This window comes from Mobula hypostoma, chromosome 10 (assembly GCF_963921235.1).
Source record: "Mobula hypostoma chromosome 10, sMobHyp1.1, whole genome shotgun sequence".
In the NCBI taxonomy this organism is placed as follows: Eukaryota; Metazoa; Chordata; class Chondrichthyes; order Myliobatiformes; family Myliobatidae; genus Mobula; species Mobula hypostoma.
Genome location: NC_086106.1, coordinates 105215824 through 105355849, shown reverse-complemented (window position 1 = coordinate 105355849; position 140026 = coordinate 105215824). Strand labels below are relative to the sequence as shown.

Genomic DNA, 140026 nt, shown 5'->3' with positions numbered 1-140026 from the left:
GCTAGCAGAACTTTCTGCGGAAAGCGTCTCCGTCCGTAAGATGCCTGCTGTACCTTGTTGTGTCGAATAAAGAAGCTGCTTTGTATCTACCAGTGACTCTGTCTCTCCGGTGATCTCATCCACGTTACAACACAACGATGTAACAAATAAAGCTGAAGCTATTCTTTAGTCTGTACAGGTGATGCTGCAATGTTTAAGTGAAAAAAGGGGAGAGTATAGTAAATTAGGACTTGCCTTGGTCTGGTTTACAGTAATCCTGCCCTCGTGTCTATATCTTGAGGAAGCAGGGGGTTTGCAGAAGGACTTGGACAGATTAGTAGAATGGGCAAAGAAGTGGGACATTGAATACATACAGGAAAGGAATAAAGGCATATACATTTTTCTAAGTGGGGAGAAAATTCAGAAAGCAAGAGTGCAAAGGGACTTGGGAGTCCGAGTGCAGAATTCCCGAAACGTTAACTTGCAAGTTGAGTTGGTAGTATAGAAGGTAAATGCAATGTTAGCATTCATTCCAAGAGTACTAGAATATAGAGGGATCAATAAAGTATGACTATGACTAGAAGCAAGGACGTAATACTGAAGCTTTATAAAGTCATTGGTCAGACCACATTTGGAGTATTTTTGGGGCCCATATCTAAGAAAGAACGTGCTGGTGTTGGGGAGGGTCCAGAGGAGGTTTATGAGAATGATCCCAGGAATGAAAGGGTTAACATACAGTACTGTACAAAAGTCTTGGGCACATATATATAGCTAGGGAGTCTAAGACTTTTGCACAGTACTTTCGTAATTTTATGTATTGCATTGTACTGCTACAGCAACGAGAAAAAAATATGACATATGTGAGTGATGATAAACCTGGTTCTGATATGGGTCTCTATTGTGGACTGAGAGTGGGAAGGGGTCAGAGAGAGGGGAATTATGGTTGGGAAAAGGTGAAGGGAGGAGGGAGGGAGCAGGAAGCACCAGAGAAACATTCTGTAATGATCAATACACCAATTGTTTTGAATCAAATTGTCTTGCCTGATGTCTCAGAGCTGGGTGTGTCTGCAGCTGTGCCATCCCCTACCCAAGCACTTCTTCTCTGCCATCTGTTCCACACTCCTGGTGTGGCATTCTACCCTTGAAATTTCCAACTTCCTTTGCTCCTGCCAGATTCACAAACTCGCTTTCTGCCTCACGTTGACAAGTGCCATACTATGCAAAAGTCTTTAGGAACCCTAGCAATAATACAGTGCCTAGAAAAAGTATTCACCCCCATTTGGAAGTTTTCACATTTTATCGTTTTACAACATTGAATCACAGTGGATTTAATTTGGCTTTTTTGACACTAACCAACAGAAAAAGACTCTTTCGTGTCTAAGTGAAAACAGATCTCTACAAAGTGATCTAAATTAATTACAAATTAATTAAATTAAAACACAAAATAGTTGATTGCATAGGTATTCACCCCCTTTAGTATGACATATCAAATCATCACTGGTGCAGCCAATTGGTGTTAGAAGTCACATAATTAGTTAAATGGACATCTGATTTTGAAGACCTGTGTGCAGTCAAGGTGTTTCAATTGATTGTAGTAAAAATACACCTGTATCTAGAAGGTCCAACTGTTGGTGAGTCAGTATCCTGGCAAAAACGACACCATGAAGGTAAAAGAACATTTCAAGCAACTCCGCGAGAAGGTTATTGAAAAGCACAAGTCAAAAGATGGATACAAGAAAATTTACATGTCCATGTCACTGAATACCCTTTGGAGTTTTACCATAAAACCAGGGCAAACCAAAAGGGTCAGACCAGTTACACTCACAGATCTCGATTTGGCAGATGACATAGTCCTGCTCTCTGACCAGATGGAGGAAGCACAGCAGCTACTGACAAAAGTGGAAATAGAATGCAATGAAGTTCGACTTCACCTAAACGCTAAAACGACAGAGTACATGGCGTTTAACTGCGACAAAGGTACTCCCAAGACTGTAGAGAATGATACCATCAAGAAAATCTTTGACTACAAGTACCTCGGGTCAAGAATGATGAGTTCGGAGAAGGACATAAAGATATGGAAGGCGCTGGAGTGGAGGACTATGAACGACATGAAGGAAATTTGGAAGTCGAACCTGACCAGAGGGTTTAAACAGAAGATTTTCATTGCAGTCATTCTCACGTATGGATGGGAGACGTGGACACTCACCAAGACGATGTGAAAGTCTCCAGATGGTTGCTATACACGAATGCTCCAGATGGCTCTTGATGTGAGTTGGCAACAGCACATGACGAACATCGAGCTCTATAACAACCTACCGATGGTCTCCACTAAAATTGAGGAGAGAAGACTGCAACTAGCGGGGCACTGTCTACGCCACCCTGAGCTATCTGCCAGCCTAGTCATCATTTGGGAGCCCAAGCACGGGAGGATGAACCCTGGGCGCCCTCCCAATACTATGGTCAACACTCTTCTAGAAGACAGTGGCGTGGCTAATGTAGATGAACTGAACACACTGATGAGGGAGAGGGAGAAGTCATCGTGCCCGATGCCAGCCCCCTAGGCCTGAGTCGGCATAGTAGTAGTAGAAGTACCCCTTGGAGTACAGTTAAGTCTATCATTAAGAAATGGAAAGAATATGGCACAGCTGTAAATCTGCCTAGGGCAGGCTGTCCTCAAAAGCTGTGTGACCGTGCAAGAAGGGGACTAGTGAGGGAGGCCACCAAGAGACCTATGACAACTCTGGAGGAGTTACAAGTTTCAGTGGCTGAGGTGGGAGAGACTGCGCATATGGTAGATTGGCAAAGAGAAAGAACTATTAAAAAAACACATGAAATCTCAGCTAGTTTGCCAGAAGGCATGTGGCAGACTCTGAAGTCAGCTGGAAGAAGGTTCAATGGGCTGATGAAACCGAAACTGAGATTTTTGTCATCAGACTAAGTGCTATGTTTGGCATAAGCCAAACACCACATATGATCCAAAACATACCATCCCTACCGTGAAGCATGGCGGTGGCTGCATCATGCTGTGGGATGTTTCACTGTAGTAGGCCCTGGAAGGCTTGTGAAGGTAGAGGGTAAAATTAATGCAACATAATACAGGGAAATCCTGGAGGGAAATCTGATGCAGTCTGCAAAAGAACTGAGACTTGGGCGAAGACTTGTTTTCCAGAAAGACAATGACCCCAAGCATAAAGCCAAATCTACACAGGAATGGCTTAAAAACAACACTGTTAATGTCCTGGAGTGGCAAAGTCAGAAACCAGACCTTAATCCAATTGAGAATTTGTGGCTGGGCTTGAAAAGGGCTGTCCACTCACAATCCCCAAGCAGTGTGACAGAGCTTGAGCAGTTCTGTAAAGCAGGACGGGGAAAAAATTGGAGTGCCCAGATTTGCAAAGCTGATAGAGACTTTCCACACAGACTCAAGGCTATAATTACTGACAAAGGTGGATCTACTAAATACTGACTTGAAGGGGGCAAATACTTATGCAATCAATTATTTTGTATTTTATATTTGTAATTTATTTAAATCACTTTGTAGAGATCTGTTTTCACTTAGACACAAATTAGTCTTTTTCTGTTGATCACTGTCAAAAAAAGCCAAAGTATATCCACTGTTATTCAGTGTTGTAAAACAATAAAACATGAAAACTTCTGGGAAGGGTGTGAATATGTTTTATATAATTTCTCATATATATGTAAATATACCTAAGACGTCTGCACAGTTTGGTTCTGTATGAGGAGCATTTAAGAGCTCATGTCCTGTACTTGCTGGAGTTTAGAAGAATGGGGTTGGGAAATCTCATTGAAACCTATCAAATATTGAAAGGTCTAAACAAAGTGGAGTTGGAGAGAATGTTTCCAATAGTGGGAGATTCTAGGACCTGAGGGCACAGCCTCAGAATAAAGAATGTGCCTTTAGAACGGAGATGAGGAGGAATTTCTTTAGTTGGAGGGGTGTGAAACTGTGGAATTCATTGCCACAGATGGCAGTGGGAGGCCAAGTTATTGGGTATATTTAAAGCGGAGGTTGGTAGTTTTTTGCTTAGTAAGGGTGTCAGAGGTTACGGGGAGAAGGCAGGAGAATGGGAATGAGAAGGAAAATAAATCAACCATAATTGAATGACAGAGCACACTTGATAAGTTTAATAGCCTAATTCTGCTCCCATGTTACGATCTGAAGAGCTAGAGATGATGTGAGAAAATCTTTTTACACAAATCACTAGAATTTTGAAGTTACTGATAAAGATTAAATAGTAATATTCTAAGGGGTAAATAGAAGAAGGGGAACATACTGAAGATATATTGGAAAAGAACAAAGGAGTGGAACTAACTGGATAGGTCCTTGAAAGAACTGGTGCAGATGTAATAGGACACATGGTTTTGTTCAGTGCTGTGCAGTTCTGTGATTCTATGATGCTAAAGAGCTATAAGTCCCATATTTAAGTTTGGAAAGGTGTAGTTAAGCTGGGGCAATGGATTGTTTTTGTTCCAACTTGGACATCTAAGACACGGGCCTGCCCTGAACCCTTTAAGATCAAATTATTGCAATTTGATAAAATGCCTGTTTTTTCCCACCCTGCTTTTGTTACTTGTATGGCGAGACCTGATTATGTCAACCTGGCTGAAACATTAACTAAGCACTTCAGTAGAAAGTAAGTTGAATTCAGGAATTTCTCATTCTTTTAGAGGAGAGTAGGGAATTGCTGTAGTTTCCATTATCACAGTTAAATCTATAAATCACACACACACAGGGTAAATTAGAAATACAACACTGGAATGCTGATTACAGTAGAGTTGACTGTGTTAAGGAAGATCATAAACTCCGAAATAAACTGAGATATATCAGCTTTTACTTTCTGATTATTTTTATTTCATTTATACAACATTTGCACTCTTTTGCTTTCCAATTACTATTAAATTCACTGCTACTGTTCTTGCAAGAAAGTTTTAATTCAGATTTGTAGCATCTACAGACTTTTTTTTGGCTTTGATTTGCAGAAGAATTGTTAACTAATGGCAAAAAAAAATCCAATTCTTCTAAAATGTAGTAGAACGTCCTGCAGAAGCTAATTTTAGGAAATCATTTACAGTGCTGTGACATCACTGAACATGTTTATTCCTGATTCTACTTTTCAGTTCTCAGTCCTCTCTTTGTTGGTCAGGCAGCCCTTCAATATCTTGTGAAGTGCCTATTCTTGTGTGAGGTAAGTCAAAGCACATTGACACATTGACAGTTTGGACAGTGTCATAACTTAGATTATCCAATGTAATTCAACTGGGACATACTGAAGAACAAAAGAAGATCCACCCCACACTGCATACACTCTGACCTGTTTAAACCTTTGGCCTTGCGATTGTTTGGTAGGTTAACTCAGTGAGCAGGAAGCTGACATGGGTATGCACTGGCAGACAGGAAAGTTGGCAGATTCCTTTGTTTCTACCCCTGAATCCGAATCCCCAGAATTATTTATATACTCTCTCTCCCTCCCGCTGATGGAGATGATATGCCTCTGTGTGGGTCAATGTTAAAAGCTAGCCTCCATCTAGTTTGTAAAAAGATATGAAATATCTTTACTTAATTAGCACATTATCACTTCAGACATCTCATAACAATTTGCAGAAGCAATTACTTTTGGAATACTTTTAGAGAACTACATGGTTCATCCCTACACCTTTGCTGTTGGATACTGAACTGATAGCCTCTGTGTTCATGTGGATTGCGAATATTTAGATGGCACTAACAGAAAATTTTCACTGAAGCTGTTCTTATATATTTACCTGGATGAATATAGCCAAACCTTGAAATGAACAGATTTCTGGAAGTATTGGTTATGTATTAAGATAACAGCCAGACAACTATATACAGTACAAAGGTGTCTTATAACTGAAACTCGGTGCTGCATTTGTCCATTCCCTGTTCTGAAACCAGAGTGGATCAGCTGGATTCATTGTCCGGAATTAGACAGGAAAATTGTTATAGTAACTGAAGGGTTTGAATTCTGGAATACTGTAAATGATAAGAGTTGCCACATTACCAACTAGTGCAATTACACATAGAAGAACTAATTTTGAATATATTTATCTTTCCAGAAGCCTGGATGTGAGTTCAGCAGATAGTGAGTAGAAATATTTATATTGTTTGCATAATACAACAAATGTCATTAACATCATCTAACCTCTTTCTCATTAGAGTTCAAAACGATCTTTCTGGAGCTCTGCCTGATGCTCTTCCGGATTCACTGGCTCTCCATTGAAGTGGGTAGGGAAAAGAATTTTATTGCAGAAGACTGCAGATAGAGAAATGTGAATAAGATAGCCAGTGGGACATGGAACTTGGAGAGTGATCGAAACCAAAGGGGAAGCTGCAACTGGGATTTTCGAGAGTACTTGGGAGATAAACAGAAAGTCATAGATCTGGAGTTATCAAGGTCTCCTGAAAGCCGGGTGATCAATGGAAAAGGCAAAATGGGAATTTGTTAAAAATGTCTGTTAGAGTATTTCTTGGGGTTAGCACATGTAGCACTAACTTTTTAGCAAATGACTTCAGCCACCAGTCTTCAGATTCAAAGGTGAACTGAGGATGAAATCTAAAATGCAGTTCTGAACAATCGGTTCTTAAGACCGTGAAGCACACTTAATTGGAAGACCAGACAATGCTGATTAAGTTTGTTATTTGGGTGTCATTTGCATGTCTGTCATGTGGGTGTGAAGGGGGAGATGTGCGGGTGGTGTGTAGTTCAAAGGAAGTTACTGTAAGTATAGAATTGTTCTTTGATCTTTAGGCTGAATTGTTCTTTGATCTTTAGAAACATAGAAAACCTACAGTGCAATACAGGCCCTTTGGCCCACTATGCTGTGCTGAACATGTACTTACTTTAGAAATTACCTAGGGTTACCCATAGCCCTCTATTTTTCTAAGCTCCATGTACCTTTTCAGGAGTGTCTTAAAAGACCCTGTTGTTTCCACCTCCACCACCATCACCGGCAGCCCATTCCATGAACTCACCATTCTGTGTTTTATTAAAAAAAACTTACACCTGACATCTCCTCTGTACCTACTTCCAAGCACCTTAAAACTATGCCCTCTCATGCTAGCCATTTCAGCCCTGGGAAAAAGCCTCTGACTATCCACACAATCAATGGCTCAAACATTAGGATATATAATGTTGTGTAGTGTTGGGTCAGGTAGGCCTTTTTCCTCTGAGAGGTGTCTCAATATGATGCCTGCTCAGTTTTGTTTTGTCAAGTAAAGAGACATCTTCATACCTACCAGTACTTCTCTCCGGTGACTTGTTCATGTGTCAACAATGGCTGGCCAGAGTCTTTCTCCTGCAGATGTAGGCAGTGCAGAATTCTCTAGATTATGTTATTGTTGCATTAAGATTTCACTGGGCTACCTCTTCTGAATATGGATTCCTGTAATGGGAGCCTTGACTCCTTCTGACAGAAACATCATTGTGTGTGAAGTATACTGGTAAGGAGCTATGTAATAAGCTCATACACCATGCTCATTGGATGGTTGGACAGCTGGCATTACTTATTATTTTGGTTTTACTATCTAGCCTCACACACAAAGAATATCCACTTGTGATTGGAGCTACAGTAGATAGCGTTTACACCCTTGCCCTATGTCTCCTTTGAGCCCTTATACAGGTCAGGGGATGATGAATTCAAATTAGAAAGAAACTGATATGGAATGGACAAAATTCAATGGATACTCAGATCCGGTATGTGGTATATTTTATAGATTTTTAAAAAAAGTTCCCAATGCTTAGTATATTTATTAATTTTAAAAAACTCTCAAAAGTAATTATTGTGTTAAATTTGTGTCAGTTTGCTAAAATTATAAATTCAACATGTTATGATGAGCAAGCATTTCCTTTGAATCAAAATCTTGGCATTATTCCTCTCTATCACCAAAGTTGGGTAAAACTCCCCATTTAAACACCCTGTTGCCTCACACTTTAACTCGTGAGGGCACTGAAGTGTGAATGATAAAACAGTGAAATCTAGAGTAGCTTTTCCTGTTGCTAAAGCAACAGTATTACCTGCAAAGACACTTCCATTTGAAAACAACCACCGTTTAAAACTTCTGAACTGAAATACATTTTTAGGCAGAAAACAGCTGCTAGCTTTCCTCTGTCAGTAAGAGTCTTGATGAGAGACTTATTTGCTTTATTCTGGAACTGTGCACTTGCAAATGGGACATTCTTGACTACCTTTTTAAATGATACCATTAAATGAAGACAAGTCTGAAGTAGTAACTGGCAGATAATATAACTTGCCTAAATAATTATATTAAACCGAAAAAAAACCTCACATGCTAGGCTTCAAATATTTGGATTTCTTTTTACTTCAGTGATCTGACAAAATTGTTAAATGTGAGAATTCTAATTATTGTCATGTGAGCAGAAGAGAGATAGTACAATGTTGTTGTGAAAAAGCAGGGGTGAAGTTATTGTAGTATGATTAGATAGTTATGGCAATTGGGTTAGGTTTTCCTCTTCCTAGAGATGCTGCCTGGCCTGCTGCGTTCACCAGCAACTTTGATGTGTGTTGCTTGAATTTCCAGCATCTGCAGAATTCCTGTTGTTTAGGTTTTCCTCCACAACTTTGAGTGAGTTTTTCTCATTTCATGTATACACATTGGTTATGTACGTAGTTTTGGGCTCCTCATCTAAGAAAAGATGTGTTGGCATTGGCTAGGATTCAGAGAAGGTTTCACAAGGATGATTCTGGGAATGAAAGGGTTATCATACGAGATAGCTCTGGGTCTGTACTCGCTGGAATTTAGAAGGATGAGGGGGCATTTCATTGAAATCTTTTGAATGTTGAAAGGCCTAGTCAGTAGATGTGGAAAGGGTGTTTCCCATGGCAGGGGTGTCTAGGACAAAGGGGCACAGTCTAAGAAAAGAGGGGTGTCCATTTAAAACAGAGATGCAGAGAAATTTCTTTAGCCAGAGGGTAGTGGATTTGTGGAACTTATTACCACAGGCAGCTGTGGAGGCCAGGTTGTTAGGTGTATTTAAGGCAAAGATTGATAGGTTCTTAATTGGACATGGCATCAAAGGTTACAGGGAGAAGGCCGGGGAGTGGGGCAGAGGAAGGAAAAAGGGATCAACTATGATTGAATTCCTTCCAATGTATATTTACAAAAATGAGCCAAACACAAAATAAAATACTATTTAAATAAACTTATGATTTATCCTCTAACAAGGACACACCCAGATCCAAAAATTCAAAGTTTAAACAAAAATGTGTCTCCCCTTCATAACCTGCATTTGTAATAACTGTCTCTTGTGCTAAAGTCCCGAGAAAAGAGAATTTAAAATGACAGGAAATCAGATGTCTCTTTTCTGTGATGATGTCTTTAATTAAGGTTGAGAGATTGTAGTAGCCTTAATGGAAGAGCAGGTTCCATTAACATCTACACAAGGTGCTGTTGCAGGAAAGTAGCATCCATCATCGGGTCCCCCCATCTTCTGGGATGTTCTCTCTTCTCGCTGTGCCATCAGGTCACACACCACCAGGTTTAGGAATATTTATTATTCCTCATCCATCAGGTTTAGGAATATTTATTACTCCTCATCCACCAGGTTTAGGAATATTTATTATTCCTCATCCATCAGGTTTAGGAATATTTATTACTCCTCATCCGCCAGGTTTAGGAATATTTATTACTCCTCATCCATCAGGTTTAGGAACCTAAAGGGATAATCACTCAACTTCATCTGCACCATCATTGAAATGTTCCCATGACCTATGTAATCACTCCCAAGGGCTCTTCATCCCATGTTCTCAGTATTTATTTATTTATTGTTTGTTTGTTTATTAATTTATTTTTGTATTTGCAGAGTTTGATGTCTTTTGCACACTGGTTGAATGCCCAAGTTGGTGCAGTCTTTCATTGATTCTATTGTGGTTGTTACTCTATTATGGATTTACTGAGTATGCCCACAAGAAAATGAATCTCAGGATTGGATATGGTGATATGTACTTTGATACTAAATTTACTTTGAACTTTGAGGTGTCACAATACCTCATGCTGACTCCTATGTACTATTATCTTGGGGATCAATCTACCAAAGATCCAAAGAAATATGACTTCTGATGACTGATCATGTCACCGTTCTCTAACAGCAGTCTCTGCCACAGTTATCCATCTTCCCATTTGTTGGTAATTGACCATGTTCCCCTTTACTAAATTCTGTAACCTTGTGCCTGAGAGGCCTTGCACTATGAGCCACGACGACAGTTTTCCCTTGTACCTAACACAAAGTTTCACACATTTCATCCGCACTCCAACCTGAGCAAGCAGACTTCAGCTTGGACTACCTTCTTCTGCCTGGTATCATGCCAGCTTTTTAATAAAAAATAATATGTTATCAAGTCACCTTTCTAAGTTATATTCCAAGTAGCAAAACACAATTTCAATAGTTACAATAAAAATGAATAGCTACAGTGGAGTTATACTTAAATTAGGTTTTTCCAAAGAAGTTAAATTACAGATGGAAAAATGTTAACTTTCTTCCTATCAGTTTCCCTTTATCAAAATGAGCTCAACCTACATGTACATGAAATACTCTACATAAATAAACTGGTCCATGAACACAGCCGAGCTAGGTGGTTGGCGGGGGGGGGGGGCGGGGAAGGAGGAGGAGGTTATTGTAATGACTCTTTGTTTTGTGTTCTTCTAATAGTTTTACAGTGAATGCCTTTAGCATTTCCACGGGATCCAATCAGACACTTGGAGCCATAGTTCTTCCTGAATTATAAATTTTAGTGTTTTTGAGTGATCAAAAAACAAAGGGCTTGGAGATGAAAATAGATGGCTGTCTTCAGGGCAGATAGACAGGTAGTTTGTGATGTCATACCATCATTTACATTGGACTTCAGTATCCAGCTAATGAATGAGTGGCTTTCTCATTGTGAAGAGGGCTATGGTATGCAGGCTATATGGATTGGATGTCCATTTGAATAGCACATGGCTTGCTTGTGCACACCTTTTACAACTCGTACTGGGTAGAGTTTTGTCAGAGGACTGTGATTGATGCTATTGAAGGAAGTAGAAAAATGCAAAAATTTTACCAACAAAAGATCAATGTTACAACAGGAAGAAATACAGACAATACTAACCCACTAATATCTGGCCATTAAATTACCAATCCTCCCAAACAATGCCACCTTTAATGGGCATGCGTGAGATTTGGTATTTTTTACATTAACAGGCTAAGAAATTGAACACAGTGATGGCCACACCCCTTTCATGTTCTAAGCTGCAGCTCTCATCTGCTTTTTGCAGGAGATTTCACCATCTGTTAATTTCAATTTAGAAGTTTGAAACATGGCTGAAAACAGATGATCACTGTAAGCAAAAATAGAAAATGCTGAAAATGGTCTGACAGCAAGAGAGAACATCTCAATTAATGTTTCATGTTGACGATTTTTCATCAGGAATCATCTGGAGCAGGGGTTCCCAATTTTTTTAATGCCCTGGACCCCTAACATTAACCGATGGGTCCATGGGCCGTGTACCATTGACCTGGAGTAAACTCTTTCAGGTAATGAGCACCTTCTTCTTTTTCTCATTGAGAGTCATGGAGTTAAAGTGTCGAACAGCATGGAAACAAAACCTTCAACCCACTGAATCTGTGCTAACCATCAACCATCCGTTAGTTCAGATTTTCAGCATTTGTAATTATTCCAGTTTGTAATTTGAGGTAATATAACATAAGAAAATAAGAAATAGGAGCAGGAGTAGGCCATCTGGCCCATCGAGCCTGCTCCGCCATTCAAGAAGATCATGGCTGATCTGGCCATGGACTCATCTCCACCTACCTTCCCAATAACCCTTAATTCCCCGACTATGCAAAAATCTGTCCAACCTTGTCTTAAGTATGTTTACTGAGGTAGCCTCCACTGCTTCATTGAGCAGAGAATTCCACAGATTCACCACTCTCTGGAAAAAGCAATCCCTCCTCATCTCCATCCTAAGTCTCGAGGCTATGTCCCCTGGTTCTAGTCTCACCTACCAGTAGAAACAACTTTCCTGCCTCTATCTTATCTGTCCCTTTCATAACTTTATATTCTTCCTCTTCCATTCCCCCTCCTGGTGTCCCACCACCATGTATCTGGGGGACAGGGGTGTTGGAATGCCACAGAACAGCAAAGTGACGTGAATTACAACTATGTTTTTTCAGGCTCTAATCACGTGTCAGATTTCCACACGTCAAATGTGACATGCAGGTAGAACAAAGGCTTAAACGCCACAACCAGGAGCAAATAAGCTGGGTCTATGTTGTTCAATGCCGAAGCAGACCTCAGCTCTCAGTCGAACTTGCACTGGTATGAATTGCTAATGCCATAAGCAGACCCCAGGCACAGTGACGTCAAAATTAATTTAGCTGCATGTTTATCACCTGCATGAAGCCCTCTGGTGAAGGACATGATTGTATTTATGTGTTGGGTTTTAGAATAAATGCATGGGTACTGCAGAAAAATAAATTCTAGCCCAATGACTGAAAAAACTTTTTAAAAAAGTGAGCTGTTAATATAGTTGTGCACATCTTCAAGAAAAGCTCACGTTGGCCTGTAACTTGTTCCAGATATGAAATCATGTGATTCACCGTGCTTGTTAACATTTTTAAACCCAAGCTTTCTGCATATGATCATATTCACTGCTGCGAAAGAAAAGAGATCTTTATTTCGCAGTTTCCTGCCTTTGTTGTACATTCTTGCAGGGTTGATGGATGGCAGGAACAAGTTGCGTTCTTCTCTGATTGGTAGTGGAACACCCTGCCTTCAGCGGTGGGAACCAGAAACCGGACAATGAATAACAAAGAAGGACTTAGCTATGAGATGGCCAATGTTGGACCACACTTTAAAATGACAAATGCCACTTCATTGCCAAAAAGTGGTACAAATAGAGACAAACTCTTCAATCACTGTGGTAGGCCTTTACTCTGCTGAGGTCTATTGCTATAGGCAAGGCCCACACATTGTGATAGACGTTTTCATCATTTTCTGCTTTAATTTTGTTTCAGATTTCCAACATTGGTAGTTATACAGTGTTCTGAAACAGGTAGCGTAGAGATTGTGGAGACATTCAACATGATCCTTCAAAAATTATTGGACTCTGACCCGGTGCCAAAGGACTGGAAAACTGCAAATGTCACCCCACTCTTTAAGGAAGGAAGAAGGAGCAGAAGGGAAATCAGAGATCAGTTAGCCCGACCTCAGTGGTTGGGATGATGTTGGAGTCAATTGCTAAGGATGAGGTTATGGAGTACTTGGTGACACAGGACATAGAACAGACATAGGACAAAATCAGCATGGTTTTCTTAAGGGAAAATCTTGCCTGACAAACTTGTTGGACTTCTTTGAGGAGAGTACAAGTGGGATAGCTAAAGGGGGTGCAGTGGATGTATATTTGGACTTTCAGGAGGTCTTTGACAAAGCGCCACACATGAGGCTGCTTATCGAGTTAAGCGCCCATGGTATTTCAGGAAAGTTGCTGGCATGGTTAGAGGATTGGCTGATTGGTAGGAGGCCGTGAGTGGGGGGAAAAAGAGATCCTATTCTGGTTGGCTGCCAGTGACTAGTGGTGTTCCACAGGGGTCAGTGTTGGGACTGCTTCTTTTTCTGCTGCATATCAATGATTTAGATGATGGAGTGGGTGGCTCTGTTGCCAAGTTTGCAGATGATATGCAGATTGGTGGAGGGGCGGGTAGTGTTGAGGAAGAAGGTAGGCTGCAGAAGGTCTTAGACAGATTGAGAGAATGGGCAAGAAAGTGGCAAATGAAATATAATGTTGGAAAATGCATCAATGTGCACTTTGGTAGAATAAATAAATATGCAGACTATTTTCTAAATATGGAGAAAATCCAAAAACCTGAGATGCTGAACTGGGCTAATACGAGAGGGCACAGTTTTAAGGTGCTTGGAAGTCGGTACAGAGGAGATGTCAGGGGTAAGTTTTTTTACATAGAGAGTGGTGAGTGCATGGAATGGGCTGCCAGTGATGGTGGTGGAGACAGATATGATAGCATCTTTTAAGAGACACCTGGATAGGTACATGGTGCTTAGAAAAATAGAGGGCTATGAGTAACCCTAGGTAATTTCTAATGTAAGTACATGTTCAGCAGAACATTGTGGACTGAAGGGCCTGTATTGTGCTGTAGGTTTTCTATGTTTCTATGCAAAGGGACTTACGATATACACAGCTGGTCAGGGTATTCTCAGTGGTGCTCTGGTAAAACCTGATTAGAATGGGGGTGGGGAGCAGCTGTCATTTTCCCCTCATAAGGTTAGTCTTTAAATTAGCTCATGATTGACCTCTTCAGTATTCCACAATTACTCCTCTTTAATTGTGCCAGCATTTCAGGCCATCACGAATTTTCCCCTTAGCCCTCTCCACTCATTCTTCCACTCTCTCATAGCATCTTGCATCTTATTTCTCTTTATTGCACCAGAACACTATAACAGCAACCTCTGTTGAGCTGATTACTATCAGAGCTATATGCCCAGTTCTCTCTATTTATAGATGAACCATAAACATGGAAAACTACTATGATTTCTTGAAGAATGCTATGTATGCACTACTTGTCACATAAAACCTTTCCCTGAGGCATAAAAGTGTTTTGCTATGCAATAAAAGTTTAGCCTGTTGTTTTTGAGGGCAATCCATTTCACCATTCTCACAGTATGGAGTTCTCCAACTTTAGGTAGTGTGGGTAGCACTGGCACACCTCAAAGATGTGTGCTTAGCCTACTGCTCTACTCTCTACACCCATGACAGTGTGTGGCTAAGCACAACTCAAATGCCATCCATCAATTTGCTGATGACATAAGTATCGTTGGCAGAATTTTAGATGGTGAAGAGAGGGCATACAGGAGCAAGGTATATCAGCTTGTTGAGCGGTGTTGCAGCAACAAACCAAGAATTGATTGACAAGGGAACACACATCAGTCCTCAAAGAGGGTTCGGAAGTGGAAAGAGTGAGCAATTTCAAGATCCTGGGTGTCAACATCTCTGAGGGGCTATCCTGAGCCCAACATATCAATGCAGTTACAAAGAAGGCATGACAGAGGCCATGTTTAGTCAGGAGTTTGAGGAGATTTGGTACGTCACCAAAGAAACACAAATTTCTTCAGAAGTTCATTCTAACTGGCTGCATCACTGTCTGGTATGGGGTGGCTACTGCACAGAATCTGAACTCAGTTAGCTCCATCATCGGCACTAGACTCTGTAGAACCCAGGACAGTTTCAAGGAGCAATGCCTCAAAAAGGTGGCATCCATCATTAAGGACCCCCATTACCCTAGACATGCCTTGTTCTCATTGCTGCCATCAGTAAGGAGGTACTGAGCCTCAAGGCACACACTCAATGATTCAGGAACACCTCTTTCCCCTCTGCATCAGACTCTGAATGGACATTGAACCGAAGAACACTACCTCACTATTTTTTGTACTATTTAATCACTTAAATTAACTATATATATATATACCTACGGTAATTCACAATTTTCATTATTATGCCGCAAAAAAAAAATTTCATGACATATATTGGTAATATTAAACCTGATTCTGATTCTTACTTCCAGTCTCTACATGAACCATTCCTAGATGCTATTCCATTTTTCTCTTTTCATCCCTCTGTATATTCTGGTCTGCTGGCCAATCTGCCAGAACCATATTCACAATAGATCACACAGCCATTGAAGTTTAATCTGAATCTTCTTGACTTAATTCTATCAGAAAAATTCCCGTTGTTCCACCCATTGTCCTCCCACCCTTCTGTTGCTATTTAGACTACCTAAAACATTAACTGTTTCTCTTTCCACAGATGCTAACTGACCTATTAAGTTTTACCAGCATTTTTTGATTTGTATTTTCATATTATGTAGGTCAGATTTTCTTACTCTACTCATCTGGTCCACCTGAAACATCCCAGAACAATATCAGTTATTATGTTAGATAGACCAAGAAGCCGAATGTCTTGTGATTGTTGACATTAGGCCATTATGGCTCATCCTATTGCAGACATTCCGTTATGACAATTTTGCACATCTCCCTCATGACCTCTTTTTACTGAAAACTCCTCCTTATCTGTATTGTTGAAGGGTCAGAAACCTGGATTGTTGTCTGTTTCCCTTTCCACAGGTGCTGCCTGACTTGCTATGTTGTTCCAGCATTCTTTTGATTTTATTTCAGACTTCCAGCAACTGCAGTTGTTGATTTTTGCATTTTCACTAATACAAAAATGCCAGGCAATCGTCTTTTTACCAATTATGTTTGATTGCTATCTGGTTTCACTCTCTGTATGGAGATGATTTTACACATTCCTATTTTATAACAAAAATGCTTGGAAATCTGTGAAGTACACCTATAGGCACTGGCAGCTTTTAATTTGCATATATTGTATTTATATAACAACTCCCACTAAAGTAATCGGAAGGTTTACAGTATGAAATTTAAACAGCTTCTTTTCCCCACTGTGCAGAATGTGTGCAGCAATCATTCTTAAATACCAGGAAATTGAAATGATAATGTAAATTAAATTACCAAATGCTTTTGTTGTGTACAACATCTGTGCACATCTTAGCATGACAACTCAATGAGCTACAATTATAGGTTGACAACAGAGTAGATATAAAACTGAGCAGCAAACTTACAAGGAAATAAGTGCAACGGGTAGCTTTGCTTGTTGTCTATGGGTGTTGGGAAATTGCACTCACATGAATCGATTACTATGCATTACTATTCATGGCTGATGGATGGGCAGACTTTGCCATCAATAGCAGATTTTAAGATTTATTTTTAGTTGTTAAATTATTAGACAAATTAGGAAAAGATGGGCACAATAGAAATTAAGGGAGTTTACTATGTATGAGGTTAAACAGAAGTTTGAGTCTGTGACTTTTCATTAGATGAAACCATTAAGTACCATCTTTAAGGTAGAGATTTACTTTCTCTATGTCAATAGCTCATTTTTATTCCCCTCCGCAGCCTTCCTGTTGTTTCTGGGATTACCAGTTCAGTTGTGGGAGTGCATGATTACTGAGAATTGCATCGAGAATTTTCAAACTCATTTCCCAGAGCATTCTATCAGACTATATTTGAAGGAACACTCCAGATTCTACATCACTCACATTTTCTGCATATAAAGTTAAATTGTTTCGCTTTCATTTGGTCCCTCTTTATCTTGAAGCATTCATAATGCATAATTTCTGGTACAGAAAAATAATCAAGCATTAAATTAAATAAACTGTGATTGATTTTAATTGTAATAATACAAAAAAATGCTTTGGCATGTCTTCCTTTCTCCCCCTCAAAAATATGTGACGCCATTTGTATTTTTTTAAACTAAGAAACTCATAATGAAAGCAAGCATTTATTCTCTACTAAAGCACAGGGAATTTCCGTGTTAGATAATTGAAATTGATGGATAACTGTTTTTCTAAATATTGTTCTTACAGATGTTATATGGAAATGGCCTAGTAAAGGAAATGAAGAAAAAATGCAGCACAAGTACCGTAAATTGAATGTAATCTATCTTCTGGAGAGAGGCGGATTTATATTGGACAGAATAAGATTAATGCTAGCAGACTCTACAGTAAGAGAATATCTTGCAGCAGGCTCTGCCCCACAAGATTTCCAAGTTGTTAAATGGAGCATGGATAATGGAAACTCTACAATAATGTGTAATCATCTTAATTCCAGATATATTAGCTCAAGCTGCCATATAGCACGATTTTATCACCATAGTATTATGTCAGAAAATAACATAATTTCTTTTCACTTACTGTATATTTCTGCATGTGAATCACAAAAATGCAATTATGATGTATCTATAACAGACCAATTTTCTCTTGTTAAAGATGTTATCTCGCAAACAATGCACTAGTAATTTTAGAAAATGAGCATTCTGCCAACCAGTGTACAAAGAAACACTTTGACTGCAACTGAAACACAGACTAGGCAGTCTCAATACCCATGCAGTGGTTGTAACTTGTAACATTAACAGGATTTAAATTATTAATAGATAACTGCTAAACTTAAACCTAAACTTGCTCGCTGCCCCATTGGGGGAAGGCAGAAATATGCTTTTGATGCAATTGATTTTTACAAAAGTGAAAATGGAAGTCTGAAAATTAAAGAGGATTCAGAAATCCTGCGAAATAGAAATATCTTCATATGTTGGTTCCAGAGATGTTTTAGAAAATGAAATAAATAATAATATCTTTGAAAATTAATATAATTATTTAGGGCAAGGACTCTTTGATTTCATAACCATTTCAAGATAAAATATATACTTGACAGATTTAAAAAGATCCATTAGAAGTTAAATTTAAAAAAAAGATCTTTGTACAAAACCTCTCATATTCTTCAATATACTAGTCATTGAATAAACTTCAGTCTCTTTGGAATATTATGAAGCATCCTAAAACTAAAGTTATTTGCAATGTTTTACTATGGATTTTGATTACTATTTCAGCTGATTTATTTATTATTTCCACTTAAAATAAACAGAATGTAGAATTAGCATTCATCAGGCCATCCCACTAAACAAATTTAGTGAGCCTCACATTAGTGGTAGGGAAGATACTGGAGAGAATTCTTAGGGATAGGATTTATGAGCATTTAGAAAACCATGGTTTAATTAGGGAGAGCCAATATGGCTTTGTACAGGGCAAATCATGTCTTACTAACTTGACTGAGTTTTTTTGATGTGGTGATGAGGGTGGTTAATGAGCTGTGGATGTTGTTTACATGGATTTTAGTAAGATGTTTGACTAGGTCCCTCATGGGAAGCTCATCCAGAAGTTTAAGATGCATGGGATCCATGGTGGATTGGCCATTTGGATTCAGAATTGGCTTGCCCATAGAAGACAGAGGACAGTGGCTGGAGGGATTTATTCAAGCTGTAGGTCTGTCATTAGTGGTGTTTCGTGGGGTTCTGTACTATGATGTCTGCTGTTTGTGATGTATATAAATGACCTGTATGAAATGCAAAGAGAAAGTACACTGTTAAAGGCAAGATCCTTAGCAGTGTTGATGAGCAGAGGGATCTTGGGGTCCAAGTTCATAGCTCCCTGAAAGTGGCTGCACAGGTTGTCAGGGTGGTTAAGGAGGCATATGGCATGCTTGCCTTTATTAGACGAGGCACTGAGCTGCAGCTTTTAAAAACTCTAGTAGTCTGCATCTGGAGTATTGCATACAGTTCCGGTTGCCACATAATAGGAACAATATTGAGGTTTTGGAGAGGGCGCAGAAGAGGTTTACCAGGATGTTACCTGGTTTAGAGGGCATAGGCTATAACAGGAGTTTGGACAAATTTGGGTGGTTTTCGCTGGAGTGGCAGAGGCTGAGGGATGATCTGATAGAGGGTTATAAGATTATTTGAGGCATAGATAGAGTACCTAGGCAGTATCTTTTTCCCAGGGTTGAAATGCCTAAGACCAGAGGACACACATTTAAAGTGAGATGGGGTAATTTTTTACACAGGAATCGGTGGGTACCCGGAGTGCACTGCCTTGGAGGGGGTGGAGGCAGAAATATTCGAAACTTTTAGGAGACATTTAGATAGGCACATGGATGTGAGGAAAATGGAGGGATATGGATGTTGTGTAGGCAGAAGAGATTAGTTGAGTTGGCCATTTGATTACTAATTTAATGGGTTTAGCAAAGCATTGCGGGCTGAGGGGCCTGTTCCTGTGCTGTACGTTCTATATTTTGTGTTCTAACCCACAGAGTCATTTTCAAGGACTCAACAACTCATGTGCTCAGTATTATTTATTTATTTGTTATTATTTCTACAACCAGACTCCTCTTGCAGTTTGGCTGTTTGTCATTTTTTACGTATAATTTTCATAAATTCTGCTGTATTTCTTTATTTTCTGTAAATGCCTGCAAGAAACTGAATCTCAAGACAGTACATGGTGACATATACACACTTTGATAATAAATTTACTTCGAATTTGATCTTGATAATCCTAGAGAGCTTTAGCAAAGTTGTCAGCACATATTTATACTTAGAAATCATACATGATGCATTGGAATGTAGTTGCAGAACAACCATCATCTCAGTTCCAATCTGTCAGTGCACGTGTTCTTCAGGAACGTGCTCTTATTCTAACTGTAACTCACTGCCTCTCATCAACTATTCTTCCAGAAAAGGCCAAGAGTGGTCTAACACTAGAAGAACAACAGAAACTGCTGTAAAACACTCCGCAGGTTAAGCATCAGCTGTGGGGAGAGAAGCACAAATATTGGTTTCAGCTTGATGACCTTTCAATATACAAGTCTCTACATCACTTGAGATTATGGAGTGGTCATGCCAGACAACAGCATGGCCTTTGAAACAATTAGGATGGAGTGGAGGAGTTTTGGGGAACCTTGTACTATGTAAGTAGGAGATGGTGGGCATCATGTACAAATAAAAGCCTGGCTGCTCCTCCATAACCTTCAAAATTACTACAACCTCTGAGTCAACATGTCAGCATCTTGATGGGGGAGAACTGTCTCTGATCCAAGTTTTAACCATACTTATTGGATAATTACAAGAATGGTGTACTCTGTATAAAGCAGTTTTCCTCTTGAACGTTGATAGCCTCTCCACTGAACAAATCTCCTGTCAGGATTACAATTTAATATTCATCACTAAGAATTACCATAAGATCATAAAATTTAAGAGATATAGGCATCACCATTCCATTGTGGTCCATTTATTATCTCTTAATACCATTCTTCTTTCTTCTCCCTGTAACCTTTGATGTGCTGGCTAATCAAGAACCTATCAACATCTGCTTCATATGTACCTAGATGACTCAGCCTCTACAGTCATCAGTGGCAACAGTCACCATCTTCTGCCTAAAGAAATCCCTCTTCATCTCGCTAACGCGAGAAAATCTGCAGATGCTGGAAATTCAAGCAATGCACACAAAATTCTGGAGGAATTCAGCAGACCAGGCAGCATCTGTGGAAAAGAGTACAGTTGACTATACTCTTTTCTACAGATGCTGCCTGGCCTGCTGAGTTCCTCCAGCATTTTGAGTGTGTTGCCTCTTCATCTCCATTCTAAATTGATCTCCCTCTATTCTGAGACTGTGCCCTCTGGTCCTAGACTCTCCCCACACTAGGAATCATCTTCTCCACATTGACTCTAGGCCTTTCACTATCCAATAGCTTTCAGTGAGATCTCCCCCTCATCTTTCCAAACTCCAGTGAGTTTTAGCCCAGAGCCATCAAACGCTCCTCATATGTTCAGCCATTAATTTCTGGAATCATTCTCATGAACCACCTCTGGTTCAATGACACATATTGTTTCTTAGATAAGGAGTCCAACACTGTTCACACTTCTCCAAATGTGGTCTCACCAATGTCATTTAAAATCTCAACATTACATCTTTGCTTTTATATTCTAGTCCTCTTGAAATGAATGCTGATATTGTATTTGCCTTCCTTACCACTGACTCAACCTTTAGGGAATTTTGCACAAGGACTCCCAAATCGCCTTGCACCTTTGAGTTTTGAATTTTCTCCCTGTTTAGAAAATAGTCTATGCCTTTATTCCTTCTTCCAAAGTGCATGACCATACACTTCCCTACACTATATTCCATCTGCCACTTCTTTACCCATTCTCCTAATCTGTCTAAGTCCTTCTGCAGGCTCCCAGGTTGCTCAGCACTTCCTACCCCTCTATCTCTCTTTGTATCATCCACAGACATGGCCAGAAAACCATCAATTCCAACATCCAAAACTTTGACATATAGCGTGAAAAGAAGTGGTCCCAGTACCGACTCCTGTGGAACATCATTAGTCACTGCTGACCAAACAGAAAATTGCCCCCTTTTCCCCACTCTGTCTCCTGCCAGTTGGCCAGTCTTTTATCCATACTAGTATCTTTCCTTTAATACTATGGTCTCTTACCTTGTGAGGCACCTTGTCAAAAGCCTTCTGAAAATCCAAGTAAATAACATCCACTGATGCTCCTTTGTCTATCCTGCCTATTTTTTTTTCCTCAAAGGATTTCAACTGATTTGTCAGACAAGCTATCCCCTTAAGGTAACTACACTGACTTTCCAAGTACCCTGAAATCTCATCCTTAATAAAGGACTTCAACATTTTCCCAACCATTGAAGTAAGGCTAACTGGCTTATAATTTCCTTTCTTCTGCCTTCTTGCCTTCTTAAGGAGTGGAGTGGCATTTGCAATTACAAACATTAATCTGAATGAAATCAGTTGTGACAACACTGATGAAACTTGACAATATGCAGGCAGAGCAGCCGAAATGATGCACCTGATGTTGGTCAAATTTTCTGTAACAAATCCATCATGTATGATCATGTGCCATTAACTTTATTTCTATTCCAATTTGACATCTTAATTTTCAAATGCAATATTTCGGAATGAATCTGACTGTTCAGATCCCATTTTGGAAATATTGCTCAATTAAATCTTGCTCTCTATTAATTGAAAATGTGCTTCTCTGTTCAATTTACCTAAGAACTTTACAAGCAACCAGTAGCATTTTAATTTGTTAATCCCAAACAACATTTATTGAGCTGAACTTCTACTTTTATCATTTTCATGGCATTGTTCTTATAAGACTGCATGGTATGTCAGCTGTAGTTGAGTTTGTAGTACTGGTGCCTGTCTCTGAAAGTAAAGGGTACATGTTCCAGTGCAAGTACTTGAGCAAAAAATGGCTAATGGGTTTAGTGAAATACTGAGGGAGAGCTTTGGCCATTCCTAGGTAGTTGAAGGTGCTATAGATAATGTTTTTTTGAATAAAGTGGGGGAGTTATTTCTGTTCAATATTTACTCTTCAACAGTAATGTAGATTCTCTGGTCAATATTACTTTATTGATCGTAGGACTTTGTGGGAGTAATGCATCCCACATTGTAACAGTAACTACTCTACATTTCAAACATTTACATCATTGGTGCATGGAACAGAATAATAAAGGGACATATTAAAAGAGATGGGCAAGAAGTATAAATGAAAACATTTTAAGTAACTTTTTGTATTTACGTCCCAGAGAGACATTAATTTTTCATGATCTGTTAACATTGTCATACAGCTTGCACTTTCACCTGATTTTAGTGTAACAATCTTTCATTTAGCAAACAAATAGAAAACAGTGGGCATAATAGAGCTTTATGCACTGACACACAGCCAAAAGATTTGATTTCTATTCATCACATGCAACATTGACACATTGCTTCACTGGCTTTGCCAATGATGTCTACATCTTATAAATAAATGTATTTTTTTTATTACAACTAAGGAGAAGCTGAGGAACCAAACCAAAGTCAGTGATAGGAAAAGTTCCCTGGAGAAAACTGAGAGAGAGGATCTATCTGAATTTAGAATTCAAGGACAGAACAGGAATAGACAGCATGGCTCTGTGCGTGGGGAATCGTGTCTCATGAATTTGGTTGGCACTTTTGAAGAGGTGAGCAAGACACAAGAGAGCATAGCAATGTAAATGGAATTTAGCAAGGCCTACATAAATCTTAGCAGGACTTTGTTAAGGTTCATCATAGTAAACTAGTCCAGAAGAAGGCATCGCATTGGATACAAAATTAGCTTGATGGAAGGATTCAGAGGGTGGTGGTGTCATGGCATTTAATAGAGTGGTCTGTAATCAGTGCTATGTCACAGGGATTGGTGCTGGATCCACTGTGATTCATCATCACTTAGAATAAGAATGCAGTTGCATGATTTGTAAATTTGCAATAACACCAATGAAGAAAATGAACAATGAAGAAAGTTATCTAGATTTACAACAGGATTTATATCAGTTTGGAAAGTGAATCAAGAAATGGCAGACACAATTTAAGTAGGGAGAATACAGATTGTAGCACTGTGGATTCACACAGAACATGGCAGAGCCCCTGAGAAAGTTGTAGAACAGAAAGACGTAGGAGTACAGGAACATAGTTCCCCGAAGTGGCAGCACAGGTCGACAGGGTGGAAAAAGAGGCACTTGGTGCATTTGCTGTCATCTGTCAGGGCTTTGAGTGCAAGAATTTCCACGTCATGTCACAGCTGTAGGAGACACTGGTGAGACATGAAGTATCGTATGCAGTTCTGGTTGGATGTTATTAAGCTAGAAACAATGCAGGAAAAAAAATCAGAAGGATATTACTGGGACTGGAGAGCTTGAGTTAAAAAGAGCGACTTTCTCCCTTGGGATGACTTTTGTGAGGTATATAAAATCACGAAGAGCATAGAAAAACTGAACAATTGCAGGCTGTTTCCCATGATAGAGGTGTTTAAATCTAGAGGGAAAACAAACACTCTGCTGGAGGAACTCAGCACCATCAGTGGGAGGAAAGATATTGCCGACTTTTCAGGTCGAAACGCTGGATTAGAACAAAACTAGAATTTGATGTGAGACAGGGTAAAAAAAAATTAAAGAGGCCGGAGGGGCGACTTTTTTCACAGAAAGGTTTGTGGATAGGTGGAATGAAATGTCGGAGGAAGTGGTAGAGGTCGGTACCATTACATCATTTAAAATACATTTAGACAGGTCGATGGATAGGAGAGGTTTAGAGGACTCGTGGGTCAAATGCAGGCAAATGGGACTAACTCAGGTATGCACCTTGTTTGGTATGGTTGAAGAGTCTGTGGAAATCCATCACTCTATAAAGGCTAGAGCAGCACATTTCCGCGCTTTACGACACGGGTTGAAATTAGGCTAGGAAAGATTTAAGACTAAAGAGTTCACAATTTCGGAAGTGCAGTGAAATAAATCACGGAGATGATGGGGTGAAACATGGCTTTTGAGTGCTACGAGATGCAATCATTTTGCAGAATATGCGCCTTTTTTCTTTTGAATTATATCTACAAAATTGATTGTTCATCAACATTTATCGATTAAATATATAAACCCATAAGAATGATCAAATTAAATGATTAAACGCAAAAAGGATAATATCATAGATCACTATACTGATGAAGAAATATATTTCAATGCCGCCAGTCACTTGAATCTTTGGTCGGGTGGTGGTAATGTTAGCAGAAGTATTCTATGGGGAAATCGAGCTGCACTGCGAGAGGCTGAAATGGGCAAGGTACCCGCAGAGCAGCCATGCATATGAGTAGTGGAATGTATTAAATCTAATCGCAGACTGAAAATGCTAATGCACTTGTTGCACTTAATCTTTATTTCCACGTTGATGATACAGTGGTTTGTGGCTACCAGGATTCCTCGGTGGAGCGGAGGGCGCATTGCCCTTTTAAGCCTGTGTGAACGGGTGGGTGGTGGTCCCGGGCCGTGAGCCGCATGCGCGCTGCCCACTGCGGGCAGCGAGCTGGTTGTCGCCGGGGACTCAGATGCGGCAGCTACAACTTCTCTCCCCCAGCCAGGAGCCCTAGGAAAGATGAAATCTCCGAGAGGAAAAGACATCTTCATCGGGCAGGTGCCGGGGCTTTAACACTCCCAACGTCTCCATCGGGCTCATGAAGCAGCAAGAACAGCAGGTAAAATAAATCCTACTGTTGTCTGATTAAACACAGATCACAATGGCTGCAAGCATTTGCACTGAGATGGGGAGAAATTAATAAGATCAAATCCGAACATTGCAAAGGCATTAGAAACGTAGCAATTACGGGGTTAAAATAATCTGGGTGAGCATTCCTTCTGACCCGCGGAACCCACCCAGAATTTCCTCTTGACTCATGGACTGGAGTAGTATTCCAGTCTGGTACTTAAAATTTATTTGGAATGCAACTACATTACGATCAGAGTAAAGCTCAAGGATCCAGGTTAGTAGCAGAGGAGCTCAGCTGCAGCAGGCACAGTTGGTGATTTATTAGGCGCTCTACTTGACAAACTTTAAAGCTTTGCTTAACTATTGGAATTCTGTTACCTTTTCCGTGCTGTAACAGGTTACATAGAGACAGTTCAACCTTTTTCTTCACGATTAAATACCGCCTGGTTTCAAAATTGAAGTGGAAGTTGGAATGATTTGTGTTGTAAAAGAGCCACCATTCTGAAAACTACAATGGAAGCAAGATGCTCGGCAGTTCAGACAGCAGATGAAGGGAGCGAAACGTTTAATGTTTCGGGTCGACGTCGTTTCACCAGAAATGTAAAGAAGTTAGACGTGAAGTAAGTTTTAAGTTGTCGCGAGAAGGGGATAGATAGATGGAGAGAGTAAACGTGGAAAAGGAGGTATTGAATGATACGAGTGGAGACGCAAGAGATCCGCAGATGTTGGTAATCTTGAGCAACACACGAATTGCTGGAAGAACTCAGCAGGTCAGGCAACATTTATGGCGGGAAATGAACAGTTAACGTCTCGGGTTGAGACCCTACATCAGGACTGGAAAGGAAGGGGACAGAAGTCAGAATAAAAAAAGGCAGGGGAGGGGGAGGTGGAGCACAAGATGGCAGTTAAGTCCAGATGAGAGGGGGTGGGGAGGTAGGGAGGTGGATGGGGGAATGAAATGGAATGATGTGAGAAGCTAGGAGATGATATATGAGAGAGATGAAAGGTTGAAGAAAAAGAAATCTGATAGGGGAGGATAGTGGGTCATGGAATAAAGGGAAGGAAGTGGGAAACTGGTGGGATGCGATGGTCAAGTTGTGAGTGTCTGGGGAAGAGAAGAGAAGAGAACGGGTGAGAGAACCACTGGAGTGGGAGAAAGTGGGGCTGTGGGGAATAAGGAAAATAGGAGAGTGGATATCGGAAGTTAGAAAAATCGATGCTCATGCCGTCAATTTGGAGACTACCAACTTGGAATATGAGCTTTGTTCCTCCAACCGGAATCAATAAATGACCCTGCCAGGCTTACAGATGAAATGCTCCCTCACCTGGAAGGACTGCTTAGGGCACTGAATTGTGGTGAGGGAAGAGATGTAGGGACAAATGAAGGAAAGATATGCCTCATGGTGGGATCCCTTTGGAAATGGCAGAAGATGTAGAGAATGATGTCTTGGCTGTTAAGATTTGTGGGATGATAGGTAAGGAAACCTATCTCTGTTATGTTCGGGATTGGGAATGAGGTTAGGACATATGTGGGTGAAATGGAGGAGATGCAGATGATGGCAGCTTTGATTGTGGTGGAAGGGAAATTCTGTTTTTGGGAAAAAAAAGAGGACAGTTTGAATGTTCTGGACTGGAAAGCCTCATTCTAGCAAGCAGATGTGGCAAAGGCAGAGGAAATGGGAGAAAGGAATAGTATTCTTATATGTGTCAGGATGGAAGAGGTATATTCAAGTGGGTTTATAAAAGATGTTGGTAGGTAATCTGCTCCTGGAAATGGAGACAGAGAGATAATAAAAGAGGAGAGAGGTGTCAGAGATGGACCAAGTACATTTAAGGACAGGGTGGAAATTGGAGGCAAAGTTGATGAAATTGACAAGTTCAGTCTTGGCATGAGTATCAATTTCTTTAAATGCCAGTAACCTCTTTCCTCTGTTTTCCTTGTTTCCCCTCTTTCTTTTTCCTCATCCTGGTGGCCCTCTTACTTCTTCCCTTCCCTTTCCCTCAGAACCTGTCCACTGCTTCCCTCTGGTTCCCCACCTTCTTCCATTTATTCCATAGTCTACTGTCCTATCAGATTTCCTTCTTCAGCCCTTTATCTCTTCCATCTATCACTTCCTATCTTCTCACACCATTCCCAACCCTTCCCCCACACAACTTCTTACCTTCCCCCTCACCTATTTTCTGCCAGCTTGTGCTCCTCCACCTTCCCTTCCCTTTTTATTTTGGCTTCTACCCTCTTCCTTTCCGGTCCTGATGAAGTGTCTTGGCTCAGGGCATCAACTGTTCATTTCCCTCATTAGATGCGGCGCGACCTGCTGAGGTGCTCCAGCAGTTTGTGTGTATTTCTAATGGTACAAGCGTTGCTGGTTGAGAGGAAGGTAAGGGGTGGACATGCTAAAAGATGAAATCTGAAGTGCCAGGAATGGAGAGAGGTGCCGTACTCAAAATTTGAGTTGCAAGACTGGATGTCTGGCTAGCTGAAATGGTTGAATTCAACGAAGAGTTCTAAAGAGCAAGCCAGAGGATGAAGTGCGTCACTCAAGCTTGTACTGAGCTTTTGAACATCGTAAAAGGCCAAAGAGAAACTGCTCCTGGTGCAAGTGGAGTGGAGAATTAGAGGCAACTGAAACAGAATTGCAGAGGGCCATTTGGCACCATTAAACTGGTTGTAAAAGAGTTATCCGGCTTAATCCCAGCAGTTGCCCCCAGTTTATTTCCACCCCATTGTCCAGGTACTGAAAAGCTTCATCCAAGTGAAACAGCAAATCACTTCGACATCTAACTTAGTCTGTTAGATTTGGTGCTGATGTAACGGTGATCTCTACATTTGGGGAAATTAAACAAAGCTTGAATGGCCACCTTACAGAATCCCTCTAGCATTGACATACCTGCACTTTAATTCTTTTTACCTTCTCTTTCTGACCTTAACTCTAGCAATTAAATAATTCAACAATGTCAGATAATCAGCCATGCCATTGTTTTATTTTGTATTCCCTGCATTTAGTTTTCTCTTCCCTTCTAGTATTTCTGATTTCATTCATCATTTCCTATTTTTACATTCTCCTGACGTACCTTCAACGTTTTCGTTCTGTCAGCATCACTGCTTGCTACATTTGCACACTGAAGAGTCAGAATCAGAAACAGGTTTAATATCACCGGCATATGTCGTGAAATTTGTTACCTTGTGGCAGCAGTACGTGATAATATAAGAGAAAATAAATAAATCAGTTACAGTGTATATGGATATTAAGTAGTTAAATTAAAAATTGTGCAAAAGCAGAAAAACCTCTGAATACTCCTTGAAGTTGTGTTAAATCACATTCTTAGGCCAAGCCAACATATGTTCTTTCAAGATTGCTGTTGTTTTTTATTGACACAAGCAGCCAGTCCTTGTATGCTGTTTCTGGGAATCACTATGATTAGAATTGAACATCAAAAATCTGCCTTTTTAAGTTGTACATTTTTGTTTTGGTTGTAATGTCAACTTCAAAAACTATATTTTTTGAAAAATTATCAAAAACTAAAATGTGCTGGAATTGTATCTCATATGATCAAGGTTTTACCTCCCATTTTGAGTCTGGTTAAATATGATTGTACTTAGCTCTTTAGTGTCATTGAGTGCAATAGATTGAAATACAACTTCTCAAAGACTTATCCTTGGCCAGTGATGGCATTATAAAGTTTAGTATTTTATGTTTTTCAAAAAAAAATACCTTGATTACTGAAATCCTGACATGTACTGAACATGAATTAAAATTTGTCATCCAGAATATTGTGATCTTAAACATATATTTAATCTGGATATTTGCTTTTGACAGAAACCTTCCTGTTCTCTAAATTGTATTGATTTTAAAGATGGATTTTACATTTCCTAACCTAAAGTTTCCTCTTTTTTTGCTGTATTTAGAGTAGCGCCTTGTGCTCAGTACCTTTTTCTTGGCAGTATCACAGTGAATAAGGTGCAGTGACTTATGGTGGGAAGATTACTGGTGCTAGCTTCAGAATTGCTGCCATGGAAACTGTGTCAGGCTGCTGTATTGTAAGGAACATACAGCTGGAACTACCCACATTAGCACAAGCCTAAAATGTATGTATTAGTCATCGGGAAGTTTCCTTATTTATTTCAAATGGAAAAAAAATTCTTACATTTTGGAGCCGGAGAGTGAGAGTACCAATATAACAATTCTGTAACTCCCAACATGGATGCAGATTTCATAGGAGTAAGAAGGAATGCCGCTGTCACAAATTATATGGAAAAACAGGAACAATTGTTGCTGATCTGCAAGGCAGTAATTTATGGGATAGCGGGTGGTCAGATGTTGTGGAGTGAAACAATTCAAATTCCTCTTGTTCATTAGCTGGACTCAGCCTCTCCTGTTAGGCATTAAAGTACTCTTGTAATTTCATGGACACTTATCTTGAATTTGTAATGAACCTATTTAGTCTTTAACCAACTTTAAGTGCTAATGTTGGTTTTACAAGTATTTTATTTAATGAAGTAACATGTTATGTGTGATATTACAAGAAATGCTTTTGTAGCATAGGAGCTCAATGGCCACTGAATAATTTCCAAGAGAAAATGGCAGGAGGTGCATCTTAATCTGGTTTGTAGTTTCCTCAAACTTACATTCATCACAACAGAAATCAATGCTGCAAACGGAATCTAAAATTAGTGTTTGGTTTGTGTTAATTGTCTTAAAAAGTGACTGCTTCTGAGGGCATTCGTTGCCAGTAATATTTTTGATTCATTAATTTTTCTTTAGCATATTTGACAAATGAAAACAAAGATTTAATTACACTCTTAAGATGTACTTAAACAAAATCTTATATTGATTGCAGTTTTACTAGGTGCCTTAACAATTTGTAGCACTGCCTATTTTTAAAGGATACTTGTGGTAAAAAATCAAATACTTGAAATGGATTAAAGATAATGAAATACATAAAGTCCTAACTTTTCCATAGTAATGCATAGCTGCTACTCATTTTGAAATTAAATTTTGTTGTATAATTTTTCAACCAATAAGCACATCATTTACTCACTAATAAACATACACAGATCTAAATTTCAGTTGAGCTTGTGTACATATGGATGTCTCAGAGCATTTTACAGAATTGAGAGGGAAAAGTAAGAGGTATTAGAAAGAAGGATTGGATGAAATGAATTATTAATTGCCAAAAGCATGGAGAAAGAAAAGGAATTTGAGGTTTTTAAATGCTTCATATGTGCCTGTCATATACGCACAATTGCATCAAAATCAAATTGACTAAACGAAGTGTGCTTCAATATGCTTATTGATTATTGAAATTTCTGTTGTTTTAATTAATGACTCCAGTTACGATCAATTAACCTTTGTAGGATTCAGTACCTCCATAGATATTTTGATGTATGTGAGAAATAGTCTCATTCTTTGCATTATTTATAGTTTATTGAGAGTCTGTTCTTAGAACAGAAGGTCTTCACTTTGTTGTATCTGTGCTAAACATTTGTTAGAGTAATAACAATTCTCCCCTGCCCAGCTAACCTTGCAAAACCATTTATAGTGGATTCCTGTTAATTGGGCCATCGGTTAATTGGGGCAGCTGCTTATTTGAGACAACCCTTAAAGAAAAAGACTAACTGAGAAAGTAGCTGGGATTCCATTTGTTTATTTGGGACTCTATGCCGCTTAATTGGGTCTGGAGACTGTTGCCGAACAGTTTCTAACCAGCGTCAGTGTGTGCCTGTCGTATGGCAGTTAGACACTATACCATGCTTAGAGCAAACAGTTTTTAAATAGCGTCACTTGTGTGCGTTTGCATTCAAAAAGCAGTGATTTTTGTCACTGATAATTGGTGAGTCATAAGCAATAAGCAATTCAGAACTGTTTAGCTCACTGTGGTTTTAAACATTCAGGCTTAGAGATGGCAGAAACTACTTCAGCAGGTTAGGAACTGCAAAGAATTTGAAGGTATCGACAATCATCTTGAATGTTACAGTGAGGATGGAAAGGAGGATGCATAGGTTGAAAGCATTGCGTGAAGGCAGTTCATTATCTGCAAGAGGTGTCTGCGATGACAGTCAATCAAAAGAACACAGCAGCGTACACTGGATGAATTCCTCTTTTAGTAGTTCTGGTGGTTTTCTAATTTGTTCTGTTATTTTATTTAAATACATAATTGGTTACTCAATTAAGTAGTAGTTTGTCTTTTTTTATACTCTTTTAACCATTTTCATAAAACTTTGGCTAGTTTGGGAAGCTACTTAACTGGGCCAAAATGTACTGGTCCCAATGTGTCCCAATTAACCGGAATCCGCTTTATTTCTTTTGAGTGGCAATGTTGCTTTGTCCACAGAATGCTCTAATAGTGCAAATGTACAAAACTGATAATACTGTGAATGTTTAACCAAATCACATTACAGATGTAATTTTTTGTAAATGGAGTTTATTTTTGAAATATTAAAAAATTCCTATACCTGATTTAGGACTATTTGAAATGCCACTGCAACAAGAAACACTGACACATACATGGATTATGGTTAGGAAGAAAGTATCTTACTAACTCTTGCTTATTCCTTTGAAAAAATTTAGAAAGATTTAATCTATATTAGTACTGTACATGCATCAGTTTAATTAAGCTGTTGGTTACTTTGATACATAATACTGAAGTTGCAGAAAAAACTGTACACCAAGGTATAATGCTTATAGAATTCCAAAGGGTTAGGTAAGACAGATGGCAGGCAGATGCTTTTTAGTATCATGCAGTAAATGATTATTAAACCTATTCTGTTATTTTCCTGTTGAGAAATAGCAACAACACTTACAAAAATTTATTTAATTTAACTTGGGCTGGTATGTAAGCACAAAAAATTTGTGCTGCCTGCTAGCTTAGAAGCAATTTACCTTCCAGTAAACGCTGTAACCCTCATCAAATGCTGTCTGTGGCTCATACAAAACATAACTTAAGTAAGAAACATGAAAATCTGTAACATTAGAACGTAAGCTTTTTCTTGGTGTGGGCATACGGTGACAACTGTGCCTCAGTTGGCAGATTCTTCCTCTGGGTTAAGAGAGTCGTGGGTTTAGAACATTCTAGTATGCAGTACCAAGGGAATGCTGCATTACTTATGTCTTTTTTTTTGAAAAGCTTTTTTGAAAGATCCTTTGAAGAGGAACAGATGAATTCTCTGTGGTGTTATGGCTGGTAATTATCCAATGATATCATAAAGTTTGTTGTCTAATCTTAATTGTTGTTTATGAAAGCATGTGTGATGAAATGGTTCAAAGGAGATTCATGAAAATGATTCCAGGATTGAATGGCTTGCCATATGAAGAGTGTTTGATGACTCTGGGCCTGTATTCACTAGAATTCAGAAGAATGAGGAGTGACCTCATTGAAACCTGTCGAATGGTGAAAGGTCTTGATAGAGTGGATATGAAGAGGATATTTCCCGTGGTGGGAGAGTCTAAGACCTGAGGATACAGCCTCAGAATACAGGGTGTCCTTTTGGAATGGAGATGAAGAATTTCTTTAGCCAGAGAGTGGTGAATCTGTGGACTTCCTTGCCACAGGCAGCTGTGGAGGCCAAGTCTTTATATTTAAGGCAGAGGTTGATAGTTTCTTGATTGGTCAGGGCATGAAGGGATATGAGGAAAAGGCAGGAGATTGGGGCTGAGAGGAAAATTGGATCAGCCATGATGAAATGGCAGAGGAGACTCGATGGACGAAATAGCTTAATTCTGCTCCTATATCTTATGGTCTTATGGTCTGATGGAAATTGATTACATTATCATTTTCTATAATGCAGTGGTAATTTTGTCTGAAGATATTTTTAGTTGTAATGTGCTTTAGGAAATCCATGATTTGTGAAATGTGTTATATACTCATTGGCCTCTTCATTAGGTACAAGAGGTACCTAGTAATAAAGTGGTCACTGAGTGTAAGTTCATCGTCTTCTGCTGCTGTAGCCATCTACTTCAACGTTGGATGTGTTGTGTGTTCAGAGATGCTCTTCTGAATACCGCAGTTGTAATGCGTGGTGATTTAAGTTATTGTCACTTTCCTGTCAACTTGAACCAGTCCGGCCGTTCTCCTCCGACCTCTCTCATTAACAAGGTGTTTTTGCCCACAGAACTGCAGCTCACTGGATTTTTTTTTTGTTTTTTACATCGTTCTCTTCAAACTCTAGAGACTGTTGTGCAGGAAAATCCTAGGAGATCAGCATTTTCTGGAGATACTGAAACCACCCTATCTGGCACCAACTGCCAAATCATTTTGCTGTCAAAGTCACTTAGACCACATTTCTTTTCCAACCTGATGTTTGGTCTGAGCAACAGTTGAATTCTTGCCCATGACTGCATGCTTTAATTGCTGCCAGTTGATTGGCTAATTAGATAAGAGCAGGTGTACCTAGTAAAGTGGCAACTGAATGAATGTTTTACATCTTCCCTCCCTTTTACTTGCCTGTTCTGATATTGTCTAAGCCACATATAATGAGCTGAAGTGATTCATTCAACAAGAAAGCAATGAGACAAGCAAAGAGCTTAGGGACCGTACACTAACACTTCATTTCCCACCTGAGGTTTCTTCAAAGGGAGGTCAGGTCGCACTATAGAATTATAGATCACCATGCTTTCTTTGAACAAGACTCCCAGCTGGGGCTGTGGGACTAGCGAATTTAGATTTAAATTTTAATCACTGACAATCTAGAGCTTCTTAATTTGGATCTTTTTCTTTAAGTTGTGTAATTCATTTATTTTTGGTCTCAAAAGTTTAACAGTTATTACACAAATGCACAAATCTTTTTTATTACGGATAAGACAAGGTGATATCGATATGGTGTTTGTTTACAGCAGTAGATTTGAATTTTATTCTATATAATTGTTTTTTTTAAACAAACATTAATTTTAATCCAGGAAGGATGAAAGAATGTCAGCCAATTACCAAGTTGAAATAGTTCTTGATTTGGGAAAGAGCTTGTTGATCGTTATACTGGCTTCCTGTCCATTGGAGGATTGACTTTAAAATATTACTACTGGTTTATAAAGCACTGAATGGTCTGGGGCCAAAATACATCTCCGATCTCTTGCTGCATTATGAACCTTCCTGAGCTCTCAGGTCTTCTGGGGTGGGTCTGCTTACCATCGCCAGGGTCAAAACTAAACACAGTTTCTATGCTGCATGTATCTGGAATAACCTTCCAGAGGACCTGAAGTCTGCCCTAACTTTAAGCTCTTTTAAATCGAGGCTGAAAACTTTTCTTTTCACTGTAGCTTTTAATTAGAATCTCCTGCACTGTAACATCTATTTATCATATCTATTTTTGTGTGATTTTATTCTCTTATATATTGTCTGAAATTTGATGTTTGATGTTTATGTTTTGTTCTATGTAAAGCATTTGTGTTTGAAATGTGCTATACGAATAAACTTGCTTGCTTGTATTGTTTCAATATGTTTACTTATCGTATTCATCCTGGGGTGGATGATGTGGGTTTGGAAGATTCAAACAATGAACCTTTGAGTTTCTGCAGTGCTTTTTGTAAGCGGTATGTACACTGTATATCCAGTGTTAGGTGGAATTGATCTATTAAGATGGTGGAGGTGGCTTTGACCAGACAAACTGCTTTTTCCTGATGTTACTGAGAATTTTGGGGTGTTGCTGGAGCTTATGTCATTTAAGCAAATGAGGTGGATTCCATCACACTTTCAACTTGCATTTTGTACTTGACGGAACGGCTTTGAGTCACTCCTGCAGAATACCCAGTCTTTAGTTAGGTGGCCTGGCCAACACTAAAGACCCTCGCCATCTAGCATGCGCCCAGTCTTGTTGCTACTATCAGAGAGGAAGTGTGGGCCTGAAGACCCACTCTCAGTGATTCAGGGACAGCTTCTTCCTCTCCATCATCACAATTTTGAATGGTCCATGGACCAGGAATACTATCTTATCCTTATTCTTTTTGCACTATTCATTTTGTAATTTGCAGTAATTTTATGCCTTTGCACCGTAGTGCTTCCAGAAACAAAAATCAAATTTTCTGACATAAAAGAAAGTGATAATAAAACTGATTCAGTTTCAGTGAAACCACTTTACACTTAAGGAGTTGAATTTGCCAGTAGTAATGCAAGTTGTTGCTTTCTCTCTGGGTGGTAATTCTCACCCTGGTGCTTGCAGTGTCCTGGTATTGTTTGACTTCCATATTTGTTCAAATCCTAAATGTTGTTAAAGTCTTGCTGTGTTAATGTGAAGTATTTAATTGACTAAGGAGCTATGAATGTTATTGTGCAAGCATCTTTGATCTTCATCTTTTGATGAAGGTATGATCATTAAAATATCAGCTTAGACTGGCTTGGGTTTAGAATATGGCCTTGAGAAATGACTGCAATTCCCTGTTGTTGAATTGAGATAATTGGTTTCTAACAGCCATTTTCCTTCAAAGGGTATGACTGGTTGGTAGAAGGTTTTCTCTTTGATTTGTATTGACTAGCGTTACCAGCATTTGTTAGGGCAGAAATATATGAAATGGTAGTTAGGTCACAGCTAGAGTTCTATAAACAATTCTAATCAGTATTTCAAAGGTAATTTCTTTTAACCAGAGAATGGTAAATGCATGGGACACACTGGTGGGGGTGGTGGTAGAGGTGGATACATTAGGAAGATTTAAAAGACTCTTAGATAGGCTCTTGGGTGAAAGAAAAATGAAGGACTACTTGGGAAGGAAGTGTTAGATTGATCTTGAATATGTTAAGAGGATGACACAACATTGTGGGCCGAAAGGCCTGTGCTGTGATGTTCTATGTTTTACGTTACAGGAAAGTTAGCACTAGTGAACTTACAAAAGTGATTTATTAGGATGTTTCGAGACGTGCAAAATTTTAGTTGAAGAATGATAGTCCAAACTGGGATAATTTCTCCTCAAAATGGATAAAGTGAGGTAATGTTTTTATTAAATTGAGGTCTAGATAGGGTGAATGGGACTGATTTACCTTCCCTACTGAAGTACTCAGTAATTAGGGAACTTGCATTAGTGGAAAGGAGTTGAAGGAGCTTGTTTTTGCCAAGGAGATGGGGTATTAACTGATGCTTGCAGTGATAGTTGAGGCATAAACCCTCAGAGCCTTGTTTCCAAATGGCATCTTGCTTAGCTTTTAGTGCTGTTGTCTATAGTGCTGTAGACAGAGAGCTGGAAAATAAGATTAGAGTGAACAGATTTTTTTTTGACTAACATTTTGTAGTTAAGGAGGCAAGTTGTATCGTGGACTTCAAATTAAAAGAATTTCAGTACGAAAGTCAGTATGTCTTGTTGCAATTATATAAGCCTTGTTGAACATAGAACATAGAATAGTATAGCACAGTACAGGCCCTTCAGCCCACATTGTTGTGCCGACCCTCAAACCCTGCCTCCCATATAACCCCCTCCCCCCACCTTAAATTCCTCCATATACCTGTTGAGACCAACCTTGTTGTGTACAGGATCCTGCTGAAGGGTCTCAACCCAAAAGGTCGACTGTACTTTCTTTCATAGCTGCTGTCTGGCCTGCTGAGTTCCTCCATCTTTTTGTGTGTGTTGCTGTGTACAGGATTAGTTTATCCACCTGAGAGTGACTACTTGCAATAAAGGAAGTACAACAAAGGTTCATCAGTTAGATTCCTGGGGTGACAAGACTGATGTATCAACTATAATTGTATTCACTAGAACATTGAAAGAATGTGGGGAGAAATAGTTTCCTCAGCTAGTACGTTTGGAATGAAGAGTCAGATTTATAGAGCAGATTTATGACCAAAAAGTCTCTTTAATTCAGGCTGGTGAATCCATAATATTTGCTACAACAGAGCTATAGGGACCAGGTGCTAAATATATATTTTAAAATAGGTAGTTAAATTCTTAGATTAAAAGAATTCAGAATCTGGCAAGAGCGTCAGGATAAATGGCATCAGGATAGATGGTGTGATCAGCAGTTTATCAAAGGGCTGAAAGGCCTTTCCCAGTCCCTTGTTTCACTATATAGAGAATGAGCCAAATTGATCAGATGCAAGCACAAAAGATGAGGGAGAGAGTGGGGTCACCCACAATCCTTCCACAATTCCATAGCCCACCTACCACTGATGTCTAGTTCCACGAGCGATTTCATTAAAGTCGCCTGGATTGATCAAGCCTTATTTTAATATTGCCTTGAAGAAATGAGGTAAGATTGAAAGATTTGGGGAAAACAAATTTAAGTTATTCTGATTAGGTGAATATGGCTGGGGGAGTTTATTCTACAGGCCAACCTCAATACTAAATGAGGAAGAAACTTGTCTGTCAAAATTCAGTGAAATTTTCTGCAAGTAATGTAAATCTTGTCAAGAAAAGAATTGGATTTCAGAAATATAACTGTAAAATTTGACACTTTTGCAAAGAGCTTACAGTGTTATCCTAAAGAAACTATTCTCAAAACTTGCCAAAAGGAAAATAGAATGACATAATCATTTGTATTGAAACTGAAATCTATTGGGATATACATAACAGTGTTTTGAGTACAGTTTAAAAAAAGCATCAGATTTATTGCAGATATTTTTTTAAGTTGCCTCATTTGAGCAAAATTCCATCATGATACCATTTTCTTTGTTCCTATTTTGCACCACAACAGTTGGTGGAAAGACAGAAGAAATCCCCATGTCCCTGATCTAAATATGTCAAGCAATTATTTAGCATTGGGACTTATTTTTAAATTTGTTTATTCAAGCTGAGGTTTCCACTTGGATGATTCCTAAGCATAAAAAAGGAAGCTATTAAAATTAATTCCAGACACTTGTGCATGAGATTAGAACAATATGTAAAAAGTTGGGGAAACTTCAAAATTTAATCATATTTAGAACAAGTATTTCCATGTATTATGTGTACAATATCATTAACCATAGATTGAAATTGTACTTATAATTTGCTGAAAAAAAATTTTGCCTGCATCTGTTTGAAAAATAATGAGTGTTTTGGTTGTAAAATAATGCACTGTTGGCCCAAAATACAGTGAATGCCAGTTAATTGGGACACATCGACACAAGTATATTTTGGCCCAGTTAACCAGTCATCTCAATTACCCGAAGTTTCATGGAAATAGATATAGCAAAGGCAAACTACTGTTTAACTGAATAACAAATAATGTAATTACATCAAATACAGAACAAATTAGAACAGTATCAATAAGCCTACAGTGCTATATTAGTTCCCAATAGCTGTCGACAGAGGGATTCATCCAGTGTACGTTGCTGTGTTCTCTTGATTGACTGTAAATGAACAAAATCATCGCAGGTACCTAGTGGAGGTGGCAGTCTGCCTTCAAACAGTGCTTTCGACCTTAGCATCCTCCAAATTTTTATTTTAATTGTAACGTTCAAGATGATTGTCATTACCCTCAAATTCTTTGTAGTTCCTGACTTGTTGAAGTTGTGAAATCACTTCATTTGGACTCATGGCCATTTCTGGCACCTTCAAGCATTGAAACTGTAGTGAGCAAAACAATTCTGAATTGTCTTACTGTTTATTTCTCACCAACTATCAGTCACAAAAAATGCCTGCTATTTGACCACAAACAGACGCAAGTGATGCTACTTAAAAACTGTCCGCTCTAAGTATGGTGTAGTGTTGAACGGCCACATGACATGCATGCAACTGACGCTAGTTGGAAAATGTTTGACAACAGTCTTCTGTCCCAATTAAGCGGCATGTGTCCCAAATGTAAACGAAAGGAATCCCGGCTATTTTCTAGATGAGTTTTTATTCTTTAAGAGTTGTCTCAGATAAGTGGCTTGCCTGCTTAGCTGTTGCCCCAATTAACCAGAACCCACTGTGCTAATATAATAGCCACAGGCTGTGATTATAATACATTCCGTCATTTCTAAAGCATTGAGGTCAATAGTTCATACTCTAAATCTCAGCTGTTTGCATAATTTATTTGAATATATGAGAATATTAAATACATGGTAATAACTTAAAGAAATCTAATTCAATTTGAAGCTGTACAAAGGGGCAAAACTTTTTAAATATAGTATGTGCTTGGTATGACAAAGATGAAAAGATAGAAAAGTTAATGAGCTTTGAAGTGAGGAGCTTTGCATATTTTCAATGTATCCTGTGTGGGTTTCTTTTACTGATGTTTGGAATACACTATCTGCATATGACTAGGTTGATTGGATAATGAAATGTCACAAATACAAATGGCTGCCAGAAAGATTTCTTTTTGTTTCTGCTTAATTTACAAAGCGCTTTTGAAGTATTTGAAAACGGAAAATGTTTAAAATTTTCTTCTCTTTAAACTAAAGTCTTTCAATAAATGGATTCAGTTCTACAGGGTAGTCTTGGAGTACTGAAATATTACATAAATAAATAAAGTAGAACATTATGGATATACCTGCAGAATAGACAGCCTTAATGGGGAGATAAACGGAAGTAATCTTATTTATTTATTTATTGAGATGCAGTATGGAATAGGCCCTTCTGGCCGTTTGAGCCGCACCACCCAGCAATTCTGCAATTTAATCCTTGCCAAATCATGGGAAAATTTACAATGATCAATTAACCCTCCAACCAGTGCATCTTTGGGCTGTGGGAGGAAACTGGAGCACCCAGGGAAACTCTCACAGTCACGGGGAGAACGTACAGGTTCCTTACAGGCAGCGGTGGGAATTGAACCTGAGTCGCTAGCATTGCAAGCCGTTGTGCTAATCACTACGCTACCGTGCCGTGTTTCAGGTCAATGACTTTTCATCAGAACGAGGAAAGTGAAAAATTGAGTGTATTTTATGTTGTAGATAGGGAAGAGGGGTGGTGAGAATAAAGGGAATGCATTTGATAGGATGGAAACCAAGAAACTTAAAGTGGCACAAATGTAGTTAATGCCTCCTGAGAAAAGGTGATGAAGGCTATCTAGTGGTGGCTGAGCTGACTGGAGGAGATATATTGAAAGAGAAAGAGATGAGTGAACACAGGAGACGGAAAGAGAACGAGCAATGATCATGTGTAAGCAGCAAAACATAGCAGCCACTGGAACTCAGAAATAAAAGAAAATGTTACAAATACCCAGCAGATCACATAGCATCTGTGGAGAGAGGAAGATCTGAGTTAATGTCACAGCTGGGTGACCTTCCATTAGAACTCGCCAGTTTGTGATATAAATAGGAAAAAGTTAGTGATCTTAACTTGTTAACTGAAGTAGTTGAATTGAGTTTATTGTCACGTGCGCAAATACAGTGAGATACAGGTACAGTGAAAAGCTTGCTTGCAGCAGCATCATGGGTGCATAGATCCCTAAAACACACAGTTTATAAATTATGCATAAATTTTACACGAAAATGAAGAAAGAGAAAAAATACTGAGTACAGATGTCTGTAGCTTATCTGGATGGAGCATGGGATGTTGTTCCTTGAGTTTGCATTTGCTATTTTGGCACAGTATAAGATGCCAAAGATGAAGTTTCAGAATGGGATTGGGATGGAAAATTAATGTGACGGGCAAATGGATTTCAGGATAACTTCATTGGTAAATTGGTTTCTTACTGTCACATATAATTATATACAACTGGCCCTCCTTATCCGCGGGGAATTGGTTCCTGGACCACCTGCGGATACCAAAAAATGCGGATGCTCGTCCATTATATAAAATGGCGTAGTATTTGCATATAACCTACACACATCCTCCTGTATGCTTTAAATCATCTCTAGATTACTTATAATACCTAATACAATGTAAATGCTATGTAAATAGTTGTTATAATGTATTATTTAGGGAATAATGACAAGAAAAAATGCGCAAACAACGAGTGCTAGGGAGAGAACTTCCGGGTTTTCCCGATCCGCGGTTGGTTGAATCCGTGCATGCGGAACCCATGGATAAGGAGGTATAGTGGAAAAACCTGTCTTACATACCACCCATGCAGATCAGAATCCGAATCAGGTTTAATATCATGAGCATATGTTGAGAAATTTGTTAACTTAACGGTAGCAGTACAATGCAATTCATAATAAATAAATATAGGGAAAAACTGAATTACAGTAAATATGACTATTAAATAGTTAAGTTAAAATATGTAGTGCAAAAAAATAGAAATAAAAAGTAGTGAGGTAGTGTTCAAGGGTTCAATGTCCATTTAGGAATCGGATGGTAGAGGGGAAGAAGCTGTTCCTGAATTGCTGAGTGTGTGCCTTCAGGCTTCTGTACCTCTTTCCTGATGGTAACAATAGGAAGAGGGTATATCCTAGGTGACAGGGATCTTTAATGATAGCCGCCGCCTTTCTAAGGCACCACTCCTTGAAGGTATCTTGGATACTGTGGAGGCTAGTACCTATGATGGAGTTGACGAATTTTACAAATTTCTGCAACTTACTTCAATCTTGTCCAGCAGCTCTCCCTTACCAGCCAGCCAGAAGTTTTCTTGTAGAAGTTCTGCTTTTAGAGCGTTTTAGTTGACAAACCAAATCTCCTCAAACTTCTCATGAAGTATATCTGCTGTCTTGCCTTCTTTATAGTTGCATCAATGCATTGTGTCCAGGTTAGATCCTCACAGATCTTAACACCCAGAAACTTGAAATTGCTCACTCTCTCCACTTCTGATCCCTCTATGAGGATTGGTTTGTGTTCCCTTGCCTTACCCTTCCTGAAGTTCACAATTAGCTCTTTGGCCATGCTGACATTGATTACAAGATTGTTTCTGTGACACCACTCAACTAACTGGTATATCTCACTCCTATACATCCTTTCATCATTATCAGCAAATTTATAGATAGCATTTGAGCTATGCCTAGCAACACAGACATGGGGTGTAGAGAGAGTAGAGCAGTGGGCTAAATACACATCTCTGTGGTACGCCAGTGTTGATTGTCAGTGAGGTGGAAATGTTATTTCCAATCCGCACAGATTGTGGTCTTCCAGTTAGGAAGTCAAGGATCCAATTGCAGAGAAAGGAACAGAGGCTTAGGTTCTGTACCTTTCAGATCAGGACTAAATCAGGAATGATGGTGTTAAGTACAGAACTATCATCAATCGACAGCATCCTGACAATGGTATTTGCATTGTCCAGGAGATCCAAGGCTGCATGAAGGGCCATTGAGATTGTCTCTGCTGTTGTGGTGTTAGGCAAATTGCAGTGTGGCCAGGTCCTTGCTGAGACAGGTTTTCATCCTAGCCATGACCAACCTCTCAAAGCATTTCATCACTATAGATGTGAGTGCTACTGGACAATTGTCATTAAGGCAGCTCATGCTGTTCTTCTTGGGCACTGGCATAATTGTTGGCCTTTTGGAGCAGGTGAGAACTTTTGACCGTAACAATGAGAGATTGAAAATGTCTTTGAATGCCCTCGTTAGATCAACTCATTACAACTGTGCATTGAGGTAGTATAAAGTTCAACCAATGACTGTGCAGAATACAGTATTAGAATTACAGGGCAGATGCAGTGCAGGCAGACAGGTGAAAGGGCGTAACGAGGTAGATTGTGAGGTCAAGAGTCCATCATATTGTACTAGGGAACCATTCAGCAATCTTATAACAATGGGATAAAAGCTGTCTTTGAGTGCTTTCAGGCTTTTGTATCTTCTGCCTGATGGGAAGGCGTAGAAGACAAAATGTCTGGGGTGGGGTCTTTGATTACATAATTGTTTTACTGAAGCAGTGAGAAGTATAGACAAAGTCAATGGAGAGGAGATTGTTTTCTAAGACGTTCTGAGGTGTGTCCTCATCTCCCTGCAGTTTCATGCAGTCATGGGCAGAGCAGTTACTATACCATGCTGCGAAGCATCCAAGTAAGATGTTTTCTGTGGTGCATTGATTAAAAGTTGTTGAGAGTTGAAGTGGATGGGCCAAATTTCTGATCAGGACAGGCTATTGGTGATGTTACTCAAAGTTCAAAATAAGTTTATTATCAAAGTACATGTATGTATACAACCCTGAGATTAATTTTCTTGCAGGCATGCAGAATAAATCCATAATAGAGTAATAACCATAATAGAATCAATGAAAGACCACACTAACCAGTGTGCAATAGACAACAAACTGTGCAAGTACAAAAAGAAAGAAATAATAATAAATAATCAAGAAATAAATATCAAGATCATGAGATGAAGAGTCCCTGAAAGTGAATCCATAGGTTGTGGGAATATTTCATTGATGGGGCAAGTGAAGTTGAGTGAAATTATCCCCTCTGGTTCAAGAACCTGATGGCTGAGGGATAATAACTGTTCCTGAACCTGGAGGTGTGAGTTCTGCGGCTCCTGTACCTTCTTCCTGATGGAAGCAGCGATGTTTAACCGAACATTTATATAGTATTCTACTTCTAGCTCAAAGCAATAAAGTGTTGCAGTTAAGGCAATAATCAAGAAGTTATGCTATGGCTAAAATTTCAATGGTTCATGGGATGCCGATGAATCACATTGCATAAAAGATTTAAGGCAAAAAGCATGAATGACTTCAAAAGGGCTCATGATGTCCTCAAGTATCAGCTCAACCAAGGAGATTAGCTTTGAAGAAGTGGAAGAGACTGATATGGTGGATTTGCTCAAACTCTCCAGAGAAGAACTATCAAATGAGGATTTAATAAATGAGGACACAAAAGATAGCACTTGAAATACCACCATCTCAAACGTTAATAACAAAATGGTTGTCAAAACCTTTTCAAATTATTAGAAAGATAGAAAACTTACAGCACAATAACAGGCCCTTCGGCCCACAAAGCTGTGCTGAACATGTCCTTACCTTAGAACTACCTCGGCTTACCCATAGCCCTCTATTTTTCTAAGCTCCATGTACCTACCCAGGAGTTTCTTAAAAGACCCTATTGTTTCCGCCTCCACCGCCACTGCCAGCAGCCCATTCCATACGCTCACCACACTCTACATAAAAAAAATAAACAAACTTACCCCAGACATCTCCTCTGTACCTACTTCCAAGCACCTTAAAACTATGCCCTCTTGTGCTAGCTATTTCAGCCCTGGGAAAAAGCCTCTGACTATCCATGTGATCAATGGCTCTCATTATCTTGTACACCTTTATCAGGTCACCTCTCATCCTCTGTCGCTCCAAGGAGAAAATGCCAAGTTCACTCAACCTATTCTCATAAGGCATGCTCCCCAATCCAGGCAACATCCTTGTAAATCTTCTCTGCATCCTTTCTATGGTTTTCACATCTTTCCTGTAGTGAGACGACCAGAATTGAGCACAGTACTCCAAGTGGGGTCTGACCAGGGTCCTATATAGCTGCAACATTACCTTTCGGCTCTTAAACTCAATCCTACAGTTGATGAAGGCCAATGCACCGTATCCCTTCATAACCACAGAGTCAACCTGCGTAGCAGCTTTGAGTGTCTTATGGTCTCGGACCCCAAGATCCCTCTGATCCTCCACACTGCCAAGAGTCTTACCATCAATGCTATATTCTGCCATCATATTTGACCTACCAAAATGAACCACCTCACACTTATCTGGGTTGAACTCCATCTGCCACTTCTCAGCCCAGTTTTGCATCCTATCAACGTCCCGCTGTAACTCCTGACGGCCCTTCACACTATCCACAACACCTCCAACCTTTGTGTCATCAGCAAATTTATTAACCCGTCCCTCCACTTCCTCATCCGGGTCATTTATAAAAATCGCAAAGAGTAGGGGTCCCAGAACAGATCCCTGAGGCACACCGCTAGTTACCGACCTCCATGCAGAATATGACCCATCTACAACCACTCTTTGCCTTCTGTGGGCAAGCCAGGTCTGGATCCACAAAGCAATGTCCCCTCGTATCCCATGCTTGCTTACTTTCTCAATAAGCCTGGCATGGGTTACCTTGTCGAATGCCTTGCTCTACCTTCATCAATGTGTTTAGTCACATCCTAAAAACCTTATCAAATGCCTTATTGAATGAACAATCAAACTCTTTACCATATAGAGAGAAATCAAGTCCATAGTGAATAGGATAATTAATGATTTATCAACAAAAAAGAAAAGATAGTTGTCAAAATGTAAATAGTTACTTTTTGGATGTTAGTGAAATGATGGTGAGGCTGGAAAGAGCTATAGTTTCACTTGTGGGTGAAGAGAGCAGCTGTCTCTACCCTTTTTGTCTCACGAATACAACCATTTTCTCCTCCACTCCATCACTATAAACAGATGTCACAAACATAGCTGACAAGCATTACCTTAGCTGTTGCACTTAGCGAATTTATTTTTCCCTGAAGAATCAAAAATTGTTCTGCTTATAGGTCCACTTTTCAAGAGTGTGGCTTTGACAGGGTTCTCCATCATGTTTCTTCTGTTTCCTCACATCTGTGTTCTCATCCACTTTTCCTCTCACTGAGAGTGAGTCTTGGGATCACCTAGCAGTGACCAATCTCCCGTGACCGCATGTGTTTCCTCTGGAAGGTCCAGTTTACTCCTGCAGTCCAAATATGTACCAGTTGGTAGGTTAATTAGGTATTGTAAATTGTCCCGTGATTAGGATAGATTTAAATTGGCGGATTGCTAGACAGCTTGGCTTAAAGGACGACAAGTGTCTATTCTGTGTTGTATCTCAATAAATAAATAAAATTAATCCCTCAACAACCAGGCTCTTGATCCAAAAGGACAACTTTACTCAGCTTCACTTACTCCATCATTGCAATGTTCCCACAACCTATGGACTCACGTTCAAGGACTCTTCATCTCATGTTCTCAATATTTATTGCTTGCTTGCGTATGTATGTATTTATTTATTTATCTATTAATTAATATTTGTTTATTTTTGTGTTTGCACAGTTTGTTGTCTTTTGCACAATGGTTGAACTCCCAAGTTGGTGCGGACTTTTATTGATTGTATTCTGGTTATTAATCTATTATGGATTTATTGAGTATGCCTGCGAGAAAATGAATCTCAGGGTTGTGCATGGTGACATATATGTATTTTGATGATAAATTTACTTTGAACTTTGATCTGGTTCTCCAACCCATGGGTAACAGCCCTGAATTCATTTTGGGCTGGGAGGAAAAGAACCTTAATGTCTTCCAGTATGTCACATGGTTGATAGAACAACCTTGAGTATTGCCTATGATAAGCAACATCTTGAATTTCTTTGCCACAATGTTCTTCCAAGCATGGATGGGAAATACAGAAAACAATTTTTACATAAGTTCCAAATAAATTGCAGATGTTTTTTTTAAAAATAGCATTCAAAGGCCTTGATGTCTGAGTGGTATGACACTAAGAACTTAAGAATTTAAGTTTGAAATCCCCTACTGAGTTCCATCAGGCAGAAACAGTCACTGGTTAGTTTAAATCTCAGTGCAGCCTTTTGCTGTTTGGAAAAGCATATTAATAGCATACCTTTCCAACAAACCCACATCTCGTCAATATTACACACTTGTTTCTAAGTACCCACCTTCTTTGATTTAAATAGGAAGAGAATTTTGTTGTTATTGGAACTAGATCCTTCAACCACATTATGCAAATTATAACACCTTTTAACATGTTTTAACAAAACTGTCCAATTGTGAACTTGCATCCTATTCATTACATAACTCATCATGCAGGTGTTCAGCTTTTGACTTTTACTTTCATGACCCTTGTAACCAAAGCACATTTTGTTGGTTTTGGTCTTCAATCCAGGTAGCGCTTTGAGTTGTCATGGTTTATGCGTTTTTGATGTTACTATTCATAAGAATTATTCTTGCTATTGTGGGAGGGAGCCTAAATATTGTCCCAATTTCAACCACTTCGTTCCAGCATCATAATGTTTTAAAAAGTGTAAATTTAACCTAAAATATGTTTTCCTTGTTTGCTCATTGTCTTCACATGTTTAGTGTTTTTGACTCTTGTTTTTAAGTAATTCAGTCACTAAAAGGAAGATTAAAAAAATCCTACATCATAAATGAACACAGAAAAGTTGAAGAACTGATAAAAGTTTATTTGCTTTAAACATTTGCTCCTTTCCTCTCTCTGTAGATGCTGTTTCATCCGCTGAACTTCGCCCACATCTTCTGCTTTGGGGATGTTAGGTTCTGATGCAGCATTTACGTATGCCTTTAATGGTGTGAAAAAAAGTACGTATAACATTTGTAGTGTGCTGGGAAATGTTGCAATAGCAAACATTGTGACATTAGAATGATTTGGAAGATAGAACTGAGAACATTACAGTGTAGTACAGGCTATTCGGCCTGCGATGTTGTGCTGATTTATATTTCTGATTATATCATTGACATTATACCGAAACACGATTGATAAGCCCATAAGACATAGGAACAGGATTAGGCCATTTGGGCCATTGACTTTTTTCTGCTGTTCCATCATGACTGACTTATTATCTCTTTCAACTCCATACTCCTGTAACCCTATCCCAATTAATCAACAACCTATCAACTTCCACCTTAAATACTGTATACCTAATGACTTGGCCTGCAAAAGTATTTTTTTTTCTCATCTCTATTCTAAATGGATATCCCTCTATTCTGAAGCTGTGCCCTTTGGTCCTAGACTTAACCAGTATAGGAAACATTCTCTCAAAATCCACTCTTTCTGGGCCTTGCAATATTCAATAGGATTCAGTTAATTCCCTCCTTATTCTTCTAAACTCCACGAGTGCAGGTCCAAAGCCATCAAATGCTCCTCATATGTTAACCCATTCATTCCTGTTACAGTATCATTCTCACAAGTCTCCTCTGGATCCTCTTCAATGCCAGCACATATTTTCTCAGATAAAGGGCCCAAAACTGCTCAGAGTAGTCCAGGACCAGTCTGACCAATGCCTTATAAAGCCTCACCATTACATCCTTGCTTTTTGTATTTCAATCCTCCCAAAATGAATGCAAACATTGCATTTGCTTTCCTTATCACCGACTCATCTTGCAAAGTATCTTTAGGGAATCCTGCAGGAGGACTCTCAAGTCCCATTTCACCTCTGATGTTTTGAATTTTCTCGTTATTTAGAAAATAGTCCATTCCTTTATTTCCACTAGGAAAAGGCATGACCATGTATTTCCCTACATTAGATTCTATTTGCCACTTCTTTGCCCATTCTGTTGGCAAGCAGTTCCAACACCAATCCTGCGGCACACCACTAGTCACCAGCAGCCAACCAAAATAGGCCCCCTTATTCCCAATCTTTGTCTCCTGCCGGTCAGCCAATCTTCTGTCCTTGCTAGCATCTTTCCTGTAATACCATGGGCTCTTCTTTAAGCAGGCCTTCTGAAAATCTAAATAAAGATTTGGATGGCTCAGGGGCAGTAATGTTTACTTCGAGTGCCAGAATTTAGATGTTTCAGAAAGGACAGGGAGGGAGGCAAAAGAGGTGGGGGCATGGCACTGTTGATCAGAGATAGCGTCACGGCTGTAGAAAAGGAGGAAGACATGGAGGGATTGTCTACGGAGTCTCTGTGGGTGGAAGTTGGGATCAATAACTACTGGGTGTTTTTATTTATAGATCACCCAATAGTAACAGGGATATCGAGGAGCAGATGGGGAGACAGATTCACAGATTTTAGAAAGATGTAATAATAACAGGGTTGTCATGGTGGGAGATTTTAATTTCCCAAATATCGATTGGCATGTCCCGAGAGTGAGGGGTTTAGATTGCGTGTAGTTTGTTAGGTGTGTTCAAGGTTTCTTGACACAATATGTAGATAAGCCTACAAGCCTACATTGATGATCTGGTTTTGGGAAATGAACCTGGTCAGGTGTCAGATCTCTCAGTGGGAGAGCATTTTGGAGATAGTGATCACAATTCTATCTCCTTTACCATAGCATTGGAGAGAGATAGGAACAGACAAGTTAGGAAAGCATTTAATTGGAGTAAGGGGAAATATGAGGCTATCAGGCAGGAACTTGGAGGCATAAATTGGGAACAGATATTCTCAGGGAAATGTATGGAAGAAATATGGCAAATGTTCAGGGGATATTTGCGTGGAGTTCTGCATAGGTATGTTCCAATAAGACAGGGAAAGGATGGTAGGGTACAGGAACCGTGGTGTACAAAGGCTGTTGTAAATCTAGTCAAGAAGAAAAGAAGAGCTAATGAAAGGTTCAAAAAACTAGGTAATGATAGAGATCGAGAATATTATAAGGCTAGCAGGAAGGAGCTTAAGAAAGAAATTAGGAGAGTGAGAAAGAGCCATGAGAAGGCCTTGGTGGATAGGATTAAGGAATACCCCAAGATATTTTACAAGTATGTGAAGAGCAAGAGGATAAGACGTGAGAGAATACGACCAATCAAGTGTGACAGTGGAAAAGTTTGTATGGAACCGGAGGAGATAGCAGATGTACTTAATGAGCACGTAGATATTAAGAAATAGGATGTGCTGAAGCTTTTGGAAAGCATCAAGTCACCAGGACCAGACGAGAAGTACCCCAGGCTACTGTGGGAGGTGAGGGAGGAGATTGCTGAGCCTCTGGCAATGATCCTTATCCTTACATCATCAATGGAGACAGGAGAGGTTCTGGAGGATTGGAGGGTTGCAGATGCTGTTCCATTATTCAAGAAAGGGAGCAGAGATAGCGTAGGAAATTATAGATCAGTGAGTCTTACTTCAGTTGGAGGTAAGTTGATGGAGAAGATCCTGAGAGGCAGAATTTATGAACATTTGGAGAGACATAATATGATTAGGAATAGTCAGCATGGCTTTGTGAAAGGCAGGTCATGCCTTATGAGCCCGAATGAATTTTTTTTAGGATGTGACTAAACACATTGATGAAGGTAGAGCAAGGCATCTGACAAGGTAACCCATGCAAGGCTTATTGAGAAAGTGAGCAGGCATGGGATACGAAGGGACATTGCTTTGTGGATCCAGAACTGGCTTGCTCACAGAAGGCAAAGAGTGGTTGTAGACGGGTCATATTCTGCATGGAGGTCGGTCACCAGTGGCGTGCCTCAGGGAATTGTTCTGGGACCCCTGCTCTTCGTGATTTTTATAAATTTGCTGATGACACAAAGTTTGGGGGTGTTGTGGATAGTGTGAAGGGCTGTCAGGAGTTACAGCGGGACATTGATAGGATGCAAAACTGGGCTGGGAAGTGGCGGATGGAGTTCAACCCAGATACGTGTAAGGTGGTTCATTTTGGTAGGTCAAATATGATGAAAGAATATGGCATTAATGGTAAGACCCTTGGCAGTATGGAGGATCAGAGGGATCTTGGGGTCCGAGTCCATAAGACACTCAAAGCTGCTGCGCAGGTTGACTCTATGGTTAAGAAAGCATACAGCGCATTGGCCTTCATCAATCGTGGGATTGAGTTTAGGAGCTGACAGGTAATGTTGCAGCTATATAGGACTCTGGTCAGACCCCACTTGGAATACTGTGCTCAGTTCCGGTTGCCTCACTATATGAAGGATGTGGAAAGCATAGAAAGGGTGCAGAGGAGATTTACAAGGATGTCGCCTGGATTGGGGAGCATGCCTTATGAGAATAGGTTGAGTGAACTCGGCCTTTTTCCTTGGAGCGACGGAGGATGAGAAGTGACCTGATAAAAGTGTATAAGGTGATGAGAGGCATTGATCGTGTGGATAGGCAGGGGCTTTTTCCCAAGGCTGAAATAGCTATCACAAGAGGGCACAGTTTTAAGGTGCTTGGAAGTAGGTACAGAGGAGATGTCAGGGGTAAGTTTTTTACACAGAGAGTGGTGAATGCGTGGAATTGGCTGCCAGCAGCAGTGGTGGAGGCGGATACGATAGGGTCTTTTAAGAGACTCCTGGATAGGTACATGGAGCTTAGAAAAATAGAGGGCTCTGGGTAACCCTAGGTAATTTCTAAGGTAAGGACATGATCAGGAGAGCTTTCTGGGCCGAAGGGCCTGTATTGTGCTGTAGATTTTCTATGTTTCTATAAACAACATCCATGGACTCTCCTCTGTCTATCCTGCCTGTTATTTCCTCAAAGAATTCCAACGGTTTTGTCAGGCAAATTTTCCTTTTAAGGAAACCATGCTGACTTTGGCCTATTTTGCCATGTGCCTCCAAGTACCCTGAAACCTCATCCTTAAGAATTGACTCCAACAGCTTTCCAACCACTGAAGTCAGGCTAATTGGTCTATAATTTCCTTTCTCTGCCTCCTTCCCTTAAAGAGTGGAGTGACATTTGCACTTTTCAAGTCCTCTGAACCATTCCAGACTCTAATGATTCTTAAAGATCATTGTTAATGCCTCCATGATCTCTTTAGTACCTCTTTCAGAACCTTGGGATGTAGTCCCTTTGGTGCAGGTGACTTATCTACCTTCAGAATTTTCAGCTTCTCAAGCACTTTCTCTTTTAATGACAGCAATGACACTGTCTTTTGCCCCCTGACACTCTTACATTTCTGGCATTCTGCTAGTGCCTTTCACAGTGAAGACTGATGCAAAATACTCATTGGGTTCTTCCTCTATTTCTTTGCCCCCCGCCCCCCCCATTACTACATTTCCAGCGTCATTTTCCAGTGGTTCGATCACCACTCTTATGTCTCCTTTACTCTTTATACAGTATATCTGAAATAAAACCTTACTGAATCCTCTTTTATATTATTGGTTAGCTTAACTTCATATTTCACCTTTTCTCTCTTTATGGCTTTTTCAGCTGCCTTCTGTTGGCTTTTAAAAGCTTCACAATCCTCTACCTTCCCACTAATTTTTGCTCTATTTTATGCTCTCTTGCTTTTATGCTGTCTTTGACTTCACCTGTCAGGCACGGTTGCTTCATTCTCCCTTTAGAATACATCATCTTTGGGATGCATTTTTCCTGCACCTTCCAAATTCCTCCCAGAAACTCCAGCCACTGCTGTTCTGCCCTCATCCCTGCTAGTGTCCCCTCCAATTAACTTTGGCCAGCTCCTCTCTCATGCCTCTGTAATTTCCTTTTCTCCACTGTAATACTGACACATCTGATTTTAGCTGCTTCTTCTCAATCTATGGGTTGAGTCCTATCATATTATGATCACTGGCTGTAATGTTGAATCAGGTATGGAGGTCTGGCGAGTGAGATGGAAAACACTGACTGCAATAAGTATAGTAATCATTTATTTACAAACAGTAAAAATTCAACCAAACATTCCTGTTCCCCAAGTTACAGAACCTACAAAGCTGAATATTGAACAAACATACCGAGAAAAATGAGCATGCAGAGCATACCTTCCCAATAGTTAATGTGCACCGCTTGCCTTAAACAGAGGAAGAGAGAGCAAGCTCCTTCCACATGCTATTTTATACCTGGGATATTTGAAACAGGAAATTAGGTGACTAACCAATGGGAAAAGCAGCTGTAGTTTTTAAACTAACCAATCTTGACAATGTAACTTTCAACAGGCAGAATAAACTATGCCCCCATAGGATACTTTACCCCTCGAAAGTTGCGAATCTGATGATCCAATCCTCAGATGAGTATGACTCTTTCGAACTCCCAACTAAGGTACATGTAAAACCCCAAAGTACAATACTCAATACTGTAAGCCCAATAGTCACCCCGAGTACACTACAGTAGTCCAGCAGTCCCACCCCAGTCAGTCAGTTAGTGGGTGCTGTCCTGAATCAGGAATGGCGGCTATGCACTTCCATCTTCTTCGATCTTCCGACAACACCAAGTACAGCCTCTCCTCCAGTTTGTTCTCGCTGGCCGCCTTGGCACTGCCCGCTGCCGCCCCCGCCGAACTCAAGCCCGAGGCCGTGTTGGCCTCCAGCCGCGGCTGCTTCTTTGAGCTCGGCCTTCCCGTAGGTGGAGGCCTTGGGCAGGTCCAGGCATACGGTGCAGCGCCCAAGTTCATCATATCTCTTCTACTAGTTGCATAAAATACGATTTGTAGATACGTGGTGAGGCTTTAATCTCTTCCACGGAAGATGGCTGTTGGCTCACAAGGAGCTCATCCTCCCTTTGTCAGGTCTTGTTTTTTTTTTAGTCCTGCTGGGTGTCCTCACACCCTCCTCACCAGACTAAGTCCGGTGGGTGAGCCGGCTCAAGTTGCCGACCACTTGACCATGGCCCCCGGCCGAGTGCCGGGTGCCCGCCCTCCGCCAACTCTCTCTGAGCACCCGGCACCCGACTGAAAACCATGGTCGAGTGGCCGGCGACCAAACCCCAGAGTGTCATAGCTAATAAGCTGGTCCCCAGTTAATCTATACATTGACTCTCAGATGTGATTAACAGCAGGTGAGTGATGTTATCAGATCCATCAGGAGTGTAGGTGCAGCATTCTTGACCAATGCTAGTACAAGTGCCACCTTCCTTTGTGGACAGGTAATCTAAGGCCATCAAAATCAGTTCCCGGGACAGTCTGGCCACACCATGCTGAGAAAGGCTGTCATTCAGAACCTTCCGTCCTTTGCAATAGCTCTCTTACTGACCAACATGGGCAACGTGCTCCTCCAGGGCACTGTGGTGGTATACATACGGCACCGTGTATCAGCTGCACCACCTGCGGGAACCACGTATGGTCCTAGGAACTACATACCCAGCAAATGTCTTTCCGTGTCCAACAAGTACCCACATTCACAGCACCATTTGGCATGGACACAGCCATTCCAGGATATAGCCCTGCTCTCACTCCACTCTCCATCCACCTTGTATGTGTGCTTATCATACCACCTACACCACCACTCTGTCAGGTGGGGAAATCACTCTAAGAGTTATTTACTCTTAAACAAATGGTACACAGGGAAATACTAGTCCTTAAAGCACTTTCTACTCAGGGGATATTAAGGCTCAAGTCTCTTGAGGCTGTTACCTTACTCTGGGGTGAGGTTGGCTAGAATAGGCTACCCCTCGCAGCTCCCCTAAAACAGAATGCCAAAACTCAAGAAGCCAAATAATTTCCCCTAAAACTCTTTTTCCTTGTCAAAGGGATCAATATCAGCGGCACCCCTTTTGCGATGTAGTAAGGAGTCCTCATACATATTCACCAATCTGACCTGTTGGTCCAGTGTGCAAATTCAAATGCCATTTCCAGGAATGAATCACAAGATTTCCCACTACAAGTCAGCACCACCACCTTGCAATTCTGTAATGCAGGGGGACACAAATGCGCTCGCTCTTGATTTGTCACTGGATATTTAGGAAACACAAAAACAACCCTACTGGAATGGTTCCCCAAATGCTCAATTCCCTCTGAAATGTGGGCATCCCATATCCAGAATAAAGCTGCTCAAATTTCTACACCTTCAACTCAAATTTCATATGGTCAGTATGAAATGAGTCATCCCTAAAACCAACTTTGTGGGGAAACAAGTAACTGACTAAACAAACACAAGAAGCAATGTAACAGATTAGAATACAAAACCCAGGCTGTACTCCTTTAAAACTTAATATGGAACTTCAAAAACTCAAACTAGACACTTAATTTCTTACAGAGAAATAACATGCTTATCAAAGAACAACTGAGAAGGAAAAAGCAACTGGGTGGGGCCCAACACATTCACACAGTCTCTTAAAGGCAAAGCGCGCGCACACACACACACACACACACACACACACACACACACACACACACGCACAGATGTGTGTGGCCACACCTCACATTTCCACATTCAAATAATTCATACTTTGTTTACAGGGATGTGGGATACAGGTCAAAGGAAACCCCTCCCTACAACAATGAGACGCATATGTCCTAGCCACTTAGAGAATCCTGAATGGAATGCAAGGAATCTGGTAGAGGACAAAAGGAGCCCTTATTGGGAGAGGACTTGAAGAATGACCCTTCCCGCTCAGCAGGCTCCCTTTCTTGCTTCTCCTGACAGTACATCCTCAACACTGCATAGAGGAATGCCGTTTACCTGCTCCTTCAGGACCCCAGATTTAAGCAATGCTAAAAACACTTCTTTACAGGATATGTGGGACACCCCACTCCCTGTTTGCTTATCTAACTCTGGACCTGGCCACGTGCACCCTCTTCCACGTACTCTAAACCTTGTATTAATTGAATTGCTGTTCTTACAGGATGACCAACAACTGGTGCTATTAAAGACAGCACTACCCCTTTTATTGGAAAAGCCACTGCTATAACCACATGTCCTCTCATTCAAGAAGTTAATTCAATATCCTCTGGCAGGCTATGATTATCACCTCTCCTGTGCTCCATTCCGCTTGGGGTTCTAAATTCCATACAGTAAGGAAATGATGCCTAAGTTTAACCGGAGCCATTACCTGATCCCAGAGTGATGCATTATGCTTGGGGGGAGCAAGCAGTGTCCTCAGAGTGTTACTGATCACTTGTTGGGACGATAGCCCCCCCCCCCCCAGGCACCCATCTCTCTATTAGATAGGCTCACTCCGGTACACCCTCATTCCATATCCTCAACAAACACGGGGCCAAAGACTCCCCAGATTTTTGTCTGTACCTATCCCCTAAATTCACTAATTCCTTAGTAGAGAATTCTCTGATCTCTGTTGTCTCGAAAGTGCCCATTGTACCACCCCCCACACATTCTTGATCCTCTTTCCCCCTCCCCCTCCTGAGAGGTAGATGCCTGGGACCGATACCCTCTCTGGCGAGTATGGGACGTGTGATTACTGGCCTGGTCTGCACTGTTTTGGACACACAGGAGAGAGGGTGATCATCTTGAGGGTTAAACCATGGGGTCCATGGTACCCTCTATCCCTCATTTTCATCATCCAGCAGGCATCCCCATCTCCCAGCCCCAGAGTAGCATCATCCAGCCCCAGAGCTCACTGAAGCTCGAATCTTAATAGGGTCAGACTGCCAACCTGCTTGGCTTACCGCGTCTAAATGCTGTATCTTCATTAGCTGACAAGCTATCTCTATATTCTTATCCTCTAACTCGAAAGCCCTATTCTGCGCCATCAATAGTGATTCTCGCAGAATAATAAAGAGTCCTTGACCTCATTCTTAAGAGACATTATCATTTTATACTGATGCCTCACAATCGCTGCAAACAGCCAGAAGACATCCCGCCGGCTTTTCTTTCTCTTGGGAAAACCCAACGATTTAAGTATGGAAGCAATGTGATGTCCAATTTCATCCCCAGTGAAATCGGTAACTGGTCTGACCAACCTACTGGCATCAGGTAACCCATCAATAGGTTAGCAGGTCTTCAAAAGCTTACACTCTTTCATATGGGGATCCACTCTTTTAAATAAACTTTTAAAGAAATGTATTTCTGCTCAGAAAGCCATACAGCAGCGTCAAAATGTAATGTTGAATCAGGCAAGTGAGACACAACACTGACTGCGAGTAAGTATATTATTTATTTAACACACACAAGAAATGCTGGTGAATGCAGCAGGCCAGGCAGCATCTCTAGGGAGAGGTACAGTTGATGTTTTGGGCCGAGACACGTTGTCAGGATCAACTGAAAGAAGAGATAGTAAGAGATTTGAAGGTGGGAGGGGAAGGGGGAGATCCGAAATGATAGGAGAAGACAGGAGGGGGAGGGATGGAACTAAGAGCTGGAAAGTTGTTTCGCAAAAGGGATACCAGGCTGGAGAAGGGAGAGGATCATGGGATGGGAGGCCTAGGGAGAAAGGAAGGTGGGGGGAAGCCAGAGGATGGGAAAGGAGTTATAGTGAGAGGGACGGGGGAGAAAAAAGAGAGGAAAAAAAGGGAGGGGGAAAGAAATAATAATAAATATATAAATAAGGGATGGGGTAAGGGGCATTAATGGAAGTTAGAGAAGTCAATGCTCATGCCATCAGGTTGGAGGCTACCCAGACGGAATATAAGGTCCTCCAACCTGAGTGTGGCTTCATCTTGACAGTGGAGGAGGCCGTGGATTGACATATCAGAATGGGAATGGGACGTGGAATTAAAATGTGTGACCACTGGGAGATCCTGCTTTTTCTGGCGGACAGAGCGTAGGTGTTCAACGAAACGGTCTCCCAGCCTGCGTCGGGTCTCGCCAATATATAGAAGGCCGTACCGGGAGCACTGGATGCAGTATATCACCCCAGCCGACTCACAGGTGAAGTGTCGCCTCACCTGGAAGGACTGTTTGGGGCCTTGAATGGTGGTAAGGGAAGAAGTGTAAGGGCATGTGTAGCACTTGTTCCGCTTACAAGGATAAGTGCTGGGAGGGAGATCAGTGGGAAGGGTGGGGGGGTGGACGAATGGACAAGGGAGTTGTGTAGGGAGCGATCCCTGCGGAAAGCAGAAAGTGGGGGAGAGAAGGATATGCTTGGTGGTGGGATCCTGTTGGTGGTGCTGCCTGGCCTGCTGTGTTCACCAGCATTTTTTTGTGTGTGTTGCTTGAATTTTCAGCATCTGCAGATTTCCTCGTGTTTGCACATATTATTTATTTTGCAAACAGTAAAAATTCAACCAACCATTCATGTTCCCCAATTTACAGAACCTACAAAGCTGATATTCAACAAACATAATTAGTTAAAAGCGCGTGCAGAGCATACCTTCCAATGGTTATGTGCACCGCTTGCCTTAAACAAAGGAAGAGAGAGCAAGCTCCTTCCACCATGCTATTTTATTCCTGGGATACTTGAAACTGGACACCAGGTGGCTAACTAATGGGAAAAGCAGCTGCAGAAGAAGCCATACCCCCCACAGGACCCCCACAGGACACTGGCTCCTTAGGGTTCCTTCCTACAAAGCCAAACCGAATAGCATGAATGGCAGCGATGCTTCACTACCAGATGAACTCAATGCCTTCTACGCATGCTTTGAAAGGGAAAACACAACTACAGCTGTGAAGATCCCTGCTGCACCTGATGACCCTATGATCTCTGTCTCAGAGCTCAATTTTAGGCTGTCATTAAAGAGAGCGAACCCTCGCAAGGTGAAAGATCCCGATGGAGTACCTGGTATGGCTCTGAAAATCTGTGCCAACAAACTAGCAGGAGTACTCAAGGACATTTTCAACCTCTCCCTGCGACGGGCAAAAGTTCCCACTTGCTTCAAAGAGGCAACAATTGTACCTGTGCCTAAGAAGAATAGTGTGGGCTGCCTTAATGACTATCGCCCGGTAGCACTCACATCGACAGTGATGAAATGCTTTGAGAGGTTGGTCATGGCTAGACTGAACTCCTGCCTCAGCAAGGACCCAGACCCATTGCAATTTGCCTATCACCACAATAGGTCAATGGCAGACACAATCTCAATGACTCTCCACACGGCTTTTGACCACCTGAACAACACAAATACCTACGTCAGGATGCTGTTCATACTCAGCATTTAATACCATCATTCCCATAATCCTGATTGAGAATTTGCAGAATCTGGGCCTCTGTACCTCCCTCTGCAATTGGATCCTCAACTTTCTAACCGGAAGACCACAATCTGTGCGGATTGGTGATAATATATCCTCAATGCTGACGATCAACACTGGTGCACCTTGGGTGTGTGCTTAGCCCACTGCTCTACTCTCTGTATACACATGACTGTGTGGCTAGGCATAGCTCAAATACCATCTATAAATTTGCTGATGATACAACCATTGTTGGTAGAATCTCAGGTGGTGACGAGCGGGTGTACAGGAGAGAAATGCCAACTAGTGGAGCGGTGCTGCAGTAACAACCTGGCACACAACATCAGTAAGATGAAAGAGCTGATTGTGGACTTCAGGAAGGGTATAAGGCGAAGGAACACATACCAATCCTCATAGAAGGATCAGAAGTGGAGAGAGTGAGCAGCTTCAAGTTCCTGGGTGTCATGATCTCTGAGGATCTAACTCGGTCCCAATATATCAATGTAGTTCTGAAGAAGGCAAGACAGCAGCTATACTTCATTAGGAGTTTGAAGAGATTTGGTCTGTCAACAAATACACTCAAAAACTTCTATAGTTGTGCCATGGAGAGCATTGTGACAGGCTGCATCACTGTCTGGTATGGAGGGGCTACTGCACAGGACCGAAAGAAGCTGCAGAAGGTTGTAAATCTAGTCCGCTCCATCTTGGGTATTAGCCTACAAAGTACCCAGGACATATTTAGGGAGTGGTGTCTCAGAAAGGCAGTATCCATTATTAAGGACCTCTGGCACCCAGGGCATGCCCTTTTCTCATTGTTGCCATCAGGTAGGAGGTACAGAAGCTGAAGACACACACTCAGCGATTCAGGAACAGCTTCTTCCCCTCTGCCATCTGATTCCTGACTGGACATTGAATCTTTGGACACCTCACTTTTTTTTAAGATACAGTATTTCCGTTTTTGCACATTTAAAAAATCTATTCAATATATATAATTGATTTACTTTATTATTATTGTTGTTGTTTTATTTATTATTATTATTATTTTTTCTCTCTGCTAGATTATGTATTGCATTGATCTGCTGCTGCTAAGTTAACAAATTTCATGTCACATGCTGGTGATAATAAACCTGATTCTGATTCTTTACCTTAAGCTCCCTAATCAAATCTGGGTCATTTCATAACACCCGATTCAGGATTGCTGTTCCCCTACTGGACTCAACCATAAGCTGCTCTAAAAAGCCATTTTGTAAGTATTCTACAAATTCCCTCGCTTGGGATTCAGGACCAAACTGATTTTCCCAATCTGCCTGCATATGGAAATCCCCCTTGACTATTGTAACATTGCTCTTTTGACATGCCTTTTCTATCTCCTGTTGTCATTTGTAGCCCACATTCTGGCTACTTTTCAGAGGCCTCTATATAACTCCCATTCAGGTCTTTTTATCCCTGCAGTTTCTTAACTCTATCCATAAGGATTTTACACTTTCCGATCCTATGTGATCTCTTTCTAAGGATTTTACTTCAGTTTTACCAACAGAGTCACTGCCCCCCCCCCCCCACCGTTTACTATCTGCTTATTCTTTCAATACAATATGCATCCTTGGATGTTAAGCTCCCAACTTCTTTCAGCCACAACTCAGCAATGCCCACAAGATCATATCTGCCAATCTCTAACCGCTCTGCAAGATCATTTATCTTATCCTATATACAGCATGCGTTCAAATATAACACCTTCAGTGCTGTATTCATTACCCTTTTCAGTTTTAGCCCATGTTTCACTTTAACTCATCCCATTGACTGCAACTTTGCCTTATCATCTGTCTGTCTTACCTCACAGTCTCACTCCATAAAGCATGTAGTTTTATACTAATTTCCCCATACTTAGCCCTATCACTCTGGTTCCCATTCCCCTGTCAAATTAGTTTAAACCATCCCCAACAGCTTTAGCAAGTCTGCCCACAAGGATATTGGCCTCCCTTGGTTTCAGGTGTAACCTATCCTTCTTGTACAAGTCGTACCTTCCCCTGGAGAGATCCCAATTGTCAGGAAATCTGAAGCCTTACCCCCTGCATTAATTCTTCAGTCACACACTCATCTGCCAAATCATCTTTAGCTTACTGGTGCGTGGCACAGTCCGCAATCCAAAAATTACTACCCTCAAGGTCCTGCTTTTCAGCTTTCTACCGAACTCTCTATATTCCCTCTTCAGGACCTCCTCCCTTTTTCTACCTATGTTGTTGGTACAAACAGGTACCATGACTTCTGGCTCTTCACCATCCCCCTTTAGAATGCTGTGGACCCAATCTGAGACATCCCTGACCCTGTCACCTGGGTGTCTCCTTCATGCCCATAGAATCTGCCGTCTGCTCCTCTAATTATGGAATCCCCTATCACTTACTCTCTTTCTTCCCCGCCCCCTCCCCCTCCCCAATTCCCGTCTGAGCCATAAACACAATCTCAGTGCCAGAGATCAGGTTGTTGCATTCTACTCTGTAGGTCCTCCCTCCCCCACCCCACCTCCCCCAACGGTATACAAAATGGTATACTTATTATTGAAGGGAATGGCCACAGGGGTTGCCTATGGTTGCCTAATCCCTTCCCCTCTCCTGACAGTTACCCAGGTACCTGCCTCCTGCAACTAAGGGGTGATTATCTCCCTGTAGCCCTGATTAAGTTAACGTTAAGTGAAGGATTATTGTGAAATGCACTTTTCTAAATACAGACATTATTAGGATGATTTTACTCCTCTTTTGTTTCCTTATTTTGCACTGTTAGTTGCAGTGTCATGTGCTGTGGGGCAGGGTCTGAGAGTGGCAGTGGATTTATTTGTGTGAGTTTGTCATCAGGGAGTTTAACATTAGAATTATCCACAAGTTGGCTTTTAAATTCATAATTAGTTTTCAGCAAATAGAGATCTTGAGCACAATGCTGGACTGAGTCCAGCTAGCAGCTGCGGAGATGTCAATTTAATATCTAATGAAACAGAAAGAATTTGGATTTCTGTTCTATAGTAGCTTGAGCATAGTGGAAAATGATGAACGAGGCATCAGACTGACCTATTTAATGAACAAATAATAGATTAGTGTTCATAAAGTGGATGGGCTTAGTAGAGTGCATATGAAACAGGAATCAAGGTCATCCAAAACTGTTGCCCGTAACCTAAATTGTACCGTACATGTTCAGCCATCACTGCTAGCTGATTACACTGGTTGCTGGCTAAGCATTACTTCTTATGGATATCCTTGTTTTCAAATCCTTATTTTCCCATCTTTAAAATATCCTGCAGGATATTTGCCCTGATTTTGATCATCATCAAGTTTAGTTGATACAACGGTGCTATGAGCCATTAAAGGTCAAGTCTTTGGAGTTTTCATCCCTGCTTCTTGGCCTTTCCACTTCCACTTTTTTTTTAAAAGATGCTTTTTAAAACCCAGTCTCTTCGATGAAGTCATTTACCATCTGTGTTAATATTTCTTCTGTGTGTGTCAATGTTGAATTAGATTTGATAATGCTCCTTTGAAAATCAGGGGTATGTGTTTTTGTTTTAAAAGTTGTTCCTTTTGCATGTCAGGCTGCACCTCCCCCTCTCCCCTTCCCCCCCCTCCCTCACTTTCCTAATAAATGTTATTTATGTATTATTATAATTTGTTTCTATTTGTATTTGTGCAGTTTGTCCTCTTTTGTACATCGGTTGCTTGTCACCTTTGTGTGTAGCTTACCATCGATTCTATTGTACGTCTTTGTTCTACTGAGAATGTCTGTAAGAAAATGGATCTCAGGGTAGTATTTAGTGACACATACGCACCTTGATAATAAATTTACTTGGAACTTTTAAAGCAGCAAAACAATTGAGCCAAATCAGAGGAATGGCAAGTGGAATGGCAATCCTCATTTTTATTTTTTCTTTCCTAACTTGCGTCAATTGAAGGCAAAGAAACCCTTGTGATAATACTGATGATCAGTATGTAGGGAGTTTGGTGGGGGGGGGGCATTTCTTCCCTTCTTTTCTTTCTTCCTTTTGGGAAGATATTTTGGACATTTTACTTTGGTTCTAACCAATTAAGAAACAAGCCACTTGTTTAGACTTTGAACAGAACAGTGAAATTAAATGACGAATAACTTCGAGTTACTTCCTTCTCTTGAGGAAGGGCTGAGGAACGATAATAAATGCCTGCCTGAAAGAACACTTCAAGACTTGCTAAATCGTACCTTTGTCCTTCATGTGAGTGTCATTGATTCTGTCCCTCAGGAGCCTATTCAGTTCAGCCATAGGAGCAGGATTAGGCCATATGGCCCATCGAGTCTGCTCTGCCATTTCACCCTGGCTGATCCATTTCCCTCTCAGCCCCAATTTCCTACCTTCTCCCATATCCCTTCAAGCCCTGACCAATCAAAAATCTGTGAACCTCTGTCTTAAATATTTATAAAGACTTGGCCTCCACAGCTACTTGTGTCAACAAATTCCACAGATTCACAACTCTGGTAAAAGAAATTCCTCCTTATCTCTATTCTAAGGATGTGTTTTCTAGTCTTAGACTCTCCCACCGTAGGAAACATCCTCTCTACATTCACTCTATCAAAGCCATTCACCATTCAATAGATTTCAAAGAGATCAGCCCTCATTCTTCTGAATTCCAGTGAATACAGGCCCAGAGCCATCAAATGCTCTTCATATGTCAAGGCGTTCAAACCTGGGATAATTTTCGTGAACCTCCTTCGAACCCTCTCCAGTTTCAGCACATCCTTCCTAAAATAAGAGTTCCAAAACTGCTCACATAACTCCAAGTGAGGCCTCACCAGTGCTTTATAAAGTCTCAACATTACAACCTTACTTTTATATTCTAGTCCTCCTGAAATGAATGCTAACATTGTATTTGCCTTCCTCACCCTGCTGACCAAGATTGCCATTTGCCAATTTAAAATCAAAGCTCTGGGATCATATGGTATTCCTGTTGAAATTTTAAAGCTCCCTATTTCATTATGACAAGGAAGGAGGCCATTCAGCCCATTTAAGATTTCACTGACTCTCAAAGAAATGTCATTAGTCCTATCCCCAGACTTATTTCCCTGCAAGCTATTTGATCATGTGCATCCATCGACTACCTGCTCAACTCCTCCTCCACCTCCGCTGTTCTCCAAGGCACCTGCATGAGGAGTCATTCACCTACCAACCACAGTTCCTTTGGTCTATATGGGAGAAAACTGGAGAACCCAGGGGAAAGCCATGCACTTGCAAACTCCACACAGACAGCACCAGAGGTCTGGATTGAACTGAGGTCACGAGAGCTGTTCACAGCAGAATTATCTACAGTGTCACTGTGCTGCCCAAAGTGAGGAGTTTCATTCACAAATCAGTTACTGTTCACAGCAGAATTACCTACAGTGTCACTCTGCTGCCCGGAGTGAGGAGTTTCATTCACAAATCAGTTACTGGTCGAGCACCTCTCATCTGAAATGCTTAGGGCCAGAAGTATTTCAGATTTCATTTCTCTTTTGGATTTTGGAATATTTGCATCTATATAATGAGATAGCCTGGGAATGGGACACAAGTCTAAACGTGAAATCCATTTACATTACATATACAGCTTGTATATATATCCTGAAGGCTGTTTTATATAATATTTTTAATAACTTTGTACACGAAACAATAATGCGAACCATCAGAAAGGTAAACCATCACTACCTTGGCTGCCCAGGTGGGCAGTCAGTAGCTGTTTGGCATTGCCATCATTCTCGACACTGAATTTATGTACTACTGGTAAGCAGACTTTGTCTTATAGTTTATTACACACGTGTGCTTAACAGTAAAAGTTATTACATACCATTAATATAATGAAAATATAATGTGTGCAAGGTAACAAAAGCCTCAGAGCAGCATCAGGAGAATACCTGAATTAACTTTAGAGCAATAACTAACGGCAAGCTTTCAGTCTCCACCCACGATGCCCTGTTTTGATTTAAAGGTTACAGTACACTGTAGTTGTATAGTGTTGCATTAGCACATCCCAGCACAGTTATTCTGTCCTTGTCATCCTTAATTCATGCAGGAGCTTTCTCATCAGCTGTAGCCTGTCTTTTTGGGGCAATAATGATGTCTCATCAGCATTTTAGACTTGTTCTGGTACTACTTTTTCATCAATGATTTTTTTCTGCAAACACATCAGTGAATTTCTCTGCTGTTTCATGATCGGCAGACACGTTACACCACAAATCTTAAAAAATTTAATGCATTGCCTTTTCTTAAATTTCTGCAACCAGCCTGCTGAATATTCACAATTACCTTCTATTTTCAGTTTGTCGTGATAGAACTATGCGTGTTTCATGATTAGCATACTATTAAGCGGCATATTTTCACTCACTGATGAATCTACTCTTTCAATACACGATCGAGATCTTCAGTTTTCACTCTATGCAGTGATTTTCTATTTTTCATTAACTTTCAGTTTATTATCTTAACATAGAACTTTAACAGTTTGTCCTTTTATTGCTTCAGGTCATAGACTGTGGTCAGTCACTCCTGTGTCAGATGCTTCACACTTACACCGCTGTCAAGTTTTTCCAACAACTTGACTTTCTGTGTTAGCTTCTTCATGTGCCTTGCGCGTTACACGCTTGGGCGATCATGGCTTTCCACATCGAACGATCCCACGCAGTGTCAATGATATCTCGTACACTTAGATCTGTTAGTTCTTTCACAGTGTCCGTATATTTTCTTCTTTGCCTTCCTCTTCCGTGTTTCCCAGGCATACGGCCTTGTAATGTAAGGCAATCCATTTCTCCCTTTCTGATGACATGGCCCAGGAATTTAAGTTTCCTCTCATTTAATGTTCTTATTAAAGATCTTTCTGTATGGGCATGTTGAAGTACTGTCTCATTAGTTACCCTATCTCTATATGATATTTTCAGCATTCTTCTAAGAAACCACATTTCTGTTGCTTCTAAGTTTCTAAGTTTCTTTGGAGTTCTGGTGTTATATTCTGTGTTATAGATAAACATAAATGCTTCCTCTTTGCCTTTTCCCTATTACCCATAGGGGTAACGGCAGGCATCTTTGACATTTTCAACAATATCATCACAGCACAGAGCAGAGAAGAAACACATGGTAATCACTGTGGATAATGCACAAAGGTCTGACTGTGATGATTGCTGAAAACAACTGGTTCCAACAGAGCCCCACTCAGGGTATGTGAGGTCACTTCTCAGAACTGTCTGTGGTGCACAGAGACCTGTGCATTGCCTGGGAACCTTCTGAGCACCTTGTGGAATTTTGCATTTCTGGCATCATGTTAGCGCTCCAAAAATTTCAGATGTTGGAATTTTGGACAATGGATGTTCAACCTGTACTTCATTTGGCAAGAGAAATAGATGCAAGAGGACTCTAGAGATGCTGTAATTGAAGAAAGGAGACAAATCAAATTGTGATAACTATAGAAGGGTCATCCTGCTGTCTGCCATGAAGAAGGTCATTGCCTCTTCAAGTATCTCCTCTACTGGCTACAGGGTAACTCCTTGTTTCATATTGTAGATGCCATCCATTTCAAGAACGTGGTCTGGATAAAATCATGGTGTAGCGCTTCACACTGTCCATATTAACAGAAACCTTTAAAAAAATAAATTCATCTGCAATAATATGAATGATTATTCAATACTAAAACACCACGTTATATGTGTTAATATTGTAATATTATTTGCAATTCTGATTCTTCATTACCTTTGCACTCAGCTTTGCTTGTGTCACCACTCTGTCCACACTCATTGGAACGATCTTCATCCTCAGCTCCACCATCCCCACTCTCACCACCATTCCTAGACTCATTAACACTATGCTTCTCACACTGATGAACACCACCATGAGAAACACGTACTCCTCACCATCCCACCAAACACATACCTTAGTGCCTTCCCTCTTTACTTGAATTGCTTGATGACAAATGGCAATTTCAAATTGATGGGAATGATGGAATGTGCTTAAGTTAATGGGTTGTGTGAAGCACTGCTTGGCCATTTAGGAGAATGGGCTGGGAAGTGTTTATGCTTCATGTAGTCTTGACATCTTAAATGAATATTTCATTAATATCTCATTAGATGCGTGAGCTACTGATACTACTTATCTTTTTTCCAATTTCTCTCCCGTTCCTTGCTACATTCATCATATTTTCTGGTTTGCATTCCTTACGTAGGTCCAAGCTTCTATCGAGCAGTGCCCTGTGCCTCCAGTTTTCGCCATTCTGCTTGACGCAAGCTGAAATGTGCTTTCTTTTCTGTGTAGACATCTGAAATGTCTCATCAGCAACAATGGCGTGTTTGAGTGTTTTAACAGTACTGGGAATTTGGTCCACAACCAAGTTTGAAGACACTATACTTTGTTTTCTAGAAGTCATAGCTGGAGTATTTATGCAGGTCCCAAGTAGATTTAATAGCCTGGAATGATGCTGGGTAAAGACTCTGTGGCTGATCCATGGGCAAGGGAGATTACACATCACACACATGCAGGTGGAGTCATTCAAGACACAGAGGCAGACTCTTCAGCGTCACCTGTCCATACTGACCATCAAGGACCCATTTACGTGTACTGTTGTTTTGTTATCACATGCTGGTTACACATTTTGTTGAGTGGAAGTCTTTGCAGTTCAAGCGGAGATCTTCCCACAAAGCTGTGGGAGGGGATTCCAGCTTTAGGCTCATCAGCAGTAAAAGTCTGGGTCCTGAATTTCCAAATGAGGATGCTGTGTGAATTAGAGGGGAACCTACAGTTCGCATACTGTGTACCTACAGTACAGCATCTCTCTACTATCTTGTCCTTGCTGGTAGAGTATATGGACCAATTGTGGAGTTGTTGGACAATTGTGATTTTTTTTCAGGGAAACCTGAATTTGCTGTGATCTTCTATAGGCCCTCAGGACAAAGAGTGTCAAAAGCTTTAGTGTGATCGAAGGTGCTGAACAAGCTGTAGTTTTATTCTTGGCATTTGTTGCACAGATCACGTCTGCTGTTCCACACCCTACCCGAAAACCACATTGGCTTTCTAGACATAGGCCTCCACTAAGCTGAATGGTTAGATATTTAACAGGACTCTAATGAGGACTTTACTAGAAGTCCAGAGTAAGGATATCACTTTTTGATGATACAGATTCTCTTATGCTTACATAACCATGTAATTGAAGCATCTAATTTGGGGTCTAGTCCTGGCTGAATAGGGATTAAAATCTAACACAAAAATGGAGGGGAAGCTTCATGAGTATTTGCTTGTACCAGTGATAGCAGTTATTGTTACATGCATTCTGTGGATCTACCTTAACGCTATTAGCTCAAAGAAACACATTCCATAGTTTTTATTTTATTAGCTAAAACCAGTGTTGACTAACTGGAAAAGGGAAGCAGCTAAAACCATTATAAATTTAATGAAAACTATGAAATAACTGTCGTTTAATTATGAATTACAGACACAAAATAGTAAAATACCAGGGTCAAGCTTTCTGCCCAAAGATCATTTATCAGAAAGTCAAATTTAACCTGAAACATTAATGCTATCTCTTCCTCCACAGAAAGTCTGAATAATCCAAGATTTTCTGTTTATAATGATGTAGATCAATGCGACGACTCTGATTGCTATACAGTATTCCCTTGAAGGAAAATGGCACAAAGGACACCAGCGCTGAAAGTGGGAGGTTGTGAATAATTAAAATTTAAAGGAATCTAGATAATTAAGTGGCATCAACATGGGGAATAATCCTTAATGATCCAATGTATTAGTCTAAACTAATTACTGCAAGTTTTAAATTTATCCTTTCTTTGCTAACTGTTTCCCTCCTTCTTTCTGATTTAGGTGCTCTTTATACCTCACCAATTTGACTATTCCTTTTATTACAGCAGGCAAGAGACTTGACTGCTATCTTAACTAATGTTTGCTCACGTATGCTTACGGTAGAGGACCGCAGGGTCCAAAAATTCAATTGTAGCCAATCAGCAGTTCTCTAATACAACATGACAGAGGCTCTGAATAATGAACAGTGAAATAAACATAATAGTAACTTCTGGGGTGATGAAAGAAGAACTTTGCGATATTAGCCTCAATATCCCCATATTAGGCAATGTCCATTTAGTTGCTGCTCCTATTCTTGATCGTACCTCGTGGCCCTCTGCCGCAATCAAATCTTAACTTGCTTACCTGGAACAAAGTTTCAGAGGACTTCAACAAGATCACTTCTCCAATATCTTCTTTGTTTGTTGAAATATTAACTTCTGCACTGCATGACGTTTCTTATTTATTGGTATCCGAAGTAGACATTGTCTTTGAGGCCATGTTTGAAAAGAGAACTGGAAACCTTGATCATTATCTCGTCTGAGATAGCTCACTGTCATCAATTACAATTGTTGATTGCTATTTTGTGTTAGTTGGAGATGGTTTTGCATTGGGCCTGCTGGGCTCCCAGGTCTTTTTGCTTCAACTGAAATTATTCAGTACAATTGTTTAAGTGCATTCATTGCTGGGTATTTTCTCTTTATGTGAAGAAGAAATTCCATAATAGTTCCTCTATTAAATTTCACTTGCTTTTGCTCTGAACTGCCTGTTCATTTTCAAGTCTCTTTATAGTTTGGGACCCCGTGCTGTGGTGGTTAATGTTGGAGAACAGCATAGAAACAGTCCTTTGATTCACTCTGTCAATGCTGGCCAATTTATCTATCTGTACTAATCCCTTTTGCCTGCATTAATTATATATACCCCTCTCTCTCTCCTGCTTATTAAATTACCAGTCCACATGCCTCTCAAATATTGTTACTCTTCCTGCCTTGACAACTAACTTCAGATTCCTTGTATGAAAATTTTACTACTTGGATCTCCTTAATACTCCTATAGTTTACAACGACCCTACCATTGGACACCCCATGTCACGTGCTAGTGAGGCCAGAACGAGAAAGATTATACAGTTTAGCAAGTGACCAAGGACTTGGTGTAGATGAGAGGGCATACGATTCTTGGATCATTGGTCTCTCTTCCAGAGAAGGTGGTGTTGAGTGTTTGAAATCACCAGAGAGTGAGTTACTGGTAGATACAAAGCAGCTTCTTTATTTGACACAACAATGTACAGCAGGCATCATACAGAGACGCTTTCGGTGGAAAGGTCTGCTGGCCCAATGTGGGGCTCGATATTTATTTGTTAAACACAAGGGACAACTCTATATTTACAAGTATAGACAATGCTTTCTTTCGAAGCTACATTCAAACTTCACACTTTCTGATTCGCATCCATCCCACAGGTGCCAGCAGCGTCTGGACTAGGTTTTTAGGAATCAATTGTTTCAAACTGAATCCACAACACATTGTCAAGGAACAGAAGACTGGTGGCCAAAGCCATTTGTTAAATGTAAATAACCTCAACCCGAAAATCACTCTAACAGGTGGGACCTATACAGAAGGAACGGTTTGTACCTGAACTTGAGGGGGACTAATATCTGACTGGGAAGGTTTGCTAACACTGCATGGTGGGGTTTAAAATAGAGTTGCAGGGCGATGGGAACCAGAATGCCAGAACAGTTAATGGAGAGTTTGTGCAGGCAGATGTCAGTAAGACCTCAGACAAAGTTAGAAATCAAAAGGTTGAGCATGGTGCGACTTTTATCCTGAGCTGCATATATTTCAATGCAAGCAGTTTCATAGGAAAGGTGGATGATAGTGCAGAAGAATAGACCTAACTCTGCTCCTGTATCTTATGGTCTTATGGGAAACAAGTCTTTGGCTATCTACCGTATATATATATATATATATATATCTCATACATCTCTACTTACAACTCAGTTCTTGCATCATCCTTATGAAATAAAGCTGAATACCTGTGCATACCATAACACCTTCTTCACCACTCAATAAATATAAACTTGTATCCCATGGTGTTTCTGTTCAACAACATTCTCCATGGCACTGCCATCCATTGCATATGTCCTAAACACAAGAGATTCTGCACGTGCTGGAAATTCAGAGCAACATACACAAAATACCAGAGGAACTCAGCATGTTAGGCTGCATCTATGGAAGGGAAAAACAGCCATCGTTTTGTCCTAATGAAGGGTCTCAGCCTGAAACGTTGACTGTTTATTGTATACATCCTGACCTGGTATAACATTCCAAATTGCATCTCTTTCATTGTCTTCGATAAAGTCCTTCTGCCATTTCCTTGTTCACCTTCCCATTGATTTGTATACGGATCTAAACTTAGGCAAGCTTTTTCACTGTCCACTTCACTACCTCTTTCGGTGTCGTCCAGTGAACAGGCTTGTAAGCCAGAGGAATGCATAATGACCTGAAGATATTTCTTTAAGTTGTACCAAATTAAAAATGTTTTAATATTTTTAGTAACATTTAAAACAGTCATGCATAAAGTAGACTAAAAACAAGTGGTTAATATGCTGGAAGTTAGAAATTGAAATGGAAATATTTGGGAACACTCAGCGGGTCAGACGGCATCTGTAGAGAGAAGAACAGATTTAAAATTTCACATTGACCTTTCGTCATATCTGGGAAAAATTGGAAATGATTGCATAATAAGGTGGAGAGATGTGGAAAGGACAAAAAGGGAAAGTGACTGACAAAGTGGAAGTGGTGCTAACCGAATGATTGTTATAAGGGTCTGAGTTTTTTCCATTCCTCTTACAGCCATGATTTTATTTTGACAGGCAGTGATGGATCAGATCTGTTATTTACTCAGCAGAGTTTATGTAAAAGAGTATGAACTACAGGAAAAAATGAACCCGTGACTGGAACTGTAGCAATTTCTTCCATTGTGAAAAGACAGTGAGAATGTGTATTTGAGTGGTAGGTAGTTACAACTGATTATATCATAACTATTGCAGTCTGTTGAACCTAAAGGCAAAACCTCAGTTTTAATTTGGATTTTTTCCAAATTCAATAATAAAGCTGAACACTTTGTTATCAAGAAACATTCGACAGAGTAACCATGGAAAGAAGAAATAAAGAATCTTAAACAACTGAGCTCTTAAACTTGTTTACAAAGTATGTAATTTTAAATTTCTGATATTTTTCATTAGCTGTACTGTTTCTTCCCCATGGAGCTCTGCTTATTTGCCACTGTGTGACTGGGCACATTCTGCACCAATGGAGCCTGTCGTTATTAGAGAGATGAAGCAATGCCTGTGTGAAAACCTGCTGAGTTTAATCCTTTTATCAACTGGCTTTGTATCCAAATAAAACAGGATTGCTTGATTACAGCTAGGATAAGAAATCTATGAAGACTTTCTCCTCTGTACTGGAGTGGTGGAAAGGTGAGTTGGGATGACATTTCCAAATGTAGTTTAGATTAACAAACCCTGTGCAGAGTAGTAATCAGATTTGAGGATTTCCTCACCCAAATGATGCAGTTGTCCCCAAGATGAGCTCCTACAGCCAAGAGGAGTGCAGCAATATTTCCTGTTGCCTTGGCAACTAACAATCACACTGTAATAGGCTCCACGACTGGATTATCCCTACCTGTTTCGTGCATCTGAGATTCAAAGCACTCAGAAATATTAAAGTTTGTGTCCTTTGGTGGTAATGGTGTATTCAGCTGGCAGAACTGCTATTTTTCATCGGAGGCGTGGAGGCAATGAGAGAGGCAGATGTCGTGCAGTGGTAGCAGCTGCTCATGGCCTTAATTGTACATTGCATCATGGGATTGTCAGTTCTGTGCATTTTCCATGGAGACGCAACGATGCACAACTATCGAAATGTGCAGACTGTGCACGGGAAGAATCAGTGTTTCCCCCCCCCCCCACCCTGAAGATCATTAGTAGCACTCAATATGCAGAGCTCTCCATGGAATAATTAAGCAATTTAAAATTAGATATATGATTGCAGGGAGAGACTTGGATCACAGCCCCATTTAAACAAATGAGGCTGCAAGTAGAGTTTTCTGACAGTGTATGGATAGGTTATATTTTAAGCAATGTAGAATAATATTTCTAATATATGGCAGGTTTATTATTATGATGTGCAGAAGTTTGTGCCATCTGATAGTAAGAGCAGCATCAATTTGTCCTTGACTGGTTCCATCAGAGCCTCTTTGAACTTACAAAGAAACTGTGATGAATATTGGCTGTTGGAATGCCAGAACTTGTTTAGAATTGGATCTATGGCACTCTCAGCAGAGGTCTCAGACATGGAGGCAAGTTCATCTTGCCCCACCATAAATGAGAACATAGACATAGCAACAATCGTGGATACACGGGTAAAGACTTATATTTGGGGTGGCACTGGAGCGTATTGGTAGTACAACACTTTACACTACGAGGGGACGGCTTTCTGTAAGGAGTTTGTTCGTTTTCCCTGTGAATGCATGGGTTTCTTTCACGGTCCAAAGACTTACCATTTGGTGGGTTAATTGGTCATTGTAAACTGTCCTGTGATTAGGCTAGGATTAAATTGGGGGTTGCTGGGTGCTGTGGCTCAAAGGGCTGTCAGGGCCTATTCTATGCTGTATCATAATAAATAATAAACAATAAATGTTGTTAGCATTTCTAACTTCATTTAACCGTTCGTAAAAGAGTGCCAAATGCTTGGAACTGAGGATTTCAGTTTCTTTTCTGGATATATGGGCTATCTGAGGATGTTAATTTATTTGACAAAACATTGGGAAATATGAGCCTTAATCGTCTCTTAAATGCTATTTATTAATTGAAGAAATTTTGAGCTACTCAGGAAGGAAATTTTCAAAGTACAAAATGACTTGATCGCTGAATTCAATGTAAGGTACTATTGCTTGAGTTCCTTATGTTTTATTTTCTGTTTCAGGGAATTGATGTCAATGTGAATTGAAGATGCCTCTCATTAAGAGGATCATTGAACCACGGCATCTATGTCATGGGGCCTTACCAGAAGGTGTCACTAGTGAGTTGGAATGCGTGACGAACAGCACATTAGCTGCCATTATAAAGCAGCTTGGTAGTCTCAGTAAGTAATCATAAGTTTTATTCTATTTTCTGGTGTAATCTTGGAGTGAAAAATGTCTCCACTGTTATCCTTTCATAAATGAGTCCTTCCAGCCACACATTATTCATAAGAATTTCCAGGGTGAATGAGGAACAGGTTGTGTTTGCATCCTTACATCCCCAAATGGGATACTGCCCATTTCCTACCTGCCCCATGTTCTTGTAAGCATAGTTGATAGTTAATTTGGCATTGTCTTCACTCAAAGATCGGAGCAACGTTTGGAATTGGAAATGTAACACTGATGAAGAGTAATAGTGACTTTTTGAGGCGGATCATTGGAAGAAGGTGAAAAAGCTATCATCCTGCATGCATTATGCTTGGACATGAAGTTTTTATTGCTAGCATATAAAAGCAAATAATTTTCTATACTCTGTTACTAGATATTGTTCACTTCATTACTTGACTGCATTGAGTCCAGTAGGAACTTCTCTTCATTTATATTGCAGTTTGACAGAGTGAACTTGGTGGAGGACTGCCAATTTCACATGTTTACAACAGTTTAATATATTGTACAATTGCTCTTTAATAAACTTAAATTAATTATTCTACTGCAAGGCAATAGAAATTAGGTTATGCTGAGCATTTTGAAAAGCAAAAAGCTGGATATGTTGGAAAGCTGAAATAAAAAAAAATAATGAAACTTTGTTATGCTGAAAGATTAGCAACCTACAGGTGTAGACTGACCTACTAGGTACCTGGTAATTGGTTTATTATCGAAACATGTACTGAGATTTTATGATTTGATTTTGTTCATTGAGAAAACAGTTATAAATATCACATCTACAAATGTTGCCAATTTGGCTGCATCTAGCATCCTAGGAGAGATCCAAATAAATCGAAGAATATAATTTGTCTGTCAGACCCTGTTTTCCTGTGAGGAAAGTTTTGGTCTCAACTTCTTCTGTACCTGTGCTGCCAATTTCAGGATTCGTTATGAAGTGCCTTGGGGGCACCATGCGTACTGTGTTCTACTATTTAATATACTCAACTTTGAGAGGTTCTGGCAGCTTTTCAACTTACTATTGCTATCCAACCATGTATATCTCCCAGTTTAGCTAGCTGTGAAGCATGATTAAGTTTTCTCTGTTGAAAGCTGTGGTTTCAAACCTCCAAGAACTTAATAGGCTGAATGGTCTCATTCTGTTCCTGTGTCTTATGGTCTTTTTCTGCGTAATCACTTCACATCAAGTGGCAGACTGTGCTGTCACTATTGTGACTGTGAATGAAGTCATTCGAGAGACACTGAGGCTGGTGATGTGGTAATCTTTATTTAGCACAGCAAGCAGGCATGGTTCTGGAGACACTTGGTAGAGGCTCACGAACCCAAAGGTGCATCATATTTTTATACCCTTAAAATCAAAGACAACAGTAGGTGATTCAGTACAATTTCATTAGTTACAATGACATTGTTTACTTCAATACTTTGGGTTGACAAATGGTTCATTTGAGAATCCTAGTGGAAGCACATTGTAGTTGGTAAGACACCTCTGAAAGTCCAAACGCTTTGGAAGAACTAATTAACAAATGCTGTAAAACCTTTTGGTGATAAAGACCAGATACTCAGAAGTAATGTTGTCAGGGCTGTCTCTGAGTACACAAATATGGTATGTCCACAAAAACTATTGATTGCTATTACTTTGACTGTGTTTGATATGCTAAATGACAACACCCGTCTGGTCTACCAGCTTGCACTCAAGTCACAATGGTGCAAGTAACTTAGCCATGTTTGTTATGTTTTGTAGGCTCCAAAACACTAAACTAATTACAAGGAAAAAGACGGGTCTTAGTTTCATTTTCAGCTTAAGCGAGGAGCGTACATATTGCGTGGTGACATGATGGTATATGCCATTTATGTAATTTTACATATAACCTACAATGCATTATGTGAACAAAAAAAATGCTTAATAAAACAATATATTTAAAATATTACTCAAATATTGTTGGTAGTCCTTCGGATTTGAAGAAGACACTTTTTTGAAACTTGTGCGTTTTAAGTGGAACAGCTGTTGCACAGGGGCAATCCCACTCTCTCGGCAGAAGAGACCTTGATCCAGTGGCATGGACAACCGTTATGGCTGGAGACCTCTCCTGCTGCAGTGGATGACCACTCTTTCCGTTACCTTCACGGTGCCTCCGAGCAGCATGGTCCTTCCTTGATCCAGTATGCTTTTCAACCAGAGGCACAGAGGCTGGCATCTACATCTGTTCGTCCTCTGTTGAGCAATGGTTCATGGTGTACAGCATGAGGACAATTGTGGCATCATCCAGTATCTTTCTTAATTTGCTTTCAGTTGACTCTGTTGCAGGAGATATGGCATACAAATGGTACATGCATCTCCAATCAAGTTGCAGTTGTCTCAGTCAATCGGAGCCCCACAATATTGGCCCTCCTGTTTTTACCACATTGAAGTTGATTGTTATATTTGACTGTTAGGAATGTCATTCTCACAGGCGTTATCTTTTCTCTAGTAGAAGTTTTTCAGTTCAGAATCTTCGAAATGCCGCTCAAACTCATTCTGTGAAATGACTAATACAGCCAAGCCAGTGTCCAATTCCATTTTAATTAATTTGCTGTTCACTTCTGGTGTAAACCACATTGCTTGTCTATTGTTAGTTTTCAATTTGAAAATCTCCAGGCCCCAGTCCTGTGTCTCTCAGGTTTTTCATCAACAGCATGTAGATTAGTGCTCTTTTGAAACTGAAATTTGACTTTTTATGTTTTTCTCTTGCCTGTGTTGTGCACTCCATTTTTCTTTGTGTGCCTGACATGCTCCTTATATGTGTCCTACTTTGTTGCATTTTGTGCTAGTTTCACCTTTAAACCTGCATGGGTCTGGTGTGAACCCCTACCACAATGGTAACGCAATTTGTTTGGCTAGGCAGGCCTCAGTCTTATCTCCACAACTGTGTTTGTGCTCACTTTCTTTCCTGACTGCAGCTCATTTGCGATCTGTGCTGTTTCCATTGATACAGCAATCTCAACTACTCTTTTAAATATAAGTTGTGCTTCAGTTAGGTGTCACTTTTAGATGTTTTCCTGTAAGATTCCACAAACTAAATGATCCCTCAGTGCATGTTAAGCCCATTACCAAACTGACAGTGTTCAGACAATCTCTTCATTTCAGCTATGTACAAAATTCCAGAAATTTGATCCTTTCCATCAACTGAACTGAATCCTAGTCACACACCACACTTTTATATCTACCAGATCAGCTCTCCATAGAGTCATGGAGAAGTACAGCACAGAAACAGGCCATTTGGCCCATCTAGTCCATGCCAAAACCATTTCAACTGTCTACTCCCATCGATCTGTACCAGGACCATAGCCCTCCATATTCTTACTATCTATGTACCAATCCAAACTTCTCTTAAATGTTGAAATTGAGCTCGCATGCACCACTTGTGCTGGCAGCTCATTCCACACTCTCACAACCTTCTGAGTGAAGAAGTTTCCTCTCATGTTTTCCTTAAGCTTTTCTGCTTTCACTTTTTAATGACCTCTAGTTGTAGCCACACTCAAACTCAGCGGAAAAAGCCTGCTTGCATTTGCCCTCCATATACCCCTCATAATTTTGTGTACCTCTATCAAATCTCCTCTCAGTCTTCTATATTCTAAAAAATACGGTTCTTACCTATTCAATTTTTCCTTGTAGCTCAAGTTCTCCAGACCCGGCAACATCCATGTGAATTTTCTCTGTATTCTTTCAACCTTTTTTATATCTTTCCTGTAGGTAGGTGTCCAGAACTGTGTACGAATCTCCAAATTAAGCCTCACCGACATCTTATACAAGTTCAAAGTAATATCCCATCTCCTGTACTCAATACTTTGATTTATAAAGGCCAATGTGCCAGAAGTTTTCTTTATGACCCCATCTTCCTGCGATGTCACCTGCAATGAATGATCTGTATTCCCAGGCTCTGCCACACTTAGTGCTCTACCATTCACTACCCTGGTTGGTCCTACTGATGTGCAAAATCTCTCACTTGTCTGCATTAAATTCCATCTGCCATTTTTCTGCCCATTTTTCCAGCTGGTGTAGATCCCTCTGCAAGCCACGATGGCCTTCCTCACTGTCGACTACACCCTCAGTCTTGGTGTTGTCCACAAATTTGCTGATCCAGTTAACCACTGTTATCATCCAGACCATTGACATTGGTGACAAACAACAAAGGACCCAGCACTGATCCTGGGGCACTCCACCAATCACAGGCCTCCAGTCAGAGAGGTAACCCTCTACAAACACTATGTGGCTTCTCCCACAAAACCAATGTCTAATCCAATTCGCTACCTCATCCTGAATGCCGAGTGACTGAATCTTTTTGACTAGCCTCCCATGCGGGACTTTTATCAAATGCCTTACTAAAATCCATGTAGACAACATCCACTGTCTTGCCGTCATCCACTTTCCTAGTAAGTTCCTCAAAAAACTCGATAAGATTGGTTAGATATGACCTTCCATGCACAAACCATGCTGACTATCCTTAAACAGTCTATGTCCATTCAAATACTTGTATATTCATTCCCTTAGAATACCTTCCAATAACTTTCCCACAACTGAGTCAGACTTACTGGCAAGAACAAGATTCCCCGGATGGTATGTTGCTTCCCGGGTGCCAGGGTCTGGGATATCTTTGATCAAGTACTGAGCATTCTTAAGTGGGCAGCCAGAAGCTGTGATCCATGTGGATACCAATGACATGGGTAAGATGAGTGACGAGGTTCTGCAAAGTGAGTTCGGGTAGTTAGGTACTAAGTTGAAGGGCAGGACCTCCAGTGTTGTGATCTCAGAAATGATACCCGTGCCATGTACAAGTTAAGCCAGAACTAGAAAGATAATACAGTTGTACATGTGGCTAAGGAGTTGTTGTAGGAAGCAGGGCATAAGCCTTTTGGATCATTGGGCTCTCTTCCAGGGAAAGTGGGACTTGTACAGAAGGGAAGGTTCGCACGTGAACTGGAAGGGGACTAATATCTAGTAGGAAGGTTTGTTAATGCTACACAGTGGAGTATAAACTAGAGTTGCAGGGGTATAGAAACCAGAGTGCCAAAACAGTTAGTGGAGATGTTGTGGAGGCAGATGTTGGTAAGACCTCAGACAAGTCAGGAATCAAAAGAGGGATCATGGTGAGACTAGTGTCCTGAGCTTGCTATATTTCAATGCAAGAGGTATCATAGGAAAGGTGAATGAGCTCAGGGCATGGATCAACACCAGGAATTATGACGTTGTAGCCATTAGTGAGACTTGGTTGTGGGAGGGGTAACTCGATATTCAGGGTTTTGTTGTCTTAGACATGACAAAGTGAGAAAGATTAAAGGAGGAAGGGCGGTATTACTAGTGAGGAGTTATGGGTGGAACTGAGAAATTAAAAATGTATGAGCATGTTAATGGATTCAAGGGTTCATTCATTATCAAAGTACTGTATACAACTCTGGAATTCTTCAGTTCTCTGGGTCACCATATTATCCATTGTTGTCTTTGATGCTTTGTGATCCCATGGTCATTGACCTGAACAGATCTAAGCATGGGGTGCTACTCTTAAAAATATTCACCCTCTTTGACTGTTAAAATCACAAACCAGACAGTGAATAACAGTCATATCCTGGGTTTACCCCCCAGGTGTTATGACCGTGAACAAAATTATTGGGGAGACACTTAAGCTACTGATATAGAAGTCTTTATTCAGCATAACAAATGGGCATCATTCTGGATACACTCTTCGTAGAGACTCACAAACTAAAAGGTACATCACATTTTATAACCTTTAAAATCGAAGATAACAGTATGTGATTCAATACAATTTCAGTAGTTACAATGACATTTTGGGTTGACAAAAGGTTCATTTGAGGTACATAGTGGAAGCACAATGTAATTGATAAGACATCTCTGGAGGTCAGTATGCCTTTGGGAAAAGCTGATTAACACAAATACTCTAAAAGCTTTGATGACAGAGAGCCAGACACCCAAAATTAATGTTGTGAGGGCTGTCTCTGAGTTTGCAAATATGATAAGTACACAAAAACTATTGATTGCTGCTACTGTGACCATGTTTGATATGCTAAGTGACAACATCCGTCTGGTCTACCAACTTGCACGCTAGTCACAATGGTGCAAATAATTGAGCTATGTTGCCTGCTTTGATGCAAGCCAATTAACACAACCCCATTGTCTTAACGTTTGGCGCTTACATATGCAATCTCATAGTCTGTGGAGCAGCCTGTGCTTTTAACTTCAATTTACTGCTTGCAATTGACAAAAATCTGAAGGCTAACTGCAAGCTTCTTGAATTATTTACATTTACAATAAGAACTAAAGCCTGTTTCTGTGAATTAATATCTGCTATATTCACATAACTAATGAATTGTCCATAACAGACACATTCATAATTGCAAGAATAAAATTCAACATTAATTAGATTAATTACTTGAACTTTTAATATTTGTTACCATCAGTAATCCTTATGATTAAAAGAAATCAAAGATTTTTGTCACCTTCACTTTCTTTCTGCATGTAGGTTGAAATTAAATGGCTGTTAAATTATCTGCTTCATTAAAGTTAGAATGTTCAAAATTGACCAAGATGGCCAGTGGTTCTAATTGAAATGTTTTACTTTCTTCCTCACAGGTAGACATGCTGAAGATATATTTGGAGAGCTTTTTAATGAAGCTAACAATTTCTGTATGCGAGTTAACTGTCTCCAGGAGAGAATTGATTGCCTGGCAATTAAAGTCACCCAACTAGATTCCACTGTGGAAGAAGGTCAGTGAGCAGTGAACTTGGCGATAGAACTCGGGTGTAGGTGGAGGCAAGATTGTGCAGAGTAGAACAATCTGATGAAAAGTAACATTGCATTGTGGGGATTTAGCTGCAATGCAGTGTAGTTATGTATGTTGGGTAAGAATCACAATATCATGACATCTTGGAAGAAGGCCATTTGGCCCAATTGTACTATGTTGGCTGTTTGCAAGAGTAATTTAGTCAATCTCATTCTTTAAATCTTTTCCCAAATCTCTGCAGTCTTTTCTCCAAGTTTCAATCCAACTTCCTTTTGACATTGACATTTGAATTTTTTTTCCCCACCTCTTTCAAGCAATTAAGTTTGGATCTTGATAATTTGCTCTCTGAAAATGGGTTTACTCAAGCCTTTCATGATTTTTATGACAATCATTTGAAATTAACTTTCTCTGGCTCTCAGCCTTTTCAAGGATGGGAAGAATTTCAATCAGATAACTTGAATTTTGTTTAATGAAAGGAGAACAATCTGAGGTTTTTGGCTCTATCCAAGCAACTCATGCTGTTTTAAACATGATGTTTAAAAGATGTTTGGACAGGTATCCACATAGGAAATGCATGGACAGATACAGGGCTAATGCTGGCAAGTGGGATGGGCTCTGACAGGCATCAAGGTCAAGATGGGTAAAGTGGCCGAAAGGGCTGTGTGATTCTAAGATGGTTTATACCCTGGTCCATTTCACCAAATCTTCCCTGCAACTTCTCTATTTCCTTCATATTGTTTCCTAAGTATGTTGATTAGAATTGGATACTGGATACTAGTCATGATAAATCAATGCTTTATAGAATTTCACTTGACTTGTACTTTGTATTTATAAAACCCATGACTCTAAATACTTTGTGGAAAAGCTCTTTACTTAAGCTGTTTTGTCACCTTCAAAGAATTGTGCCCACATATATCAGATCTCTCTGTACCCGTGCAACATATTCAAAATGCTGGATGAACACACCAAGACAGGCAGCAACTATGGAAGGGAATAAACAGTCGATGCTCCGGATTGAGACCCTTCGCCAGGACCAGAAAGGAAGGGGGCAGGAGACAGAATAGGTGGGGGGAGCGGAAGGAGTACACACTGGAAAGTGATAGGTGAGACCAGGTGAGGGGGAAGATGGGAGGGTGGATGGCGGGTGAAGTAAGAAGCTGGAAAGTGATAGGTGGAAGAGGTAAAGGGATGAAGAAGAAGGAATCTAATAGGAGAGGACAGTGGACCAGGGAATAAAGGGAAGGAGGACGGGAACCTGAGGGAGGTAATGAGCAGAGTAGGGGAGAGAATGTAACCAGAGTGGGGTATGTAAAAGGAGAGATGTCGGGAGTGTATGTGTAGCCACTTGCAAATTGTGTGTTTTAAATCATATTGTCGGTCATTTCACTTCCTATTAAATTATATCTTCACATTTCTCTACATTAAATTTCACCTCCCGCGTGTCCATCTTTTCAACCAGTCTGTCTACATACTCCTGAAATAATATGCTATCCTTAATGTTTACCACACTTCTAAATTGGGTATTCGGTAAATTCTGAAATAGTGGTCTGTGCATGCAAGAAGTCATTAGAATGTATGTATGTGATAGATTACTAGTCGTGGCATTGAATCTTTGGAGAACAGCTGTTTGCGCTCTTCCAGACAGAAAACAACTGTTCACCCTAAATCTGCTTCTTAATCCTAAGCCAGTTATAAATCCACACTGCAATGGTAGCTTTTGTTCCATGGGTTTCAGCTTTGTTGACAAGTTTATTACGTGAGACCTTTTCAAGCAATTTTTGAAACACCCTGTGCATGACATCAACCATATTGTCCTTGTGGAAATTCTCTTTTTTTCCCGAAGGAAGCAATGGGATGTCTACAAAGGCTATCAAATCACACATACAGTGCAAGACTTCAAAGGGGTAGTGGGGAGCAATGGACGGGCATGATCAACATGCAGGAAAAGTCCTTTGGAGTGAGTTCAGAAAAAAAAACTTGTACAATAGTGGAAATCTGAATCTGTCTCTCCAAAAATTCTGAATCAATATAAGCTTTTTAGACTGAGGTGCTTTTTTTTTCCAGGAAGGGTATCAAAAGCATGAATAAAGACTGGTTAAAATATGGCCATGATGTGGATCAATGTTAATTTGAGGCTGGCATTCTGCAGCTGTTTTCCTTTGTGATTGTAACTCCAGCCTTGTTAATGATAATTCAAAAGATGATGCTTGGCCCAGATGTTCCTGCATTGACAATGGTACTAATGACCTTTGAGTGTCGCTGCAGATTGCAGCATCGTGTACCATGACAACGGGTGAGTCAAGGATGTCAGACACTGTGGGATTGGCTTTCATCTTTGTTTGTCAGACCCAAGGACCTGGAGGAGGTTGCTGCTGACTGTACCACGTGGCGACAACTGCATAGGGACGGGATTCATATTCTGGAGATGGAAAGAACAACCAGAAGACAGCAGAAGAGAGCCAGGAGAAATGCAGTCATGGTTGCCACCACTACCACATGTACATGTCCCACCTGCAATAGAGCTTGTGGGTCCAGGATAGGACTGTATAATCATCAAAGATCTCACCGTTAAAGGAGTGGACATCGTCATCGGATTTCGATGGACAACCGAAGAAGAAGAGATGGAGCAGCTGGCTTTCATCTGGTGACTGTGGGAATGACCCTACCCTCATCAGCTATGACTTGTGCTTTGCAATAATGAGTAATATCACTGCTGATCCCTCCATCTACCCACCTATTCCAGCCTGCAGATTAATTTGTGCCTCCACATGTGCTCCCAGGTCCCAAAGGGAATTCTGTTGGAAGGCTATTGATCCTTAGTTGAGAAGGAAAGTACACACAATTAAGCCTACAGAAGGAGGAATAAAGTGAATATTTTCACAAAAATCTAAACTTAATCCTCTCTATAGGGCTGGGGGAAATGGTTGGGAATAATTAAATCTTGTTACATAAACCTGCATTTTATATCTATATGGTTGCCAAGCCAGTTGTATACTTTTGTATGTGCTAGGGTCTGCCTTTGTGGCTTTTGACACCAGCCAGGTTTTCTTCACGTTTTTACTTTCTTCCCATTAATACAGAAGGTCTTGATTCAGAATCACAACGTAGGGCCTTTGGCTATTTGGGAATCGAGCCTGGAAAGCAGGTTAGTTTTGAGCTGGAAGTTGATTCAACCAAAACTGCTGAAGGGCTTGTGGTTGGTTTAAAGCAAAATCACAACGTTTCATTATATTTTATTGGAGGTGAGAGTGAAGGTCAGTGGAGTTTGTAGCATCATAACTGAAATTATCATTAACGTGAAATGTGTTGTGATGAGCCTAGTAGTTCTGTTTCTGTATTAAATAATGCCAGAAAATAGACAAGAACACGCCGTCAGCAAAGGTATAGGACATAATGACACTTCTGAGTTGAAACTTTCCTAAAAACTGAAAACTGAGTGTCTTGGTGGGGTGGATCAAAATTATATAAGGAGAACAGTGCAAGTGGAAACTTAAGGGTTTAGATATAACATTCTCAATCTCGGTGAGGTAATAAAAGATTTAAAGACAAAAGAATAAGCAAAACAAAGATGTGAAATTTCACTCAAAGGGCAAATAGAGGAATGCACCAAAATGGAGGAAGATAGCTGATGTCCGGCTTGGAAATGCAGGGAGCAGCGAAGAGATTTGCCAGTCTTTCTCAGAGACAAAGGAGATTGCACTGAAAAGTGGATTATAATCCAGTTAAATTTGCCTTTTATTACAATGATAGAAAATGCTAGAGATACTCAGAAGGTCAGGTAACTTTGAGCATTACAATTTCATCCAGATAACCTTTCATCAGAACTGAAAAAGTGAGAAAACAGGAGTGTTTAAGTTGCAGAAAGGAAGAGTGATGAAGAGACTGAAGGGAGTGCTTGTGATAGGGCTTTTATACAGTTGATACAAATGCTGCTTGTTGCTGCCTAATGGAGGGTGATAAATATTAGTTAATCATAACTAATCAGCTAGTCAGACCTGGATACTTTCAGAATTTTTCACTGTTTTAAATATTAAGCTTTTATAGTTTGCCTTTTATTTTTCCCTGTTTGATTTATTGTAGCCTCTTCCTTTCCTGGAATATCATTCTGGGATGAGTTCAATTCTTTGCTATGATTTTCTCTTGTCTTGTTTTCAGTTTAGAATGGCAGATAACAGATATACTTTAATATTCCCTGATTGCCTTTTAAACCTCATACATATTTTAACTTGTTTTTCTTTTTCCTCCATTTTCTTCTCATTGTTCTTGCGTGTATTAAATTATTATAACCATATAACCGTATAACAATTACAGCATGGAAACATGCCATCTCGGCCCTTCTAGTCCGTGCCGAACTCTTACTCTCACCTAGTCCCACTGACCTGCACTCAGCCCATAACCCTCCATTCCCTTCCTGTCCATATAGCTGTCCAATTTAACTTTAAACAACAACATTGAACTGCCTCAACCACTTCTGCTGGAAGCTCGTTCCACACAGCTACCATTCTCTGAGTAAAGAAGTTCCCCCTCATGTCACTCCTAAATTGTGCAATCCCATTTTACACTTTTTTTTCGTAAGTAAACATTCTACATCTCTATTCAACAACTTACAGTTAGTCAGCCTATTAACTTGGTGTTGGGAGGAATAGATATTATTGTTCCTCTCTACCTTGTTTATTTACACCATAAGACATAGGAACAGAAATAGGCCATTCAATGCATTGAATCTGCTCCACCATTCAATCATGGTCAATTTATTACCCTCTTAACCTCATTCTCTTGCCTTTTCCCCAGAACCTTGATGCCCTTACAAATCAAGAACCGTCAACCTCTGTTTTAAATATATCTGATGGCTTGGGCGCCACAGCTGTTTGTGGCAAGGAATTCCACAGGTTCACCACCCTCTAGCTAAAGAAATTCCTCCTCATCTTTGTTCTAAAGGGGCATCCTTCTATTTGAGGGTGTGCCATCTGGCTGTAGACTCCCCCACTACAGAAAACATCCTCTTCATACCCACTCTGCCTCCGCCTTTGAATGAGATCCCCCTCGTTCTTCTAAACTCAAACTAGTACAGGCCAAGAGCCATCAAACACTCCTCAAATGTTATTTAGTTCTGAAGAGGTTCTGCACTCGAATTATTAAATTGTCTTTTTTACATTGTTGCATTGCCCAGGATTTTTGTTAATCCCCAGTTATTTGTGATTCTTCTGTTTGTATTGTGGGGTGTTTGAATTTTAAAATGCATTAGAAACTCGCAACAAAAATGCCTTTTCATTTGGCGAAAGGTATTGCATGGAGGCCAGAGAGAAGAAAGATATGAGAATTGACCATTCATTCATCCCCAAACCCTCTCCGATGGAGGTTTCATAGCAAGTATGGTGTTGGGTAATTTTTAATGATCGACTTCAAGAAACGGGAAAAATATCAATTGTCTGTGTCAAAATCAGAGTCCACACACATAACGTTTTACTAAGAAGGGAGAATACTGAAAATGCTGAACAAGCCAGCCAGGATATGTAGAAAAAGAAACAGTTTACTGTTTCAACCTGAAACATTAATTTTGTTTCTCTCTTCACAGTTGCTGCCTTACCTGCTGAGTTTTTTCCCCCAGTTATTTCCTAATTTACATTTTCAGCATCTGCATATTCATACAGCACAGGATGAGGCACTCTGCCCTGTTGTATCCATGTTGACCATCAGGTACCCACCTATATGAATCCCATGTACCAGCACTTTGTCCTCAGCTTTCTAAGCCGTGACATGGCAGAACATGCATCGTGTCTACTTGACCTGCTCCTGCTTGTTTCTTATGTTCTAGATTGGGTTTCTATAGCAATGCAGTCTATTTGGAGGTCGTGCATCATTGTGAGAAGAGTGGGAGTGGGTGATGGTGGTGAGAGAGATTGAGCCTTAGTTCAGAGAAGAGGAGTTCAATAAAGGGAGAGAAATTACTATAAAGACAATTAGTGGTGACGTGGTTCTATTTGTCACTTTATGTACTGAACATCATCTTCACTGTTACTGAATCACTGCAAAATCTGATGGCACTTAACTCTCAGTGGTAATGGAATGTATTTAAGGACAAATGCCATTCAGTTAAAGCTGGTACGTAAACACAAACTTATGACAGTTCTTAAAAAAGGTTGAGGCTAGATAACTTCCTCTAAGCATTTGTTGTCGCAACATGAATAAAAGTGAATTTGTTGTCTTAGTAACCACGCATTTTGTTTTGAATTGCAGTCTCGCTGCAAGACATCAACATGAGGAAAGCATTTAAGAGTTCAACCACACAAAACCAGCAGGTGGTGTCACGGAGTACTATTCCAAACCCAGTGTTGGAAATGTTCCAGCAATGTGACAAGCCTCCACCCCTCAATATCCTGACACCGTACAGGTAATGGTTAATTAGACTTGTGGAAATTTGCTCAAATCTAGATAGTGCATCGAGAAGGATGAAGTTATCATCATAGGTGGATCCAGTTTCTCACATTGAGCTTTTTAATTTTAAAATTGGTCATTCATAAAATTTGCAACTATATAATAGAATATGTTCTCATGTCACCATATAAACAGTCCCATTAGTAATAAGTTAGCATGGCATTAACTTCCATTATGTAAGTTCAAGGATTTTGTTCTTTAAATACTAGTTCCATCCCTTATTCTGCAATGTCAAGAAAATCTCTGGTCTTTTCCTACAAAGCCTTTACAACAGCTGCACCAGACATCAGAGCATCTCTTAGCGTCCTGTCCTGGACTGTGGAATGTGCCAGACTGCAACATTTGTGAACAGAATTTGTTGCATTTCTTGTCTGACTGTCTTGGCAAACCGTGTTCCAGAATTAGATGGACGCCTGTATTGACCCCAATACAGCTGCGTCAAGGACAGCACTAGATGGTGTTGAGACCCTGTGCAAGAAGGATCTGACAGGGAGGGCCGTTCTCTTCGTTCTTGTTTGAGCATCCCAGAGAAGTGACCTTCAATCAAGTGTTCTTGACGGCCTGTTCAGTGAACTACATAACAAGGTCCACCTTTAACTTTCAGCCTTGAGGTCATCTAGTCCAGACCACTGTCTGAAGGACTTGTAGTGAAAAGTGTTACTTCTGTTCTACAGAAAACAATTAAATGGCACTGTGCGGCTAAAATCAATGTTCTGTACCAATGTGGACATACCTTGACCTTTTAGCACAGGTATGCAGTGACATTTAACATTTGCCTTTTGAAATCATCTAGGTGAACTTGTCAAGTTAGAGGTAACTTGGCCCGGATAGCAACAGAAACTATTTACAAACAATTTTTAAGCAAAGGCAGGAGATTTTTAGTAGCTGGGAAAAGCGGGATATTAAATGACAGCCAAATTTAGCACCGGCTTCCCATTTGAATTTACTAATTTCACACCCAGTAGCCACGCAGAAAAGAGGGATGGTATGAGAAAGACCACACCCACACTTGAAGAATGGAGTAGGAGAAAGGGAGGATAACATTGCCGTGCAAACAGTATTGGATTGAGGAAATGAGTAGCTTGGGGAGGGAGAGAAGCACGTTACAACATTACAACAGGTTATCTTGGAACTACTAAGAGTGGAAGCACTCCTGCACCTCCTAACCAAGAGAAGTGCCAGATCTCCTAACTGATCTCTTGGATCCTGCCTTCTTTAAGATGCTAAGTAAACTGAGTGCCAGTGAATCTGATCCACAGTTGTTAAAGTATCTCAGTTAGTTTCATACTACTAGAGACTATATTTCTTTATGGACCCGCCCAGCCCACCTCAACCAATCCTCTATCATTTTGAAATAGTAGTGAAGCTGTTATTTACCAAAACAATATTTCAAAAAATCTCCCTATCACCAGAAATTCAGGCAGTTCCAAAACAGAAAAATGTTGAAGAGGGATTGGACAGACCAGTGAAATCCTACCAGAGTGCTGGCGTGGAGGTTAACATCTTGGCAAGAAATGTATTAGTTTTTGTACCTACATTTGATCTGAAGAGTCATGCAATCGAATAAACAATTCATAGTCTAATAGCTCTGTGTGGTAATACTTTTGTGTTCCAGAAGATTCTGTGATGGGCTGCAGAAGTAATATCATGAGAAGTATGTTGCTAGGATATGTCATTATTCTTTTTTTTACAAGTATTCTTTTCCTTGAATTCTATATTGCAGGGATGACAGAAAAGATGGACTCAAATTTTACACAGATTCTTCCTACTTCTTCAATTTGTGGAAAGAGAAGATGCTGCAGGCTACAGAGGATAAAAGAAAGGAAAAACGACGTCAAAAGGTATTGAAAATAATTTTTAAAAATATTATCCATAACTAATGTCTTGTTTATTGTTCCATACATTTTAGTTTGAAATAACTATGAAGAGTATTCATTTGCAATTGTCACTGAACCTATAGTGTCCATTAAGCAGTACTGATCTGTAACAGATGTACAGTATTTTATAATACATTTTACAAATGCAGTACACTGATTAAACCAAAGTAGAACAAATTTGCATCCTTTCCATGTTAATTTGGAAAGGTGTAAGGGCAAATTACTGTCTTTGGTAGTAAAATGGATTATTCTAATATAGCGAGGATTTGCTGAGAAACAATGAGATTAACGATATGTTTAATTTGTGTATACCTAATTGCCAGATAGGCATTATATTGTGAACCCAGTATAAAAGACTCATAATGATTTAATTTACATCCAGAATTGAGAAATTTAGGGTCAACTCTATCATGCAGGAGTGGCGGATGTTCTTTAATAGGAGACATCTGGTGATGTTTATTGCTTGGCTCCATCATATAGATGCATTGGACAAGATTAACAGAAATAAATGAAACAATAACACCACTGTTATTGGCAGAATCTCAGATGGCGATGAAGAGGCGTATAGCAGTTAGATTAGATGGTTGAGTGATAGACAATAGACAATAGGTGCAGGAGTAGGCCATTCAGCGAGCCAGCACCACCACTCACTGTGATCATGGCTGATCATCCACAATCAGTATCCTTTTCCTGCCTTCTCCCCATATCCCTTGACTCTGCTGTCTTTAAGAGCTCTATCTAACTTTTTCTTGAAAGAATCCAGAGAATTGGCCTCCACTGCCTTCTGAGGCAGAGCATTCCACAGATCCACAACTCTCCATGTGAAAAAGTTTTTCCTCAACTCCACTCTAAATGGTCTACCCCTTAAACTGTGGCCTCTGGTTCTGGACTCCCCCAACATCGGGAACATGTTTCCTGCCTCTAGCGTGTCCAATCCCTTAATAATCTTATATGTGATGCTGTAGCAACATCAGCAGGTCCAAGGAATTGATTCTGGACTTCAGGAAAAGGGAAATTCGGAGAACGCACACCAGTCCTCATTGAGGGATCAGCAGTGGAAACGGGGAGCAGGTTCACGTTCCTGAGCACCAATATCTCTGTGGATCTACCTCAGGTCCAACACATCAATGCAATTGCAAATAAGACACGCCAGCAGTTCTACTTTATTTTGAGTTTATAGATTTGATGTGCCACCAAAGACACATACAGATTTCTACAGATATACAGTGGAAAGCATTCTCACTGGTTGCCTCACCGCCTGGAAGGGAGACTCCAATGTATGGGATCACAAGATGCTGCAGGGAGATGTAAATTCACCCAGTTCCATCATGGGCACAACCCTCCCTACATCAAGGATATCTTCAAGAGGCCGTGCCTCAGGTAGACGGCATCCATCATTAAAGACCCTCACCATCCGGGACGTTATCTTTATGTGTTACTACCATCAGGGAGGAGGTATAGGAGCCTAAAGATCCACATTCAGTGTTTTAAAAACAGCTTCTTCCCCTCTGTCGTCAGAGTTCTGATTGGTCCATGACAATACTTGTTATCCATCTTTTGTGCTACTTATTTATTTTTGTAACATTTAATGTACTGTACTGCTTCTGCAAAACAACAACAAGTTTCACAGCATATGCCAGTGAACATAAACCTGATTCCGATTCAGAACAGGATCTGCTAAAGTATTTCCTTTCGTCGTAAGATGGTGTCTAACAATGCTAGATTAAGGTCACTGCAGCAGGTGCTGGCATTTTTTCACAGAGTTTGGGAAAAAGTAGGCAAAACACAAATGGACAAACCAGATAATTAAAAGCTGTTTACACTGGATTTCAATCTATGAAGCCTGTTATTTCAGAATCTAGAAGTTAAAATATGCACTAGTCCCACTCATTGTTTCAAACTAAACCATTGATGTATTAGAATAACCCACTAAATAGCATCACTTAGTAAAATTATGGAAACTGTTCAGTATATCTCTGATTTAGCGCGTTGCTACCCCAGCTTGTCTGCCTGGACATGGCAGCTTACATCTTTCCACCTAGACACCTAGGCAGGGGAAAGATAGGAAACTGTCCAATGCAGGTTTGATCTGTTGGACCCTGCATTAAAAAAAAACATGTTTCTTTTTGCATTGCACAGTATAATAGGAAAATTTATTTTCTCCGAGACTTTTTTTCATTCAAATATATTGATTCATTAGGGTTTCATTCTGTATAAAAGGTGAACATGACATTTTTTACATTGCCAAAAGTAAAATTCACAAAGCTCTGACGGTGAAAATGAAAGTTCTATCCTTGAAAAGGATGGTCTCAAATTTACTTCAATTGGTTTAACCAATGCCATCACAGGAGTGATTGGCTTTAATGACCATGGAATAGAGAACAAGATCCACGTTAAGGGTTCCATTTTTTGAGTAAAGACCATGTATAGCAATCCAAAGGTATGGATAGGTGCTGGTGGAGGCAGAATCGGATGCAGATGTGATGTCTCTTATAATTTGCTGGCACTAACACATTCAAGGTTAGTATATGAATGTTATTTACTTATACACAGCTCTGGATATTTATATAAACAGACTTTTGTCACCTATCAAGTAAAATAAAAATAAATTTATTATTAAAGTACACATATGTTACCATATATTACCTTGAAATTCATTGTGTATTTACAAGAAAATAAAGAAATCTGATAGAATTCGTAATAAATGATACATAAACCAATTAAACCTATTAAAGCAGATTATACTAGAAGTGATAAATGTGAGCCAGTTTATTCAGCAAACACATTTTGTAATTGCATTTATTTCTCTGCAAATATAATAATTAAGATGTTACAACTAATACCCAAAAAAAGAGCATTACTTATTGAACTACAAATTTTACATGTTACACCAGTAAAAACTTTTATGTTGTTTTGTAACCATTTTCTATGTAGGTGGCAATGAGATAAACTAATGGTGAAACCACAAAAGTCATTTTAATGCAGAGTTTCTCAACAGGGGTTCCAGGAGAGATGGTGGTTAAAAAAAACCTCTCCGTGACAGGTTTCAATAGGTGCATTTAATGTAAAATTATTTTTCTTCGCAAACAGAGGAGTGCCCCAAAGAATGAATGGCAGTTAAATGTTAAAACCCCAAAGCCCCCCTTTCTCCAGCTCCCCCACCCACGCACAGGCAGCATCAAGGCAACAACCTCCCGATCCCCCACCAGCTAAAAAAGTTCCAAGCGTGCACGTTTCGTTTCTGTTGTAACTTTACCATTTAACACCGTCAATAAATTTTCGTGTTGTAAATAGCATTAATTAAAATCAATTTACAACATTTATATAATTAAATCTACTGAGCCTACCTTTAGCAAAATTAAATCGCATTTTGGCTTAGACTAGATTATGAGAACACTCAGTCCTCTTTTATTGTCATTTAGAAATGCATATATGCATTAAGAAATGATACAATATTTCTCTGGAGTGGTATCACAGAAAACAGGACAAACCAAAGACTAACACTGACAGAACCACATAATTATAACATATAGTTACAGCAGTGCAAAGCAGTACCATAATTTGATGAAGAACAAACCATGGGCGCAGTAAAAAAAGTCTCAAAGTCACCGAGTCGATCGGCTCCCGAGTCCCCGATAGCGGCAGCAAAAGGGAGAAACTCCCTGCCATAAACCTCCAGGCACCTTCAACTTGCCGATGCCTTGGAAGCAGCCGACCACCGCTGACACTGAGTCCGTCTGTCCGAAAACTTCGAGCCTCTGACCAGCCCCTCCGATACAGCCTCCTGAGCGCCATCCTCTGCCGAGTGCCTTCGACCTCTCCCCGGCCGCTGAAACAAGCAAAACCGAGGATTTCTGCTCTGGAGATTCCGGTTACCACACAGTAGCAGTGGCAGCGAAGCGGGCACTTCAGAAGTTTTCCAGATGTTCCTCCGTACTCTCACGTCTGTTTCCATCAAATCAGGATTGTGCACGGTCCCCTACTTGACAGATTACAGATATCATTCACCAGAGAGGCCGCGCGCGCTGCCATCGCGCCACCATCTTCTCCTCCAGGCTTAGACCAGTTATTTAACAGTAATTTATTATGTTTGCCTTATGAGTTTTTAATATTTATGAAAGTGAAGGAAAGTTGTTAAGACAGTTGGCTAAAAATTCATTCTCTACTCAAAAGAGCATTGACAATTATTTTTAGATTATTACATCTACAATTTACTGATCACGCTAATATACAGTGAGCTGTAGTTATAATAATTTTTACACGGGGCTTTCCTGAGACCTGAAAATTATTTCAAGGGTTCCTTCAGGGCAAAAAGGTTGAGAAAGGCTATTTTAATGTAGCCCTGGTGGGAAATAGACACGTTAAGTTGAACCTTAGTTCAATGCCCTTAAACTTATTTAATGTTGAAGTTTAACAAGAATTCACTCAAAAACGGGCAGGAGTGAAGCTAAATATCAGAGGAAGTAGATCTGGTCCATTTTAACAGCTTGCCTACTCATTTGTTAACAATTGGTTAGTGTCAGAACCAACCATTTAGAGCCTAGCTTATGATCCACCATTTAGACAAGCTAGTAGAGGTTAGAATCACCAACTGACCTGCAGTCAAGACAGTTACTGATAGTTAGAGTAGTCATAATGGATAACTGTAATTGATGAAGCAAAAATATAGTTCTATCTTTAAGAAAATTATGAATGATCACAGTTTATGAAGCCATCTTGCAAGATCTTTTGGGTACAGTGACGTCCCATGTGCAAAAGAAGCAAAAATGTGTGCATGTTCATCAGCTTGTGTGTGAAGGCAGGGGTCTCCTGAGATTTTGAATTTCTTTTAATAGATTTGATAGTTGGATTAGTTCCTTTGCCCGCTGCTGGTTGATTTTCATTGCACTTGACGGATGCAGCCAGGAGTTGTTCACTGAGCTGTAACAGGAGTACATCCAATTAACAAGCCAAATGGAAATAGACTGGGTAATTTGAGAAAGGCTTTACACAGGGGGAATGGGGTTAAGCAAAGAGCAGGGACACTAAAGTGGATCCAAGTTCTGTATAGTGAATTAGTTGTTTTTTAGAAAATGAAGGTAGTCTCATTGATATTGTCTGTTAACTGAGAAGTAATGTTTATAATAGGTAGTGATTTTTCTCAATAATCAGACAACAGAAATGGGAGATTCACATCTTGATCTTTATATAACTTAAGCTGAGCACTCCAAGCCTGTGGTTTGCCGATTTTATAACCAGAGGCTAAATTTAGATTCTTTCAAAACTTTAAATCCTGTCTTTCAGTATATACTGTGTGTGTATATGTGGGTGTATATGTATGTATATAGATGTATATAATTGCAGAAAATTGTAGTCTAATTGAAGTATTTTGTGTATCTCCATTAAATACTCAACAATATCACTATCAACAGATATCAAAGATTTTGGAACAACTTTTTTAAAAATCAGGAAATAATCATATATTCAAAGGTAAGTTTAGGTTTTAAATTGTTTGTCCCCTTCTCCACCACTTCCTCTTCTATTTGCCCATGATGCATCCAGATTGTCTGAACATACTTTCCTGCTATAAATATTCCCTCATAATTCCTGTAGCCAGTTTAGAGGTCTTCTCAAACGCTGAATCTGAAATACAACTCAATGCCTATAAATTTCAATTGGTGGCACGGTTTATTTCAGCACTGCTTTGTTGAATGAATCAACAATGGCTCGGAACTAGGCTTTTAAGTACAATTAAATGCAAGCAAGTAGTAAAATACTTTTGCTACTTATGAAGCTGGGTGACATCAGATGGCAGGTGCGACTTGGACACCAAAAGAAGAATAGGGATGGCAAAAGACACTTTTACGAGAATGAAGAGTTTACTGACCAATACTAAACTAGGCATGATAACCCGCCTCAGAGTACTGAAATGTTACGTTTATCCAGTTATATTATATGGCTCAGAATGTTGGACAATATCTAGTAACATGAGGAAACGAATTGTAGCAGCAGAGATGTGGTTTTTGAGGAAGATGCAAAGAATAAATCATGGATGAAATGAATATCTAACGAGGATGTCATGAACGGAGCAAACACAAAAAGAGAAATAATGTATGAGATCATGAAAAGGCAATGTAACTCCATTGGACATGTGTTTAGGAAAGAGGAGTTAGAACGCACGGTAATTATGGGAAAGATTGAAGGGAAGAAAGCAAGAGGAAGACAATGATGATAGAGACAGCAGCCAGAGATTGGAAATGAATACCAGTGAACTGATCCACTTGACCCGAAACAGGAGTGTGTGGGCCATGGCAGTCAAAGCTCAAACTGGGCATGGCACATGATGATGATGATGATGATGATGATGATGATGAAATGTAAGTATTGGCCATATATTGTAATTTCACTACAGAGGTTTAGGTGATCATGCTAAGGGAGTGCAGTTGAATAGTTTTGCATTACTTCTGACGATTAGCTCTTCTCTTTAGGGAAGGTTTCTGGAGGTGAGTTGCGGGATTATGACAGAAATGACAGAAGTTTTAGGGCAATGATGCTGCCTTGTTTATTGCTGGTCTTCACTGAGATTAGTTTTATTTTAGACTTGTTAGTTAGGATCATGGCTTGTCTACTGTCCATTACACAAATGTAAGATGTAGATGAATTCATGTGGCATCTGATGAAGTTAGCCTAAAAAATGTGCTGCTAGTTGAAAGGTCTGATCCCCGAAATTGTGAGCCACTTCCCGTGTCTTGGCGATCATCTCTCCTGAAGGTGGATATCAGTGATGAGATTCATCATTGCTTTCAGTAAGCTAGCAGAGCTTTTGATTGGTTGAGGAAAAGTGTGCGTGAAAAGCTAGACCCCGTACCAATCAAAATACTAATGGTTTGTTGGGCAGCTGTGATCTCTGCCACCCTGTATACTTCTGAGATCTGGATTACCTACAGTAGACACCCCATAACACTCAAAAGGTACTGTGATTCTGTCTCCAAAGTCCTCCAGATTCATTGGAAGACTAAACAAACCAACATCTTTCCTTTCCCAGGGCAACCTCACCAGCATTGAAGCTCATGTTCCAGTCTGTTGGCCAGATTAGACTGGCCTTGTCATTCATATGTGTGTGTATTGCTTGTCATTCATGTGCCAGACACCAGGTTATTAAACCTATTTTTCACTTCTAATCTTCGTCAATGGGAGAGATCTCAAAGATGTGCTTAAAGCTGCCTTGGAAAAAGTAAATCAAGAGAATCAGGCTGTATGACTGTTCCAAGTGGGGAAAGGGAATTTGGGATAGTATTGAAAACTTCATCAGTGTTGGAAAGATGATAGTGACATAAACCATTATAGAATTTTTAAAGCGTTTGGATGTCTACTTTATCTGCTTGAACTAACAATGTATGGAGAAGATTTGGGAAGGGAATATAATCTTAATTTCCACCTGGCTGGAGAAAATGTGTTGAAAGCCAGCCTCTTGTGCTATAAAACTCTATGACTGATTGCCAGCATTGTATCAGTGTTGTCCACCAGCCTTCATCATAACAGATTTTTGTGAATTTTAGACTTAATTTGATTCCAGAAACAGAAACATTGTGTGAAAGACTTACCTTGATTTATTTAAACTGATACTTTTCAAACACAAAGTTTAAAACTACTTTAAAATTCTTTTCAGTGATTGATGCTGTGGAGTTGTTTGAAGTGCATTCAAACATTACCCTGCCCTCCTGTGTTTTTAGTTGTAAACTGTACCCTCCTGATCTATGTATTGTTTCCACTCCGTCAATATTTCTTTGCTAGTCTCACGAGCTGAAGTGCAGTTTTATCTCCATATTTAGTTCTGGGATGTCGAGACCAATGATGAATTAGTCATACTGACTACCTGGCCAGGTCAGCTTTCCAACATAGACCAGGGATTTAACCTGAGACCCCCTTTTAAGGATTAGCTTTTCAAAGACACGCTGCTCTACTTCACATGAATGGTCCCTAGATTGTGGCTGATTCTTCCCAAACTGAAATTGGTTTGCTTATCCAAAAAGTAATACAAATGTATTTATCAATTCCATTGTAACTGTACAGAGAAGAAGGGCTGTAATATTGAAGAATATACTCAGTGACTGCTTTATAAGGTATACCTGTACACCTGCTCATTAATGCAAATATCAAATCAGCAAATAATATGGCAGCAACGCAATACATAAAAAAGGTAGACTTGATTAAGAGGTTCATTCGTTGTTCAGACCGAATAGCCGAAAGGGGAAGAGATGTGATCAAAGTGACTTGACAGTGAATGATTGTTGGTGCCAGAGAGGGTGGTTTGAGTGTTTCAGAAACTGCTGATCTCTGGGATTTTCATACGGAAGTCCCTAGAGTTTACAGAGAATGGTGAAAAAAACAAAAACACCTTGTAAGTGGCCATTCTTGTTAATGAGTGGCCTTTTTAATGAGAGAGGTGAGAGGGGAATGGCCAGACTGGTTCAAGCTGACAGGAGAGCAGCAGTAACTCAAATAATCATGCATTACAACAGCATCTCTGAGCACACAACACATTGGCTACAGCAGCAGAAAACCATGAACATACTCTCAGTGGCACTTTATAGTTACAGGAGGTACCTAATAAAGTGGCCACTGAGTGTTTATTCAATCCTTGGAGGCTGTGCATGGAGTGACGCAGGAATCGCAGTATGGAGAAACTTGCTGGTCTTTGAAAAGTGTTTTTTGATCTGTATATGCAAGTGACTAATGTCAGAGTAGCTGTTAATTTGAGAGTATTTATCGTAAATCAGGAATAGTAAGACTGGAAATGATCCTCAGTGGAATGTTACTTACTGCAAACAACTGGCAGACTATTCAGTCTTGTCTGTGCATGGGAAAAATTGACCAACGAGAGATGTTAGTACAATGAATGTGCAGTGAGAGCAAAAATAAACCTGAATGGAGAAGAAAATCGACCTTCACAAGAGGCTGCTGCCAGAGTCAATTCTTCAGAGTTTTTGGTTGTTAGTATTCCTATTCAAATTCTGTCAGCCTAGCTCCACAAAGAGAAACGTTTGCCCTATGACTGTTCACTAGACACAGCAGTAATGTGCAAGTTGTCAGTTTGTAGTATCACCACCTGCAGTACAGGAGTACAGCATGCAAACTGTTATGTCGGTCTGCAATCTATGTGCAGTAGATACTGCAACGTCAAACACACTTTTACCAGAATTAATCACTGTTTGTTGCAAATGGGATAAAGAATGTGTGTCAAATTCTTTATGAACCTATGTTCTGGCCGTGCAAGAATTTCTGAAACATTTCTTCTCCGCTTCTCCTCCCCTCTCCCTTTTAGGAACAGAAACTGGTGGAAGATGCCACTCGCGAGGTGAAGAAAGTCCGCAAAGCAAGGACCAGGCGGCCAGAGTGGGACGTGATGGGACGTGATAAAGAATTTAGAGCTGACCACCGGTTCTGTCCATCACCATACCATGCTGCATCTTCTGAAGGATCAGTGTCACCAGACACCAGGTACAGTTTACCAAAGCACAACACGGACCCTGTTGTCGTTGGATTTGGTCTAATAACACTTTACAGCAATTTTCTTAACTCAGTTAACTATTTACACTGTGAGATGTGATATATCGCAATATTATTGTCCAGTAAATATTTACTATGTTTACTTTCATCAGCAATTTTGTTAACTAGCCAATATTTTCTGAACCTAAGCCATTTATCTGAATTAGCAATAGTGATAATCCTAACCTAATCAGCTCCCATCACTCATAACTCCCAGTGTAACTTCTCCAGTGAGTAATTAATATTCCATTGACACTTATTATTTTTACAAGATTTCTGTAGCTTTTAAACTTAACTAATTATTGTTTTGGTTAACACACACAAAATGCTGGAGGAACTGTGCAGGTCTATGGAGAAGAGTCAGCAGTTGATGTTCTGGGTTTAGACTCTGCATCAGGTGTGGAAGGGAAGGTGGGTTTAGACTCTGCATTAGGTGTGGAAGGGAAGGTGGGTTTAGACTCTGCACCAGGTGTAGAAGGGACGGTGGGTTTAGACTCTGCACCAGGTGTGGAAGGGAAGGTGGGTTTAGACTCTGCACCAGGTGTGGAGGAGAAGGTGGGTTTAGACTCTGCTTCAGGTGTGGAAGGGAAGGTGGCAGAAGCCAGAGTAAGAAGGGGAGGAGTACAAGCTGGCAGGTGAGGAGGGAGGTAGGTGGGTGGGGCAAGGGGGGATGAAGTGTGAAGCTGGGATGTAATGGGAGGAAGAGATAAAGGACTGAAAAAGAAGGAATCTAATAGGAGAGGGGAGTGGACCATGGGAGAAAGGGAAGGAGGAGGGGCACTAGAGGGAGGCGACAGGTAGGTGAAGAGAAGAGAAGGTGTTAAAACAGGAACCAGAATGGGGAATGGAAAAAGGAGGAGGAGGATGGGAAGGAATTTTCAGAAGTTAGGGAAATCGATATTGGAGGCTACCCAAATGGATTGTGAGGTGTCGCTTCTCCAGCCTGAGAGTAGCCTCGTTGTGACAGTGGAGAAAGCCATGAACCAAAATGTCAGAGTAGGAATGGGAAGTGGAATTGAAGTGGGTGACCTCCGGGAAAATTCTGCCTTTTGTGGCGGACAGATCAAAAAAACCTTTTGAAGTAGAGGTACACTAAATCACTGCACTGTCTATAGTCATCTTGAGTTGCCACTTCCTGGTAATAGTTCAATAGCTTCATGTAGGCAATGGGATCACAGGTAAGCTGACAAACTAGAGACGAATCGGATTCAGAAGTAGGATTGATATCACTGGCATATATCGTGAAATTCGCTGACTTTACAGCAGCAGTACAATGAAATATATGATAAATAAAGAGGAAAAAATGAATTGCTGTAAGTATGTATTTGTCTATTAAATAGATAAGTTTAAGAATAAGTGGTGCAGAAAGTCAGAAATAAAGAAGTAGTGAGTGTTCATGAGTTCACTGTCCATTTAGAAATGGGATGGCAGAGGGGAAGAAGCTGGTCCTGGATCACTGAGTGTGTGCTGTCAGGTTTCTGTACCTCTTTCCCAATAGTAACAATGAGAAGAGGACATGTCTTGGGTGATGGGGGTCTTCAATGATGGAGGCCGCCTTCCAAGGCACCACTCCTTGAAGATGTCTTGGATACTACAGATGCTACATGATGGATCTGACTAATCTTACAAGTTTCTGCAATGTGCTTCAAGCTTGTGCAGTAGCCCTCCCTCACCCCCCCCCCCCGCCCCATGCTCAAGACTTACAAAGACAAAGGAAATTAGTGAATGGCTTTGTTGGGAAGAATGATTCCTTGCATAAACGTAGATGTATACATCCTATAGTTATGTACTGTAGCTCTCATGTCCTATGATATCTAGTTGGTGACAGCAGTAGTTAGAAATTTAAATTGTTTCCCATATAAATACATTTTTGGTAAGAAAGCTAGGTTTTATCTGGCCAGGTAGAGCTCAGACATATGACATAGGAGTAGAATTTGGCCATTCAGCCTATCAAGTCTGCTCCGCCATACCATCATGGCTGACTTATTATCTGTCTCAATCTCATTAACTTGCCTTCTCCCTGTAACCTTTGAGACCCTGACTAATCAAGAACCCATCAACCTTTGCTTTAAATACATCTAATGACTTGGCCTCCAGAGCTGTCAGTGTGAATGATTTCCACAGATTCACCACCCTCTGGCTAAAGAAATTCCTCCTTATCTGTGTTTTAAAGGAACTTCCTTGTATTCTGAGGCTGTGTCCTCTGGTCATTGATGTCCACTCTATCTGAGCCTTTCAGTATTTGACAGGTTTCAATGAGGTACCCCCTCAATCTTCTAATGGCTCTGGGTGAGTACCGGCCCAGAGCCATTAAACGCTCCTCATATATTAACCATTCTGAACCTTCTCCAATGACAGCACATTTTTTCTCAGATATAGGGCCCAAAACTGTTCACAGTACTCCAAGTGCGGTCTGACCAATGCCTTATAAAGCCTCAGCATTACATCCTTAACCTTTAAGGTTAGTGGTCTAAGAATTAGGAAGGATTGAGGAGTTTTCTTACACAGAGGGTGAAAACATTGAGATGAACTCTTCAAATCTATTGCTACAGAAGTCTACAGAGACAGTGCTAGGAAATTGGATTAAGGTAATGAGGAACCTGGCAACTGGCATGAGCATGGTTGGCCAAAGGGTCTGTTTCTCTGCCGTATGATACTGTACTAATGCTAGATCTGCTACTCTGCATGTTTAATTGGCAAATAATTTGATTTCAAGATCAGTCCCAGAAGATTCAAAATTGTGCTCAAAGCTTCTCTGAAAGATATACTACTCTGTATCTCCATTTATTCCTATGAATCTCTGGCAGAGTGAAAGAGGTGAATTCAGGATAAGACCACAAGACATGGGAGCAGAATTGGACCATTTAGCCCATTGAGTCTACTTTGCCATTGCATCATGGCTAATTTATTACCTTCTCAACCCCATCATCCTGCTTTATCCCTTTAACCTTTGGTACTCTGACTGATCAAGAATCTGTCAACCTTTGATTTAAATATATCCAATGACTTTGCCTCCACAACTGTCTGTGGCAATAAATTCCACAGATTCAATGCCCACTGGCTAAAGAAATTCCTCTTTATCTCTGTTCTAAGTGGACATCCCTCTTTTCTGAGGCTGTGCTCTCTAGTCCTAGACTCCCCCACTATAGGAAATATCCTCTCCACACCCAGTTTGTCTTGACCTTTCAATTTTCAAAAAGTTTCAACGAAATTCCTCTTCATTCTACTAAACTCCAGTGAGTACAGGCCCAGAGCTATCAAATGCTCCTCATATGTTAACCCTTTCACTTCTTCACACCTTATTGATTTTTCATGCATGGTATTAAAATACTACTTTAAAGAGGGGTTGAAGTCAAGACGTCTATGTTTAAATAACTTGAAATAAATAGACATAATTCCTGTAATTGAAAATGAGAACAATTGAAAGAGATAGACAATTAAAATCTGGGGATATAAAACAGAATTAGTAGAAACCATCATTTAAATAAACTTAGTACCTGGCTACGTATTTTGCCTTTGACACTACAAGGAGCATTAGGCCAGTAGGAAACATGAATGGAATTTGGAAAATCATTGACATATCTTGAGATTTAAGGAGATTTCTGCAAGAAGTACTTGCTTAGCATTTTCCCACTCCCATACTTAATGATTGCCCACTGTAGATTTGTATATTAGGAATTCACTGTGCCTATCTTGATGGATTAAATGGATTAAATTTGTGAAAGGCTCAAAATCAGATCTTTCAACTTTGACAAAGGCAAAGTTCGCCCTGAGGTTTTCAGCATTTGTATAGGGAAAATTGCTTTTGTGTGATGAATGGTTCTCCAGAGACTTGCGTGATGAAATGGGTTGCTGCACAGATGTATCTGCTGGGATAGAACAATCCTTGGAGTTCCAAGGAAAGAGAAACAAAATGATCATGGTAATATAGCTACAATTGAGTATTGGTGTAATGCAGAGGAAGTCTATCTAGGTGAAGAAACAAAAACTAAAGATAAAGATATTGGTTAGACATCAAGACAGTGTGAAGGGCAGAACAGAATGGCAATAGTTCAACACAATAGGTCTTTGCAGATGAGGAATCATCCCCTTGATTGTTTAACTTTACAGTTGAGGATGATTTTGAAGGTATCCTATGGTATTAGCATTTAAACATAATTCCTAACCATCTGTTATCAAAGTTCACTGGAAGTGGGAGGTTGTGCTGGTGTAAAGCACCAGTGATGATGCTTATCCCAAACTGAAGGGTGATAATTGAAGTCCCAAATACAGTAGATTCCAGTTAATTGGGACACATCGGGACCAGTATATTTTGGCCAAGTAAGCGCTGCCCCAGTTAGCTGAAGTTTCTTGGAAAGGGTGAACTATCATTAAAATTATGTTTTTAAAAGAAATACAGAACAAATGAGAACACTGCCCATTTTACTGGTAGTTGTCTGTTATATCTGACGATGACAGGAAACCTGTGCGGGAGTGGAAAAGCCATTGCTACACTGGCGCATTTACACTCTCTCGACAGTCCGGGTCCAGTTGTACAAGTAGTCATCACAACTGGGTCTTCCTTGGTTGCAGTGGATAACCATGACCACATCGTGCCCTTTGCTCTCCTCGAAACGTTGCTGATCTGCTTCCTGGCTGTCTGCCGGAGCTGTCTCTGCAAGCTAGGACAGGCATGTCCCTAATCAGGGTATAAGACCCGCTGGCTACCCACACCTGGTTTAGCCCGCTGTTGGAGTGGTGTAATGGGGTGTGGCTGCTGTCACATGCAACAGTTGAGAGCCGAGTATCCAGTGGGGAATAAAGATAACGTTCAAAATGATTGTCGATATCTTCAAATTCTTCATAGTTTCTAACTTGTTGAAGTACTGAAATCATTTCATTTTCACTTCTGGCTGCTTCTGGCATTTCCAAGCCTGAATGCTTGAAACTGCTGTGAACAAAACGGTTCTGAATTGTCTTACTGCTTATTCCTTGCCAACTTCCATTGACAAAGATCACTGCTTTTTGAACCCAAACATACACAACTGATGCTATTTAAAAACTGTTTGCTCTAAGCATGGCGTAGTGTCTAACAGCCACACAATGACATGTGATGGACAATAGTTAGAAACAGTCTGCTGTCCCAGTTGAGCAGCAGAGTGTCCCAAATAAACAAATGGAATGCCAGCTATTTTCTCAATTAGTTTTTGTTCTTTTAGAGTTGTCTCAATAAGGGGCTGTCTCAAATAACCAGAATGCACTGTATACATATAAAATTTTTATTGTGATCATAGCTCGGACTATTGAAGATTACTTAAACTGTTCAGTTTGGATCTGGCTATTTCTAATTGTAATTGTAGTGCTCTTAATGTCCCTGGTTCCAGATTCTAACCTTTCAATTTGCAAGAACAACATAGAACATAGAAATCTCAGCACATTACAGGCCCTTCGGCCCACAATGTTGTGCTGACCATGTAACCTCCTCTAGAAACTGCCTAGAATTGCCCTACTGCATAGCCGTCTGTTTTTCTAGGAAGAATAGGATGCGTTGTTAAAGAACTAGGGAAAGAAGTTAAGAAAAGAAACTCTCTCAATCTCCACTTATTTTTAAATTATTTAACATTTTCTTGAATTTTTCTTGATAGGTCTTATGTATCTGATGTCGGAGAACTTTCTTATCCTGCTAGTCCAAATCATCCTGTTCAACAGTCTGCAGTTTCTTACGTACCTGACAATAAGGAGCTGTTAACAGCTGTAACCCAGGCACAGGATCGTGCATACAGATTACCGGCCACAAATATTCGGCAAACCTCACTTACTAGAGCACAGCAACCGCACCTGATGCAACCTGCTGAAGCCATCCTGAATGGGCCTAGACCTCAACTTCTAAAAGATTACAGGTAATCAAGACAATACTTACTACTGAAGTCGAGAATGAATATGAGAGTAAATAATTAAAACTGATGGTGAAGGAATGAGAATCTTGAATTAAATTGACTTTATTACTTACATCCTTCACATACATGAGGAGTAAAAATCTTTATGTTACGTCTCTGTCTAAATGTGCAATTATAGTAATTTATAATAAATAGTATGTACAACAGGATAGACAATATAACATTGAAATGCAGTTATGTCAGCGTGAATTAATCAGTCTGATGGCCTGGTGGAAGAAGCTGTCCCGGAGCCTGTTGGTCCTGGCTTTTATACTGCGGTGCCATTTCCTGGATGGTAGCGGCTGGAATAGATTGTGGTTGTGGTGACTCGGGTCTCCAATGATCCTTTGGGCCCTTTTTACACACCCATCTTTGTAAATGTCCTGAATCATAGGAAGTTCACATCTACGGATGCGCTGGGCTGTCCGCACCACTCTCTGCAGAGTCCTGCGATTGAGGGAAGTACAGTTCCCATACCAGGCAGTGATGCAGCCAGTCAGGATGCTCTCAATTGTGCCCCTGTGGAATGTTCTTAGAATCTTCTGATGCTGAGTTCATATTTTTTTCAATGAAAGTGTGTCTCTTTGAATCCGGCCAGTTGCTTTATGCTATTTAGCAAGTCTGGTCGTTGAGCTGGTGATGTTAAGATTAGATTCTGTTTCCCAAGAAATGTGTTGCTTGCATCAACAACCAACGCAGTCCAAGGGTGTGCTGGGGACCGCCTGCAAGTGTGGCCATGCTTCTGGCGGCAGCATAGCATGTCCACAACTTACGAACCCAAACCCATAACTAGAATGCACCCTAGGGAGAATGCATTTGGGTCAGACTGAGAAACAGTATTCACTTGTCAATTTGGAAATTCATGCAGCTGTTCTTTACACTATGATAATACATAGAACATTGGGAGTTCAACATTTTGGATTCTAGATGGCTTCTTTGGTATAAGATAAACATTTATTGAACTGGAAGAATGATGCCCACCAATTTGATAAAGGCCAGAATAAATTCATGTGCATTTCCCACGTCCAGATGCAAAGAACAGGGTCACTGTAGCCATTATGAGCATTGTAAATATTTCCCCTGCCCTGGCACTAATTGACACTAATTCCCCTTTTCATTACAGATACCTATTTCCATTGTTATAAAGTGGAGGTCTACTTCAAAGTACTTATGCTCAAAATGGAAAAATGAACAGTTATAACCCTCTCTCCTTCATCTCACACATGCTCTTTCCCATTTCATCCATCCCATCTCCCTCACTTACTTCCTCACTGTTTTGTTCTAAGCACAGTATTGCCTTTTCTTCTCTGCAGTCTATCAGTTCCATGAAAATGAAGAGTAGGGCATAATTATATTACTTAGGCACTTGTGTGGACCTGAGCTTCTAGATTCCACTTTGTTAGCTTCTGAGCTGTCCTGTCACTATCATATACAGTACATTAAACATATAAACTGTCTCTTTTTATATATTCCTCAAACCATATTTTTTTCTCCAAGTTTGTCTCTGAATGCACTTATGCTGTTTTGTTTCAGTAATCTTTTCTGTTTGCATTCCATTTTTAAGGCAATACTGAACGAAACATCATTAGTTCAATTCACTTAAAAATCTTATCTGTGATCTAATGTACTTCAGGCAGAGCAACTAAACAATCACAATGAGAAAAATGATTTTTTCTTCTATGGTAAATATATATGATTCTTCAGGTTTTTTTGCGATCCCTTCGCTTCAGTGGAAGATAATTGAGTGTGATGAAAATTTTTCCAATTTAGATTGAAAATAATGTAATTTAAAATGAACTTTTGAATCAACAATATATTGTGCCATGTATACAAAAAAAATGGAAAACTGAAATATTGAGATATCCGTTTTATTCCTTCCATTGATTTCTTGAAAATATTGCTTCTCTAGCCTGCTGTTTGATACTTAGCTATTAAGTGATTTATTTGAAGGCAGGATGCAGGGTTAATGGCAGGATTCATTCCATTGTGGAGGATCAGAGGGGTCTTGGGATCCACGTTCATAGATCCCTCGAAGTAGCTGTGCAAGTTGATAGGGTTGTTAAGAATGCATATGGTGCGTTGGCCTTCATTAGTCACGGGATTGAGTTCAAGAGCCGTGAGGTAATGTTGCAAGTCTGTAAAATCCTGGTTCGATCTCAGTTGAAATATTTTGTTCCGTTCTGGTCACCTAATTATATGAAGGATATGGAAGCTTTAGAGATAGTGCAGAGGAGATTTCCCCGGATGCTGCCCGGGTTAGAGAGCAGGTTTTGTGAGAATAGACTGAATGAGCTTGGGGTTTTCTCTCTGGAGTGAAGGAAGATGAGCAAAGGAGGAGACTTGATATAGTTGGACAAGATAAGAGGCATTGATTGAGTGGATAGCTAGAGGCTTTTTCCCAGAGTGGAGGTGGTTAATACACAGGAGAATAATGTTAAAGTTCTTGGAGGAAAGTACAAGAGGGATGCCAGAGGTATTTTTTTTTCATACAGAGAGTGACAAGTGCCTGGAGCACACTGCTTAGGGTAGTGATAGAGGCAGATACATTAAGGGTTTTTAAGAAGGCACAGGGATGATAGAAAACTTGGAGGCTATGTGGGAGGGAAGGATTAAATTGATCTTAGAGCACTTTATAAAGTCAGCACAACAACATGGGGTGAAGGGCCTGTGCTGTCTTGGAATGTTGTATGTTCTAGGTATGTGTGAACTAATATTAAACTTCTTTTTTACAGTGCACAGCCAGTGCAGTTGGCAGAATACTACACACCACCTGTCCCTGCTCCTCCACCTCCTCCCCCTCCCCTCATTCCTTCAGCCCAAACTGCATTTGACAGTCCAATCTCCGCACCTCCCCCACTCACACTCGGATCAGTGGCGGCCGCGGGTCGCACGTACACCCCTTCACCTCCTCCACCGGCGCCTCCGTTGTCTTACACCCCACCTCCTCCTGGCCCTCCTGCTGCGCCGCCTCCCCCTCCACCCGGGCCGCCCCTGTTGGTCCCATCTCCCTTGCACACTGCCTCGCCACCGTCTGCGACTGAAATAAAGAAAGCCCAAGCAACTCTCATGCCAATCAGTGATGCTCGGAGTGACCTGCTCGCTGCCATTCGAAGAGGTGAGTTGCATTTTGTTAAACTAAACAAAAATTGAGGCAAACCTAAATAGCACCTGATCTCTAAGGTGTGTTGGAGAAGTTCCATCACAGTTTTTTCTGTGCTGATATACATACTGGTTATACTAAACCCCATGCAGTTCGAAGTGTTTGAATGTGGAAAACCTTGAATTAACACAGACTTAAAAGCTAGGTGTTACTATATGTTGGTAGTTCAGACTATTCCTAGCATTCACTTTACAAAATGTCCACGTAGTCACTTGATAATATAAACCGCGTATCTTAAAGTGGAATAGTTTCACTGTGTGATAGATCACCAGCATAACCCTGTTGCAGTGGGGAATACAAGTTTGAGTCCCTGTAGCTGTGAGTCACTTATTTAAGTTAACTGGAGTAAAGCGGCTATGTCATACATCACTTCTTGCACACAGAGGGAAAGCACAGTTTTGGGCCAAGACCATTCATTAGTCCTGACCTGCTGAGACCCTCCAGCATTTTGAGTGTCTTGCTCTGATTTTTTTCCAGTATCTTTTGCTTATAACCTGAAGCTTCAACTCCAGAGAAACCAAAGATACCTTCTCTAATGTTTCCTTATAAGATAATTCTGGAATCATCTTCATTTGAATCAGATAATGCCAATAAGTTTTCTGAAAACTGCAAACAAGTAAGTTATCAGGAAGAACCTTGTAACCAGAGCTTGTGTATTGCAGGAATTCAGCTTCGAAAAGTACAAGAACAACGAGAGCAAGAAGCCAAAAAGGAACCGGTTGGAAACGATGTGGCAACCATATTATCTCGCAGAATTGCGGTAGAGTACAGTGAGTCTGACGATGACTCAGAACTGGATGAGAATGAATGGTCTGATTAAGATATTTGAGTCGTGTTATTCGGAGTGATCCAGCCTTAGGGTTTTCTGCTTTGTTTTTCAACAAGTGGGGTGCAGATACATTTACGCACTTTAGGTTAATGTATATCTGTAACCACACCCAAGTAAAGCACACATAAAAATGTAAAATAAATTACATTGTTCATTGGCCTGCCTCTGGTGTAAAATGCCAAATGTTTTTTTATAAGCATGGCTTCTGTACATTTTTATGATTTAGAATGTGCTTTTGTGAACACTTATATGGATTGTATATTTCTAATGACATTCAGTGTATTTAAACAAATGTCTACATCTAATCACTGGCAGAAGTATGAATTTAGGTACTTTTATTTGTTAAACAATTTCCATTTAATACCAAAAAAATGAAATTCCCCCCATATTGTGCATACACTAGATTTTGGCTGCCCATATTTGCCTCCTCAGAAAGAAAATTATAAACCCAAAGGAAATTTTACTGTTGTTTATTTTATAGTATAAATGACAAATATTAGAGATCCTGCCTTGATATTGCCTTGAACCTGCTGGCATTAATTGATAGTAAAAAAACAAATGGCTGGAAAAGCTCATCAGGTTGAGCAGCATCTGTGGGGGGTTGGGGGAAGGAATTCTCAATTTTTGGATGGAGACTCTGCATCAAAACTGAGAGGAGAGAGAAGGTGGCCAGTATGAAAAGGAAAGTGGGAGGGGTGAGACGGGGGTGGGGGTGGCAGGCGATAGGGGGACTGAGGAGAAGGAAAGTGATGATGGGCAGAGGGAGCCACATGTGGGGGGGGGAGGGTGGAGAGTGCAGGAGTTGGGGCACAGAAACAATTGGGTAATCAGTGGAAACAAAGAGAGTGAAAGAAAAAAGGTGGATGGAGGGGAGGGTGAAAGTGGAGGCAGGGGCTGGGACAGAAAGGTTACAAGTGTTGGAGTCTGATAAGTAAGGAAATTGATAATGAGAGCTGTTGTTGTGTGATTGAAATCACCGGAGAGAGAGTTACTGGTAGATACAAAGCAGCTTCTTTATTCGACAAAAATAAGCTACAGCAGGCATACGGAGACCCTTTCGGTGGAAAGGTCTGCTGCCCAACGTGGGGCTCGATATTTATGTGCTACACACACAAAGGACAATTCCATATTTACAAAGTATAGACAATGCTTTCTTTTGAAGCTACATACAAACTTCACACCTCCGGATTTCATCGATCCCACTGGCGCCAGCAGCATCAGAACTGGTATTTAGGAATCCATTGTTCCAAACTGAATCCACAATACATTTATTTGGTATTTTACGTGCTTAACATGAAGGACTATCCATATTTACAAAGTTTAGATAATGCTTTCTTTGAAACTGCATGCAAACCTTACACCTTCTCACCAGCAGTGTCTGGACTGGTATTCCGGTATTCACAGCTTTTAGGAAATGCATTGTTACAAATGGACTGGGATTCCGGTATTCACAGCTTTTAGGAAATGCATTGTTACAAATGGACTGGGATTCCGGTATTCACAGCTTTTAGGAAATGCATTGTTGAGGAACAGAAGACTGGTGGCTGAAGCCATTTACTAAGTGTTAATGACCTAAACCCAAAAATTACTCTAACAAGAACCATTAAGGGAAGGATTGAAGGGCGGGTGGACTCAGATGGGGGAGCAAATATGGGGGTGATTTGTGTGATATAGTCAGGAAGGGGGTAGAGTGAGGAGGGAGCTGGAGGGATAGAAAAAGGAACAAAAATATAAAATTTGTATCAGGAGGAGAGTGAAAAGGGGAAAACGGCAGGTGAAGGTTGCCTTGAAATTTAAACTGATATCCTGAATTCCAGGATTGCTGTATCAGATTAACAATTTGACACAGATTAGATGGGCTGAAGGGCCTGTTTCTGTGCTGTAGCACTCTATGAATCTGTCTCTACGACTTTAACGTTATGAGTCAACAATATGGGGACTGACAGTCTAATGATAGGTTTATGCTACTGTATGATATGAGTAATATCTAAATGTGTCCAGTTGATTTAAGAGCATTTCAGTAGACAGGATAAGGCACTTAACATAAGCCTCTTGAGGTGTGATGTAGGTTATTGTTTTTGCAGTCACTGAGATATGTGGTTGTTGACAAATTTGAAAATCCCAGATCAAGATGAATATTTGAAGTACATCAAAATAAAAACATTTAGGAGCTATAATCTGAAATATTATTAGCCCGAGCTCTACACCAAATATAGAAGTGTAATCTGCCTTCATCCAGAAACTTTCAATCAGTACGTCAAATGTCTCTTGATGGGCTCTAAGATATTTGCTTCACTAGTGTATCTACAGTTGTTCCTTTGGTACAGGTGCTGCTGCTCTATCTCTGTCTGTATATTTATTTGTGGTACTTCCATGACATGATCCAGAACAGTGTTAAGGATATACTGGTCAGTTATCTTTTAATAGTTGTGTACCTGTTATGGGTGGCGGGGTGGAGTTAAGTCTTTACCAAAGAAGGTGTAAGGCATTCCTTGTCTCCATTAGCCTGCAGGTCACTCTTGGGCAAGGGGTAGCACCTGCTTACCCCCCCCCCCCTCACCGATCAGGGTCACGTGAAGCCACAGGGGCAGGTGGTAGATAGTCATATGAGCAGCTGATGCATATCAAAAGTCCTGGTTATGTGACCACTGACTCTAGGCAGGTGATCTCTGAAGAGTATTGATAATGGCTGGGGTCACCCATCTTGTAAAGACATTGCCCAGAAGAAGGCAATGGCAAACCGCTTCTGTAGACTTTGCCAAGAACAGTCGTGGTCATAGACTGTGATCACCCAAGTCATACGACATGGCACATAATAATGATGATGGTACCTCAGTTGTGTTGGCACGTGGCCAAGTGGTTAAGGCGTTCGTCTAGAGATTTGAAGGTCACTAGTTCGAGCCTTGGCTGAGGCAGCGTGTGTGTCCTTGATCAAGGCACTTAACCACACATTGCTCTGCAACGACACCGATGCCAAGCTGTATGGGTCCTGATGCCCTTCCCTTGGACAACATCGGTGGCGTGGAGAGGGGAGACTTGCAGCATGGGCAACTGCTGGTCTTCCATACAACCTTGCCCAGGCCTGCGCCCTGGAAACCTTCCAAGGCGCAAATCCATGGTCTCATGAGACTAACGGATGCCTATAAGGTACCTCAGTTCGGCCACTTCTCATTTGGACTGAACAGCCCCAATCTTTTCATGGTCACTTGACATGCCCCTTGTAGAAGAGTAGCTCTACATTCCTCAGTGTCATAATCTTGGAAACTTAAATGAATTAAACCACATGAAAAGTGAGAAGCAATCTGCCATTGTCTTCTGAATAAACACTTCTAATACAGGAATAGCTAAAATACCACAGAGAAGTGAAGTTCACAGTCAGCTGTCCATATAAAATAAGGAAGATAGAACACCAAGACAAAACTTGCTTATTATAAATTGGGCTCTTTTGTGCAAATCTTGTGTAAAATAATTATATGAAGTCTCATCTATTTCCTGTTGAGTTCCCAGCCACTGGAAAAATGGAAATAGATTCATCCAGTATGGTTCATCTGAATGCAGACATCATTGTTATTGGTTCATTATCAGTGTTTGTGCTGCTGTTTGCCTCCTTTCTGGCTGAAAGGTCATTAAACTAGACTTTAATTTTTCACTCGGGTGAAAACAAGGAACAAACCACCCAGCAAATGAAGATCCGAACCTGAATTAAAGGGACAGCATTTTTTATATCCACCCTTCCCCTCAATTTTATTCGCCGATTGTTTCCACACCAGCAGCATTGATTCTGATCACAACTCCTGTGCAAGATACACAGTGGTGTTTGATGTGATGATCTGTAGCCCAGGTGAGCCTGTTGCTCACAGTACCTGGAGACTGCTTGTGGTACACGGCTTGGTTACACCACTCCATAATCCAGGATGCCAAATAGATGCTATTCCATAGATCCTGCATCATCTCCCTCACCCGCTCTCCACAGCTTTCCACTCTCATTTTCTCTCCTCGCCTCTTATCCGCCACTGTACAACATGGAAATGAGAAAATGCAGGAAAAGTAGGCAACTTAGGAAATAATGTCATATAATGGTTATCAAAAGACATACAGTAATGTGCAAACGTCTTAGGCACATAAGCTAGGGTGCCTAGGACTTTTGCACAGTGCTGTATTTGTCAATGTGGAGCAGACAGCGGGTTTGTAAATCGGGTGGGAGCAAAGGATGTTGGGACTGGCGATGGTGGAGTGCTGCAGGAGGGGTGTGGGGCAGGTGGCAGAGAAGGAGTGCCGGGGCGGGTGTTGATGCAGCTGCAAACACACCCAGCCCTGAGATGCCAGGCAAGGTCATTTGATTACAAATAATTGATCATTACAGAATGTCTCTGTGATGTTTCCTGCTCCCTCCATTCTCCCTTCCTCTTTTCCCAACCCTGATTTCCCTCTCCCTGCCCCCTTCCTACTCTCAATCCTCAGCGTAGATCCATATCAGAATCAGGCCATGAAGTTTGTTTCTTCTCTCATGGCAGCAGTATAGTGCCATATATAAAATTACTGCAGTACTTTGTAAAAGTCTTAGGCACCCTAGCTATAGATATGTGCATAAGACTTTGCACAGTACTGTATAGGGAAAATAAAACTATACAACTACTGTTACAAAGTACGATGGTGAGAAATTCTTCTAGTATGTTAACGGTGAGTTAGACATTCAGGATATGATGCAGATCTTAAGAATGACCATGGAGATGGAAATAAAGCTGAACGTCTATATACTCAGATTTTGTTTTGCTGAAGTATTTTAACTTGCTCATCTTTAAGAGACGACAGCACTTCACAAAGGTGACTTGCCCCCAATTTTTCAGAAAGGAACCGGTTTTATTAAAGAGCAGACTTGAGCATCTCAATATCAACAAGATGAATTAAGTAGATAGAACCTGTCTGAACATGAATAAGAAGAAGAAAGAACTTTTATTTTAATAGAACAAGCAACTGTTCAAACCATTTTAAATTACAAATTGGGTCTTGGAAAAATAGCAGCAGGTGGTTCTAAGCTGCCAACAGATGTAGAGGGAGTGTTGCTGTTAGCATGAGAGAGCACAGCTGCACTGCGATATAGTAAATGTAATCAAATTTAAAAATGCTGGGAGGTATCTACATAGATAACTGCAGTATATGTTTCTTTTGAAGTTATGCATTCTTACTGAAAAAAATTAGTTCTACAGTGAATTATACTTCATTCCTAAAACAAATCAGTTTAGCTGACACTGTGGCTCAGTTTCAGCATTATAAAGATTGAAGTCTCTAAGTCATTACCAGCAGAAGCTGTTCTTTCAAAGCAGGTCTTTTATCCATAGTTTTGCTCCTATGTTTTATGGGAATTTGTGTAAATTCAATCGCAGCTTTGCTTTCAGCTGCTAAACTTTGCTTCTTTACCTCTTGGCTGTAAAGAAAGTGTCAGTCTTGCTAAAGTCCTGTTTGTGAATCCGAGATCAAACCATCACTACCTACTGGTTCTGTCTCTTTAAGTTTGTGACACAGATGATGGTCTGCCTGCTGAATGGGCAGTTGATATTTCAAGACACAGAGCCAGCAGCATTTATGTTGAAAAGCCAGAGAAGGCTTTAATCACGAGAAGGGCTGTAACTTTGATCATCGGTGGCTTGAGTACCTAATCTTTTGACTAGATGACTGGAACTAGAGGAGACATTTGTTGGGAATTCTGAGTCATTAAGTGCTGGATAGATATTGCGTCCGCATGTAAAAAGGGAGGTCAATTTGAATGGGCAACTCCATCAATTTTAGATAAAAACACTCCAATTATTTCTAACATTTAGATTTTTTTTGTATATAATACATTTTCCAGCCTCTATACTTTAGATTACTGTAGAGGTTGAAGCTGAAAAAGTCTTCTCTAATCAGCAAGCTTTCAGTAATGTCTTGCATGGTAACATACAGGGCAACATTTCTGATAATTGTTTTTACCAACTCCTCTAAATCTCTTTTTCCATAAAATTTCTTTCTAGCTCTTGGTACATGATGGAGTCTTAAGCCTTTAGACCTCATTTGAAATTTAAGTCATTTGATTATTTATTTTTCAAAAGACGGGTAACTTATGGTTATAAACTGCATGAGCATTTACTGTTAAATTCTTTCCACCTGTCATTCAGAAGATAATGTAAATTTACAATTTACTGTTATACTCCAGAAGATTATTCTATAATTGATGTTTCATCTATTTCCAATTGCTATGCGTTTTGAAATTGGATTGATCTATTCTCTGAAGAATTTCAAACTGACTCAAATTCAAACGACTACAACTGTTCAAGTGCATCTAGACAGTTACTAGGAATTCTCTAGATAACAGGAATCCTTGACCACATTTAGAAATAACAGCCTGTCATATACATAAATGAATACTCTTCCTTTGTTTTTTTTTAAAAGCAGCTTGGCTTTTCTCCACTATACAAACAGATGATTAAATATGAAGCCTCTGCATTAAGTTAGATGTGGTAGAAGATTCTGCCTCCAGCCAACCTTTAAATTGGTTATGTATTACAATTGAGTTTAAAGGGACTTGGCAAAACTATTCAAAGCAAAAAAATCACATTTAATTTTTATGATTAATAAAAAAAAGTGAACAGTCTGCTTCAGAAAGGGAATATTCTGCTAGACAAGTCTCTAATTTTCTTTTGATGAATCACCATTTCTATGATAAGACATAGATGTTTGTAAAATTTTCATAATAGGTTTTGTGAAAGGCTGTGATTAATATTTAAAAGTATTAGAAATATAAAAGAAAATCTGGCTGTGATACAAAATAAAGAAGCAAAAATGAGATAGAACTACTTTATATTTGTACAGAAGACTTGTTTTTTTTTGGTTACTATTAGGTTAAGTGAAACAACCTCTCCAGCCTGATGATAGAGTACTTTGGAAGTAAGGTAGTTATTATTAACATACGGTGAATAGTTCAGAAATAGCCAGAGGTGAAGTTGACAGCAATATTGAGGGCTCTAAATAGATTCAAAAAGTTAATGGAGTATAGGGAATGCAGAGAGAGCCTCAGATAAGAGTTTGATGATTTAAAGAACGTTTTTAGATAATTTTTTTTTAAATTTTTTGAAATATTTACCAGAGCTTTCGTTCTTATAACTTACCAATTTATATTACAAGGTACTCGAAGGGATTTGAGTTAAAAGTATTTAAGTGTGTTCAAGCATCTAAAATTTTTTTTTACTGAAAGCTACTTAACTTAGTTTCCTTGTTAAGCTTTAACAGGATTTGAATACCCCTCAAACATTAATTATGTTTAAAAGATTCGGATCTTTGGTAATAATGGCCATGACTACAATCTCTTGTGACTTTCCACGAAGACTGCCCCCTCCCCAAAAAAAACCATCACCTTGTCATCTAACTCTTTAAAGAGTTGTAATTCTCCCAGTGCAGTGTGCAGCCGGTCACAGCATAATGATCAGATTGGGGATCAAATTACTGCCATGAAATTTGCAAAGTTCAGTTCCAAGCATTGCCTAGAACATGAATTGATTGCCTGGAAATTTGATTGCATAATTCATTTTACAATGTTATACATTTTTTCATGAAATATGACAATGACTATTTTCAGATTGCTCTATGTTATTTAGTAAATATTTCAAGCAAGCATTTGGTGGTGCCAGCTACCCTTTCAATCACAGCATGACTTTTATCTCCAACTAATGTGGCAACCAGCGAGACTTGCAAGGTGAGTGTAATACAGTAAAAATCCTATTATCCAGCACATGCTGGACTGATTGTGTGCCAGTTAAGCAAATGTCCAATACGGATGATATCAGTTTAGTTTATACCTTATTGATATCTTGTTACACTTTCTCGGGATCTTTTTGGATTTCCTTCAGATCTTTCTGCACCTCCTTAGAGATGTTATCTCGACCACGAAGACAGATTCGAGAAATCCTCAGCCTGCTTACTTGACTATTAGAGTTTTTGCAAACAAGTAGAGTGTAAAATGTGTGGTTGTCTAACTACTTGTACTGAATAACCAGGTTGTGTTTCTGCACATTGGAGGACACTATTGAATGCTAAAGCAGCGGTAATGCAAATCATTTTATGATTTTCATGAAGTTCACCTTCAGAGTTTTTGTCACTTTCAGCTATATAGGATTTATGTATTATTTATAATGCATGAAACCTCAATTTCTGCACTCTTCTATAATTTGTAAAACTTGGATGTTGTGCTGGGTTTGTGAAGGGGACATCCTTTACCATGTTAACGATTTATTTTTGGTGGCAGACGAAGTACTCAAATTCTTTGTCATCGGAAGGCTTTTCAGCAAACAATATGGTTGGCCACAATTCTGAATAATTTAGTAAGAGATAGAGCAGTGTAACAAGCCCCTTCTGGCACAATAAGCCCATGCCGCCCATTTACACCCAGGTGACCGATAAACTTACTAACCCATACGTCTTTGGAATGTGGGAGGAAACTGAAGCACTTGGAGGAAACCTATGCAGTCATGGAGTGAACGTAGAAACTCCTTACAGACAGCGGTGGGGAATTAAACCTCGGTCGCTGGTGCTGTAATAGTGTTATCTAACCACTACACTACTGTGCTTCCTGTAAATTGTAATTCCCATACTGGGAGTTGAACCTGGGCCACCTGGGGAAAAAACAGGAATCTTAACCACTAGACCATATGGAAATGCCTGTTTCTTTATGTTCTTCTTAAAGCCTCATATTTAACTGAACTCCATGCACCAGCAACAGTAAAAATTGTACTTAACCCTCTAAAGTGCTGTATCCAGAAATCTCATATAGTGCCACCTTGATTTTTCAGCTTCTGAAGAAAATACTCCCTATGTCTTGAATGATACCTTGGACAATAGGCTTTCACAGGTATTATGTCAGAGAATGAGAATCAGACAGATTCAGGGTTCCTTCATTAAAACTGTAAAAATGAGAGGACAAGCCTGTGGAGAGGGAGGAGTGAACACAGATAGGAAATGATATTCGCCATTGCCTGTCCCCAGGAACAAACTTTGTTTGTCAAGGACGCATGGATGTTGTCCGGCAAAGGAATTCATTTGCTGTCTTTCATTCTTTCTGATAGGTTTTGAAAATAATTAACAGTTGGCGCAAATGTTTGTGGGAACCACCGATGAAAAATATTCTCTGTTCTTAATGCAATGCTTTGAACTTAATGTTTCACTCCTTTGAATGCTCTAGCGCAGGGGTTCCCAAACTGGGGTCCACTGACTCCTTGCTTAATGGTACTGGTTCATAGCATAAAGGTTGGGGGAACCCATGCTCTGGTGTGTTTATATGTATTGATCACTGAAGTTTACTCTTGAGTTCCTGTGGTATTAGCGTACAGCAGAACAGTCACTTGATCTTTATTGTGTTTAAATACAGTACAATTTATTTTACCTGCACTAGCAGGAATATAATTTAGGGACATCACTTCATCCCCGTTATACAATTATTCTGGATTCAAATTATGTTCTGTCACTAGCTTATTGGAGAAATTGAAATATTTGACATAAAGCACTGAGTTTTGCTCATGTGATATTAGAAAATACACTTGGTTTATGTAGGCTTTTTCTGTGCGGACCATTGGCCTGTTGAGGATTGATGCCCTCAATGTTTGTGTAAATTCTTTGTCTAAGAGACGGTTTAGATAATCCTGTTTAGGTTTCTGCAGTGGACACAATACATCTGCTTAGTTCTTTAGGTAGTGTGTAGAGAACACTCTACCTCTGAATCTGTGATTCACCCTGATCTTCTGACTTAATTATTTAAACCCAGATGATGTTCTGGTTGCTGACCTCCAGTACAGACGGTGCCTATTCTCGTTAACCTCAAGCCTAATCAAAATAGCTTTCTTGTCTATAACACTGTCTACAGACAAAGGACTAAATGTCTGTGGTATAGATGTAAAAAGGATCAAACATTTATAGATACAGTGGATAGAAGGACCTGTTTCTATGCTGTACAAATGTCAATTACTCTCAACAGGGATGGTAGTAACTAATTGTACCATCACTTGACGTGTGAAGATCCGTAATTAGAATGCTAATATAAAATGTGAATTTAAATCCAAGAATATTACAATATTTGTATATCTAATAAAATGCTAAAATATCCAATAAAATATGCATTAATCAGTGAAATTTTGCAGAAATTTTAATAGTGTAGATTGTGGAGTATGATTATCCCTAAAATCTGTGAGGCAATTCCTTTGAATTTCTCAGTCCCTCAATAACCTGTCTGAATACCATTCACCTCCTGTTGCCAAGCACAAAACTGAAACACTTTTTATTATTTCTACTGTGTGGCTTTTTGAATGGAAAATTAAAATTACAGATATGGGTATATTAGTGATTGATGGATTAGTAACCCATAAATCTAGACTAACATTTTAGAGATTAGAATTCAAATCCCAACACAGCAGTTGTGGAATTTAAATGCAGTGAATAATCTGGAAATCAAATAAAAACAACTAGTCTTAGTGATGATAACCACAAAATACTCCTCTGGTTCAACAAGGTCCTTCTGCAGGAAATATCTGCCCTGCTTTCAGACCTGGAGCAGTAATGTTTTTTTTAAATTTGGAGGTTTTATCTCTAATTAGATTAGATTAGATTATGAAGACACGCAGTCCTCTTTTATTGTCATTTAGTAATGCATGCATTAAGAAATGATACAATATTTCCTCCGGTGTGATATCACAAAACAAGACAGACCAAGACTGAAAAAACTAACAAAAACCACATAATTATAACATATAGTTACAACAGTGCAACAACACCGTAACTTGATGAAGAACAGTCCATGGCACAGTAAAAAGTTCAAAGTCTCTCGAAAGTCCCACATCTCACGCAGACGGGAGAAGGAAGAAAACTCTCCCTGCCACGCCTGACCACAGTCCGACTCTGAGTCGTCCGAAAACTTTGAACTCTGATCAGCTCTCCGACACCGAGTACCGAGCACCATCTCTATCCGAACGATTCGACCTCAATCTCGGTTGCCAGCAGCAGGCAAAGCCAGGGATTTTGGGGCCTTCCCTCAGAAGATTCTCGATCGCCCCGTAACAGCGGCAGCAAACCTGCGTTTCAGAAATTTCTCCAGATGTTCCTTTGTGCTTTCACGTCTGTCTCCATCAAATCAGAATTGTCCATGGCCCCTATTTAACGGATACAATATCATTTTCACCGGAGGTGAATTTATTTGCTAATTAGGAATTCAGCTGCTTTACTTATAAATCTTGATCAATAGAGTCTGCCACAGACTCTACCAGTCTGACATTGTGCAGTGAGTAGTCTTCACTAAAATGCCTAAGAAGTATTTTATGCACATTATTTAATGCCTAAGAGTTATTGATTACTTGGACAACAGTCTATTTCAATATTTATCACATCCTGGCCGTAAATACAGACTTCAAAACTTAACATGGTGAACATAAGTGCTAAAAGCTCCTTTCCTTTCTTTCTGTATTTTGTTACTACAAATACTGTATCCTTTTTTAAAATTAAAAAATTTTTTTGCTCAGCATAACAAAACTTTCAATTTCCAGATACACTTACATTTACATTTCTTCCTCTCACAGATATAAGGTATCAGAACACCGATCAAAATATAGACATCGCCACAACATCCTATACAAAAGCCTTATTAGTATAGCAGACAGGTTTATATCTATATACTGTAGAAAAGGTTGCCATGTTTTATGAAAACTATTTGTTTTTGAGTGTACCATACATGTCAAAAAGTCCAAAGGAATGTATTCCATGATTAATTTATGCCAACCAAAAAGTCCGGGGGCCTTATCGGCTATCCAACAAAGTAAATTGTTCTTCCTCGCACAAAAAGTCAGGAAGTTAAAAAGTTTTTTCTGATGTGCATTAATAATATGGGTAAGCCTAAGAGAAAAGACACTGGGTCCAGTTCAAGCTCCATCTGCAGAATCTTTTCCCTTTCACCCAAAATATCACTCCAGTATTCCTGAAGTTTGGGACAAGTCCAAAAACAGTGGGTGAAAGTTCCAGTATTTACTTTACATTTAGAACACATTGGAGAAACCCCCATCTTAAATTTTGAGAGACGATCTGGAGTCAGATGGGCTCTGTGCAGAATTTTGAATTGCAATCCTTTAGTTCTATTCCAAACTGAAATCTTCTTTGCATTATCACAGATGTCTTCCCATGTTTCAGCTGTAATTTTTACTCCCAGCTCTTCCTCCCAGACCCTTCCCAGCTGCTCAGTCTCTCCACAAGAACATTCCCTCAGGATGCTGTAAAAAGTACTGATGGAGACTTTACCCTTAGAACGAAACACCCTCCTTTCTATGTCAGAACTATAGAAATCAGTTAACAATGTTTTTTTCAGTTCTTAATCTCTTATCTGAAAGAAACGAAAAAGATCCTTGTTGGGTATGTTAAATTTCTGTACTATTTGACTAAAAGACATCATCGTTCCTTCATCAAACAGATCTCCTAGATGGAAAATACCCATAGAAATCCAAAGTTTAAATCTAGAATCCATTATGTCAGGCTGAAAATCTGGACTGCCGGTTACTGGAGTGAAGGGTGATATTTTCGTTGTGTTTGATCAATTGTTCAAAGCTAACTTTACACAGTTATTTGACAAAATCAAACAGGATCTTGAGCAATGGAGCACTCTTCCCATTTCTTGGCTTGGCCGAATATCCTTGCTCAAATGAACACATTTCCTCGTCTGCTCTACCCAATATGAATGATTCCAGTCATTTTTACCCAACAAATACTGTAAAAAAAAAATGGCTGGTTTGTTTCTTTCATCTGGAACAAAAGAAGACCCGGTATTAAAATGTCTCAGTTACAGCTTCCCAGTAGTCTAGGGGGTCTGGATTTTCCAGAAGTTAAAAAATATCAGTTAAGTTCCTTTTTATCGTAAGTGGTTGACTGGGTTTGCAGGGATCCCTCCTCAATTTGGCTAGACATTGAAGCTTCACAAGCAAAATGTCCTCTTATTAATTAGCTTTTCCTCAATAAGATGTAACTAGTTAAGGAATATTGTCGCAATCCAATAACAATTAATACAGTCAGGGCTTGGAGGGCGGTGCGGCAAATTGAGGGCAATGCAGCGAAATACTGTATCCTTGATGCTGTGAGTGATTGTCTAGACTGAGATGCAGTGCACTGTAGATTGAGTTTCTTAGATTATAGTACACATGATCTGACATGCTACCCCCTGCTACTTTGAATTGTTGCAAACATAAGTTCTTGGATTCTGTCCAGAATTATTCCATCTTTCCATGTTCAGTCTGTGAGTGATTTCACTGTCAGACAGGTATAGGATAAAATCACTCAGATACTGAGTAAGTACAAGCAAATATTTGATCCTTTTTACATCTGTACTTCAGACACGACATCCTTTGCCTGTAGTCTGTGTTATAGCCAGGGATGTTATTTTGGTTGAACTTGAAGTTAACAAAAACAGTCACAAACTCTACTGAAAGAAAAACTGAAAATGCTGATAAAACTCACCTTGCAGCAGTTTTCATAGAAAGAAAAAAAAAACAGAATTAATGTTGCAGGTCAATCACTCTTTTATTAGAACACAACTTATATATGCTAAGTACCACTTAGTTACTCTCAAAATCTTATTGTCTGATTACACTGGACAATAGTAACCAAATCTGGTCTAAACATTAAACATTAGAAGTTTTCCTATATGAAAGCAGGAATCTGGACCCAGGTATCCTGCAATGTAATCAGTAACTTTTACACAAAGTTTAAAAGGTACACTTTGTTGTACCAAAAGATCCAACAAGCTGAATCAAATATCAACATATGAACATTTTTTTACAGAATACTCAGAAGCATCATTAAGAAAATACTCCCAAGATTAATTCTGTGCATGAAAAATTAATTATTTTATAATAAAGTGTAAGGGATTAAATCATAAATCCCTTACATGTTCTACAAATCTGTCCATTAACTATTGATCAAGCTGTATTAATAAATCAGGTGAATATCTTCTGGCGTCATCTCTCCTCCTCACTCTACATCACAGGTATTTATGGTTTGATGCTGAGTAACCCTGCTGTACAGTGAACCCCATGGCACTCTCTCAGATGACACAATTGAGACAGCTCGTGAATGTTGAAGTTCTTGATTACCTGATAGAATTTGTAGTAGAGATGACATTTTCTCTGGGAAATTGGAAATGTGACCAGCACCCTTAAAAGGTTGTAAACATTAGGAAAATGTCTAACCCATTGCAGATGTCTAACCCATTGCTCATGCAAGTCAGTAAGCAAATTCATCTGCTGTCTCTTATCTGACACACATTGCAGCGAACTCTTGTTTTTTAAATCTTGACCTTCTATGTCCACAAATGCATAGTCCATTTTTTTTTGTGGAATCATGCAATTCACATTTGATTTTGTGCAGTGATAATGAAATTTTAGTTTCTTGTAGTTGATGCTGCTGATCTGTATTCTAGCGAGTTTTAAAAGATGGACCTGGACTTCACTGTTCGGCTTAATTAAAAGTTTTAAGTAGCTGCACAAAGTTTCATATAGCTTTGCAAGAATCTTGACTCTCCTGCTTTGTGCAAAACGTCACCTGTTATTACAGGCAGTTAAAATAAAGATGCATGAATGTAACTTCACTTGAGAGAAACAGGACAAAAAAACATGTTCACTGTCTCTCAAGTGAAGAACCATTCATGGCATCTCAATTTTAACTGCCTGTAGTTTAAAGATTTTCTTATGTGTAATGGACCATGCCCTTATGATTCATGTTTGACTCTAATGCTTTCAGTCCTTAAAATCAGTTTTCTCGAAGGTTTCTTCAAAGAGGGGGTCAGACCAATGTCTGGAGTGATCTGATGTTTGCAAAATGCTGCATCTCTGCTTAAACATTTTGCTAGGAAATCAAGCTAAATGGAATTGCCTGCAATTCAGGTTGTGTAGGTGTACCTGATATATCTAAAGTGCAATGGCCTGTGGTTTGAGATATTAATATAAATGCTAGTGAGTCACATTCATTCCATTTTCATCAGCATTTGTTGCCTGCCACAGATACTTAGCACACACTGATTTTAAATTGAGAGCATGAACACAGAACAACAAGTTCTTTACTGGACTGTATTAAATATGTCGTCTAATGGCATCAACTTTTAAAATGGATTTAGTCTACCTACTCTCCCTAGCACGATGCAGAGAAGAAAGATCACGATGCAGAAAAGGATCATGATGCAGAAAATATTTGCTTAGAAATTCAATTACACAGTGCAGATTTTTCAGCAGTATGCAATTGAAATTCCTTTTTTGCTTTGCCTGAGTCAAACTTGATAACAATAATTTTCTGGGTGACTTTCCATCACTCCAGAAATTTGATTAGGTGTTTCAAGCAGGAGTCAGTCTTGTGCCTTAAGTGATTTCGGTGCATATTTATTGTGCTATGTTCCTTATGGAGAAATGCAAAGGAACTTGTGCTTGGGGTTTTATTTAGGAACGACTGCCATTGATCATTCTGGAGATGACTTGGTTGTCCCAATACAATAAAAGGTTGAGACCTCCAACACGAACCTTATTTATTTTCAATTATTTTTTTCCTTTACCTCACACAGAATCGGCCCCTACATCTTCCATGAAGGAACTGATGGAGGCTTTATTTACATCCTTCTTTTCAACCAGTGGAATTTACCTCATTGCTATTGCCAATTTCCAGAAGGATTCCTGGGCTCTGCCGCATTGTCCTTGACCCTAGTCCTGGCAAAACTGAGCTTTTGTTCGTTTACCCCTTATCACTCCTGCTCCTCCCCCACAGTCATGGATCCACCCAGTCGCTCTCTTCTTGATCAGACCTCAGGCGTTGTGACACTTCACAGTGGAGACCATGACCATTGGTGCTTTACTGCAGCACCCACCCAGTGCATTGCTTGGAGGTATAGAATTTCCAGCCACTCATCTGTCGTTTCATGTTTATCATTATTTAATGTCACTGTCTGTTCAGTCAAACAATGGAGATGGTTACCACTTCGAACATTTCTGGATAATCCACTTGCTCAAAAGTTCTGTTTTTCTTTGTAGTCCTTCCACCAGCTTCTGCGTATTCTGTCGGAAAACATCTAAAGCTGATCTTCAATGGCACTTGCTCTCTAAAAGACATGCAGAATTTCATTTAAGATAGAAGCACCCAGAAATTATTCACAATGAAAATATATTTTTGTTTTCACAGCGGAATGTGATTACAATTATATCTGAATCAAATTGTCCCATGCTGGAATTTCAACTCAGTTGGATGCTCACTTCGTGGTATTATTGTCTGTCTACTCTCCTTTAGAGTGAGAATGGAAATTAGGCCATAAGGCAAAGGAGGAAATTAGGCCATTTGGCCCATCCATTCAGACCCATTTGTGGTTAGATTTTGTAGTTTTCAGCCGTACATTCACAGAACAATATTTTATTGGCACTACTAATTATTTTTTTTGGTTGGGGTTCTTACTTAGCAAGCTCTAATCCCAGTGCTGGAACTCCCTAACTTTGGGAGTTGCTTTTAATTTAATGATATACCAGCTGTCTTTCTAAGCACCATCTTTGTCAATCTAGGAGACACTGGCCGATAGTAGAGGATTGCATTCTTTTTCCTAAGACTATTGGTATTCCACAAGGATCAGTGCTGGGACCCTTACACCTTGCAATATATGTGAATTACTTGGATGTAGGAAGCACGAGCAGTAAGTCTGTAGCATTGTTGATAGTGTGGGAGGTCACCTTAGGATGTAAGAGGATGTTGATACGTTGGAGAAATGGACTGGAAAATGACTGACGGAGTTTAATCCAGACACATTCACCTTGGGAGTGCCAATGAGGTCTGGGATATACACCATGATTGATAAGGTCTTGGGATGCCTTGAGGAACAAGGGTGCTTTGGAATACATAGATCCTTGAAGGTGGCAATGCATGTAGATAATGTGGTTACAAATGCACGTGGGACTCAGCCTTGATTAGTCAGGGCATAAAATAAACAAGGAAGGAAGGACTTGTGTTTCAATTTTATAAAATGTTGGAGGGACCTCAGCTGGCAGACTTCCCAATCCAGCAGTCTGACATCGGATTACCAGATCTATGCCATGTGCATTATTGTCCGTGGCACACTTGAAATGATACCACACTCTGTGCAAGCCTCATCTAGATGGCCTTGGTCATTACTGATTTAAGAAAAAAGATCAAAGAATGTTTGTCAATGATCTGCGGGAGATAATTGAGTAAAGTTACATTCCTGTTGATTTTAATTGTAGTGAATGGCTGTGACTGCTACAGCTAAAAAAAATTGTCTTAAAATAAAAGGACTGCAAATGATTTACATATCAGTTTAAAAATGATCTTAAATCTATCCATTTTTGTATCTGATTGTTATGTTAGATTAAAAGTATTTTAAATCTGTGCTTTATAAAATATTTTTTAAAGTTTCAGAAACATTCTAGTATTTTTGGAAGATAAATTTAATGGCACTTCTGGTTAAGAATGGAGGTCTGCCTTCGTTTTTTCCTCACTGTGAACATGACTGAGTACGGCTTTTCATTGTGATGCCCATTTTACACAGGTATTTCCTGACACAAGGAGGTTATAATATTTTCTCTTGATCAGCACGCAAGCAATTCTTCTCGGCATTTTGTTTCAGAATAGTTATTCCGTTTGTCCATGCTGCTTATTTTACCAGCGGCAGGACAAGCTGCTTTGTGAATTTGATGTTTCTATCAAATGCTGTATCTGACAGAGTTTGGCAAATGGTCAAACTCCCAAGGTATGATTGATGGAGGGATGTTTTCCTGAAACATCCCTCCATCAATCATACCTTGGGAGTTTGACCATTTGCCAAACTCTGTCAGATCTCCTCCATTTTCCCAATTTTATGTTATGGGCCAAGAGCCTGGGTTGGTGATGGACATCACCATGTGCATGGATTTGTTTTCGGACAAGTTTTATTCTGTGGCTACAGAGCTTAAACGATGTTTCAAATTGCATTGTTAAGTAGTTGTAGAATGCCAATATGTACATGTGAGTAGTCCAATGAAAATTAGAATTCTCATCCTTAAGTCTGATTTCATTCCCAGGCTTGCTGCTCCTGGAAGTTCCATCAGTGAGCCTCAAATCTTTGTTTTCTTCCAGATGCAAACTCTTGGCATTCCTGATTCCCTTACTCACCATTAGTAGCCATGTGGTCTGTTGTCAGATAGCTTGATTACACAGTCTCAGGCTTGTACTTCCTGTTTTGGTAGTGTCATCGCAAGGTGAGTGAACCTGTATATTCCAATATCAGATACAGTAAAACAATGGGTCTTACAGAATAGGTTTGTTTCATGACGGGCAAATGCAGTGCATGTGAGTGCTGTTCACCCCAGGGATTTTCCTCCAAACTCCACAGGAAAATCAGTGCCCTACTCTGGTGGAATCCCACCCGAAGTCCTGGCTGCGAGTAAATCCAAATGAACGAAATATTCATTCACAAGTTCAGATGTATGTAGATCATTAGTTTAATAATGGATGAATTTCCAGTATGTCTTTGATTATTTAATTAAGATATTTAAAAAATTTAGTTCTTGAATATTAATTTATATTTCATGTCATTGTACAATGGTCTGCCAAGTGATTTAAAAGATTAGCAATAAATTATGTGATACATAAGTTTTACTTGCAGTGTTAAGCAACGGAAAATGTTTCATTTCGATGGTCCATGAAAAAGGCCATGAGGAACTTAGGCACTTGCAGCAGTTTCTTTTTGCGATGGGTCTGGTTGATGGAGGGGGCTGTTTTAGCTCGAGTATTTGTGATTATTTGCTGCTGTGCAGGATGTAGACAGTTGTTACATGCGAGAAACAAGGCATCTTCCAAACTGGACTTTTAAGGAGGAAATGTAGTTACTCTTCTTGAAAGGAAATTGTAACAACATAGCAATAATTCAAAGTTCAAAGTAAATCTATTATCAAAATACATATATGTCAGCTTGAGATTTATTTCTTTGCAGGTATTTACATGAAAATAAAATACAATAGAGTTTAGGAAAAACTATACATAAACTCTGACAAACAACCAATATGCAAAAGAAGACAATAAATAAATAAAGTAGCAAGTACTGATAATATTGAGAACATGAGTTGTAGAGTCCCTGGAAATGATTCTGTAGGTTGTGGAATCACTTCAGTTTTAAGATGAGTGAAGTTATCCATGCTGTTTCAAGAGCCTGATGGTTGAAGGGCTATAACTGTTTCTGAACCTCCTAGCGTGCGATCTTAGGCCCCTTTCCTCCTGTCCGATGATAGTAGTGAGAAGAGAACATGGCCTAGACAGTAGAGGTCCTGATGATGGATGCTGCTTTCTTATGGGGGCAGTCCTTGTAGATGTGCTCAGCGATGGGGAGGACTTTGCCCGTGATGGATTGGGCTGTATCCATCACTTTTTGGAGACTTCTCTCTTGGGCATAACACAAATAATACTAAAGGGCCATAAACAATACAATGATGGGCCTAGAAGAATTACGGCAAGCTGTACTTGACTTGCAATAGTTATTGATTTTTTTTTGAAAGTTCTTTTCCTCTGTTAAGCCACATTGCCCAGATAGATTCTGCCCTCAATATGGATGGGTTCTGAGACAAAATGGAAGAGATGAGAATAGGAAGAGATGTTTGACATAGCTAGAAGCATAAATTTGGCCTAGAGAGTATTTTACAAGGCATCACTGAAAATACTGGAGGAACTCAGCGGCAAGGCAGCAGCTATGGAGGGGAATAAATAGTCGACATTTTAGGCCTAGATTCTTCATCAGGACCCGAAATAAACAGGCCCAAAATGCCAACTATTTATTCCCCTCCATAGAAGCTGCCTGACCTGCTGAGTTCCTCAAGCATTTTGCGTTTTGCTCTGGATTTCTAACATCTGCAGAATCTCTTGTATTTATGAGAATCTTACAAAATTTTATAAGTATGTATTTTTGAACAGGATGATTAACCCTATAAATATATAAACAAAAGAAAATCTGCAGTTGCTGGAAAACCAAGCAGCACCCACAAAATGCTGGAGGAGCTCAGCAGGCTAGACAGCATCTATGGGAGAGAATACAGTTGACGATTTGGGTTGAAACCCTTCAGCAGGACTCATAGATAGATAGATAGATAAATAGATAGATAAATAGTAGAATAGTAGTCATACTTTATATATATTAAATCGTATGTTTACTAATTAATTAAAAGCCTTACTTTCTATATAGTAGCAGCATATTGCAAATAGGCTCATTTTGACCCTGGCACATTAATGTTAAATAAAGGCAGTTAACTTGGTGAACAATAGATAGTATGGAAGACTTGGGTATGATTTTTCTTTTAATTCTCTACTTTTAGGACCCTGTGATGTTCTCACAAGTGGTGGCACTTCATATTATTTCTGTCAGCCTCTTGCTATCTGTGTAATTCTTCTTTGGACTTTAAACCCAGTTGCAGCTCATAATCTAATCAGTTGGAGGAGGCAAACATAAAGCTATTAACCCATGACTGAAATATTCACTGGCTCTTTAACCCATGAATCAAACATCTTCTCGATCGAGAATAACTTCCTTCCATTCTGAAAAATGAGGCTGATGCGTGAGCTGCAGTCTCCCCCACAGATGGGGCAGGAATGCGTGAAACTTGAGGTGGAGCTGTCCTCTGCTGCTCTGTTCTCCCAGTGCAACGCCTTAAGGCTCTTAAAACCACCTCAAATGCTCTGTTATGATTCTGCCGTCTTTCAGAGATTACTAGGAACTCAGGGTGAAAGTACTGAATATTTGTCACTCTCTGGTTATCTCATCCCATGGCAGAGCACAGAGTAGTGTGTCTCAGATTTGGAGGCCTGAGTAAACAAGTAAAGTGGTTTGTCCAGTGCAGCTGACTCAGAGAAACTAGGACTTCAGTGGTGAGGATCTTGGCCAACATTCCCAATCAACTGCACAGCAATCGTTTAACATGCCAATGAAGGCAGAGTTTAACATCTTGACTTACAAGAGACTCAGGATTACTGTGAATTTAAAACTTGCGAACACTTTATTTATGACGTCGTTGTTTGCTAATTAACTTCTATTTTCTGGTCCTTGTAAGAAGTAGTTAATTGGTTTCGTCTGTACATTTGGCTTTGGTGCCATCTGTTCCAGCTTAGCAATTCTCACTACGAAACATTAAATATATTTAAAATAATTATGCATCTGGTACAGTTTGTTCATTCAGTCTTACAATTAAGTCATGTAAGTTTTAATGTAGTTGTTAATATTTAACATTGCATGACAACCCTCAAATGACTCTTAACAGTTTTATTACGATATGATCATAAGACATTTGGCCCATCAAGTCTGCTCTGCTGTTCCATCACGGCTGATTTATTGTCCCCCTCAGTCCCATTCTCCTGCCTTCTCCCTGTAACCTTTGACACCCTTACTACTCAAGATCTCTATCAACCTCTGTTTTAAATATGGCTGATGACTTGGTCTCCACAGCCATCTGTGGCAATGAATTCCACAGAATTACCACCCTCTGGCTAACGAAATTCCTCCTCATCTCCGTTCTAAAGGAACAGCCTTCTATTCTGAGGCTGTGCCCTCTGGTTCTCGACTCTCCCACTAGAGGAAACATCCTCTCCACATCCACAACTGAGATGTAGATTTTAAAGTTAAGAATTGTGAACATAACTCATATTAATAATACTTCCAAGGGTGAAAATAGTAGAGGACAATATAAAGTAAATCAATTACGTGAGGCGTTGGGTACAAACATCTGTCTATTTTAGGAAGAAGGGCAGTTCAAGGAAAGTGTATCCTAGTATCTTGAGATTCTAAATGCATTAGTCTTATTGCAGTGTCAGTTACCCTCTGATAAGTCAATGCATTAAAAGTGAAATGGCAGATAATTATGTAATTGATTTCTAGTACTACTTGGCTGATAGTTGGAGGAGGAGAGAGAAGCAATTCACTTATAATCAGTTTAACTTTTGCATTAACTTTTGTATTGAATATTAGCCTACAATTTACAGTTGAGGATATCGTCTGGAACTTGACACTTCATAAACTTGTTCATCGATGATCATCCAGTTCTAGAGGAGGAGGAGAAAAGTCATTTCATCCAGCTGGTGATTTATGTACATAACAGCAACTTCAGCAGCATTTGAAAACAACTGTGGTGACATTTTAGAGAAATTAATATGCCTCAAATGTCAAGGTGAGAAAAGCAGCATCACCTTTAAATTTGAATATCTTTACCTTCCAAATGTCAGAAGGTAAACAACATTTAGTCAGACAATTGTTGATGGTGCATCCGATATATTTTGAGACCAGACTTGATATTAGTATTTATAGTTAACCTTCAATGATTGCATTCTGCCATAATTCAGTAAGCACAATTACACCACCAATACGATTACAGAGCTGGGAAAGAAAATGGTATTCTGAAGTGGATACTTCACCATTCATTTACTATTTAGGAGCAAGGTACTTTCGAGATGCCATTATCTGTTCTATTTTTATAGCCTGTAATTTTCAAAATGTGTTGGTATAAATTATTTTTCAGAGACTATTATTAATCTTTTGACCATGGAGATCAAAGTCAATGGCCTGAAGGAATTGGACAATGACTACCAAGCATTGTTTTGCAAGTATATTCATGTGAGAGCGTTTTTCAAGCACTTGATTGAAGTATTAAGCTACAGGTCAGATTTTCCTATTGCTTGACTAATTTTCACTTCTTTAGCTTACTCACACATCATGTTGTTGCTGTTCAGACATACATGAGTAATATTTGAAAAAGTACAGTCCAGGTTTAGAAAAAGAATACTTTAGTACCTGGGTTTGCAAGAATGAAATACATTTTAAGGGTCGAGGCTAGCTGGATTTCATCAGCTCAAACAAGTTACCTTCAGTGAAATGTGTTGCAACTGTGTGAAGTTTGATTAGATCATGGAGCCTTGTGTGCAGTTCTAGCATCACTTTCTCTCTCCAAAGGATGTGGGATATTTGGAAAGGGTGCAAGAGTTGTTGACTGGGCTGTTGTCTGGATTGAAGTGTATATTAGCTATAAGGAGATTCTGGACAACTTTGATATAAGTATTTGAACTTATGATAGACATCGGGTTGATGGTCAGTCTTTCCCTCACCTGAATGAAAATGCCAAATACTGCAAGGATAAGGTTGAAGGTGAGAGGGGAAAAGGTTAAAGGAGATTTGTGTGGTAAGTAGTGTTTTTTTTCACGCACAGAATAGTAGATGCCTGAAATGTGCTCTATGGGGAAGTGTTTAGAAGCAGATATAGACGGGCACTTGAACAGGCAGGGAAAAGAAGATACGGAGCATGTACAGGCAAATGGGGTAAGGTGAATCTGGCATCATGTTTGGTGCAGACACAGTGGGCTGTAGAGTCTGTTCCTCTGATGTACTGTTCTATATTCTATTAATCCCATTCCAAGTTCCACATTTGAATGCCAACAACATGGTCATTTGATTTCTGACCAAGGAAACCTGGCAAGCAATCAACTTGCCGTCTGACTGATGAAGCTCACATGTTGGCATGTATTAAATTGATTAATTATTTCTGATCCCTAAACATTAGTGCAGACATTGGGCCAAATCTTCTGCAGATGTTCTTGTAAATCAACAAAAAAAAATTGAAGTTGGCCTCCATAAAGAACAGCTTACACTTTCTTTTCTGTGAGAGAAGCTCGCGCAAGTACAGTATAGTAATCCGCAAAGTTAATTTTAAAATTCTGTAAACTCATGGAAGCATACTGTTGCAAGAAAGTTTGGTCACTCTTATGATTGGTCAGATTACTACCATTCATCATGCACGACTTACAGAAACTTTCAATTGGCCATTTCCAATCGCTACAAGATAGACTCCAATAACAAACTTAATGCTTGCAGTTTGGCATAATTAAGTTAACTCTCTTGAAATTCAGCATTTAAGTACTTGCTGAAAAACAGTTCTTGATCATTCGCAATCATTTTGCTAGTGATTTGAGATTCTTGGTGATCATAATTATGGTTCATTCAAGTATAAAAGTAGGATTTTAAAAATGTCCATACTTTAAATACTGTTGTATTTCTACTTATACATAACTATCATGGACTAACTTGTAAAAATATAATTTTCATTCTTATTTCAGTTTGTGAAATAGTGGAGTTGCTTTATATTCTTTCCAGCCAAATGTAATTCTGAGTGTCCACTTGAACTCAATCATAAAGGGTAATTGGTTGACATTTACATTATAACATATATCTATGCTGCAATAAGCTGGACTATTTTGCTTTAAGTCCTGTCTCCCCTACACCCTTACCAGAAATGCTTGCATGAGACCAGGATAAATGGCTTGTAGATTCCTCCATTGGCTACCATGAAGATTAAGTTGAAAAGCAAGATCTCTGAGCTCCAAGGGGAGAGAAAAGGTACAGGAAGTGTTATGGGAAATTCTTACCAAGTGTGGCAGCAGATGTTAGCATGGATTCAGGAAAGGAGTAGCAAAGAGGAGACTGAGGAAAAGAGTCATGAAGAGCAAGAAAGTTTGAGGGCGGAATAGCTTCATGAGAGTGCATGCCAGCATTAAAGCTAATTTTACACCAAGTTGACAGGCTTAAGCATAGAATAACATTGTCCATCAAGTCAACTCTGTTTACAGACATTTACATACAATTTATTCTTATTACAGAATCTACTCTGCCATTTAATTCAAATTATAACTTAACTCTATTACCTCAACCTATGTGTACAAGATCGCTGTCCACATTTCCTTAGATAATTGCTCATCTATTTGGCTTGATGTTTGGCCAAATTTAAGTCACATTTAGTAAATTTATTTCATTTTTGAATTTAACTGTCATTTGCCTTGTTTCGATTTTCATGGAGGAATGTGTATCCTGTACTGAACAATTATAAGCCATTTTTCCAAAAATGTTTACTGTTATCACTGACAATAAAGGTGGAGTTCCGCGGGTTTCTACTGCAAAAAGAGTTAATTTTGCATCACTCCCCTATCTACTCCAATGCTGCAAAACTACATTCAATGCAAATGTTATATTGGTAAAACTTTTTCCAAGCATGAACAGATGTTTTAGAAAATATAAGATCTACAAAACTGCCTCATTGATATACAAATTTAGGCATTTGCAAATTTTCTAATTCGTGTTGATGCAGAATCTGTATACATCATGAAAAAGTGCACTGCGTATTTAAATTGCTCCAACATGTATTAATGCATAAGCAACATGGTAGATTAACAGAATGTTTTGTACCTATTTGGCCAGGATGTATCATTGCTTCGGTCTACATCAGTAGCTTATTACTGGAGTTTTAACGGTATTGTGCATTTTATGAAATAGTCAATGATGATGTACACCCTGGTGATTTTTACATTGTCTTTAAAAGTGAAATAAACAATCCCTGTTGAGTGTATTAGAATGCTTTATCAATGGTAACTTGGTATGTTGATGTCACTTGAACTTCACGTTCAATTTTCTTTCATTTGCTGGTTGGATTCAGACAAAATGTTTAATTGAGATGCACCCTTGCTGGGGATTCTACCACTAGGGGATATACTGCTGAAATATGAAACAGAAGTATTTTAATTAATAACTTGGAGAAATGAACCAAGACCTCACAGTAACTCCTGGCCCCGCAGGGATCACTCTGTGATTCCTTCGTCCATTCATCTCTCCCCACTGATCTCCCTCCTAGCACTTTTTCCCACAACAAGAACAAATGCTACACCTCCCCATTCACCCCCTTCCTCACTGCCATTCAGGGCCCCAGACAGTCTTTCCAGGTGAGGCAACACTTCACCTGTGAATCTGTTATGGTCTACCGTACCAGTATTCCCAATGCAACCTCCTCTACATTGGTAAGACCCAACGTAGATTCGGGGCCGCTTTCTGAAGCACCTTTGCTCCACCTGTAATAAGCAGAATTTCCCGGTAGCCAGCCATGTAACTTCTGCTGCCTACCTCTTTTCTAGCATGTTGGTCCATGGCCTCCTCTGCTGTCACAATGAGGTGTTGGAGGCTACCTGTCTGGGTAGCCTCCAATCTGACGGCATGACCATCAATTATTCTAACTTTTGGTAATCTCGGCCCCCCTCCCAATTTTCTTTTTCCATTCCTAATTCTGGCTCCCCTCTTACCACTTCTCTTGTCCCCTTCTGCCTATCACCTTCCTCTGGTGCCCCTCCTCCTTCCCTCTTTGTCATGGTGCACGCTCCTTTCCTATCAGATTCCTCTTCAGCCTTTTATCTTTTCCAGTCATCACCTTCTATCTTCTCCCGTCTACCTGCCTTCCCCCACCCACCTACCTTCCCCCTCACTTGGCTTTACCTATCACTGGCTAGGTTACACTCCTTCCCTTCCCCATAACTTCTTCCCCCTTCCTTTCCAGCCCTGATGAAGGGTCTCAGCCCCAAACTTCAACTCTTTATTCCATTCTATAGATACTGCCTGACCTGCTAAGTTCCTGCAGCATTTTGTGTGCGTTACTTTGGATTTCCAGCATCTGCAGAATCTTTTGTGCTGTGAGGCAAGCCAGAATGGAATTGTGAAAACTAATGAAAAAAAAACACATTAGGAGATAGTTTACTTGAATGGCTGGAATTCATTGTAAAGCTTAGAGATATAAAATGCTGGGAAGATTTATTTGAATGCCAGGATAGATGAGTAAATGTTATTCAAATAAATAACTGTAAATGTTCAAAATCTGAAATTTAAAAAAAATCTAGAAATACTGGTTGGAATTTGAGAAGAGAAGGTAATTAAATGTTTCATTTCTGGACCCAAGCTATTTGACTGACCTGTGTTTTTCCACCAGTTCTATACTTCCAGTTAAACAGAAGATCTAGAATGGGCTGAACTGACTTCTTGTATCACTCCAAAATGGAAATTCACAGGAGTTTGAAAGTTGAAGAAATACATGAGGTACTCAGGTCCCATGACGAACATATGGGCAGGCTGCAGTACTTGGGATGAAACAATTTCTTAAAATAATATTTCTTGGTTATTTCCATTTTCTGTTATTTACCCTAACATTGTTTGCATCTTTGGTGCAGTTTATTAAATACACTTTATCTAGCATTTCCAGCAGATCTGAATATGGTGCCTTTGGTTAGATTAGAAATTAAGTGTTAAGGCTGCTTAATTTAGGGCAATCCTTAATAGCAGCTTCCACCATGCCCATCTTATTTAACTGTGAAGACAGAGGCTGCAGTTTAATGGAAATATTTCCCTATGCACTTCTTAAAGTATACCAATTCATATAATTATATCCCCCTAATTAAAATGTCTAATCCTCACAATTATTCCATGGCAAACGCTATAGAATGAGAGCTACGCCAGTAAGGAGTGTAGTAATATGATCAAGAACTTACTGCCCCTAAAAGTGATGGGATCACAATGGATCAGAACTGTGCACGAGAGGATCAATCACATGTAAATCAGTCCTAATCCCTATGCCAGTAGCCCAATAAATAGCCAGCACCACACATAAAAGTTGCTGGTGAACACAGCAGGCCAGGCAGCGTCAATAGGAAGAGGTACAGTTGACGTTTCGGGCCAGGACCCTTCGTCTCGGCCTGAAACGTGGACTGTACCTCTTCCTATAGATGCTGCCTGGCCTGCTGTGTTCACCGGCAACTTTTATGTGTGGTGCTTGAAATTCCAGCATCTGCAGATTCCCTTGTGTTTGCGTTTTTAAATAGCAAGCACATTCCCTTTCTGCTTTTCTGCTGTAACAACTGTTTTCTCAGTTGGAAATGGAATTCCCGATTTGAACTTTTTTTCCAGCTGATCGGCAATGCAAATCAGTGCACAAGGCTGTGTGCTTAGCCCCCTGCTCTACTCGATTTACACTTACGACTGTGCGGCTTAGCACAATTCCAATGCCATGTTCTAGTTTTCTGACAACACGACTGTTGTAGGCTGAATCAGAAGCGGTAATGAATCAAGATATAGGAGGGAAATTGAAGGTCTGGCTGAGCGGAGCAACAGCAACAACCTTTTACTCGATGTCAGCAAGACCAAAGAGTTGATTATTGACTTCAGGAGGAGGAAATCCAGGGTCCGTAGCCAGTCCTTATTGGAGGATCAAAGGTGGGAAAGGTCAGCAACTTTAAATTCTTCAGTGTTATTATTTCAGAGGACCTGTCCTGAGCCCAGCTTGTAAGTCAAATTGCAAAGAAGGCATGGCAGCACCTGTACTTCCTTAGGAGTCGGTAAAGATTCAGTATGACATCTAAAACTTTAACAAACTTTCATAGGGGTGTGGTGGACTGGCTGCATTACTGGCTAGTATAGAAACATTAATGCCTCTGAATGGAAAATCCTACAGAAAGTACCCATCACAGGTAAAGCCCTCTCACCATTAAGCATATCTATGTGGAGCGTCGTTGCAGTAAAGCAACATCCATCATCAGGGACTGTCACCGCCCAGGTCAGGCTCTCTTCTCACTGCTGCCATCAGGAAGAAGGTACAGAAGCCTCAGGAATCACACCACCAGGTTCAGGAACAGCTATTATCCCTCAAACATCAGGCTCTTGGGCTAAAGAGGATAACTTCATTCAACTTTACTTGCCCCACTGAAATGTTCCCACAACCTATGGACTTGCTTTCAATGTTCCTTCATCTCATGTACTCAATATTTATTGCTTATATATCGACTATCATTATTTATTTATTTTTGTATTTGCAGTTTGTTGGCTTTTTACACATTGGTTGTACAACCAGTTTGTGCGGTCTTTCACTTGTTCTATTGTGGTTATTGGATTTACTGCCTATGTCTGCAAGAAAATGAATCTCAGGGTTGTATATGGTCACATACATGTACTTAGATAATAAATTTACTTTGAAGTTTGAACTTAGAAATCGAAAACTGACTTCACTTTTGTGGTACATAAAATGAAAACTTCAACTCCCAATCACTGAGAACATTTTATATATAGACATTGAGGAAACTTAATCTCTCCTCTATCTAACACTGCGTTGAGAACTATACAATAAAATGGACAGTTATGGACAATTTCCATTTAAATTTTTTACATTTAAAAAAAACTATGGTACTGAAGACCTTCGGAATAGCTATAAAGTGAATTAACTGTTGTATTGTAATGTAGACAGTAGCTGGGGGATTGAGGTCAAGAGCCGCAAGATAACACTGCAGCTCTATAAAATCCTGGTTAGACGACACATATTGAGTATTTTGTTCAGTTCTGGTCACCTCATTATAAAAAGAACGTGGAAACTTTAGAGAGGTGGTGCAGAGGAGATTTACCAGGACGCTGCCTGGATTAGAGAGCATTTTTTAAGAAGAAAGGTTAACTGAGCTAGATTTTTTTCCTCTTTGAAGTGAAAAGGATGTTAGGTGATTTGTTAGAGGTATATAAGACAATAAGAGACATAGGTAGAGTGGACAGCCAGCACCTTTTCCCAGGAGTGTCAATGCCTAATACAAAAGGGCATTATTTTAAGCTGATTGGAGGTAAGTATTTCGGGGAGGGTGGATGCCAGAGGTAAGATTCTTCCTACAGAGTGGTAAATGCAGGGAACACAGCCAGGGGTGGTGGTAGAGGCAGATACATTAGGGACATTTAAGAGACCATTAGATAGGCACATGGATTAAATAAAAAAATGCTAGACTACATATTGTATGGAAAGGAATTTGTTGTTTTGTGGCAGCAGTACATTGCAATACATATTAATAAAACTAAATTACAACAAATACATATAAAATTAAATTGAATAAGTAGTACAAAAAGAGAGGGAAAAATACTGAGGTAGTGTCCATATGTTCCTTATCCTATGTTCTAAAGGGTATAGGAGGGAAATCACAGTTAGGCATTTGATCTTACTTTGTATTTGATAAGATCAGTACACAGAGATTCCTCAATTCCACATTTCCTTCTGATCCTCATACCTCCCGTTTCGTCTCCCCTAGAAATCATAAATCTGGCCTTGCATGCAGTCAGCACTGAGCATGCTCTGGCACCAGGGATGGAAAACTCCAAAAACCCACAACCCTCTGAAGATGTTTCCCTGTCTGCAATCCTTGCCTTCCATGCACTTATGCTGTGTCCCTTGTTCTAAATTTACCAGAGATGGGAAACACTTGGTCAGCCCTTAATTTGGAGCTCCAGCCAAGAGAAACACAGACTTCAGAAACTTGTACATTTTGGAACTCTGCCTTTTATTCTTCTGAACTGCAAACAACATAGGCTGAATCTACTCTTTCATTCTTCTTGGAATGTATATTCTTGGGATAGCACAACTTATTGCACTGCCAAGAAAAATACTCTTTCTGAGAAAAGGAAACCAAAATTGTATTTAATACTCTTGATGTGGTCTTGCCAAAGTCCTTAACAGTTCTAAAAATACCACACGTATACTCCCAAACTGGTCAGAATAAAGGCCATCACTTTCCTAATTACTTACTATGCTTTGAAAGAAGACCATCAAAGCACCCGCATTTAATAGTTGACATCGCTATTAAGAAGAATATTGTCATTCTCTCTATTTTAGTGAACGTTACATTTTCCCATACAGATTTTATCATTTTATCCACGAAATGTCCATTTCTCTTAACATTTTCTCCTCATAATTACTTTCCCACCAGCTGCTGTATGATCAGTAAATTTGGATATATCACAAAGGGTCACTTCATTTAAGTAATGAAAGCAAATTGTAATTAATTGGATCTCAAGCACTAATCCTTATGGGACTGCTCTTGTTACAACCTGAAAAATACTCATTAATTCCTAATCTCTCTTTGTGGTTCCTTAACCAAATTTACATTATTCTAATTCCACAAGGCCATCATTTATATAACAGACCTTTAATGTCTCCCAAAAGTCTGAATTTTCTGTTCTCCATTATCTACACAGTGTGACACAATCTAAAAATGATCATAAAATATAATCATACAGGAAATGCCTTTCACAAAACCACGCTTTGTCTTACCACCCTTTACTTTTCTAACTTTTTTTTTATCACTTCCTTGATGTTCCTGGTAACTAACTGTTTGGAAATTCTTTTTTCCTCTCTTTCCTCCTTTCTTGAATAGCAACTTTATCTTTGTAATACAGGAAACATTAAATTTTCTGTCTTATAATATGGGGAATATTCACCCCTTCAGTGTTGTTCTGAATATATTTCAGAATTGCCTGAAAACCAGTACCTAGAAGTCAGGGAAACTACCCAATGGCCATGGTCACTTGAAATGAGATGATAGAATTAATCAAAAATGCATTAGCACTTTGATTAATGCAAAATCAGACAAATTTAAATGTGATTGTGTTTCTGGCCATATTGAATCAGCATCTTGGTTGTGATCCCTTCAAAATGCTATAAAGAATTTTGACCACATGGTGGCAACCTTCTACATTTATCCCTTTCAATGAGACTGGAATATAAATTATTAGATGTTCCCAAACTTCTAGTGCACACTCGTTTTTCAAATTTACCAGCTTCCGGCATACCCTTAATAGGTTTTATATTTTACTCCTAAAATACCAATTATTATTTTATTTTAAATGACACGACTATTCAGAAACAGCTTCTTCTGCAGAACTTCTTCTTCCCTCCAATATCAGATTGCTGAACAGTCCATGAGTCCACAAACACTACATTGTTGTTTTTTGTTGCGTTATTTATTTTGTAATGTATGATCATTTTGTCTGCACTGTACTGCTGCAGCTAATTTTGAGGCCTAAAGCAGTGATAATAAGCCTGATTCTGATTCTTTATGTTGCCCCGTTTCCTCTACGATCATTTCACCCTTTCACTGATAAACACTAAATTCTGCAGATGTTGGAAATCCGGAGGAACGCACATAAAATGCTGGAGGAACTCAGCAGTTCAGCATCTGTGGAAAGGAATAAACAGTCAATGATCCAAGCCAAAATCCTTCATCGGGACTGGAAAAGAAGGTGGGGAGAATGAAGCCTGAATAATGGTTTTATCTAGGT

General features: G+C 39.8%; 1 protein-coding gene across 2 annotated transcripts; it reads left to right on the top strand.

Moving 5' to 3' along the window:
- Positions 1-25313: 25313 nt before the first annotated feature.
- On the top strand, positions 25314-108732 carry LOC134353389 (actin-binding protein WASF3-like). Of its 2 annotated transcripts, XM_063061415.1 has the most exons (10): positions 25314-25474; positions 47395-47492; positions 73335-73493; positions 80156-80290; positions 86545-86698; positions 88466-88583; positions 97924-98099; positions 103772-104026; positions 106795-107177; positions 107885-108732. In XM_063061415.1, exons 3-10 carry the CDS (start codon positions 73361-73363, stop codon positions 108040-108042), a joined length of 1512 nt encoding a protein of 503 aa, XP_062917485.1. In that variant the 5' UTR covers positions 25314-25474; positions 47395-47492; positions 73335-73360; the 3' UTR covers positions 108043-108732. The 2 variants fall into 2 exon arrangements, with proteins under 2 accessions (XP_062917485.1, XP_062917486.1); XM_063061416.1 differs by lacking the exon at positions 47395-47492.
- Positions 108733-140026: the final 31294 nt, after the last annotated feature.

Excerpts from the sequence above, each read along its gene's own strand:
- LOC134353389 (XM_063061416.1), top strand. The coding sequence starts at position 73,361 with ATGCCTCTCATTAAGAGGATCATTGAACCACGGCATCTATGTCATGGG. Across the intron at positions 88,584-97,923 it reads AGGAAAAACGACGTCAAAAG|GAACAGAAACTGGTGGAAGA; the intron begins GTATTGAAAATA and ends TCTCCCTTTTAG. Across the intron at positions 104,027-106,794 it reads CAACTTCTAAAAGATTACAG|TGCACAGCCAGTGCAGTTGG; the intron begins GTAATCAAGACA and ends TCTTTTTTACAG.